This window comes from Pagrus major, chromosome 20, assembly GCF_040436345.1.
Source record: "Pagrus major chromosome 20, Pma_NU_1.0".
Taxonomy (NCBI): domain Eukaryota; kingdom Metazoa; phylum Chordata; class Actinopteri; order Spariformes; family Sparidae; genus Pagrus; species Pagrus major.
Window position 1 is genome coordinate 6,518,949 of NC_133234.1, and position 144,179 is coordinate 6,663,127.

At 40.4% G+C, this 144,179-nt stretch overlaps 6 protein-coding genes and 3 non-coding genes across 11 annotated transcripts in view; 4 read left to right on the forward strand and 5 right to left on the reverse strand.

Moving 5' to 3' along the window:
• Positions 1-36,125: 36,125 nt before the first annotated feature.
• Positions 36,126-85,554, reverse strand: spag9b (sperm associated antigen 9b). Of its 2 annotated transcripts, none has more exons than XM_073489080.1 (29): positions 84,992-85,554; positions 74,672-74,792; positions 72,185-72,255; positions 66,363-66,466; positions 60,466-60,613; positions 57,137-57,557; positions 56,927-57,017; positions 55,573-55,697; positions 53,199-53,256; positions 51,883-52,035; positions 51,734-51,791; positions 51,331-51,461; positions 50,174-50,230; positions 48,829-49,008; positions 47,789-47,918; positions 47,582-47,671; positions 47,243-47,404; positions 45,475-45,646; positions 45,119-45,328; positions 43,609-43,765; positions 43,104-43,232; positions 42,941-43,021; positions 42,788-42,855; positions 42,542-42,690; positions 41,692-41,863; positions 41,485-41,598; positions 41,001-41,180; positions 39,749-39,880; positions 36,126-39,657 (listed from the first exon to the last, which is right to left on the reverse strand). In XM_073489080.1, the coding sequence occupies exons 1-29, from the start codon at positions 85,289-85,291 to the stop codon at positions 39,548-39,550; spliced, it is 4,074 nt and encodes a 1,357-aa protein (XP_073345181.1). In that variant the 5' UTR covers positions 85,292-85,554; the 3' UTR covers positions 36,126-39,547. The 2 variants fall into 2 exon arrangements, with proteins under 2 accessions (XP_073345181.1, XP_073345180.1); XM_073489079.1 differs by having other exon boundaries at positions 51,331-51,464.
• Positions 85,555-86,539: 985 nt separating this feature from the next.
• On the reverse strand, positions 86,540-97,554 carry daglb (diacylglycerol lipase, beta). The gene is made up of 15 exons (XM_073489839.1): positions 96,806-97,554; positions 96,532-96,683; positions 95,175-95,349; positions 94,820-95,087; positions 94,554-94,676; positions 94,293-94,420; positions 93,369-93,495; positions 93,136-93,219; positions 92,447-92,524; positions 92,240-92,320; positions 91,530-91,657; positions 91,147-91,215; positions 90,354-90,426; positions 90,011-90,264; positions 86,540-87,596 (listed from the first exon to the last, which is right to left on the reverse strand). The coding sequence occupies exons 1-15, from the start codon at positions 96,898-96,900 to the stop codon at positions 87,401-87,403; spliced, it is 2,031 nt and encodes a 676-aa protein (XP_073345940.1). The 5' UTR covers positions 96,901-97,554; the 3' UTR covers positions 86,540-87,400.
• Positions 97,555-97,775: 221 nt separating this feature from the next.
• trnaq-cug (transfer RNA glutamine (anticodon CUG)) lies at positions 97,776-97,847 on the forward strand. The gene has a single exon. It is a non-coding gene; the product is annotated as a tRNA-Gln (tRNA).
• A 154-nt stretch (positions 97,848-98,001) lies between these two features.
• mrpl58 (mitochondrial ribosomal protein L58) lies at positions 98,002-101,179 on the forward strand. The gene is made up of 6 exons (XM_073489786.1): positions 98,002-98,168; positions 98,590-98,614; positions 100,160-100,219; positions 100,379-100,461; positions 100,692-100,861; positions 100,960-101,179. Exons 1-6 carry the CDS (start codon positions 98,007-98,009, stop codon positions 101,042-101,044), a joined length of 585 nt encoding a protein of 194 aa, XP_073345887.1. The 5' UTR covers positions 98,002-98,006; the 3' UTR covers positions 101,045-101,179.
• A 1,742-nt stretch (positions 101,180-102,921) lies between these two features.
• trnam-cau (transfer RNA methionine (anticodon CAU)) lies at positions 102,922-102,993 on the reverse strand. Its single transcript has one exon. It is a non-coding gene; the product is annotated as a tRNA-Met (tRNA).
• A 624-nt stretch (positions 102,994-103,617) lies between these two features.
• Positions 103,618-103,690, reverse strand: trnar-ucg (transfer RNA arginine (anticodon UCG)). The gene has a single exon. It is a non-coding gene; the product is annotated as a tRNA-Arg (tRNA).
• A 256-nt stretch (positions 103,691-103,946) lies between these two features.
• On the reverse strand, positions 103,947-116,466 carry LOC141015093 (cerebellar degeneration-related protein 2-like). The gene is made up of 6 exons (XM_073489006.1): positions 116,332-116,466; positions 109,146-109,258; positions 108,645-108,793; positions 108,396-108,560; positions 108,076-108,283; positions 103,947-107,473 (listed from the first exon to the last, which is right to left on the reverse strand). Exons 1-6 carry the CDS (start codon positions 116,408-116,410, stop codon positions 106,697-106,699), a joined length of 1,491 nt encoding a protein of 496 aa, XP_073345107.1. The 5' UTR covers positions 116,411-116,466; the 3' UTR covers positions 103,947-106,696.
• Positions 116,467-121,738: 5,272 nt separating this feature from the next.
• smim5 (small integral membrane protein 5) lies at positions 121,739-126,837 on the forward strand. Its single transcript, XM_073490095.1, has 4 exons — positions 121,739-122,010; positions 123,775-123,984; positions 125,995-126,122; positions 126,217-126,837. The coding sequence occupies exons 2-3, from the start codon at positions 123,867-123,869 to the stop codon at positions 126,093-126,095; spliced, it is 219 nt and encodes a 72-aa protein (XP_073346196.1). The 5' UTR covers positions 121,739-122,010; positions 123,775-123,866; the 3' UTR covers positions 126,096-126,122; positions 126,217-126,837.
• A 1,981-nt stretch (positions 126,838-128,818) lies between these two features.
• Positions 128,819-144,179, forward strand: part of sap30bp (SAP30 binding protein) — a 16,864-nt gene continuing 1,503 nt past the window's right edge. Inside the window, exons 1-8 of one of the 2 annotated variants that reach the window (XM_073489852.1) lie at positions 128,819-128,973; positions 129,401-129,510; positions 132,093-132,137; positions 136,072-136,111; positions 140,827-140,915; positions 143,279-143,370; positions 143,514-143,626; positions 143,716-143,774. In XM_073489852.1, coding sequence (XP_073345953.1) covers positions 128,877-128,973; positions 129,401-129,510; positions 132,093-132,137; positions 136,072-136,111; positions 140,827-140,915; positions 143,279-143,370; positions 143,514-143,626; positions 143,716-143,774 — 645 coding nt within the window. In that variant the 5' untranslated portion in view covers positions 128,819-128,876. The remainder of the gene's footprint in view (positions 128,974-129,400; positions 129,511-132,092; positions 132,138-136,071; positions 136,112-140,826; positions 140,916-143,278; positions 143,371-143,513; positions 143,627-143,715; positions 143,775-144,179) is intronic. The other variant, XM_073489851.1, reaches the window with a different exon arrangement.

The following is a 144,179-nucleotide window of genomic DNA, read 5'->3' on the forward strand; positions in this document are numbered from 1 at the left end:
CTACTGCTTAGTAGGTGGCTGTGTGCCAGCGGAAGGTTAACCTACAGTTGTGTCAGTGCACATGCGTAGCTACCTAATTCAATATAGCGAGATGGCACAGAGGACAGCATTAACTTATATTCCCATTATTTTGAAGTTTAGGGTGAAAAGGACAAGCACATCATCATGGTGAAAAGCAAGTTGTGCCTGGAGGATAAGTGCTTGTTTACTTGTTTTCATTGAAACAGCTGGGCCTAATACTGTATGCCTCTGCCCAGTTCGCTGTCAAATTTCTGGCAAAATAAAGACCTGTAAATGTTATATTGCATCTGTCATTCCTATTATTTGGCTGTGGAGTTACCCATTATGGGCCATAAAAAAGGCTACAAAATGATGGTAGGGTTAATACATTCAAAGGTACATGTACAGTTGGCTACATGCTGTCTAGACTATATAACCGACATGCACAACAAGTCACAAAGGGGTTTTGCCATTATTTTTGGTAACTATAAAGAACTCTAATGCATTACTTTTCTCAGTACTTAACACAGTAACTTAACAAGTTACTTTTTAATGGCAGTAATCTTGTAACCTAATGTAACGTAATACTTACAGTAATTGTAGTGTCATCATTGGTTTCTTTTAACCGTGACCATGATTTTTTTTATGCCTAATTTGGCCAAAACATGACCAAATCTTAAGGGTTGACTAATCAATGTTTTCATATTAATAGTGGAAAAAATGACTATGTGTACAGTAATGTATGAGGAGTCGCTCATGGTGTCGAACACAGTTCTAGCATTTTAGTGTATTTCTGCTTGTGGTTTGGTTTTATGGCCCTCAGATTGACTGTTCTGGTTCATTTTTACTGCGCTTGTCAATGTCAGCTGTTTTCAGCTAAAAAGCTCTGATAAACTCACTGTACTCTACCATCCCAGCAAAACAATGACAGACAAAGATAGTGACTAGCTAGTGAACACAGTGGAGCATTTAGCAGCTAAAGAGTCAGATATTGGAGAGGATCAATCAATGAATCAATCAATCTTTATTTGTATAGCGCCAATTTACAACAAAAGTCAACACTTTCCAAAATGAGCGGGTGTAGACCATATTCCTTGATTAATTTATTAACAGAGACCCAACATGGCAACAGTGGTGAGAAAAAACTATCCCCTTTTTAAATTGATGTCAATTGTTGTGTTTACAGGTGGTCATGTGACCCCCAAGCGGGCCAAAGGATGTTATCTAAAACCCGAATTTATGTTTTCACAAAATCTCCTTAGTGTCAACCCAATCACCTATAAATGTTGGCAATGTACATTTCTGGAAACCATCGATGTGTTGAAAAACTTCATGTTTTGGCTTATAAAATACCTTGATTCGTTGCCACAAACACGGTTGGAAATGTCCCAACTTCTCGTTAAGAACACCTGGTTTTGGCATCACAAACATGACTGGAAATGTCCCAATGTCTTGTTAAAAATATCCAGCGGTTTCACACTTACCAATGTTGAAACACCATATCTAACAGTAGTCTCTGGCATTGCAGCCATATCACCCAGCCATCGTGTTCATGGAACACATTTGTCATTTAGGTTGGGTGACTTGTTGACATTGTCAATGTTGTCATGTTACTACATCTCAGCAATTACGTTTATACAATGTTATCATGACCAAAATGATGGCCAACACTGTGAAAATAAGACCCAAGTTGTAAAAAATCAGATTTATCCTTTACAGAAAGATAAAGACAGACGGATTAGTGAAATTGAGAGCAGAATGAGGCTGCATCTGTGTGTTTACAGTACTTGTGTTTGTGTGCATAGAAGGCTGATTCAGTCAACCATGTCTGACCCTTAGCAACTGTCCCTATCAGAGACAAGTCCCCTCCCTGTCAGCCAGTGTAATCCTCAGCCAGTGGGAAGAGTAGGATACCATGCTCACCCCGCTGTCATAACTTTGTGACCTGGAACTTTTTGATTGACCTCGGGGGGATTTGGGATTAAAGTGTGGGGATAATGTGTGCTGGGAGGATGTCTGTCTGTATGTGTGTGGTGTGGGGGGGTTGATGTGCTAATCCTGCTGGAATCTGTATTTAAAGCCGGAGTGGATACACACTGATGGCCAAGCACAGACAGACAGATTATTGTGCTCACATGGAAATATTAAGTCATAGGTTATGTAAGAGATACATGGACATACACACCATCCCACCATCACTATCTCTCATTTTCTCTTTCCCTCTCTCTAACACTCCTACATGTGCAGAGTATACCAGACCTGAAGCACTGAGAGAGGTTAATATATTATGACCGATCACTATTCCAACCTACACATGAATCTTAAATAGACTCAGGACTTGTAGCATGTGAATGCTCCGAGAATCACAGCTGAATGCACACTATGAGTCTCAAAGATGTAATCATATGGCTTCCTTCTATACAAAAACACTTCAGAGACATTGAACAGGTATAGGACCGAACACTAGGACTGGCAGGTTGATTGGCATCTGGGAGAACATCTGACTGGTTTTCAATTGATCACTGCACTAAAAAAACATAAATTAAGGAAAGTAATAATGTCTCATTTGAAATCTGCTCTTTCTTAGACAAAATAGACAGTTTAAAGGAATAGTTCACTCTAGAACAAAATTCAGTCATTATCGACTCACCCTCATGCTGATGAGAAGTCCGGTGTAGTTTCTTATTCCTCAAAGTGCAGCTGGAGACCCGCGGGGGTACCTCCTGCAGCAATAATCCATATAATGGGCGTAAATGGTGTCCGAGAGGAAAAGGTCCATAAAACTACACAAAAACTTTGTAATATTCCTTCATACTGCTCGTCCGCTGCAATCCAAGTGTCCTGAAGTGGTGACATCAAGAGTTTACTCGAAATGAGGGATGATGCAGGAGGGTACCCCCTCGGGTCTCCAGCTGCACTTTGAGGAATAAGAAACAACACCGGACTTCTCATCAGCATGAGGGTGAGTCGATAATGACTGAATTTTGTTCTAGAGTGAACTATTCCTTTAATCCTGTCAAACACCAATTGAATTTGATGATGAACCTTGGTCTTTATGATCCATCCATCCATCCATCCATTTTCTTCCACTTATCCGGGTTTGGGTTGCAGAGACAGCAGGCTTAGAAGGGTATTCCAGACATCCTTCTCCCCAGCAACACTTTCCAGCTCCCACTGGGGGATCCCAAGGCGTTTTCAGGCCGGATGACATATACAATCACTCCAGTGGGTTCTGGGTCAGCCCCAGGATCTGATTCAAAACTGAATGTCTTCTTTTATTTGTTAAATTACTTAAAGGTACAGTTTGTAGGAATTCCAAACTTGTCAAATACTCACGCTTTGGGATGGCAGCAAACCAAACCTACAATCCCAAAGCATCAGATTTTGACGAGTTGGGAAACTCAAAGCACCAGTAATTGACAAGTTGGGTTTGTTTTCAGACACTAAAGGCCTGGTACACCCATGGCTAGGCAGACATCCCATTAACTCTCCACTTAGCTTTGTGACACTTTCTAGAATGGGACAAATTATACCTTTATCATACCTTATTTTCTTATGGTACATCAAGTCTGGTGTCTTCACGGCATTCCCAGTATAGCTCTGCCTGTCTTCAAACTGAGCAGAGGTCTAATCATTCAGAGTAAATACACACATTTGTGGGCCTTTTGACTTTGGCCAAACAGTAGCTACTGTGCCCACAAGTGGCAATAATAGAACATTAATTCTACATTCTATATTCTAGAACTTGAAACATGTAAATCTTTGGGTTATTTTACCTCACAGAACACCAGGATGGCAGGCTCAGCATCAAAAAAATAAAATGTTATTTTTAGTGGACCTTCCACTAACAGGTTGACTGGCATGACAGGAGACCAAACAGATAGCAGGATTGTCTGCTATTGACCAGTAGGATCCCTCATCTCTCCCACAATCCTATCTAACTTTAAGTGTAATATACTTCCAGCTTTGTGTCCATTTAAATTTCATTCATTTAAATAACTTAACCGTTTTTGCCTCATCTGTCTTCATCTCTTTGACGATGCTTTCAACAGCAGCCGCTAGTTTTGGCTCCTGTTCATATTTTTCTCTCTCTGAAAGTGTGTGTGTGTATGTGTTTGTGGGGGAAGGGCAGGGACTACATGCCACTTAGTAAGGCAGCCTTGTGAAGCTCTGAGCCTCTTACACAAGTCCATTAGTGAGTGCACACACACACACACACACACACACACACACAACCACCTAAACGAATTAGGTGTATGGCAACCATCATGGCCGGTGGAATGTGGACATGGTTTTGAGGCAACTCAAATAAGGAAAGGAAATGAGAAGGGAAGTCTGGGGCTGCAGCTGAAAGGTCAAAGGCACGAGAGAAGCCCTCACTTAAACACAGCCTCCCCCCCACACACACACACACACACACACACAGAGCAGCTGTGCATCATAAACAAGCATGTGATCTGCCCAGGAGCTGAGGGGTCAAATCAAAAACAGGGGTGATGCACACATGCAGAAGGTCACGCTTTGAAAACTTATCTTTAGTTTGGGATCATGGGTGTCAGTGATCTCCCCTTGTTAGTTAACTAGCAGAGAATAGTCCCCGTCTGAACAGATAGGAGAATGATTACAGCCTTTGTCCTGCAGCTCTTTACAATGCTTGATATCTGCTTGTGTATTCAGCAGCAGCTCCTCTTTCTCATCTCTGTGTCTTTGACCAAGGTGAAACATGACTTGATGGGATTATCTGTCTGTGTTGGACTATGAGAGACATCAAGCCAGCGTGTACGTTCAGCTAACTAACTGTGGATGAAAAGACACTTGACACAGAGCAGTGGAAGAGTCCTGTAGCAGCAGGTGGAATTTAGTCTCACACTCTGTGTCAGATGATAAAGTAAAATCTACACAGCACTTTCCACACTGCCGTCTCTGTGATTTACTGCATTCACCTTTGGGTGTTACAGTAATTCTGTCATCGGCTGAGAACCTGCTCAAGAAATACCTCACGTTGTCGTCTTCTCACAGAAAAATAACTCTTCTTGACTCACTCGACATGTTCTCTTAAATTCAAACTTAGGTCTCCTTCATCTTTCTTTTCTGACACTTTGTTCTTCCATGATTGCTCTCATGGGGATACTTTATAGGGCATTAAAGCATTGAGCATTACCCTCCATATACTGCTTCCTTGTAATTAAATGTTATTCAATGTTGCACTCATTCAAACTTTCCCTACATAAGAGTATTAGCTTATTAATGCAACTAAGCCGCATTAAGTTTTAACCGTTTTTGTGGCTTGGTTCATGCAACAGTGAATCGAAATGGTGACATCATGTCATGTGACTCTCAGCTGGGTTTCGGCAGGATATTTATTACAGTCAGGTGATTGCATTGCCCAATGAAAGAAGCTGGTCTGTAGTCTGGAGGTATGGCAGTAAAACAAAGTATACTTTATTTCACCATTGTCATATTGCAGTCTGACATAGCCACAAATAGATACATTGACTCACCACTATGCAACTTCAAACAACTCTGTTTAAAAAAGAAAAAAAACTATATCAAAAATACCTTGAATGTTTATTTCACTCACTTCCAAAACTAGCGCTAGCCAGACCAAGAGCTTTAGACACGAGGCAGTGCATTAATGAAGAATTTAAATAATATTTACTTCCAGCCAAAGCTGGATTACTTGCATTCATTTTGTGTTCAGTATACATAGAGCGGGAGTAACAGCAGTCAATAGGAGCTCACTGCTCATTTTTGCTCTAGAGCCCCGTAGCAGGTTAATCCAGCCTTGGATGAGGCCCTTATATTAAGTTAGGTTTCACTTGAATGTTACCATCATGTTGTTAGCTTAAAGGTGCTAAGTAGATTTTTGAGTCTCATACCCAGCTCGTCAAATAATGACACTCTGGGTTTCCCAACTCGTCAATAACTGACGCTTTGGGATGGTGGCCGACCCATCCTACAATCCTGAAGTGTCCATTTTTGAGGAGTTGGGAATGAGACTCAAAAATCAACTTTTCTTACAAATAGCACCTTTAACTGCTGATGGCATGATGGCTGTCACTAATGAATTTGACATTTATGACAGACATGACGTTGACTAGATTTCAGTTTAATGAAGAAATTAACATGTATACATTAGGGGTGTGATGATACACTCAGCTCACGAGACAAGACGAGATACTATTTTTAAGAAAACTTCATTGACGAAATATATGACTGGAAAAATAGTCTTTTATTCAATCGAAAGTCACAAAATGCAAAACAATTCAGGTCCATTTTAAAATGTTTACACTAGTAATCATCTTATAATGAATGTCACTTCGTTTATACTTTCTGACAGAGTATGAATTATCATATGCAGTAAATGACACGAACAATATGTAAGCACTGCAAAAGGTTCTGCCACAAACTCAACTGACTGGCTTCTCTCCTGTATGATTGCTCATGAGTCTCTTTAGACCTTATAGTCTTATATAGTAGGAGTATATAGCCTTATATATATATATATGTATAAATATATATATATATTGATGGTCAAGGATTACAATGATAACCTGAACAATTTATGATGTAGTATATGGTAACAGTTAATGCTGAATTCTGTTACACTGTGAGAAGGAAACTGGAGACTGGAGATCTTGCAATGAGAACACACCAGCCACGATGCCCATTAACATGTTGACCCATAAGTACACAGTAGTCATTACTACATTATTACATGAGTACTCAGTGACCATGGGTCAGACCACACTCATCTTCAAACTCACTCTTCATTTAGTTGATGATAAAGTTTCATGACTGTATCGTGCACAGTTATGGTGCTATCACATTGACAAAATGTGTTCACAGGCAGAAAGACATATCACCTGGCAAAGTACTCAAACCAGCTTCTGTGACTGGTTCCCACTACAGTAGGTGTCCAGGACAACATATTAACATAATCACACACACACACACACACACACACACACACACACACACACACATTTTTCCCAAAGGATAGTACAAGACAACCCCCACCCCACAGTCTGTTCACCCTGCTGCCATCTGACAAAAGATACAGAAGTATCCGCTGCCATACCACGAGACAATGGAGCAGCTTCTTTCCCCAGGGAAGGAGACTCATCAGTTCATCATCAAGACTCCATTGACTAAAATAGATGTAGCAGGACTCAAAAGGACTCAAACTTTATTTCATTTTTTAAACCCTAGTCTAAAAAATGACATTAAATTTATCTTGTATAAGATAAGATTATCATCATCTATCACCAACTAAGTGCTCAAAGCAAAGAATAAAAAGAAAAAAATTAAAAAATTCTATTTTAATGCAACATTTACAATATTGTGCATGTTAGAGAGAGTTATTGGTCGTCATTCCTCATGACCGCACAGGCCCTGAAGTGATTCTTACCTGATGCAAATTCACTTGTAGAAGGTGAGGGGCTCTTTATGAACTCACTATGTCCATGTGAGTATTGTATTAAAATCACTTTTTAAAGTTTCACTTTGGTCCAGTTGGCATAAAATGTTAAATTGAGATTTTAAAAAGAGATGATTGCATGAACTTTGGTTGACATTGAATCAGAATACAGGTATAGTAGTGCAACAGTGGCCTGTGCAGTCTGCCTGTTTTGCCCTGTTTTCTCTGACCTGCTATATAAACAAAGTAGTTGTTAGAGGCAAGGCGGGCCCCTGATGCCAGAAGAGAGGGGGACGAGGAAGGGGGGGATCTGCCGACTCCTGGAGGACAGCACGAGTCCATCTCATCTCTTAATTACTGTCATCCCTGAGACCCAGCCGGCTAATAACTGCCCTGCTACTGCAGCGTGCTGGAGACTCCACTGAGCACGAGCAGATGGACTGAGAGAGAAAACCTCTCAGTTTCACAGCCAGACAGAACAGATAGGGCTCAACTAGGCCTTTCTTGACCATCTGGACTAATATGAAAAGCATGGCTCATGCACAGAAATACCCACACACTCACACACTTTATTTTCGTAATAATATAGGCCATGCTACACCCTGTTCCCAGTCACAGCTGATTTGTAAGAACATTTGTCATCATCATCACCAACAAATACCTCCATTAGAGATGCCCTTGTCACAGAGCCAGCAGCACAGATACCTGGTAGAGAAAGTACAGTACATATGTATGCTTGACAAAACAAGGACTGGTATTAGAGTTAGGCCCATTACCGTACTGTGCCATACATGGCTGGCCAGATAATGTAGCGTCCACACTGTAAATAGCAGTGCATTACTGTAAATAAACACAGCTTTAACCTGGTCAGTGTACGTAACACTGGCGCTTCCCTCTCTGGGAACATATGGGCTGATGAGGATCAATGGCAGATATGGGCCAGTATTAGCACAGACACTAACGCGGCTAATCGCCCTAACTTTCTAAGATGTTCTTCTCACTGCTGTGGACGAGCACACACACACAAATACACAAACAAGCTGACCTCAATCCTTCCTCTTTGTGCCTGTGGATCCAAGGCCACAGGTCTTATTTCAAGGCACTCTTGATCAAAGTCTGGCTGGCACACCACAGCCAAAATAGTGGGTTTAGATTCAACTAGCGACCTTTCCCATGCATGTCATAGGTAAGATTGTATGGAGCAGTGTGAAATACTGCAAGGCTGCAGTGAAGGTTTTTATCTCTGTAAAAAAAACACACAATATTTACAATATGTTAACTTGATGCAAACTCTAAAGGGGAACAGCTGTCGGAAAATGTGTGACAGTAAAACTGAAATGTGCTGCTAAAAACGCAAAGTCAGCACAAATACAGCACTTGAGGCCAAATCAATTAAGGATAATTAATCCTCCCCTTAAAATTGAGGGAAATGTGTTCCCTTGTCTTCTCGGCAAATGCACATTAGATCAATTACTGAATATTCAAAGAGGGTCAAATTGCAGACCTAACTCCTTGAGAATGAAAGCTGAAGAGTCCCCAGAGAGGAGATGTGTTACTTCCATTAACAAGAAGATTGTTTAACAAGCTGTAGTAGAGAGTTCAAGTGGTGATTAAGTGTGAAAAGGTAAGTTCATAATTTTTCAAGTCTGTATTTTTGCATGGAAAAAGGACTGTGGATTTAGACCCCTATCATTTACATTGGAAGAATATTAGGAATGATCTTTTAATTGCCAGAATGATTACAGCAAGTAAAATCAATTTCAATTTCAATGTCTCTCTCTCTCTCTCTCAATTTGATTTGTAATAAAAATAACTACCGGACATAATGTATGTTTTAAGTAGCCATAGTGTACATTTAAACAGCATTAAAACACAAAACACACAAACGCTATGATCTGCAGAATATTTTGTCTATTCTTTCCACTTTTTCTTGCACTGTTAGCGTCTGTCGTGTGCCTATGGTCAGTGCTTTAAATGGTTCCTTTGCTGACCGGTAGTATCAAGCGCACCGAAGCACTGCCTGCCTTCCACCTATCCTGTAGAGCTCTGCGGCCAGCTCATAATCTGTAGGGATCATTTCACCATCTGTTCTATTTACTTCACCACGAACAGAAAACACACTGGTAATCTATTAGAAATAGTATCACTGCTCTTTGTGATTGTGTTTTTACGTATTTATTTGTCAGAGCTGACCTGACACACACATACAGACTGCAGTCAGCAGAAAAAACTCTCCCTGCATCATCACAGAAGTCTATGAACCGTAATACTTCATTGTTGCAGAGAAAGCAACGTCCTAACTCTCTGAACAGCACTTTAAGCACTGCCTGTGGTGCTGGTCTATGTGCGCAAGTAGCCAGGGCAAACCCATCAAACAGGTAACCCTCAGGAAATATTCCAGAAGGGTTCTCTGAAAGTTTTTTGTTTAACCTTCAGAGAACTTTTAGTGAATGTTCCCTGATGGTTCTCCAAAGGTTTTTTTCTTTTGTTTAACCACCAGAGACCCTTTAGGGCATGTTCCCTGATGGTTCTCTGGAGGTTTTTGTTGTGTAACCGCCAGAGAACCTTTAAGTAATGTTCCCTAAGTGTTCTCAGCAGGTTAATGTGTGTTACCTTCAGAGAACCTTTAGAGAACATTCCCTGAGGGTTCTCTAAAGAATGTTGCTGTGTAACCTTCAGAGAACCTTTAGAGAACATTTCCTGAAGGTTCTCTAAAGAATTTTATTGTGTAACCTTCAAAGAACCTTTAGGGAACGTTCCCTGAGGGCTGTCTGAAGATTCATTTGTGAAACCTTCATAGAACCCCCAGTCTGTCTTTTTTGCATAACCATCAGAGAACCTTTACAGAATATTCCCTGAACAGGGCGGGCTCTAGCCATTTTGGTGCCCTAGGCGAGATTAGGATTTGGAGATTAGAAGGCCCTTCACCAGCAGCTGTTGGAGGCTTCTGCAAAAATGTCCTAAGTGCATCTGGACAGTTATAGAGTAGATTAGCCTGATTATTACTGTACATGCAAAACCATGTAGCTGCAGCAGACAGGGAAGGAAAAACAACTGCTGCGGCCTCCGTAGAAATGTAATAATGCAAATCCTCCCCCAGTCAAAAATGTGTTTTTCCTTCTTGTTCCTACAGTTGAATGTCTGAACTTCACTGTGTAGACTGACTTTTTTGCAGAGTTTTACACAAGATGGCTGTTTTTTCACATTCATAACTGAAAGTGTACAGTGATCATTGAAAATCTGATTTTCGAGCATGGTCCAATATTCAGCACACACAAGTGTGGTATGGAAACCTAAAGCCTCCAGTGCACAATCTCTACAGACAGGACTTCACTGTAAAGTAGGAATCATCTTTTAACCTGAGTGAAAACTTTTTAATTGTAAATAAACTTTTTTTTTGCTGAAAAAACAAACACATTATTTTTCCAAGCCAACTATTTGTATATGTCTTTACACGTGACTCGAGGGAATCTTTCAGGAATTATACTGCCTTAGTGAAGCTTTTAATGTTGGATTTCCGATGAGAAAAAAGTAAGGCTAAGCTTTTATCGGTGATGTACTGAATTGTATCATATTGTAAGGTGTCCACGTTATTTTGTCTACTTCAGATGCCCTCCAAAGAATCAATTGTGATCTCATTTTGGGGTCGAATTAATCCTGTTGAGGATCTGTTTTTCTTATACACCAAATTCTCAATGTATACATATCGCAAATAATCTTATTACTTACATCAGTTATAAAAAACAAGAAGGTAAATTACATTTTGCAATAAGATGTGATGCTTTTTTTGCAGTTCCTCCTTCTTAGAGAAGCTTGAGAAGCACTTCTCCGTAGCATATTAATTGAAGAATCTTCTCTATGTAAACCACACAGTACATTCACAAAGATTTATAAAGCTAGATTACATGATAACCTATACTGTACATGATGGAACACATTCCTTGGTTGTTTTACAATATACATAATACATTTCTAAAGCATAAATGTAGGATTAATGTGTGAAGCTTTCTTTCCAAAATGGTGTTGCAGCAAGAACTGGGACGAGTAGATTTCATGTGATGATTTTAAACCTTTTATCTGCAGATTCAAATTTTTTTTTTTAAAACAATTTTCAAAGGCTTGGGAACAAACTGAGGTTTGCAGACTTCATACTTCAACTTTAAGTTATCCAAGTTTAAAAGTAATTCATTTTGTTGTGTTTAATACATTCAGATTGTTTAAATGTTTTATTTAATAAAACACCAAGTTAACTGTGCAGAATGGACCAAACAGTGGTTGTTGATGTAATAATTCACCTGTTATTTGTTTACTGTCATCAAACCAGATAACTGTGGCATGTTATATATATTATTTCAGTTCAATTCAGACAAAAAAAACCTCAATCTTCTTCCTTCATTGTGAAAATTCAGCAGAAATTGTTGTCTAAATTAGAGTAAGATAAACTTGCAAGAAAGCTGAATACAGGTCCCTCACATATTGATTTTAAGTTCATGTGATTTTGGTCATTAAAAAAAAAAGAAGATTGTGAAAATGCCAGGCATAAACAGCAAATCCTCAGATTTGAGCAAATGTTTGGCTGTTTTTTCTTGCTAAATGATTTTAACAATTAATCATTATTCAAATATACACCTATGTGGATTAGCAATTATAGCTGGCAGTTAATTAAACAACTTCATCACATTCCACATGTCAGAAGTCCTATTTCCAATAATATGTGTTAAAAAGGTGGACTGCAAAGCTCTGAGCTTTTTAAAGGTTATAGCAGTGGTCACCTTCATCTTGATCTCTTTATGATTCCACAGCAGCATTTGTTTCATAAATATTGAGCATTTATTGTGGTGGAGCTGCTCTTTGTTCTGTGTGTTTGTGTTAATGTCCCAACAACCCATCAGCACGAGTCTCTGTTAGAGGACTTTATTTCATCAGAAAAGATATTTATGGTCAACCTATTCCAATTATTATTGTGTCACACCTGATTTTCATGTTAAACAGGCAAAAATACACAAGAACAAATTGAATCTCAATCTGTGAGAGCTCAGACTAAAGAAAACAACAATCAGACATACTCTGCAAAAGTGTCCAAAATTGTGTTTCATTTTGTTTCCTATCATCACCATTTACTGGAAAACAGGTTACACTTTCTTTAGTGAGATAAAAACGGATTGATTTGATGAACATAGATGAAGCAAAAATGTAATTATTTCATAGCAGACCTTTAAGCTATCCAGGTAATTAAATAAAACTAAAAGGTATTCTAAACATAAACAGGAGAAAATCAAGGGAAACAGACTCAGAATGCTTTAGAATGTTCTGTTTTCTGACTGGACCCAAGGCAACAAGCATGTTCACAGAATTCTGTCTCATGTTCACGTCAGCCTTTGGTGAGAGGTAAGACGTCTTTTCAGCTCTGATAAAACTACTTTTTTTTATTTAACTTGTCCTGTTTAGTAGAACTGTATTGTGTTGGAAGAACATTTATTTCCCCAGTATTGTGTTGGAAGAACATTTATTTCCCCAGTATTGTGTTGGAAGAACATTTATTTCCCCAGTATTATTTTGTCAGGTAAATTGTTTTTTTCATGAGTTAATTTACAAATAACATTACAGTCAGATGTGCATTTGTTGCTAAAATCAGGAGAAGGAATAAGTGTACCTTTTTGTCTTGCATAACTGGATTTAGTCTGTGTAAACTGAAAGCTCTACTTGATGCCTGAATTGCATGTGTCAAAATGGACTGCATTTGTAGTTGCATTTGCACTAGAGGATATTTCACATTGACTGAAAGGTTTGCAGTCCTCACTTGTGATCTTCTGTATTTTTATTACATAAAAATTAAAGATTATTTAAAGTTGCACTATGTAACTTTTTCAGCCTGTCCTCAAAACATCGACTTTATGTATCAATTACATAAATTCTATGTAAAGTATATAATTTGATGAAAGTATTTCTATCATGTAGACTTAATAAGTGAATAAATCAACAACTTAGTCTGCTTAAATTAAGTTATTATATATTACATCTTGAATAGTTTATTTTTATTGAAAAATACATTATAGTCTTTAGTCTTATAGTGATATTTTTGGTGGACCAGCTTTTATTCTAATAATGAACGCTTACTTATTTGTCTTGATGCACAATTTTGTGTAGAGTAGTGACCAGAGAAGTGCTGCTCTGTTAATTGTAGATCAGAAAGTCAAGTTAGAAAGTCAGTTAAGTAAGAAAGAACTTGCTCAGTGTGCTGCTTGAAGAAATAATCTGATTACCAGTAAGATGACTTCTGTGTGTTTGTGTCTACAGTTCAACAGCATCTTTTTAAGAAGCACATCACTGAGAGAATGTTTACTTTAATTTCTGGAGTAAATTCTTTAAAAGTCCTCAGAGGCACCAACCCACATATCATCGTGGATGAGCCCAGACGAAGGGGTGAGAGCCCTTTGGTATGTGGCAACACCAGCCCTTCTCCTACCATGAAGGAGTCCAGCCGAAGGGGTGAGAGCCCTTCGGTATGTGGCAACACCAGCCCTTCTCCCACCATGAAGGAGTCCAGACAAAGGGGTGAGAGCCCTTCGTTCTTTGGCAACACCAGCACTTCTCCCAACATGAAGGAGTCCAGACGAAGGGGTGAGAGCCCTTCAGTCTGTGGAAACATGAGTCCTTCCATGATCTGGGTGGTGTCTGACAAAGGGGTGAGAGCCCTTCGATCTTTGGCTCCACCAGCCCTTCTCCCACCATGAACAAGTCCAGACAAAGGGGTGATAGCCCTTCGATCTTTGGCTCCACCAGCCCTTCTCCCACCATGAAGGAGTCCGGACAAAGGGGTGACAGCCCTTCAGTCTGTGGAAACATCATTCCTTCCATGAGTTTGGAGAAGCTCAGACGAAGCGGTGAGAGATCCTCGTTCCGTGGAGGTACCAACCCACATATCATCGTGGATGAGCCCAGACAAAGGGGTGAGAGCCCTTTGTACTGTGGCGACAACAGTCCTTCTACCACCATGAAGGAGCCCAGATGAAGGGGTGAGAGCCCTTTGTTCTGTGGCGATAACAGTCCTTCTACTACAATGAAGGAGCCCAGATGAAGGGGTGAGAGCCCTTTGGTCTGTGGCAACACCAACCCTTCTCCCACCATGAAGGAGTCCAGGCAGAGGGGTGAGAGCCCTTCAGTCTGTAGAGTAACCAGTCCTTCTACCACCATGAAGGAGTCCAGACAAAGGGTGAGAGCCCTTCGGTCTGTGGCAACACTAGCCCTTCTCCCACCGTGAAGGAGTCCAGACAAAGGGGTGAGAGCCCTTCGATCTGTGGCTACACCAGCCCTTCTCCCACCATGAAGGAGTCCAGACGAAGGGGTGAGAGCCCTTCAATCTGTAGAAACATCATTCCTTCCACGAAGTGAGAGAAGCTCGGACGAAGTGGTGAGAGATCCTCGTTCAGTGGAAGCACCAACCCACATATCATCATGGATGAGCCCAGACAAAGGGGTGAGAGCCCTTCTATCTGTGGCTACACCAGCCCTTCTCCTACCATGAAGGAGTCCAGACAAAGGGGTGATAGCCCTTCAATCTGTGGAAACATCGGTCCTTCCATGATCTGGGAGAAGCTTGGATGAAGCGGTGAGAGACCTTCGTTCCGTGGAGGCACCAACCCACATATCATCGTGGATGAGCCCGAACAAAGGGGTGAGAGCACTTTGTACTGTGGTGATAACAGTCCTTTTACCACCATGAAGGAGCCCAGACGAAGGGGTGAGAGCCCTTCAGTCTGTGGCGACAACAGTCCTTCTGACACCATGAAGAAGCCCGGATGAAGGGGTGAGTGCCCTTTGTTCTGTGGCAACGACAGTCCTTCTACCACCATGAAGGAGTCCAGAAAAATAGAAAAAAAAAAATCAACAAAAATAAATACATGGTTAAACTTTTTAACGTTAGTCAAAATGCAGTTGATGTTAGCTTGTTGGTCAAACTTATGTCATTGTTAGTTGAGTGCTACAGCCATGTCTCATAGTGTGTAATGTTATACGTGTATTCTCAAGAATAAACGCTGAAAATGCAGCCTTTATGTTTCATTATGTTTTCTTTGTGTGCACTTGAACTCAACATTGGTAATATAAATAAATTCAAAAAAATATTTCTTTATTTCAGAAGCTCAGAAGCTTCAAAAGAGTAACTTTTTAACAATAGCCAGTAATCAGCCTACCATTAGAGGCGATATTTTTCGCATTAAAAGGCACTAACTTTTCTAAAATATTTTGACTCGCTAATGTTAATATGCTAATGTTACTTAATCTGATGAGCCAGAATACAGAGCCAGCTGGAAAGGCACCACTAAAAAATGTTTGAAAAAGGGCAGACACCTACAAAATAATGCTTAGCAGGTGATTGGATGAACCATCGGTCTATCACAGACTAAGTTCAACTAATTAGGCTCAGTCAACTGCAGGAGAGCATTGCCACCAGAGAAGCCAGATGGTAAATCGTAGGGCTGTAATCTCCTGGTCGACTGGTCGATTTATTGGTCGATACGTTCTGGCTCGACCAAAATTCTGATTGGTCGATTTTTGGCGTGTTAATTAAATGCTGCTATGGCAGCGCGTAAACACACAGCGGGTCCTCTCCATCCCAATGCTGTGTGTCCTGCATATGACATATTTGACTTCATCAGGAGGAAAGTACCAAGTGTTAATGGGGGGTGTTTTCAGAGCACTCCTGTTTCACAGGTAACAGTGTGTCTTCAGAACACTCCCCTTGTTTTCACTATTTTGGATTAGCTCAACCCACTACAGACAACAGATTGAAGAACGTACTAGAAGGCCTAGGTCCGGTGGTTTGTTAAATATTTATTTATTTTTAAGCGTTTCATTTACAGTCATTCTTATTCTACCATGTCAAAGACATCAGCAGTGTGGCAGCATTTTATAAAAATAGAAAATGGACAAAAAGTCGAATGCAAAGTTTGCAAACAACAGTTTGTATATCACAGCTCGACTACAAACATGGCATATCACCTAAAAACGGTAAGCTGACTTGTCTGCGTTAGGTTGCTCCATCCGTTTTAAGTATATGAACATATCAGAATTGGCATATTTCAATGTTTTAGTCTAATAATTGTTTTATAACTGCAGGCGCACCTGCCCGCAACGGCAGCATCCCCTAGTTCGTGTCTCAGCCACGAAGCTGAGCTCCTGTGTTCAGTCTCGCTCTGTGCGAGGACACGCGCAGTGCGAAATCATAGCATCTGTCAATTATTCTAACATGACAAAAACAGTTGTCTAAATATTCCTCAACAGTTCTTGTGCAAATATCAGTAGTTACATAGACATAGTACATTTTCGGAAATCATGGGCTATGATATTGTGCAGATGCACGTGATGCAAAACGCTGTCTACCAAGAGCCCCCCCCCCCCCTTGGTTGATTACAGCCCTAGTAAATCGAACTCTTACCAAAAGTCAGTCAAGAGAAGAGTAAAACCATCTAGCATGAAGCCTCGCAGGATGGATTTGTGAGGTCATATGATCACGTGATCTTGTGAGAAGAAGCCTACCATAACAAGTATACCTACCTAATTTTAAAAAAAATTTGGGGTTGCAAAGAAATGGTCCGTTCACGGTTATTTTTACACCATGGGGTATATTGTTATTGTTATGTTATTCCTGCTAGTTTCTTTGCCAGCAGGGGTTTATCTCTGCTTGCTATGCGCAACCTTGATCAAACTATCAAAATAATTTATAAGACCCTGGCTATTGAAGAGACAGTCGCACAGAGGAAGCAGCTTTTTTTTATTGTATTTATTGTCCTTTCCACTGTCAATCACACCTTCTGAAGAATTCACTGTTTTCTATTTCATCTGATATCAAGTCATCTGTCAGCCTGCTTAAGCTCACCATGTTCGTCATCTGACCTCAAATTATCCTGAGTGGATAGGATCTGAGCTGTTGGTAGGGTTGAGTTCATTGTGATATTTTAACACTTAAGTCTGGACTCAGTGAAAAATGCAACCACCACTCATTTACATGCACAAGGTAATGCATCCAACACAGTGAGCAGAATCACAAATATTCCTCTTGTATTTTGGGTTATGATTTTTCCATCACCTGACAATTTCTCAGCTCTGAATAGACTGATGAAAGTATGAAAAACAAGCTGCTAGCTGCTGTGCAGCACTATGAAGCTGGCCAGTTTTTCTCAGTTACATTGAACCAAGCTGCTGCTGCAGACTGGACAGAACAGAAGCATCACTGGTGACAGAAACTCGATTGCAGCTCACCTCGACCCACCTCACACACACAAACAACGTCCCGTAAAAACAACAGCAGCTCACAGTTAATGCAGATAAGTCCCATTAACCTTTGTGAGCACGCCCTCTCCGTTTCTGCTTCTCTCTCTGTATCCCTGGGTCTGCACTGTCCTTCACAGTCTTTCCGTCTCTCTCATGAATGTTTGATGGTGCTGCCAGCTGCTCTCTAAGTCTGAGGGCGGCACGTGTTCTTGTTCACAAACACAGGCCTTACATTGTTTTGCCCTCAGCAGACTTTGAAAAAACAGCAGCATGCATGTGTTCTTATTCCGGTGAAAAAGGCACTTTTCGTGATAAGGGTTTGGTTAAGGTGGGACAGCATGAGGCGTGCAATGACAGTGCTATTTTAGATGTATAGGAAAGTCATTGTTTTGTATCCAAATGCGGCAACAACAACAACAGCGTCTCAGTCATTTAAAAAATCTTTCACAAATGAAGTGTGGGCAACTTTCCCTCCCACACAAATAACCCTGACTGTGTTTTTGTGCAGAGACATTTCATTTTGCACAGCCTTCCTCTTCTATTGTGTGAGATTTTTTTCAGAGAGAGGCAACCTTAATCATACATTTTTGGGCAGGTGTTTGTCAATACAGATCAGCTGAGGATGTGGGGGGTGGGGGCTGTTGACACAAACATTTCTAATGTGCATCAGCAAGCTTAGCTACATAAAAAGACCAAAATATCTCTCTCACTCTTTTTTTCCAACCTTGTACAGGCTCAGCGAGAGCTTTAACCTATCCTGACACTCTGAGGATTTTCTGAAAGAACCATATGTCTCCTCTGCGTCGTCACAGCAACAATCTCAGGACCATCATGCACTTCTCTTTTATCATGCAAATGAAGCAGGGATCCAGACCAGCGGCTGGCAGACAGATAGTTAACACAGGAGAGACACTAACAACACGAACCAGCTGCCCAGTGGGCAATCTCTATATTTATTTTTTGAAAGCATTTATTCATCTATAATGGATAATACACACAAAAATGCAGTATGTTAATATTAGGTCATTTATTTTAATCCTTGTATACTGTCTTTATATACACTTTTAAAGTGTATGTCCATATTATGATTAACTTGTGATGAGGGCCAGGCCCAAGAAGAAAAGCACACTGATACACTTTTTTAAAGGTGAGTGTACAATATGTATTTTCAAACCATGCCGCTATGAGCTGTACTGTAAATGCTGCAACAGTAGGGGAAGAAAGTTCTACTAGGTTTATAGTATATAACCACATTATTCGCAAACATCTGAAAACTTGCTCCATGACATGACTTGTGTAAATTATTTGTACATAAACTGAAAAGAAGTTATTGGACTGTTACTGGTTCCTTGATCCCTTTCAGGGGAGGAAACTGTTATTCTCATTTATGAAAGTAAGACAGCAGCAGTTGCCAGTTTGAAGAAAAGTCATACTGCTGCAAAAACACTAACATCTCCATGAACGAATGACACAACACAGGAGGGCCAACTCAGGTCAAGACTCTGCTGTCCACTTACATCTGAAGGAGAAAATCATTCCTTTGAGGACAACAATGTAAACATGTTGTCCAGAGAAGACAGATGGTTTGAAAGAGGAGTAAAGGAATCCATCTATGTCAAACTGGAATGACAGAGGAGGTGGCCTAAGACATTACTTATCACCCACCTACAATGCAGTACTAAGTTCCCACCTCAGACAGCGTAACAACCATTCACACCTGGGCTCACCTAGCTTTAGCAACCCACATGAAGGCTGGTTGAGTCAATGACCCACAAGTGGCCCTAACGACTCTGAAACTCAGAGCTCACACGTGTCCTTAACAGCTCTGTAAGGACACTCCCACACAGAGTCTAAAAGCCTGCCAACTCCCCTCCAGTCAGCTAGAACTGAGGAAGCCTCTTGGATTAGAGGTGGAATGTCTTCAAGAAACTGAAACAAGTCCAGTTGCCTACAATACAGCACTTAGAATTTACCATGACCTGGATGACTGAGAACCTTCATCAGCACTAACTGAATGCATTTCTTTTGAGTGGAGTAATAAGCCATTTGTAATATCTTACTTTTATGTTTTGTAGTTAAAGTTAGTTGTAGTAAAACTCTTTACGTGGCTCATAAATGTAGAGGCCAGACAATACAGGATAGAAAACTCTATAGTCCAAGCAAACTTCCTTTCTCTTCTTCTTACATAGTCTCTTATGTCATCATTTTATCTCCTATCTAGTGATCCTCCTCTCCTCTTATTGTCCAGGCAACATGCAGACTGAATCAGGTCATGGTGCACCTGAGGCTAGCAGCTCCCGTTACTTCACCTCCAGAGTCAGGACCTCGAGGCCTTAAATTGGATACAAACATCAAACTTTGACTCAGACCGCTATCTATCTGAGCTGGTCAGCAGAGATGCTTACCACCAGAGCAGTTAATATAAATGATGAGTTTTGGACTTATTCATGAGTCAATAGCACACAATTATGGGCAAGTGATTGCATAGCGGCTTAAAATGCTGATTTGAGTTCAGAGTGTTTATGTGCGTCATAGTCATGCAAAGCATTTGCCCTGGGCTGTAGATGCTCGTGGGAGAGATTAAAAAACACTCTTAATATGTTTAGAACTACAAATGAACTTATTTTAGTGCAGTGATTTATTTTTGATAAAGAAAATTTTACATTTACATCCAGCCCTGACTGTAAGCCAGGGTTGGATCAGCCACCGGCGGTTTCGTGCATGCGCGACTCGCAGTCTGGACGCGAGGGGTGAACTTCTGCTCTGACTGCAGCTGGGAGGGACTGTTGTGTGAGGACTGGGCCGCCTGTGAGTGCTTTGGGATGGGGTTCGTTCAACAAGCAGCACCCGCTGCGTGTTGAACGATACGTGCTTCCACAAGTCTCCAAATACACCAGAAAAAGTCGCTAGATTTGTCGCTAGTCGCTTTTTTGAAAAAGAGTCACTAGAGGGGTCTGAAAACTCGCTAAATATAGCAACACTAGTTGGCAACACTAATATGGAGAAGGACACACAGAGGCTGCAGGGGAGGAATAAAGCAGCGGAATCCAAAAGCAAGGTCGAGACAACGGAGGCTTACGGAGAAGAGAAGATTTAAGCCGAGTGTCCCCTCTCTCATCATGGGTAACGTGGGATCACTAGCTAACAAGATGGAGGAGCTGACAGCTCTAGCCAGGAGTCAGAGGGAGTACCGGGAGTGTAGTTTAATGCGCTTTACAGAGACATGGCTGCACCAGGACATTCCCGACGACAACGTTTCCATGGAGGGCAATGAGACTGTTACGGTCGACAGGGACTGCACCCGGAGCAGTAAGCGTAAAGGAGGGGGGCTTGCCATTCTAGTTAACAACAGGTGGTGTAGTCCTGCACATTGAACTGTTTGCCGTTGGACTCTGACCATATTATCTGCCTCGGGAGTTTTCACATGTTGTTGTGGTGACTGTTTACATTCCTCCCTCTGCCAACCCGACGTCGGCGTGTGACGTTATCCACTCTGCCATAGCCCAGTTACAGACTCAACACCCGAGTGTATTCATTGCTATCTCGGGTGACTTCAACCACGTCACCAGGGATACAGTGCTACCCAACTTCACACAGTATGTGAACTGTCCTACAAGAGAGGAGAGGACCCTGGACTTGCTGTATGCTAATTTCAAGGATGCATACAGCTCCTCTCCCCTCCCCCCACTGGGTAGATCAGACCACAACCTGGTGCACCTCAACCCCTGTTTTGTGCCTCCGGTGAAGAGCCAGCCTGCGACCACAAGGACAGTGAGGAGATGGTCGGAGGAAGCTTATGAGACACTTCAGGGATGTTTTGAGATCACGTACTGGCAGTCACTTTGTGAGCTGCATGGAGAGGACATTGATGGGCTCACAAAGTGTATCACAGACTATATTAACTTTTGTGTAGACTCCACTGTTCAAGCTGAGACTGTGCATTGTTACCCAAATAACAAGCTGTGGGTAACAAAGGACATCAAACAAATCCTTGATGAAAAGAAGAGGGCTTTCAGAGCTGGTAACAGGTAGGAGGTGAGAACAATACAGGCACACCTAAAGGTGAAGATCAGGGAGGGTAAAGAAAACTACAGGAGGAAGCTGGAGCGGAAACTTCAGCAGAGGACCATCACTGGATTCAGGTCAGCTGGCAATAGAGGAGTTGAAAGCAGCATGGACCGGGCCAACGAACTCAGTTGTGTTTTTTAACAGATTTGATACTGAGACCCCTGCACCCCCTGATAACACCACCATCAATCCTACTGCTGTCTACCAACTACCACCTTCTCTACCCCCTCCTCCTCCTTACAGCCCTTTATCCTCCTGTGAGATCCCTCCCCACTCCTCCTCCCCTGGTCTCCAAACTCACTACACACTACAACCAATTGACTCTACACCTCCCCCTCCCCTACCTGTCACCTCTACAGTGAGCATCACAGCTGACCATGTTAGGAGACAGCTGGTGAGACTCCACTCGGGCAAGGCTGCGGGTGCTGATGGTGTCAGCCCCAAGGTGCTCAAAGCCTGTGCCCCCCAGCTATGTGGAGTACTTCACCATGTCTTCAGCATGGGCCTGAGTCTACAGAGGGTCCCTGTGATGTGGAAGACGTCCTGCCTTGTCCCTGTGCAAAGACGACACGTCCCTGTGGCTTCAACGACTACAGACCTGTGGCACTGACCTCCCACATCATGAAGACCCTGGAGAGACTCGTCTTGGAGCAGCTCCGGCCCTTGGTCAAACCACTCCTGGACCCCCTACAGTTCGCCTATCAGCCCAAACTTGGAGTTGAGGATGCCATCATCTATCTGCTCAACCGTGTCTACGCCCACCTGGACTAACCAGCGAGCACTGTTAGAGTCATGTTTTTTTACTTCTCCAGTGCATTCAGCACCATCTGTCCGGCTCTACTGGGTGAGAAGCTGACAGCGATGCAGGTGGATTCCCCCCTTGTGACCTGGATTGTTGACTATCTGACTGGCAGACCACAGTATGTGCGCTTACAACACTGTGTATCAGATAGAGTGGCCAGCAACACTGGGGCTACACAGGAGACAGTCCTCCCTCCCTTTCTCTTCACCCTCTACACCATGGACTTCAACTACTGCACAGAGACCTGTCATCTCCAGAAGTTCTCAGATGACTCAGCAATAGTTGGATATATCAGTGAAGGTGCTGAGGATGAGTACAGGACTACTGTGGACAACTTTGTCACATGGTGTGAGCAGAACCAAAGACAAAGACCAAGGAACTGGTTGTGGACCTGAGCAGGACCAAGGTGCCGTTGACCCCTGTTTCCATCCAGGGGGTCAGTGTGGAAATTGTGGAGGATTATAAGTATCTGGGAGTCCACATTGATAATAAACTGGACTGGATTAAGAACACTAACGCCCTCTACAGGAATGGACAGAGTTGTCTCTATTTTCTGAGACGACTGAGGTCATTCAACATCTGCTGGACTATGCTCAGGATGTTTTATGAGTCTGTGGTGGCCAGTGCTATACTCTATGCTGCTGTGTGCTGGGGCAGGAGGCTGAGGGTAGCGGACGCAAAAAGACTGAAGAGACTGGCCTGCAAGGCCAGTGACGTTGTGGGAGTGGAGCTGGACTCTGACGGGGGTGTCAGAGAGGAGGATGCTGTCCAAGTTACATGGCATCTTGGACAATGGCTCCCATCCACTCCATGACCTGGTGGTCAGCCACAGGAGTACATTCAGCACTGGACTGATCCACCAAGATGCACCACAGAGCGCCACAGGAAATCATTCCTGCCTGTGATTATCAAATGGTTCAATTCCTCACTCTGAGTGTCAGACACAAAGTTTTCAACTTTGGCATTATTATTGCTCTGTACATTTGTATATTTATTCTAGTGGAGTGTACATTTCTTGTATTTTTGTTTTGTTTTTGTTGTTCTTGTTTATATATAGATATTATTATTATTATTATTATTATCACTATTATTATCATTATTATTATTTCTGCATATTCTGAACTTTGAATGTGAGCAGCTGTAATGTAAACAATTTCCCCTCGGGGATAATAAAGTATTTCTGATTCTGATTATTCAAAGAGCAAAAACTGCTTTAAAGCCAGTGTTGGAGGCTAAATATAAAAAGTAGCATATAACCACTATCACTACTTTCTCCTCTAACGTAGTAAAATTGCAGTTACTGACCCATATACAGTAAGTCATGGCTACAGTAACATTATTAGAGCCTCATTAACCTCTTAATTGGCACAATTTCTATCACAAGAATGTGTGTGTGCGTATACATCATTATGAAATACCACTACAAATACTACATGAAAATATGTGATGCATTTTTCTTTTTCTGGCCACTTGGGGGCAAAATAACTATACATTATCACCCTGTAAAGTTGTTCCAGTGAATTTGTTAGCAAGTAGTCATTATTAAGACACCCAGCAGACACAAACCAACATTAGCATTCAGTAGCAGTCATGTTTCCGTCCACCTGACGAATATAATTCCAATGTTCACTCTCCTGTTAGCTCTAGTCTGATCTAAAAAAAGATATCCAGCTCTTCAGCTGCTAAATAATTGACTTGCATCTCCAGCCAGTTCTAACTTTGACTGTATGGAAACACATGGGGCTTTTTCACTGAATAAAAATGCCTGCAAACGGTGGAAAAGCAAAAACAATCAGCTAAAATAGGCTAAAAACTGAGGGGAGACTGCACAGTCGGGACATAAGTACTGTTTTAGGATGTAAGGAATACAATATAATGAGAAGTAGATATTTATTTTTCCCAGTGACTAAAAAAACAGACAAAAAAACCCCCAAACTTCCCCAATGCTTTTCAGTCTAGTGCAAATGAAACATAGCACACGTTCATAAAAGGCTTACACTTTCAGAAGCTCTCTGTCAACTGAAGCCAAACCAAGTATTGGTTAAAATAAGGTGATTGGCTGTGAAAAGTATTAACATTTCCCAATCCGTTAAGGGAAGCATCATTATAACTCAGCAGGCAATACATATACATATACATATACAGCACATATTTATGGCTGATAGTTACCTCACACCACCTTTTTAATGTCTTACTCAGATGTCACGTGCACAAGATTTATCCAATAGGTTGCACATTGTTTTCTAAACAAAAGGCACTGTTTTTGACCTTGAGACTGCAGTTGGAAATGGAAACAGGAGAAACTTTTACTGTTATAGTAATCCTCATATCAAAGAGCTGACAAAGTAAAGCACACAGGCCTGTGTCACATGCAGGTATAAAAAAGTAAATATACTTAGATGGATGTGATTTTTAAAAAAGATATACAGGTTGAGTTGAGATACAACATTTTCATCTAAAATGATCAATCTTGTGAGCTGTTAATTGACAGCCCCTGAGTCATCTTAGCTACTGTTGCTGCACCTCTCGGACTTTCAATTCTCCAATTGCACATAATGCAGTTTACGATGATAAATATGGCAGACTTAGGCCCACCACTTGAAACTATCAATAACTTTTCAAACAATAGATCAATGATTTCAGACAGAGGTAGACAAAGCAGTCTCCTGATAATCAATTTTGGCGCCTGAAATGACGGCATGTTTGCTCACATCTAGGTAATTTAGCTAATGTTTAAGAGAACCCTGCAAACATGTACTAATATTGCACTGAAGATTGAGGCTAAAGCAATGCTACAGGCAAAAAGTCAGCAACCTTGCCAGGTAATGATGATTCATGTAGAAGATGTGGAAATTAGGAGACAACATTGTTCTTGTATTGCATGGAACAAGTTAGTATTGTAGGCCATAATGTCATGCTCTGGATGGGAAGCTTGAATGCTCAGATAATGTTATGCTGCCGTGTTCCAGGTTGCAAGTTGTATACACCTGGGGAATCTGACAAATTATTATCATTTCACCGCTTCTCAATTGATCAGTAACTAAAAAGATGATGGATAGTGAAAATCTGGAAGGACATGGGGCCATGTTTCAAGGCAACCCATTCACTAATGTTAGCATGCAACTACTTTGTAGTTAACATTACAGTTTGATTACATCCAGTGTGTTTCACTGCCTATGTCTAACTCAGTCAAACAGTAATGTTAGCTAGAAAGTGGTTGAATGCTAGCAATAGCTGTTGTATAATGGAAGCTGGGAGCGTACCTATGTTCCCCGGGTCCTATGTTCCCCGATCGGGGAACATAGGACCCTTTTTCTAAAAAAGGGTCTTATGTTCCCCGGTCACATACACAGCGGGTAACATAGGACCCTTTGGGTGAACAGCGGGGAACATGGGACCCTTTTTTTAGAAAAAGGGTCCTATGTTCCCCGGTCACATACAAAGCGGGGAACATAGGACCCGGGGAACATAGGACCCAGGGAACATAGGACCCAGGGAACATAGGGATGATCCCATGGAAGCCAACAGGATGTTGTTTAACCTTGAAATACAGCCTGGTGTCCCTCCAGATTTTCACTACCAGATGTCAAAGGAAAATGGCCACCATGTGAATATCCAAGTAGAATAATGTAACATCTGTTTATTTCGTTCAGACATAACCCTTTTTAGCTGCCTAGCTTAGCCTATACTTGTTCATGTTTTCAAACCGTATGTTTCACTTTTAACTTTAGGTTTTTAGGATGAATACTAATCAACGTGTTTGAGTTTAGTTGTAACCTGTTATCATACTAACTAATGTAGTTAGTTAAAGATGATTTCCTTGGTCTTGGAAGAAATGCTTCGTTACTAGTGTAGGTACCAGGCTGTTAGCTAATTAGCTGTGCATGCTAATGGTTACAGCAGATAAACACACTGTTTAACTCATTTATTCCACTTTATCTTGTGTTTTTGGTGTTGGAAAGTCTAACAGAAATAAATGACACCACCGTCCTTACTCTTTATTTTCTCTCTTAGAGCCTGATAAACATGGCTTCAGCACTGCAGAAATACAAACTTGACAGTCCTGCTGTGCCTAGAATATAGGCTACTTATGGTTGCTAAACTGGCATAAATTCGGCATAGCTAAAATATTGATTATTCATTAAGTCCTGTAGTTTTACAGTAAACTATTAATCCTCTGACTGATCAAATATTCTCTGACCCACGAAAGAAGACTAAACAATGACAGAGAAAGTTGAAGTGGTGGGCAGGAGGAAAGAAGGCAAAGGGCCAGACAGGAAAACCAGGTACACACACACACACACACACACACACACACACAGTACATGGCTGGGATGAGTGTGTCTCCAGGGTCTGCAGGGCTGAGGTGAAGAGACTTTTTTTCTTCTCTTCTATCCCCACTTTCTACATAGCAGTGCTCCCTGCAGGCCACAGCCACACCTCAGTGTGAAAATGAAAACCACAAACGTGCCTCGGAGAGGCCTTGGAGGCACTGAATACCAAACAAAGCAGGAAGTAGAATGTGCATTTAATTTCTTTTCACCCTCAACTATATCTGCTTCAAAGCCAGGTGATATGAAGGGCATGCGTTGTGGGTCGCTGCGCTGCCTCTGACCATTCTGCTTCCTGCTGCGTGTATCTGGAACAGCATACAGTGCTGTAGGATGGGTCAGAGAACATCTCAACATGATGACAGTATACTGGGTTCAAATAAGTGGATGCATTAGTGACTCTGTGCTGAACTCCAGTCAGCCTGAGGACCCGCAGTGCTCAGAACATATATCGCTGTACCTCGACAGCTTCCTCGTGAGGACAGTCAGTACTGCATGTGATGTGATGCTACTGTCTATGATAGATTGTGCTTGCCCTCCGTGTGTGTTGCATAACTTCAAGCCAAACATTATCCCTGAGGATTATCCTCAATAGAATGATATTCATGGTTTAATGTGGCTGAAAATGAAAGTTACAAGAGAGGGAGGGCTCATAAGGGCTAATCAAAGGGACGTGGCCAGATGTAATATTTGGTGTTTCATCGTCATGTGGTGTCACATTAGCTTACATTTGGTCACACTGTGACTGAGTGACGATGCAGGGGGAGTATCACAACAGCACTTTGTACAGTTGACAGGTTGAGTGCAGCTCTTGTGCTTTTCAAGTGTGTGTACCCGTGCATGCACGAAAGTTGAAGTGTGCACAGACCAGATGAGCAAGGGCAGTGTGTGGGAGAGGCACAACGGATGTGTGTGTGTGTGTGTGTGTGTGTGTGTGTGTGTGTGTGTGTGCTTGTGTCTGCAGGCTGTGTGAGACCCCTTTGAGCCCAGTGCGTTTGGGAGGGCGGGGTGACTCATCTAACCCTCTGGCTCTGCTTCTCAAAATATATCTTTTTCTCTTTCCCTTTCTCACCTTTTTTTCGCTGTCTGCTCATCTAATCTCATCAGTGCACTTCACATTAATGCAGAACCAAATAAAAATCATCCTTTCACTTCAAAGCGCTAGGCACGTATCGTAACTTTTTGAAGGAAGAAAGAAGAGGGCTGAGGATGACGGAGAGTGAGGGAGACAGGCAGACGGGCTGACAGACGAGCAGCAGTGAGGGCTGAGGAAGGAGCAAATGCTAAGGCTCATTCATCCTGACAGTGTGCATGGCACCAGACGGGATCCAAAAGACAGAGGGAGGACAGTCTGCACTGCTGTCCAGCGTCACCTCCTCTATGAGGGGGGCTTATAAGGCCACATAGCAGTCCATCCCCAAATACTGGCCCCTTTGTTGGAATGCTCTTGTCTGATTACAGACAGTTATTTTCCTTGCATTATCCCAGATATTTTCTCACATGTCCTCTGTTGTCACTACACCCAGTTCCCTCTCCCAGGTCGCTCCCAGTGTCAGAGTTCTAACATTCGAGCAGTCCTTCAGACTGTCATAGAAAGTCTGCATTATCAGTGATTGGAGGGAAAGCAGATGTAGACCCCGATCTCCATTCTACACACTGCGGGATCCTCGATGCTTGAACAGTATTAACTGTTAACAAATTGCTGCACACCTTAACAGACATCACTTTAGTAATAAAAAGTAGATTTCTAAGAGGTCAATTGGAAAGAGACTTCTCAATATCAAGCCAAATTGAAGAAACATAATTTTTAACCCAATCAGCTATGTATCTTAAATGGGCACTCAGTGGGTATCTTTTAATATCTGGGAGGTCCAGTCCACCCATAGCACTTGGAAATTGCAACACAGACATCCCAATTGGCGATCGTCGCTTACACCGAATAAAAGAACTAAACCAACCATTTAGTTTTTTAACTATTTTGTGAGTGAATAAAGTGGGGACCATTTGTATTGGGTAGAGCAAGATTGGAAGGATGTTCATTTACAAAAGTGAGATTCGACCCAGTCATGATATGGGAAGATTATTCCATCTCTCCAGATCCTGTCTACTTTGATAAAATAACGGGTTGAAGTTGGCTTGAAATATCTGATTGAATTTTGATGTAATAAATATACCTGAATATGTAAAACCTGCAGGGGACTACCTTCAAGGAAAGGGATTGGGGTTATCTGGCTGTTGTTGCAAATTACCCAGAGGCATTGCCTAGGATTTAGAAAAAAATATTTTGTATCCAGAGAAGGCGCCAAACATGGGAATAATCTGAATGAAACGAGGGACCTTAGTCCATTGGTTAAGACTGCAGCCATCAACAGGGTATAGATAACCTTCACCCACCTAGCAAAGCTATCACCTAAGCTAAACCATTCACGACACAGTCGAAGGCCTTTTCCGCACCTAGGGTGACCACAAGACCGTCTGTTGCCTCATGCTGTGATAGGTCTTTAGATAGGATTTTTAGGTCCACATTCAGCAGCGAAATCAGCCTATCAGCTTTACATACCTCAATCACAGTGATCATTAAAAGTGGAATTCTGGTCTTGTGATATAGTCGGAAGATCAAGCTCAGAGAAAAAGGTCTCCATTATTGTTGGAATCGTTGCTTTGTTCGGATTGGTATAATCTTGTATAAAATTGGCTAAAAGTGTCATTAATAAACTTGGAATCAGAAGAGCAAGTCATTGTCCCATCTCCAATTGACCCAGTGGTTTGAGGAGCCCTGCATTTTTTTGTTCGGTAGGTTAAGCATTTTCCTGGCTTTTCCCCATGTTCAAATAATCTTTGTTTTGCATCTTCTTTGTCAGCAAGGAGTCTAGTGTAGAGCAAATGGCAAATGGCTGATATTATAATGTGTCCCATTGAACAGGAGGCAACAGATTTTAGAAAAGTTTTGGGAATAAGATAGTCAATTCTTGTGTAGCATTTAGGACAATTAGAAAAAAATGGTATTCCTTAGTCACAGGGTGCAATGCCCTCCATACGTCCACATACCCCATGTCCTTGCAAAGACCACTGACTTGTTTCACCTGTTTTGACAGGGATTAAATGCCTAATGGGAACCTGTCCGTTAGAGGATCCATAAGACAAAGTCACATCCTACAATGGGTTTTTTCGACTGTTAGATCAGATAGCTTTGCAAATGCCTCTATCAGAAAAGGGAATGGCCTGGTGGACAGTAAATATTTAAGACACACAATTCCTCTCCATTTAAAGAGGCTGTGATCAGTCTGAACCGTCCATACTTGTCTTTGACACACTTCAACACTTGAATTGGTAAGTTTTTGCCACTCCTCCGCTTGTGGTGGTGAAAGATGAGAAACAGACTTGGTCAAAGCCACCTGTTGCAGTTTTAAATGCTCCTCATCATTTAGATGCGTTTCTTGTGTTGTAATGTCCATATTGATAATGTACCAGATTACATCCTAGCTGATAGACAAAGGACAGACAACATGCACTCAACATACAAATAACAAATGTGCCAACAGCACTAACAGAAAAACCTTCCCCACATAATAACAAGAGGATTACCATAACCTTGTTTAGCTTTCTATACGACTCCAAGCCCGAATAGCACCACCAGAATGACATTTACATCCACATTTCAACTAGAATGAATAAAACAAGAGAGTCATGGCTTTAGCGGGGGAGTCAAATAACTTGGTGGTCCCATCATCGATTACTTTCAGCATGGCTGGGTATAACATCATGTCCGTGGCTCCAGTTTCCCTCAAGCAGCTCTTCATCTCGTCAAATCCTTTCGTTCCCGCAGAATGGTGGCTGACTGGTTTTGGAAAACATGATGCTCGCATCCTGATATGTTGTGGTCCTGCTGCGTTTTGCAGCAACCAACATTCACCATTTGTCAGCGAAGTTGTGAAACCTCATAAGGACAGGTCAGGGTCGCCGATTTGGACCCGGTTTTGGAGCTTGGATGCGGTAAGCTCTTTCAATTTTGACACGGCCTGTCTTCGTCTCCAGTAGACAGGCCATATATAATTCAACAATATGAGCCTAACAGTATAGACAAGGGGTATAAAAACCCCATCAGGCAAATAAAATAAGGTATGAATGAAAAATTTAAAGAAAAATGTTGCATTACTGATATAAAGGAAATGAATATAAATAAAACGAGTTACAAGTCCATCAACCTTGTTTTCACTTGGAATATTATGTTCTCTTCCTATATACAGTTTCTTGTTAGTTTTACCTTTAATGACAAAAGTGACTGTGATGCACTTGCTGGCCACGATAGTCTTATCAGCACAAACCAATAATACCTTTGATTTGAGTGACACACCTCATGCGCATGAGCAACACTTCACAGAGGCCACAAAGCATGGAGGAAGAGCAGAGGAGACAAGAGTCAGCAGCTTTATCCCAGTGGACCAGGCGAGCGTTGATTGGAGATGCAACTGCACCAAGTTTAACTGGAGGGGACTAGCGTTGTCTGCGATGTGATTGATGAAGAGGCCCAGGCCGGGATATCTTTGGAGGCGTTCTCTGTTTATTCTGACAAACAGGTGAATAACAAATCCCTCCAGTCAATTATGCCCTCAAACTTGAGCTCCTCTACCGTGGAGTACAATGGCAAAGGGGGAGAGGTCAACGGAGAAGACGTCTCAAACTTTCCACATATTGACTAACTTGTCAGGTAATAACTATTTACACAGATTTTGTAATCAATTATAATGCTACACATAATAAATTAATAAATGACTCTGTTACACATATTACTGCTGTATAACTGACCTTGTTACACAGACACCACTCACTGTGTTTCCACATCAGCTCTGCTGGTGTTTTTGTAACCAAGGCCGTGCTGGGGGCATGGCTGACGGGGGTGACTATATAGTTGTGACATCACAACCTTACGGAAGGCCTGGTGGGTCGCTTAAAGGCACAGCAGGTGCAGCAGGTCGATGCAGGTGAAGGTAAACAGCTGACCTGTCTCTGTCCAAACGTAGCAAAATCTACTGACTGTCTCAATTAATCTGTACAAAAACCAGAATGTAAGACATTTTTGTACCTTCTTACTTTGTATTTTAAGAGAGCCGCCTCTTTATCAGTAGCAGATGAGCCTCTCACGTGGCTGCGTGGCATTATGTCATAAACCAATATACAATGAAAATACAGGATATGTAAACTTATAGTACATGTAGTCTAACTGTACTGACCTACCAAAAACGCATACAACATGTCTACAAAATGTAAATTATGGCTTTTAAATACCCGATCAGTATTATTTTATCTCAGAGAGTTGACTTTTAGGTTGCCAGGTTGTGTAAAAAATCACTTTTTTGTTGCTATAAATCTTACTCCAGCATTGTCCTCCTTTGTCTATTTAGGTAGCACTATAATTTACCAGGAGGACTCCTCAAATAGACAGTTTCAGTATTGACCTTGTGTGAAAAGAGCTGCAACCAGACCAAAATCCATTTATTGACAACTTATTAACATTTACAACTCTATAGACTTACATGCTCGGCAGCTGTAAGGACCTTGGAAAATAGAATCCAATAATAATTTGACAACATGGGTTATTCAGTTATTTCTATACATTAGAAGGACAATCCCATAATGCACTGCTCCTAGCCTGTTCTGCCATTTTCTACCATTGTAGATTACAATCTTGTCATTCAATCATTCAGCATTTTGGGAAACAGCTTTTTGGTTTCTTGGGGAGACTAGGATGATAAAATTGATTGTAACCATATCGTAAATACAAAGCTACAGCTAGCAACCAGTTAGCTAAGTTCAGCATTAATACTAGAAATGAGAAAACAGCTAGTTACCATAGCTAACCTATCCTATCCTATTCGAAGGCTGGTGGTAGCTTCATATTTGACAGATGTTTATGAAAGTAGTATTGATATGCTCGTCTAGTTATCAACAAGAAAGCAAATTAGCACACATACCAGAATATCAAATAGATATTAAATATTCTTTTGACACATTTGCAAATAAAATGGGGTACAGTTACATTTTTGTAAATATTTTTTAAAGTTAATACTTTAATGACCAGTAAAAAAGAGAACATTTTCTATAGAGTGACAGTCATAAATGACCTTATGTTATGTCAAAAACTGTTTAATATATATTGGTCTAACATGGCAAATATGGCCTCTTGCAATAAAGCAATTTAACAGCTAGGTTCAAAGCCAACACCAAATGAAATGACAGGAAAGGAAAAAAAAATGATAGATCTGAAAAATTAAACAGAAAGTGCTGGATTCTCTCCTTTGTCTCTGCCTTGGGCTCTTGGCTGGTAAAAGAGAAATGAGTGTGTCTAATCAGTGTCTCTGCAACGCTCAGTACGTGTGTGAACGTGTTCAGTTATGCCAATGTTGTGTGTGTAGCCCTGACAAAGCAGATCAAAGCATCAGGGTGACTGTAAATGGAGACTGGGCAATATGCATGCAGACATGACTTCCACTCTTCGAATATCGTTGGTTAATGGAAACGAAACAAAGATGTGTGCCGAAGCTGGAATTTTCTTGATAGCTTCACATACACTGTCAGCTCAGCTCTAATTCATCTTAGAGTCACACACACAAATAGAGAGAAGAAACCCTTTGGTGATAGAGATGACTGTCAATGAAAGGGAGTCCTCACATCACACAAAGAAAGGAACATAAGGGAAAACATGGGATGACAAAGAGGAAACAGGAGAGCGTGAAAAAAGAGTGATGAGAAACGATGAGAGGACAGAAATAGACGATGTGTGTGAAATGAAGGGTGGTCCAGCTGTGTGTTTATCCTGCACCAGGGAAGACTGTGTCGAGCCAGCTGAGATGACGGAGCCCACGAGGCCTGTGACATGCAACACAGACGACAGGCTGCATAAACACCCAGTGAAAGGTGTGTGTTGTTTCTCTCCTGGAGTGAGTGTGTGTGTGTGTCTCTGTCTGTCTGTCTGTTACCCATGATTCATGCTGAATAGATGCACCACAGCAAATCTTGCTTGAGGAAAGGGTGAATGTCTGTGTGCAGCTATTTCCCCCTGGTGCGTTTGTCTTCTCATGGCGAAAATGTGGCATTCAGCGAAGTCAGCATCAATCTCATTACACCCGTGTGACCCTCTGTGAAATATAAAAGACTCAGCCTCATTTTATAGCATGTTCTGTTCTTCAGGATTTTACCTCAGAACAACTCTGTGTTACTGTAAACACTGAGTTGCAGTGGTATTAGTAGGTCAGTTAACCTGGAGCATCCTGGGCAACAGTTTCCTCAACAGGATTCAAGAGGTCATGGTTGTGGTTGGACCAGGATAACCCCCCCTTACAACCCTGGAGCCACCATCTGTCTATCTTAACTGCAGAATTGACTGTAAAATGGTGGTTAGGTTATGCAAACTGGCTGAATAGATTTTTCTACTGTTAGCAAGGCTGGTATAAGTTCAGCTTACACAGTTGGGTGGAGTGTTTATAATGATAAAAGTGATTAGTTACATGAAAAGTAAACTCATGGCCGTATGTTAAAACGTGGGCAGCTGAGTCCCGATGGTTCAGATGTTTCTATCCTGGAGGGTTCGGCAATAGTATAGTTAAGGAGCCATTTACTGCAAAATCATCTTCAAGTGAATCTATGTAACTTTGTAGAGGTTAAATAACTTCTTCATCTCATAAGTGAAACATTAAGCGCTACACTATAAAACACAGCCTTGCTCATATCAGTACACTCAGAGGTTTTGCAGTACCAGTGACTAGTGACTAGTAGTAAACTCTAAATGCTGCTGTGTAATACTATACATATACTGGTGCTACAGCTATGCATTACATAGGAAAGTGTTCTCCTGGCGCCAATTAGTCCATCAGACTACCAGATAGTGAAGTGTGATTCATCACTCCAAAGAACTTGTTTCCACTGCTCCAGAACCCAGTTGTGACACTCCAGCCGACACTTGGTATTGTGCATGTTGATGTGAGGCTTGCTGCCTGCATGTCAATAATCTTACACAAAATGTGCTTGCTGATGTTGGTTTCAGAGGCAGAGAAACGTATCATGAGCACGAGAAAGTATCTCGTGCACATGAGAAAGGTTTAAGTAAAAATCTTTATCTTATGACAGGACATGTAACTATAAGTTTCTCTGACCTTATTTAAGCACCACAGTCACCAGGCATACTGTATGTATATATATATATATATAAATATGTATATATATATATATATTACCTAACCTCCTACTCCACCATCATGACTATGACTCCATGACAGCCAGGTGTTCTCCTAAGAGCTTGTGAAGAGATTAAAGCCTCCCTATCTGCCTCTCAGCCTGCTAAGCACCAGTTCAGCCTCATTCAATGGGCTGAAACCGAGGCCTTGAATAGAACCGTGCTGGACCAATCACAGGCAGGGGAGGGGTGCTTCTGTCCTTCCAATAAAGTCACTGGGAAAACATTACAGTGTAGTTCAAGCCTGCCACCTAGTGTTGGCAGGTGCACTGTGGCTCCGATAGTCTGTACCTGCACGAAAAACAGAAATTCACTGAAATATAAGGTGAAATCTGACGAGCCAAAGCAACATAAATACTGTAATAGTGCTTTGAGACAAGGAGTTTCAGACAAGCAGGGCTTGCTGTGAAAGGCCTGTCAAACTGACTTCATAGAAGCCAATACGGAAAAAACCAGCACCATAAACAAAGTAAAACAGATGTTTTGCCGGCTAATTTTGTCTGTATGGTTTAAGGCTGCTACTGACGATTATCTTCACTGTCGATTAATTTGTCAGTTATTTTCTTGATTAACAAATTAGAAAATGATGATGATGATGAAAAATGTCCATTAGTGTTTCCCAAAGCCCAAGGTCGTGTCCTCAAATGTCTTGTTTTGTCCACAACCCAAAGATCTACAGTCTACTGTCATAGGAAAGGAAAATAAAACTGATAATATTCATATATCAAAAAGGTTAGCGACTAATTCAGTAGTTGACAACCAATTCATTGTTGCAGCTCTTGTACATGTGCTGAAGATTAATGTACAGGACAAATAATATGAAAAATTACATTCAACAACTTTGAAGCAAATACTTAACTGAGATTCTTCGAATTTTCAAGAAGGGAATTCTTTTCTCAGTTGGAATTGGATTTTATTTTATGGCTGTTAGTTTCTTAAATTTAATTTCAGACATTTAAAGAGAAAATAACCAAAATACTGCTACGAGGCTAGGCCATGGGCCAAAGTTATCAAACAAGCTTTATTCGTTTATTAGTTTCATGGTTACTAAAATCAGATAGGCTTAGTGATGTCAGCCTGATTTCACCCTCATCTCACTGGTAATGTTGATCTTGGAAACATGCCTTTGGCGGGTCAGAGATTGTCTACTGTGGCGCTGCAAGGCCAAAGTCAAAGACAGCAAAACAAGCTTCACCTCTGAAGTGCATCCCAAAATCTAATAGAAGCTGTGAATCAATAAACATTACAAGCAGACAAAACTTGTCCACAAAAGTTTTAATCGACTGTTAAAAAATAGGTAAGGCTAGAGATGCTGCAGAAGTACATGATGGTGAGTGTACTGGCAACAGGGAAGAGAGGGAGTCCCCGCCAATGACACTTGTATGCAGATGAGAGGGATGGGCGAGGCTCTCCATCATGCCCACTCCGGACTTCAGTTTCACTTTTTTCCTGCATTGGAGCTGAAAACTGATTGTGTCAGGATCTGTGGACAGGCTGCTGGGTTTCTACTTAAAAACAAACAAACAAACAAACAAAACACGGTCTGAAGCAGCCCCCCCCAAACAACCACACACACACTCCTCTCCCCTCGCAGACATAGTGCATAGCTGGATAAGGTTAACCCCGACAAAACAAATTCGTATCATTTCAACAGCTGTTGTCAAAGCAATAACCCCAAACCATTTTCATGTTTCATACATATATAATCATATATATTCATATTCAATGTACAAAGATACATTCTGAATTGCAAAGGCTCAATCATTGTAAATAAATACTGCAATGGCTAAACTGCAATAACATTTCTCTCCTCTCCTGAAGAGAAGAGACACACATACATACTCATACACTCTCATGATGAGGACAGGCCTCCTCTGATACTGTTCAATACAAAGTAGTGGTACACAGAGACCAGACACACAGCCTTATATTATACCCAAAATGAACATATTGTGCACTTTGCTCAGAGAGCACAGTCTTAAAGACATGAAACAAAAAAGTTAATAAGGAAGACAAAACATTTTCTGAAATAATCAGTTTGCTGAGTTTGCTTGTGGCAAAACAAAAATAATTAATGTTTGAATTTTGACCTCTAAATGTCAAGATAAGGATTAAAGTGGGATTATGTAATCCTCAGTGTGGCTGCTTGTTTTATCCTCTCATATTAACAGGTCAAGCACATTCTCCTCTCTCATATTTAGAAAATATTACAATTTCCTAATATGAAAGTCTAAAAATATATCATATCTATTAACCAGGATGTCTGTTACAAAAACTTGCATCTGCATGGAGGCAGACTCAAACATGCTGCTAGAGAGTGCCATGTTAAAATGTGACACTAGTATTGTTTCAGCATGTAGCAAACTATCCATCACATTCTTTAACCTTTGGTAGCCACCGTAACATTCTTTCAAGAAAAAATAAATACTTTGTCACACCTGAAAAGCCTATAAGTTAGTCCTTTCAAACCTTGATACCTAAGGCATACCTTTAAAGTGTCTACAAGCTGGGTGTGGGTAGACTGAGAGCAGAGGACTGACAGAAAGCCTCATTAATGTTGGATTTAATACAAGTCTGAATTTTTCAGCATTGCAATAATAACTAATTCAAAGGAAGAAGGATTTACAGTGTGTAGTGGTAGATGTAGCAGCTGCTGCTTTTTATTTCATAATTACAAGTTTTGTGAATGGAATTTTGTCAGTGAGTTAGTTAGGCTCCATTTTATGCTGCTAATGTTTTATCATTACATTCAAGTCACAAAGCTAACTATCTGATTTTTTGAAAAAGCATTACCTGGTGATCTCTGAACAAGACTAACAGTCTACATTTGTTTGCTGCTGTGTCAGGCTGTATTCATGCACAGGGGAGCTTATGAAAATGCCTATTAATGTTTAGCAGGTATAATGCTGCGTTCCAGACAAGTTGAAACTCCAAAATGTCCGAAACAAAATTACAATGGCCTGTCAGTCAAAGTTGGAATTCCTAATTGTAACCTCAGGGCAAATCCCTCTACCCCAACTTCACGAGGGAGCAGTTGTCTGACATCACACAACAATGGCAGCACCCATGGAGAGGTGGTAGGATGTATTTGTAGATGACTGTAATTGTATTAGGCTAGTGAATGGAATATGTAGTTATGTTAACCACATTCTCCATCTAAGCATAGGGTGTTAACATGCTAACATTTGCTTAATAGCATTAAACAGTTAAGTACAGCTGGGGCTGATGGGAGCGTCATTAGTTTTACAGGTGTTTGGTCAGAAGTCTGGAAAAAAAAAAATCTATTTAGACCTGATGATGGCACTACAGGAAAAGTTGGAGGGTCACCAACTATTTTAATTCGTCCTGAGGGGGCCATAAATGTCAAATTTCATCCAATAGTTATTTCATTTTGGACCAAGGTGATGGATGGCTTAAAACCCAGGAGGTATTTTAACAACTGCACTGAAGGTATTTCCAGAATTGGAAATGGTTCAAAATATTTTCTATTTTCTAAGCAGATGGAATATACTTTCATTTAGATGGTTAGAGTCTTTGAGGATTTGGGGAACACATCCAGAACAGTGGTAAAACATATTAAACCAATCTGGGTTTTCAAAAGATTGCTAGTTATTAATTTTTCAGAAATCAGATTGCTTAGCTCTTTGACTGAAATGTAACAGTAATACATGCATGAGAGGCATAAACTGGGGCACCACATCTAGGATATTATGATAAATATGGAGCCATCCTCTGCTCAAACACATACAAACCAGATGAATCTGATGAATTGAACTAAGAGAAAACTGGCGATCAATTAAATTTGACTTGCATACAATCAAAAGCCGAGTTCTCAAAGGATGAAAACATGGAATCAGTCCAGAATCCCACATGTCTGGCTTCTACATGGTTGCACCAGCCTTACATTACTGAAGGGAGCTCACCCATGATTATTGTCAGTTTTGACCAACTGATTTAGAATCAGATCAGCACAACAAGTTCAGCATAGGCATACAATAACTGAACTGAGTGAAGGGGAACTGGAAATGTCTGGAGTAAAATTCATTGAATTTGCAATTATAACAAACTAAAAGTTCTGTAGCCAATAACCGCTTCACCTCAAATAATATTAAAAGAGAAAGAGGCATAATAACAGATTGTAATTCAAATCCATAAAATATTTTTTTTTAAAAAGAACAAATAAGAGGAAACAACTAATAATAAAACGATAACATGCAGTTGAATCTGTTTGCACTGCTCCAGTCCAGTTTACCACTGAGTAGCTCTCAGAACAGTTTTTGCTTGTTTCACTCTTATTGTTCAGGTGTGAGGAAGAAAAAAGTGCTGATCAAACTCGTGCCTGCAGAGGTAAGTCATCCAACTGTACTCCTCCTGCATGGCAGCGGAGTTTAAAGAAAAAGGCAAATCAAACCCGAGGTCAGAGTTCAGTCCTCGTTGGCCAAGACCTGCCAGACGATGAGGTGGCTGCGCTCGGCTTTACCCTGCAGTTTCATGGGGGGGTCCTCGCCCTCCTCCACCTCGCCGTCCTCATCGCCTAAACACACACACAGAGACATCTCATTTGTCTCTAGATCGGCTGCAGTGATAACAGGGATGTTTTTATCCATTACATGTAGCTAACTCACCCATCCTAAAGTCGATGTAGCCTTCTCCTCCACTCATCAACAACATGGACTTGGTTCCTTCCTGAGTTGTGGCATCTGTCGCCTTGTCACCTGCTGCCTCTCCTCCACAGGACACAGATGGAACAGCGTGACCTGAAAGCACAGAGCCATAAAACTGTGAATAACAGCAATTAAGTCCAGATTGTGTTTTTCTGGCACAGACCTTCTTTTCTGTGTACTGTATTTAATGATATCTCAGTTCTCTGGCACACTAGTTTTTAATCTGCGTTCCATGGTGTGACAAGCAAACAGTTTATTTATTTTTAACATTTTATACACATACAGAAGGCCTTTGTTTACATGGACCCCATTAATCCACTAATAATCAGACTAATAGCCCAATCACAATAAAAACCGGCTCACGTAACCACCTCAATCGGAGGAGACCAATCCAATCTGGCCTGATCCGAATATCAAAGGTGGTGTAAACCTTTGATAATCCATTAAATTTCTCTGGTCAGAATGAATATATTCTTTCTGCGCATGTGGCAGTAGCAAAACAGAACTGGTCTGTGGCTGATTCAACTTTTTTGTTGGACATCTTAAAAGATTTATAGATTGAACGCCTTAATGGTCAAAAGGCTCTAAACAACTAGTTGTTCACACAAGTACATAAAAAGATGAACAAAGTCAGAAAGCACCGAACCAGAAAAAAATAACCTCAGATAGTGTTTCCATGCAGTACACGATGTGGTTCCATCTTGAAAACTGTATTAACAGGTGGAGCGAATAAATGAAAGAATTTTCTCAATGTAATGACAACAAAAAATCCTGTTCTTTTTTTTCTGTCGTTACATTTCTTGCAGATTAGACCCTTCATATCAAAAAATTTAGATTCTGATTCAGTGCCATGGGGCATGCAAACACACATCTTACTGGATCACTTCCTTTAGAATCCATGAAAATAGTTACGTTGGAATCTCTAATAAGAATGATTTCAATCCAAATGAAGAAATATTTTTCATGTAACCACAGCAAGTGTAATCTCATTTGATATTACACTTAAATTCTTTTCATCACATATCGCCAGTGTAAGTCAGCTGCAACTAAAAGGACAGCATTTTACAAATACTCCTAAATGTTTTAAATGGAAAAATAATACCCAACAAAGGAAAGATGAGGTACATCTAAAATGTTTGATAAAATCTTACGAGCTTGATAGCAGAGTTCAGAAATAACATAAATAAAAGGTCAAACAGCGTGGTTTGTTTACCTGGGACAGCTGTGAAGAACTTGACAGCATCTCTGTGACCGTGGAAAGAAAGCTGAGCATGAACCATGGAGCAGTATGGAACAAATGTCCCAGCAGTCACTTTGTCACCGCTGTCATCCCCGTAGACACGGACTACACTTCCTGGTTGGTTACCTGCTGTCTTGGCTACCTTGTTGGCAGCTGATGGAATGGGGGAAGTATGAGAGAAATGGTGGAGGAGAAACAAAACAGTCTGTATAATCCAATTTCAAGACAACGGAATGCACTCTGTTTAATTAGTCAGATTGAAGTGTAACTAATGTGATATTCTTGTTGGATGTATTATAAGCATAACGCCGTCCAAAATTACAAAAACAAATATTCAGTATTAATATTGAGCAGTAGTAACTTGTAGTGAGTGGATAGAAGACCATAAAGACGGTTGAAAAAAATTACTATCCCTCTAAAAATGAATACAGAGAAACATCTATCAGTCTAAACTCACACTCTGTCAGAGGGATGGAGATGATGACTCCATTGCCAGTGCCAATCCACAGACGATTACATGACACCATGAGAGCTGTGATCCTCACAAATGAGAAGCCTAGTTTTCCTGTACCTGTAGAAAAAGGTATAACGAACACATTCAAAACCAAATCTGAGCGTTTTTTGTGTGTTTCATTGAGGATGGATACTTGTGTTATGAACTGACCCAGCATCTTGCTGACGTAGGGCTCAATGTCAACGTCCTGAAGGTGCTGGAAGGTGTGAGCATGGAACAGCCTGAGAGTGGAGTCCAGTCTGATGGACACCCAGATACCATCGCCATCCCAAGCCAGCTGACGGACCTGGCTATCCTTACGAGGGTGGGCGTCAAATGACTTCTGCAAAGGAGAAGAGAATATGCAGAGTGTAAGAAGAGTGCAGGAAAGACAACATTATTATCAGGGCTGTCCAGTATACCATTTTTAGGGCTTTGAAGCGTCAGTGATAATTTGCTGCAAATATTTTGAGCTTCGAGAAACCAAACTGACAGTCATTATTTATTTAAATGCTGAAACCAAAATGAAGACAGGAGGAGGGGAGACGACAGCTACTGTTTTTTTTATGTGTGCTGGTTTTGAGGACAAGTTAAAAGCCAGAGGATTTCCATGTATTGCTCCTCATTAGTCTTCTGCCTCTTTTTGGGTGTGGCGCACCATCTCCTTCCTCTTCCAGAAAAATTTAAAATAAATATTTGAAGATACAGACTTGGATGTTGAAAACCATGGCAACAGGAGAATTTTTGTATCATTTGGGTCAGCCCTTACTACTATCACACTGTCAAGTGAAGCTGAGACAGAGCGAGGTTGAACAAAATTGTTTTCTACCTCAAATAAAACTTTGACAGTAATAAAATAATTCCGGTGACTATATTTTGGAAACATTATGAGTATGTTATAGAAACAGACAAAAAACCTCTGACCATGGTGGGTTCGAGCAGGTCTGGTTTGGGTCATGCAGAACACTAAATTGGACACGCTAACACGCATTAAAATAAATGAGTGAGGGCTAAGTCCTACCTCTATCTTCATGGCTTTGGGCTGCACCACACAGATCTTATTCCGGAAGCCACACCACACCTTGTCATGTACTACAGTCATGCAGCGGATGGAGTGGTGTGGTCTCCCCAAGTCTAACAGGTGGTAGTTGGTCAGGTCCCACTGTCCATCTGACACACACACAAGAAGTCAAAGGTTAGATTTGCAGAAAAATGCTACATCAGTTAGATTTGACTTGTTTATTTGAAGACGCTCGTATCCTCTCACCTACTCCTCTGTGGAAAATGGCTAAAGTGCCATCAGAAAGGCCCACCAATACACGACCTTTCACATGCCTGTGGAACGGACACAAACATTTCAAAAACCACATGCTGCATATAAAAAAAAAAGAAAATCCATCATTAATTTCACTGTACTTACACTATGCCGAGCACAGAATCTTTCAGCTTTATAGAATGGAGACACTTCTTCCACTGAGCCACAGACGAGTGCACATACACACTGGAATCACAAACTCAATCATTAGATTTCTTGAATTCTGGCCATATACATACAGTAAGAGAAACAAACACTCTACGCTCACCATCCGTTCTGTGCTCCGAGCCACATGGTGGGCAGAACGCTGCTCATTTTCTGAGCCTCTTCTCTCATCAGGTCCTGCTCCTCTGCAGTGGGGTTTGAACTCACTCCATCTTTCACTAGGTCACTCTCCCTGGTCATCAGAGACAAAAAAAAGAGTGAATAATTCCCCATCTGATGTCACGATACACAGTCAATAAACAAGGAAACAAACAAGAAGTCAGTGTAGCTCTTAGCCTTATACGTAGTCCATTTTGAAGAGAGTAGTAGCTAAGGGCAAAACACACACAGCCATCCAGTGATGTAGCAAAGGAATTTTACTTGTAGGTTTAATTCAATGCAATATTAATCTACCATCACACAAATATGTATTACACTAAGTGGTTTACAGCAATTAGATGTCGTTGCTCAGTGGCTTTGTTGATAGTTGTACTGATAAAATTGGCAATTTAGTTGAACAGACTGAATCGTAATAACGTTGTGTTGGGTAATGGGCCTCCTGATGTTACCTCTGAGAGTAGTTGGACAGAGCCTCTGCAGTCTGCTGAGCTCCCAGTGGATCAGTGAAGATGTGCTCTGTGTAGGCTTCCCTCAAGCTCTCTCTTTGGTCTGCAGGCCCTGCGCTGGCCTCTGTCGCCTCTGTTGCTTCTTCTGCTGGTCTGGAGTCTGTACAGAGAATCATTGTTACTGTATGTGCCAGAAAATGCAGCATGTTCACATACTGATAATAGATTTCCTTCCCTCACTAAACCACAGATCGTCATGCATGTCCCTTTTTTATGTTCTTTCGAACTGACAGTTATTAAATCATCTTACTTTTCGTCTTGCACTTGATCACATGGCTAAATGAGTTTGAATGCATTTCTGCTTTATCAAAACATAGTCTGGGCCTGTGCTTAACAAGCATCTCAGAGGACATTAGTCCCAACTGGCTAAAAGCTCTCATAGTAACACATTTTTGGTTCTATTTTAAGGCTGGACTCACATTGGATAAGGCGTGGTGGCATTCATTTTAATGAGGGCAGTGCGTTTTGGCTATGGCGGTGCTGGCCGCAGGGGGCTCCAGAAAAAATGCAGCCCGCTATGAAATAGTTGAAGCCAACTCAACTTTTGGAGAAACGCAGCCTGACGTCACATTACTGTCGCCAGTCACATAAGCTGGCGATCAAACTTGCAGCATGAATGACTGAAACCACAGAGGATTGTAACGTAATGCGTCATGTGTATTCAGTCAGTTTGGCATTCTGCACCACTTTAAAACAAGATCACTGTAGGACCGGCATGCTTAACCTACAGTCATGACAGCAGCTCAGAGGCAGAGCAGAAGGGGTCAGTAGCAGGGTATGTTATTTAGCATGGCTAAATGCTCCAAATCCAGTAATGATCTGCCTGGCATCCTGGTTGTTTACTGTTAATTTTTAATACATCGATGAGGACAAACGATCACAAGTAGGACCAGCATGCCAGTAGCATCACATAACATAGCAGCTCTGCCTTTCGGCAAACATTTGATGGCCATCCACAGGATGCAAAAGACAGCATGCTCTCTCCTCTAAAGCCAGGTCTTTTCAACCTCACAGCAAGCTGATGCTGATGCATCTTTGACTTGCATCTGTCACAATTAACAGTATCTGCTGCAATAAATCAAAATTTGATTGCTCATACAGAAGCAATTTCTTTCATCTCCCACCACTCAGCTCAGTATATACAATTATGCAAGTGGCTTGTCAAAAACACACATTTCTGCATTTTAAATCATATCACTGTTTAGTATTTCAACCTGCAGCTGTGGGAAAACTACAGCTCATTATCCCAATTTCTACTCCGCAGCTCTGACTACCATAAAACAGCAACACGGTCACTCTGCAAAGTACTCCTTCTTGCCGATAGCTAGTGTAGGAAACGTCACCATTAAGTCAGCGTGATACTGAGATGCTTGATAAATACAGGCCCTCATCACCAAAAATGCATGTCAAATACGATCAGGTCAAATGAGATCATACAGTTAACATCTCTGACCAGTTTCTCCATCTTTTCCTGGACTGACGGCTGTCTGAGGAATAGCTGCTGCCCCTTCAGCTTCACAGCCAACAACAGTGATGCCTCCCAGCACGTCATCGCAACCTGTTGAGCTACTATTTGTTGATTGTGAGCTTCCATCTCCTGCTGGTCCTGTCTCAGAGTTTGGAGCTACTTCCTCACCAGCAGGGTAGTCTGTCTCTCTAGCACCTAAACAAAGACATAAATATAATCACAAATAAGAAAACATTCAGTTCCTCATGATTGGTGCAATTCCACCTAATCTAAAACATTGCTCTGCCCATAGACATAAGTAATAAGATCCTCTTTTCATGTGCATGTGTTCATTTGCTGACCTGGTACACTGGCGATGCATAGGACATGGGAATTGCACACAAAGAAGCTCTCCAGGATGTTTCCAGGCTGGTTGGCGTCAATAACGACAGCTTTAGTAGTGGCCTGGGTGCTAGTACAGATCCAAACCAGCGACGACATCTCTTCCTGCTGCCGCAGCTCTTTCTGCTGATCCTGCAAACAAAAGAAGACATGGAGCTTGAGATATTGTGCGTATGTCAGGGGTCTCAAACTCTGACACTGTTGTTATTGTCATCTCGTAGGAGGGCAACTACAGCAAGAGAGGACGCCTTTTTATAAATTCAGAAACTAACGCTACTTTTTTTGCGCTTTCACACTCTTGTCAGTAAAGCTTAAAAACGGAGGACTTATAACTTTAGAAACTAGTGTTGTACTTGTACAACGTTGTGTTGACGCTTCATATGCAGACCAATTCACACACGCATTAGTAAAGCATTAAGTATATAAACGAGGAGCTTTACACTTACCTGAATATCAGGTAAGCAGACAATATCAGCTCAACGATTGTAACAACAAGCATCGGGTAAATGTCAACACTGAAGCAAGCAATGTTAAACACGGATTCATGATCATCATTCTTGCAGAAGGGGAAAAAAAGTGTCCTGCAACTTGCAGAGTGACGTTACAGCGAACGCAGTCATCATTCTAATTTCTAAAATTAACAATTGGTTGATCCATGTTGATATAAAGACAGTAGATATTCTACATGAACGACTGTTTTCTTCATCCTGGAGGCCAACTTACTGTGCGTGAGGGGCACCATGACGCGACAACTGTCATTCAATGACAGTTGACAGAATCCCTCAGAGAAATGAATAAGTATTCATAAAAGATCGTCATAAATGTAAGTTATTTCATCACTGAAAATGTTAAAGTAAATTAGCACTGATAATACAACACTGGTGATGCAAGGTTATTCTAGAGAAAAGGAGTTTTAAGAATGAATAATTTAAGGAAAACTGACAGCTAGCCCCTCATCCTGGGAAAAAAAAACACTTTAAATAAAACTAACAGTGTTTGCAGTAGCAATGTAGTTTTTCATAGCTAAGATAACTGCCCCCTCCACAGCTGATTTTGGCCCTGCGTGTTTAAACTTTCAGATGAGTTTAAAAAACTGGCTCATCACACCTCCTATGTACTTTATGTACTTGCCGCCCTTACGCTGCCGGCAGACAGATAGAAACCTCCCAGATGTACTTTGCAAACGTACAAAAAATGCGTGCATGACACCTCTGCTGCTACAACTCCATCCTAAGGGAAGCACTGTCTTGCGAGACACCTGGCAGCACTTCTGCTCATATTTTCTTCATATTTAACAAAAACAGAAGTATACATCAGTACGCACATGAGTTTTTTCTTATAAATAATTTATTTACACCTTGAACTAGGCTTCTCCCAGTAGTTGGGCTTACACCGATTACATTACTTGTAAAACTAGTCCCAGACATATTTAAAATTGATCCACTGTGCCGAAACTCGCCACTGTTTTGCTCTGTAAGTTGCTCTCAGTAAGTTTACTTTAAAATGAAAGTCAACTTGTCGGTAATAATAATAATAATAATAATTTTGCAGGCCGGATTGTATTATATTTTTGACATCAGGTCGCGGGCCGGATGGAGAGGAGGGGGCCGACAGTTTGAGATCCCTGGTGTATGTCAATGTGTGTCTTTGTAGCTCTAGGTACCATATGATTATTTTTAATCCCCTCATGGAATAAGACAATGAAACAACTAGAATCTGTGTGTCTACCTTGATTTCCTGATCCAGTTTATCAAGGCTGCTCTGAGACCCTATTTTCTTTTTAGGGCTCTCTGGTCCAGGCACATCACTGTAAAACACACTGGCTCCTACGATGGAACCTCCATCTCTGGTTTTACCTCCAGAAAGGTTCACACCAGCAGCACACCACAGCTGAAGACACAGGTAAAACAGTGAAATACAATGAGATACATCATTACATCATCCCCTCTCACATTGCTTAGATAAAGTACATAAAAGCTACCAGCACCTTCAGTCAAAACATACCAACATTACCGTTTTTGCATTGGTTAAAGAATAGCAATTACACCAACAAGCTGGAAGAAATACCTTCATAGAAGCATCTTTTTCATCCAGTGGTCTGAGGAAGACAGGAACAGGTAGATTCTTCATCTTACCCTCTGCCTGACCACCATTGGCCTGGAAAAATAAAATAAAAACAGCACTACTGCATTACAACTTTCGGTTATAGCTTTTGATCACAATATTTTAACTATCATATGAAGACATCTAAAGTACTATCAATCATCTCCTTACTTTGTATTTCTTAGGCAGACTCCAGCCGTAAGCCTGCACTCTGCCGTCCTCCTTCTGGACGTGGGCTTTGACCTGCTGGTACTGAGCCCTCTTCTGCTCTCGCCTGGACACCACACTATCAGCTGCCACTCTGCAGGACAGAACAGCAGCTCACTGACAAAGATGTCTGTTGTTGGACAGTCAGGCTTTAAAAATAAAAATCAAACTTAGACAGTTATGGTGAGAAATTTTTTGAGTGGGTGCTTTCACACCTGTAGTTTTGGTCAGGAAACAAAAAAATATACATTGCTGTCTTTTAGTCTTTTTAGTCTAGTTTGTGTTTTCACTGACTTATTACAAATGAATCAAAAGGTGTTAACATTAAAAGGTCCCACATTGTAGAAAGTGAGATTCCCATTTCATTTTTGATTGTACAGCAAGTCTACATGCTATATTAATAATGTGAGTTAAAGTGTCAAAATGCTCAGTCCACAGAGAAATTCACACAGCCTGTATTCAAAAACTGTGCCTGTAAACAAGCGGTTAGGACTTTTGTAATGTTGTGATGTCACAACTATATAGTCATTGTCCTAAGCCACACCCTCAGGGCAGCTATGGTTGCAAAAACACCAGCAGAGCTAATGCAGAAACCCAGTAGACAGTGCCTGCTCACGCCTGTGAGAGTTGACCATTTTGAGTTGACCAAAATTAAAAGCAAGTGTTACTGTGATTACTAGATGATTTGCAAAACTATGGACTGAGTTGTACATCGCTTATAGCCTACAGATTGTGAGGTCACATTCTTAATAGTTTGGTTAGATTTAGTTGTGTTTATTGTAGCTTTTTAATTTACACTTAAAACACATATCTGCTGACAAAAACTCCTGGTGAGTCCACTAGGAAGCAGACTGAGACCTAGCTTCTCATGCAATCTCTGTAAAGTTGTTTCAAAGTGTAATTAAAGTCTGACTTCTTTTTGAGAGGTGTAGATAGTTGATGAGTAGCCTGTTATTCCCAATCAACAGTGCCTCAGCACTACATGTTTTCACTGTCCGACTTACTCCTCATTGAGGAAATCAAAGGCTTTGCTCTTGTCCGTGGGCAGCTGCTGCAGGGTGCTGCTCCTCTTCTTGACGGATGGCTGAATCTGAGAGGTGGGCGCGTTGTACTTTACGTTCACCGGGGCCTCTGTTGCCGGCTTCTTGGCTGCCCCGCCCGATGAACTAAACAAACGGCTGAAACTGGAGGTGTAAGGACGGGGAAGTGGGGAGGAAAGAGAAAAAGAAAGCAGACGGACAAACGTATAGAGGGATGGACACAAGCAGTAGCTCCAGCAGCAGAGGAACATTTAAGGGTAAAGAGGTACCTTTCCCATGCCAACACACCATGCCAGCTTTCACACAGGTAGTAATTACACATTGATATACATATTTGTATTAACTCATCGAGACCCAATTGACCCGTCTCCCAAAGAGCAAAGCATCGAGGTAGCTGTCCTCCTACAGTGCTGCAGGGCAGGGTTAATTTTGTGCTCGACTAGGACATTAGTAAACAACACAGAACACTGGACAAGAACGCTTTTCAATTGCACCTAACTCAGATCAAACTGTATTTATCACATTAGACGTGTTTACATATACATACATACATATAGCAACACATGTAAAGCGTGTCTCTAATGAATACTTAAAGATAAGAAACAGGCTTTGGTAAGTCTATCTTTATGAGCATATTTGTGTTGTTTAACCAACACACTCCACCCATATTCCTAACTTCCCTCTAAACTCCATAGCAACGTTCTCAACACACCTCCTGCACACAGACATCACAACATCAGGCAGAATATAGAGGGACACACAGAAACAGGGCAGGAGAGATGGTGGATTTATCAGATTTTGCTTCTCTTACACACAGATGTCCCAGTCCTGATGCCAAAAACCTGCCACCGAGTTAATGTCCTCCTTCAATCCAAACCAAACTCATTCCTTATGACACTCAAGAAAGGAGAGCTGGGATTATAACAGGAAGTCAGATTTAATTCCTCTATAAGGAAACAAGTGCTTTCTTCCAATTTCAGTTCTCTAAAAAGTTTCCATCACATTTTATGCTTAATAAATTTATGTTTAATAAATTCTTTGAATAAAGAATTAAAGACAGTTGAGGCAGCAAAGCAGCTCAGATCTGAGATCAGAGCTTCCTGGCTGGCTCTCCTTTGGTGTCACGATGAAAACAACAGAAGCCAAGGCAAGTTAGACACCGTTAACATGTCACCGATTTACCTACATTCTGGAGGAAACATCCATACAACATGGAATACAAAAGAAAAGCAAAACGAAACACATAAATAACAGTCATTGTAGTCTGATGGTATCTAAGAGCTGAGGTGAAAAGAAAAGAGGAGCTTACAACTGCCAGAGGCTGGATTTCTTCTTCTCTGGAAGAGCTGGATTCTCTTTTGAGGCCCTGCAGAAGACAATTCATTTTTAATTAAACTGAATGTTTTAAATAGGGTTTTACAGACAAATCTTCAGTTTCTATGTGAAACGTCAAACCACACTGACAGTTTTTATTGTACAGTACGTCTTTTGTGGACGCTTTGGTGTCAAGGATCGAGACACATGAACCAGGGAATTGTATTCAATTGTAGCAGTACTTCATGATCAAATCAAAGCAAAGCAATGTGTAAAACGTAATTAGGCAAAGTAGAAAGAAGAAAAAGGTAGGTTTACTCAGCTGTAGCTAATTAATGTTATTTTGTTGTTTTAGCTTGCTCTGCTGTATGCTGTTGTCTGTACTTATTACACTTGGCCACAGATAGTTTTATAGATGAAACACCAGTACAGGTAGTTGTGGGCTGTGTCTTTTGACTCTTCAACACTTTCTTTCGTCATATCTACTTTTGAATGCAATGATAATGTACAGTGCACCACTAATGTATTAATAATAATGTGAGCTAAATTGATGAATTTTTCCATAGAAAACAAGGCACATTTAAATGTCTCTCTAACTAATTTGACCTCTACAACAAGCTGGTTATTCTATTGAATTGTGATTATTTATGGTGCACTCATGTTTTGTTTAACACTATGTCAATAAGGGATCGACTGATATGTCATTTTCAGGGCCAATACCAATTACTAGTTATCAAGGAGACCGATAACCTATAATTGGAACGATACACATTTGCAGTAAATATGAACATCTTAGTATTTAAATTTAGAATTAAGTACAATTTACTAAGGTACCATACTTATCATACCTGCAGCAAAGCCAAAGTAGTGCATTTCTTATTCCATTTAATTCATCTTAAATACATTTATATTATCAGCAATCAGCCACAAAAACCATTGATACCAATAACCGGAAAAATGCTGAACATTGGCCCTGATAATCAGGCAGGCTGATAATCACTATCCCTAATGTTGACCACAAATGTGGTACTGCAGTTTGACTTATAGAAAATAACTTAAATCATGGGGGACCACAGTTATATGTTGTCCTCCATTTCTTCAGCCTTACTTCATATTGTCCACTACTTGCAGCCTCTGTGCTTCCTGTCTTACCGGATCATCTCTGTCCATCTGACAGCCTCCTGCAGCTCCATCAGCCTCTCCTTGTACTGGTTCCTCTCCATCAAGACTCTGGCCATCTCAACCCTGGTGAAGCGCTTTCTCTGTGCTGTTGGCACATCACTCTGCTGGCAAAAAAAAATAAGCACGAGATGCCTGTATCACTATTTAATACATATGCAGGTTATACAGTACACGACACATGCTTTAATTGGCCTTTTATTTAAAATCAGAATTAATCAGATTAATATGATGGCCACGAAGCTTTTAAAAAGGAAGCATTGCCATGGAAGTGGTCATATTTCGAGATATCTAAAACAGGTTCACCGTTAAGGTAGCATTCCTCTAATCCACACAGGTGTAACACACACTCAGACAATAATTATCAAGGACTCACATCATCCTCGTTTTCAGGCTTGACCTTCTGTTTGGCCTCCTCAAGCTCTGCTCGAATCCTGCAAGTGAGTACACAAAGTCTTTAGCCTCCATCTTTCTACAGTATACACTTTCAATATGTAGAGTGGTGGGCAGTTCAACGTGACTCACTTCCTGAGTTCTTCTTCTAATTCTTTGTTCTTCTCCTCCAGTTTGGTCTTGGCCTGAGTGACAGCATCCAGCTCACCTCGCAGGCCCTCCTTCTCACATGCCAGTTCATCCATGCGTGCTATCAGGTCATTTTTCACCACATTCAAAGCATTTCTAGAAACAAATGAATACATGAACATAAACATTCTTCTAGTGTAAGATCCATATTAAACACAAGGTGGCAGCGCTGTCCTGTTTCATGATAATGCAACAAGAAGGTTATCTCTGTTTTGATGTATTCTGGTATTAGTTAAATTCAGCTCATTATCAATATCAATCTTTAAAATAAACAAATAGGGAAGATAATGCAGGTATTTGGCATGCAACCTGACTTATTAACATTGACATGACTCAATGTCTGCAATGGTGATGCACTGTAGTTACTTCAGTGACTATGTTTACATGCACAAAATATACACATACATATACATTCAGTTACAGTAAACCTTTACAGTCACAAAAACCATGACATTTTAACCTGTCATTCTGAATGCACTGTATACATGTCCAAAGTATGTTCCTAAAACCAATCTCGATATATCCAAAATGTCTTAATCCAAAAATGCTACTTTTGGAATAAGGCCTAATTCAGAATATCCAAACAGAATTTGCTGTTTTCATGACCTGTTTAATACATTTGGAATATTGTTATATACTGAATAATAGTGGAAAACCTCACAGTATGAAATCATAACGATAACTAGTCAACGGTACGATATTTATCACAATATTAAAAAAACAAAGAAAATATCTTTAGAAGACAACCAGGGCCACGGAAATCTCTGTCAGCGCAACTGACACATTATTATTTCCTAACTATATATTCAGTTGGTGTCTGGTGTTAATGGGTTGACGTGTTTTTCTCGTGGTTGGTTTATAAAAACACAGATGGCTGTAGTTTCCCCGCCTGTAAACACACTGTCACAAAGCCAACACATCAGAGGCAGAGTAGGTTGGGTCTTATGAGAACTCAGGTGAGACCCATAATAACGGGACGCTGTCTTCCTAATTAGTCTGATTGCGTCCACTGCTGTTCAAACAGAACAATACAATGACAAGGAGAGATGGTAGAATGCATTTATATCATTTTCCCTTGCTAGATCCATGAACTTTACGAGACAAATTACCACATGATATGTTGGTAGATATCGTCACAGTCCCTTGACGACAAAGCAGTTTTAATCACGATATCGCAAGATTTTGTACATTATTACATCCCTATTGATTACATTAGAAAAGAAATGAACTCTTCAGTAGTTATACAAATGAGTACTAACTTGGTCTCCAGCAGCTGGGTGTTCTCATGGATAAGATGTTCGACTTCGCGACCCATACCTGAAAATGACCACCCGTAATGAGAATACAATATAAATGTTTCATCTTCTCATTTGCTCCAAAATGAAAGGGAAAAACATAGAGATCTATCCTACGTACTACCATATTGTTCTCACAGTCTTACCGAGAAAGTTGTAGTCTGAGAGCCATGCAAGAGATGATGGAAGACTGAATAAGTTAAATGGTCTCATTTGAACATCAGCAGTCTATTATGGTATTACTGCCCTTCACAACACAGTAGCACCATTCTACTCTATTGATCTGTACATAAATAAAGAAGTCACAGAGGGAAATGAGCACAGAATTAGGGACACAAATGTTGAGAATAAGGAATTGGTAATAAGATCTGAGGGGAATTTATTGATACACACCAGAAAACTCATCTGCAAGGACGATAAAGCCCAGCAGCCAAAGAAAAAAAAAACAATTCAGAAAATACAGCAGGGAAGAAAATTGTTTTCAAAAGTAGAGACTGTGTTGAGATTATAGCAGTGTTTACCCTATATGCATCTAGCAGCAGCACACCTCCGCTGCAGATATTTGACCACCACTGCTGATTTTTTTTTTTTTCAAGAGCAGAGGCAAGGAAAAGGGAGAGGAGGAGAAGGAGGAGAGGGGGTGAGAGGAGAGGAGGAATTTTATCTATGCGTTTTACCTCTTACAGTTAGCCTATATTATTTAGCGCTATGGACGCTTCAAATTGCAGGTCAATTACACCTGTGAGTAAGCACAGAAGAGAGGACACCTTCTTATAACTTTAGAATCTAACGTTATAATATTTTGCACTGCATATACACGAGGAACTTTGCGCTCACCTGAATGTCAACTCAATAATTATTATTTAGACAGGATTCATAAGAGACCATCATAAACATAAGTTATTTTATCACTGAAAACGTTGTTACATTCAAGTAAATTAGCACTTATTGATGATACAACACTGTGGTGATGCAAGTTCTAGAAAAACAAAGAGTTAAGAATGAATGATTGTAAGAATGATTGACAGCCAGTCGCTAGCTAGCATCTAGTGGATGTATATGGTCACCTAGTCGGTCACACATAAACTAAAAATGGTTTGTCAAATCATATAGGCATAAATCCCAGGGGGACAAGAGCCCCCATCCTGGGAAAATATGAATTCCCCCACAGTATATCACTATAAACACAACTAGCTGTGTTTGCAGTAGCTATACAGTTTTTCTTAGCTGCCAGGGTGACACAATGTTCATTTTTCTTTCAGCACTACATTTGGTTTCCCCTTCAGGAATTGAGAAAATGTCATGTAATTGTCCCCTCCAAAACTGATTTGGCCCTGCATTGTTTTACATTTTCGGACAAGTTAAAAAAAAAAAATTACACCTCATATGTACTGTGGAGCTGAACTGTGGGCCACGCCCCTCCAGCCTGGATACACCAGGTCGAGTGCCTCTCGCAGCTGAATGCAGCAGGCTGAGTGCACCAGGTGAGGGTGGTTGGTAAATTAGCTGGGTTTGGAGTCACACACACACTCACAATCACTACAGAGCAGCAGTGGGAGCACGCAGCATGAGAGGTGACTGAGATTTGGACCAGATACCAAGATTTGTTTGTGCAGAGCTGGGCTTTCGGGGGAGATGCAGCCGGTGAGCTTGTTGCACTGCTGGTGTCCACTTAATGGTGGTGAGCACTTGGGTGATATGGTTGGGATCACGTTAAATGAATGAAATTAAAATATTTTATGGTTAAATGCAGTTTAAAGTATCACATATTTGGATTTATCCTGGAGAGCTGATTTATTGCAAAGTTAAAATCTTAGAATCATAAGGTTAAATCAAATGTTTGAAGGTGATAGCTGTATACGGTTTAACTTATTTATTTGGGATTAATTATTTGCTGCTTATTTACAGGGTTTATTTCTGGTTATATAAAGAATTTGTATGTTTATCTTGTTTCATTTTCTTAACATGGTGTTTGTTTGTGTTTAAAGGTTTTTCACCTGACCACTATTCACAATTGCATCCAACTTCCATAAATAAAAAGAAAGAAGTAAAAAGAGCAAAGGTGTGATGAGTGGAATCCTGTGAAGTCCTCCCGAGATTAGCTACCTTTCAAGTGGGGAGTTCTGCACTAATACCTTTCAACAGTGAGGGCACTTGACATGTACTTTATGCACTTACAGCCCTTATGCTGCCGGCAGACCGACAGAAACCTCTCTGACGGCGCACTTTGCCAACATACAAAAACAAATGTGCACGCGTGTGACACCTCCGCTGCTACAGCTCCATCCTAGGGGAAACACTGTATAGTATCAAGTAAGGAAAGAGTGAGGCATCTTACCCAGCAGGTCGGCTCCTTCGTCCACGTCTCCTATCATGTCATTTGCTGCAGATGACAGCTCCTCAAACAGAGAGTCTGTATTGCGGTCAAATGCCAGATTTTCAATGCCACTTTTAGAAGGCGTGCTGGAAGGACAGAGAAGATTGAGAAATTGATGATTATCATGATGAAGGAGGCATGTTATCACAATATGACCATCTCCCTGAATATCGCCATTAAATGTGAACATAGCTTTAAGTTTAATTCTTTGAATGAATACCTATTGGAATTTGAATATAATGTGTAAAAGAATTTTAGCAGTTATTTTGAATCATTTTTTGTGATTTAGTGAGAGGAGTCAAACCCTGCTTACTTTCTTGTGTCTGCACAGCTGCCCCATTGCTTTGTGAAGCAGTTGTGAATGTCAGATTATCAGTTTTGGAAAGTTACAGAAATTGGTGGACCAAGCCTGCCCCTACATATACAATGTTTGAAAGTAGGGTGTCTACAAGTAGTAGACCATGCAAGGACAAGGATGATCTTTTCAAAAAATCATATTTTTCTTATTCAAACATAGCAGATAAGTAGTTTATACAGTATGTGGTTCCATGCAGAGGTGGGTTTTATTCAGGAGTAAGGGTTATTAGGAGGGTCGGCTAATCCACATTTTGGATAAGGTAAGTGGGTTAGTAAAGTTTAAAGTAAAAAGAGTATTGGATTCAGTGGTAGGTTTAAAGATTTGTGACATCAGAAATGTGGACTTTCACACAGAGGAACTTGACTCATTTTGACATAAAGAAATTAAAAGATAGATAAGCAAAATTAGATCAAATGTTTCTGGCAATTAAGACTTCACAAATTCTAATTTGGGACTATTTAATGACTTCTGAGGCCAAAGATTTACAAAACTGAATTTGAATTGAATGTGTTCTCCAAAACCAGACAGTGCACAGTTCTACCCCATTTGGATTTGGCACACAATGCCACACCTGGCACTTATCAGGGATCAAAACCAGAGACTCTCTCTGCGTTTTTCTGCAGAGCATGCAGTTATCAGTTGCCCAGAGGGGTAGAATGAGGACAGATTTTCCACTAGTTAAATGATCGCGGATGGGGTCGTTCTCTCAGAAGGATAACAATAAAAGTAAAAATGCTAAAATGGTTAGCCAAATATACTTTGGCGTTAATAAACCTGGGCGGCCCACCAAAGAAAAGTCTATGTGTGGGACACACTGGCTTGTCATCCGATTCAGAGATTCATCATTCTACCTGCTTCCTCAAACGTCACCTGCACTACATGCAACCAGGTTTTCTCGGCAATCGCATCTATGTTACAAACTAATGATAACAAAATATCTATTCATCAGTTCTGTACCTTGTTCCTCTGGGATCAAGGTCCATGTCCAGCTCTGGAGTGGATTCTATGATGGCCTGCACCTCAGACTTTTCCAGGTTGTCTGCTCCATCTAGTACAACCAGCAGAGACACAAAACAAAAGAATGAGTTCACTCAAACAGCAGGTAGTTGATGTCAAATTGCTACTTGTCTAGTATTAACATGAAGGTGTTTTAACTGCATTACTGACCATCAGGACCCTGCTGTCCTTCCTGCACCGCTGTAATGTTCTTACTGCTCTCTGGTTTCCCACCGTTTCTGTCCAGGTTCTTGTTGAGCCTGTCTGAAACTTCCTGCTCCTGCAGGGGCATGTCCACAGACTCCATGGTGACATCGGAAGCAGCAGTAGAAACAGATGTGGCAGAGGCAGACTCAGCCCTGACAGCTGACACTCCATCGTGAGGAGATAGTGGTGTGGTGGACTGGGAGTTAGCACTGTATGTAGATGTGGGGGTGTTTGATTTAGAGCTGCCACCCTGGGAGGACATGAGGCTGTTGGATTTGGATCCTCCAGCTTGTGAAGACACAGGTGATCCACTTTTGGAGGCACTTCCCTGGGTGGCTGGAGAACTGGACTTGGAGCCTCCACAGTTCGCACCGGACAATTCATCCTGAAGATGGAAGAAGAGAAGGGGACAGAGAAGAGAGGTGAACAAGGACAACAAAAGATACAATTATGATCTTCATGAAGTCAACATTATATGTTTTTGTTGTTCAAAATCATGAACCTCTCGCATATTTGTAATCCAAACAAGTAAAAAAAGAAAAAATCTGATTATCACAACTCTATTGCCAAAGTCAGCTAAAAATATAGTGAAAATATAAAACTAAAAATAATAGATAAAGAAAAACATTACGAAGAAATGAGTGACAGAGCTGACCTGACTAGTCCGTCAAAAATAATCTTAACCCAGGGACTACTCACTATCTTCATTTGGAGCTTTCAACTATGGCTGAAGTTCCATACGTACTGTAGGTGACGTGACAACTGAGCAAATTCAAGTGTTAGCTCAGTAGACAGCAGGTGAGTTGACCTTGAGTTAAGAGTCTTCAAACTTCAAGACTCCTTCAGAAAATGACATTAGCACATACATTTACAATCCCCCCATTTAAATAAAATGAAGCCAAAAATCATTTTAACACCTTGTTGTGCAGTTACAGCCAACACAAACACTAACCAAACCACAACATGCAACCAGGACACTCCATGTTTCACAAACATAACCTATTCTGGTAATCCATAACCATTTTAAGATAAGCACATAACCCAGTAACACAGAAAAAGAAGCTATAAAATCTTTTCCACAGAACAAAACATATTTTGGCTCAGCTGCATCAACTGTCACAGTAAGCCACTAACTCTAAAGTGAATGCAGTACATTTAATGTTATCAATTACACATGTGCTTTTCCTGCTATGACTCACCAAAATGTCTGCTCAATGAATCAATTTTGAAGCCAGATGAAGATATAAAAATTGCAAGAGCAAAAAAAAGCTAAGCAAAACCAAGGCTTTATGTAAGACACAGATATGAATGGATGTTGCAAGAATGAACGGTAAAAGGATTTTCCATTAGAACTGATACGAAAAAAATAAAACAAAGCTGTGGGACTGAACCATGTAGTGAGCAGTATTTATGGCTTCTGCTGCTACACAAGGTGACCTGGTTGGCAAAGGCTTTCTGTCAAGGTAAATGAAAATGAACTGGATTTATATTGGACAATACCAATCAAATACTCGTAAGGTTTCATCAGCTCTTAGCAGCCCTTTGTAGTGGCTTCAGTCCTATAAATAGCACAGTGCCTGATGGGAAAAAAAAAAATCAATCAGGACAACAACAAAGCATCAACACAGATCCCTAGGTCACATTGACAACAGAGCCAGCATTAGGCTTTCACACACATTGAATAAGAAACTATTTGAAAAGTACACTCCATACTGTTGTTGTCTCCCAACTTATGTCCCAACATATCTCTCTCAGCACTGATGGGAGTTTTTTCTTTCACATCTCTTGCTGTTGTCACGCGTTTGTTGCTATAGTAGCACTGAGCAGACAATAGGGGGGAAGCTTCCCTCTGCTTCTACTCTGCTGATAATGGCTCGCCAACTCTCCAAAAAGCATTCACACACGCGCACGCACACACGCACACACGCGCGCGCACACACACACACACACACACACACACACACACACACACACACACACACACACACACACACACACACACACACACACACACACACACACACACACACACACACACACACACACACACACACACACACACAGTGAGAGGGAAGGGATCATTAACTGTAAATCTTTGGAAAATGTCAAGTCAGAGGACAAAACACAACAGCACTGCTGTGTATCTGCTCTGAGGGTGCCTGGTAAGACTGTGTGTGTGAGTATAAATTGAGTGAGAAACACCTACGGATAAAAGGTCAAGTATACAACATTCAGCGTCACGAGATGTCAGGAAAAAAGTATTAGCTATGTAAAGATATAGTGGAGTAAAGATGTCCTGACCAGAGAGTGATGTCACACTCCCTCTCCCTCCTCTCCCTCTCTGTGTGTAGTTATTATGCCACTTCTGGGGACAAACATCAGAGTCAAGACTGCACTTGCCTCTCCTTCAGAAATCTGCTAGTTACTGAAGCAAAAAATAGCCAATATGTACATCCTCTAGCTTGGCTAATGTACATTTGACAGGGTCCACAAAAGTGTGTAACTTTATTCCTTCCTCTGTGCTGCTGAGAAGGCTGAGGAAGAGAGGGTTATTTTGTGTTTTGTGAATATTTTTGGTCCCCCACCCCAAAAATGCCACACAATTCATTTGACTTTCATTGCATATCCATGCACATGTATATATGCACCCATATTCCAAAATCCCTAATTTTTTGATTAGTTATCATCCTATCATCCATCCCTCCATCCGTCTGATCAACCATCCATACTCAATCCATATTAAATGGGTTAAACGGCACACCTTGGCTGCCAGTTATAAAACACAAGTCCTGATAATGGGTCAAAATAAAGGTTACCAGAACTCAAAACACTTACAATTTCTATCTGACCCTTTTCTAGTATAATAACAGCAAATGAATATGTATTAGGCAGTCATTAATATTCATGATGGCGCCTTGCTTGCAGCATGGTTTCCAACAGCAACAATGTGAAGACACTCTGTCCTTTCCACCCTCCCTTGGGGTTAAAGGCAGGCCCCCAAATGGTACCACTTCCTCCACTTGCTGGGCTCCAAGCCACCCCATTAAACAGGCTGCTAAAAATTCTGGACACACTGAACAATCCTTTCTCTCGGAATAGAAATGTACTCTCTTTCTTTGGTGTTTGCTGGCATTGAATGTTTGCATTTTGTTTCCCTTTTAAGTGAGCTGGGGATGATGTCACCAGTCTGGTCCGTGGGAAGCTTTACAGGCCAACTTCAGACTGTAACTTTACACTTCACAACTAGTGATATAAAGAAGTCCTTCTTTTTTTTCCTTCACAGTGAGTCATACCTTGAGGCTTGTGTTCGACCGTGGATGGCTGAGGTTGTTGAATCTCCATGGCTCAGAAGGGGTGTCAACAGGTTCCCTCTGGACGTCAAGGGTCATACCATCAGTCCCAGGAAGTTGGAATATTCCCATGGAGATGGGACGCTCCTTCCTGGAAACAGAGAGAAATTTATTGAAGGATGACTCAAATGGAAAGCGCAATTCTGAAAGAAAGGTATAAACAAGTGTTAAAGAGAGAGTGGCCTGTTGGTCAAGTCACTCTTACTTAATTAGAGTAAAGAGAAATCAAAACTCAGTTCTGAGGCTGTATCAAGGCATATTGGTGCTTTGAGCTAAATGCTAACATCTGCATGTTAAAATGTTGATACAGGTATAGTTTTTAGTAGGAATGTTCTTAATGACTAATTTCTCTCATCTAAAGGCTGAACTTCAACTAGTGGACTTAAAGAAAAACAAAGTAAGAAAACGCTCAGAAAATCACAAATTTAGTCAAAATTGAGCACAATTTAATCTATAATGTAGGCAGACATAGTAAATGGTAAATGGACTTGAATTTCTATAGTGCTTTTTCCAGTCTACTGACCACTCAAAAGGGCTTTAAAACACATTCACACACACATTCATACACTGTCGCCGACCGTTTAGCATGCTAACATTTGAATTATGCCGCTAAAGGAAAAGTTATGGGTTTACCAAAGTTATTACAAGTTATCCAGAGGGGAACATTAATGTGTGTACTAAATGTCATGGCAATCTATCCAACAGTGGTCAGGAGGACACTAGAGGGAAAGTGAAGGGATCACCAAAGTCAGTAGGATGCATCCCATCTTGTACATGTTGAGTTATGTCACAAGATGTTGGGAAAGTTTCCACACCGTGGCATCCCTACTGAATACGTTAAAACTTGACCTGCTGGTGGTGCCAACTCAAGAATGTCATTAAGAGTCATCCTGTGGGTAAAATGGATATTTGTACAGAATTCTGTGGCAAACCGTGTAATAGTTGTTGAGATACTTCTGTCATGATTAAAGTGGCTGACAGACAGTCATTGCTATCACTGTTGCCATGCTGCCAGCAAGCCTGAAAACATCAAGAATTATTTTGGTATTAAAGGAGACCTTAAGGATGGAAAGCAGTGTGAAGAACAGCATGGCGCAAGAACATACGATTTATACTGGATAGTAAAAACTGGGATGAATTTCACACTATAAATGACGTTGGATAGGTTTTCATTAGTTTGAATGTTGTGACCCTCTCTCTCATGTTGCGATGAGGTTTCTGGAGAGAAAGTGACACATAGTCGAATAGGCTATAGTGTCAAGTGATGAATAAAGTTTTGTGTAACAGCCACAGTTCTTCAGTCACCCTAAAGCTCCATACATTACAGATAATGCATTTTATTTGCATTTGCATTTCAAGCTGTTCATTTTGGAATTATGTAATCTGTGTAATCAGTTGTACTAAACAATCTGAGTAAAGACTTCACACAGAGGTCTTGCAGCAAAGACCCCCTCGAGACAGTTTGGCACTGAATTGTGGGTAGAGAAACAAAGCTGGTTGTCTTATAAAATTCATTACCTCCCACCTGTGAGCTCAGGCAATAACACAAATCCATTTGATGGATATGTACTCTGCCTGCTGAGACTCTTCACACACAGGCAGGGACACATCAGCATCTTCAGCTCTCACAATAAAACTCATTAACCAGCTCCCTCCTGCATGGGGGAGTTTATATTCAAACTTTCAAACCATTTCACAACAACTCTCAAGACTTTCAATATTCAGTAACACATTGAAATAAATACATTGCATCAGACCTGCAGCAATTCTCCCTCCAGTGACTGGGTATGAAAGAAATATTGTACATTGCGAGCAGAACAATGGCTGCCACGGTGAAAAGAGCAGCCGACAGGCAGCGGTGAAAAGCTGCAGCTCAAAAACAATGGACACACCACCATATTGAGAGGATGAGGTCACATACAGGCCACTGATGGTGACCAATGCTGCCTTTTGTTATTTGAACTGAAGGGTGAGGGGGAAAAAAAATCAAATGCTCACCGTCATTCCTTCATTACTATTTCATCTCAGAAAAGATGTTAACTACTGTAAATGACGAGAATAATCACAAACAGTTATAAACTCTAAAGGTGGTGTAGTCTTCTAGGTATGACTCTGCCATTTTTCCCCATCCGTTCCTCACTTGACCTACTTTTGTGTGCAGTCTCATACTGTCTGACTGTAACACACCCACATGGCAGCAACACTGTGACTGCATGGCTACAAAAGACACAGATTACACTGAGTTTACATACATAAAGATAACACACATACACAAAGATAATACCTGCTGGGTCTGGGTAAGGAGGGTAAGGAAGGCAGGGCAGGTAAGCCACCGGTAGAGACAGAGTAGTGAACTAGCAGCAGCACTGACAGAGAGACCAGTACAGCAGAGTTGATGACCACGGCTCCCCCTACAAAGCCAAAAACAAACAGCAGCATACACCCGGGGCTCATGGCCCCCCCAGATCATGGCCCAGTGCCTCAACAGGGACGTGGCCGTTGAAGGGGCACAGACGATGACTGCAGATGAGGCACCAAATTCACCTTGGCAGACCTCTGATCGGACACCAACCACTTAAATTACATATAGCTGAGGGTAAAATGCTGTATCCGTCCAGTCGAGAGTCACGCCAGAGCAGTGGGTCTGTATACTGCAGCTGAATGGTGAGGCAGACAGAGAGTGGGAGCAGGTTAATCTGCCAGCAGCAGTCACAATAACAGTAATCCTGGTGGCTTCAGCAGCAGTGACTGATTAAAGCAGCAGCAACAGAGCAGCAGATCATCCACATAGAGCAGGGAGAGGCTGGTGGCAGCAGCAGCGCCTCTCCCCCAGTGTCTTTCTCTGGCAGGTGATTCTGTTTGCCTTCCTCCTTCACTCTTCCTCTCCTCTGGCGAGATGCGACGCATTTGCCACTGTGCAGCCTGGAAAGCTCGTACAGTCTCTCACTCCGATAGCACCCACCACCCCTCCCTCTCTGTCTCGCCGCATCTCCCTCTCTCTCTTTTGGATGCTGAGGCAGCTCGTTCCATATGCCTCTTCTCAGGCTGCAGCTTATTGGCTGCAAAACACGGACACTGATCAAAAACTCTGTGTGTGTGTGTGTGTGTGTGTGTGTGTGTGTGTGTGTGTGTGTGTGTGTGTGTGTGTGTGTGTGTGTGTGTGTGTGCGTGTGTGTGTTAGTGAGGGAGGTTGACAGTATATCTGCATTAACCAGAGGGAAAGTGAGGGGCTTGTAAATACATTGGGCTGCCTGAATGCACACATCCAGTCCATGGTGCATTCACATACAGTGACATTGTATAACACCCTATTCACACCTGTTGGACTGTTTCATGTTTTATAGTTTTACAACAGTAAATCTCAGCAGTGGTATACAAAAAGAGCTGTTGAATGTTCACTTTTTTTGGCAACAAGACTCTACAGTAAAGGGTGTCAAGATTCTACAAATCCAAGATTCTATAAATCCAAGATTCTATCTGTTTTTTATTTTAAATGGTACATTACAGTATATAATTTTGGCCACTAGGGGTCAAACAAAACAAAGGTGTTAGTAGCTTGGGTTAGTGGAAGATTTGTCTTCATTGTTTAGCAGCCATTATTGCCAATGAAAATCTATCTATGTGACTCACTGACTTCTGCACTCTCGGGCTCTCTCTGATTTCTAGAGAGTAAGTACACAACTCAACAAAATATATCAGAAAGGTCTAGTTGTTTTTTGGACATTTTAATGCATTATTACATAATATATGTAAGGTCAGGATTCAATTTGATTTTACATTTAAACATTCCTTTAATAGCACTTACAGCTATGCCATCATTAGACTATCTCTATCGATCATTAAATCCCTAAATTATGGCCACGACTTCCGGCACATCCAGTCACTTGATGAGAACCGTTGTTATCCTTGGTAACAGGATGCTAATCATCGTTCTTAGAGCAATTTGTGCAGCATATCATTCATTGATTCATGAAGATCTATGCAAGTGATTTACTGAGTGAATACTACTAACTCATTACTATTATTATGGCTTAGCACAATTAGCAAAAGCTTCTAAACCCTTGAAAGTGCTGCCGATGTGTCAGTTATTATGATACTTTTTTTACTACTCTAAATATCACCCATAATCGTTACCCCAGTGACCTCTCTAGGAAACTCGTGAATAAAGACATGCCCAAGATACTAAAAAAAAGACTAACAAAAATATGTAGCAGCTGTAAGTCTGTCAAGAACAGGTTCTTCTCAAAAGCTCTGTGTGAGAGGAGCACTATTGAAGGAGGCTAAAGAGAGTTCTTTAGACAGCATGGGACTTCAGGATCCAAGGGCTGGGACTTTGTGCGTATAACAACTGTAGCTCTGGTGTTTACCAAAGTGTCAAAGAAAAAATCATGGATAAAAAAACATGACAACAGGGATAGTAGTACCATAAGGCAGGTGAAAGAGGTTTTATGGTCTGATGAGACCATGGAGCCTTTTGACCACTGAACTGAACACTTTATATGTCATAACGCAAACACTGCACATTAGGAAAAACAAACCTTTCCCAGGAAGAAGTGTGGTGAAGACAGAAAAATGCTGTGGAGGTGCTTTTCTGTGACCTTAGAAGGTACATCTCAATAATGAAAAATTATGGAAGAAAATCTAATTAAACAGAATAAACACTAATGCTAGCTGACACAGAGGCCTCCACCAGTATCCTTGCAGAAACTACAGACTGAATATAAAACAAATATTAAGCTTACCTCGTGGCTCCCCGCAGCATAAGCTGCTAAGCAAATGAGCAATCAGCCAAAGCTCATCCTCCCATTAAGTAGATTAATCTGATGACAGCCCAGCTACAGCCCTGACTGACACACTCCTCAGCATCCTGAAACTGTCAAGTAAATGCAGTTTAATTTCATCTAGCTGTTTTTTTAATGATGGTCCCTCTTCCATGGTCCCTGCCTCCTTTGTCTTCTCATTACAATTGCATGTCAAAATCTTCACTTAAACCTTTATCATTACCTACAAACAGACAATATCTTCCTATTTTGTACAGTTCTCTTTTGCATTTAGCTGAAGTTGCTTTCCTTTTCCTGCATCTGAACTCTTCTCATTTTCTCTGCTGAGACAGGTTCTCTGACCCATTTCTGCCTCTTGCCTGTAGGGAACATATGTATGTGTGGGAGTAGAGGAGGCTGCAGTGGTTAAAACTGCTTCAATATAAGGCTGCGGAACTGGAGAGTGACTCGCATACAGTAGACCCCCTTGTCAACATTGTCACGTCTTGAACTCCAATATATATTGCGCTATACATTCAACTATTAACATGGTTATCTACAGCATGAGATATTTGCATTTGAAATCAATGGAGTTTCATTAACTTCATGATCTATTTGCAGTAAGTATGTTAAAACAAAGGAGAATATCACTCTACAGTGTCAAGTAGGGCTGCAGCGATCGTAAGGATTTGTTTCATTATTGATTGATCTGCCTAATCAGTCTATAAAATGTCAAACAAATTGTGACAAATGCCAGAATAACTTTTCAAAAAGTTTCTTTTGTCCAACCACCAGTCCAAACCCCAAATACTCTTCATTTTCTTTCATAGACGAAAAAGAAAAGCACATTTTTACTTGAAAATGACTCAAACTTTTCATTTACTTTCGATTGACTAATTGATTAGTCAACTAATTGTTACAGCATGTGTGTCAAGAATTAAAAACCTAACATAAAATCAACACAATTTGACACCTTCAAACTGCCCAGCTGCTGCTCCACGGGCACCAATATCCTTTTTTAAATCCAAGAGATTACAGGACTGACAAATTATGTAGGTTTGTGTGAACCCAGAGTCTCACCGTGTTCTGGCTGATGTGCTTGTGCCTGTATCTGAGGGCTCTGCTGCGGACACTGTATGCTGGTGTTTAGTACGCTCCAGGTGCTCCATGTAGTTGTGGATCATCTGCAAATAACACAGAGTCATGGAATAAGCAAAAAATTCTATAGTGAAAAAATAAGGCGAGTGCTGCTCTGCTGTTGATGCAAAGAATCAGGTGCTCTTCAAGGATGAGGACAATGGTTGAGCATAAATAAAAAATTAAAAAAGTGACAATCTGGCTTATTTGCAAAGAAAGTCCATGATACATGTAGGAAGTCTGACTGAGAACCTTTATACACAAGAAAATTGTATTTTCTTGATGATGTACAATCATTTTGTAAACTGAATTTTCTGTTTGCATGTTTTATGAGCTGTATTAGAATATACTCCTGCATTTTATGTATTACACTCTCCAGAGACCTTGTACTTCTGAGACAAAAATAGAAAACAACATAAGTATGTTGCTACCAATTACAAAATATTTCACTGTAACTAGTCACTATGGTTAATCACATATGAAGTATATTGTGTCCAGGCACATCTGTGACAGTCAGTTTCATAATGAAAGATGTAGAAGTACCAACAATATGTAGGTGACAGCTTTTATTAGACTTTCAGCTTCTCTATTCAGCATTATTCAGATCAACAGTTGGCGGCTGAAGCCTGACAGGCTTGTGCGGACACTGAGGCATCTGTTAGTGATGCATAATGAAAAACAGACCAAGGCAGATCAAAGGGACACAACGGATTTGGATGCTTGGAGACTAATACATGTGTTAATCATATTAAATCAACACACTTGCTTTCATTTTTTTGTACCATTGTTATTTTTTCACTCAAAGGCCAGTTCTTCTCTTTCTTATTTTAACTTATTGTCACCCACACTGTGTTCAGCCTTTAAAGGAACAGTGTCAACCCGACCCACTTACAATTATTTTATTATTTTCCTGAAAATAATGCATGTGGAGCAGGATGGCAACAAATACATGTAGTACGTTCCATGCTTGGTTCTGTATTAATCTGTTAACTCTCAGGACTAATGACAATTTTTGACTTCTATACATCCTTATTTGGATTTCATGTTTGTCTTTGCTTGTTCAGAGCTCCCACTCCTTCCTAGAGATCATTGTTCTAGGACTTCTCCAGGACATTTCCAGTGACGATCTAACTGGTGTGACAGACAGGGATTGTGTACACTTATATGTTCTTCTCTGTCGAAGTCTGATTTAAAAGCTGTGCTGTCTATGGCTATAACTATGAAATTTTACATGCTTAGAAAATATGATATATGGATATAGAATAATGCAAATACACCTGCAGATGTACACCACTACACTTTATTACTTAAACAAGTTACAATATTGGTTTTGGCATTTAACCTCAGCTTTCTCATTTCTCTCGTACTTTCTCTCCCATCTCTTTCCCTAAAAAAATAACTGTAGGAACCTCTGTCCATCGCCTCTGCATTATATTGAGGCCTGTTGTTTCTTGTTAACCCTTTCATCTGGATGAAGACGATTTACAGGCTACAGGGGTGCCATCTTATCTCCTGGCAGAGAGGATAGTGTTTCCTGGACCATAAAGACTTCAAATGAGGACAGTTTTAATTAATTTACAACTAAACTCCCATTTCTGAACTCTCTTTTCCCTTTGACCAGAACCTCCTCACACAGGTCATGAAGTTACCTGTGTCAGTTCACCAGGAAGGACGAACGAATGTCTTCAGAATGTGTTAATACAATGTCTTTACATTTGCAGATTAAGTAACACGCCTGATCACTTTCTACCTATTTCTCTCTCTGTCTCTATGACTTCTGATCCACAAACATTCACAGAGTGGACATCGGACACCTTCTGACGTGTTTTTCTATGCTGTTACTCTGTCTTCTTTAAATTTATGACACATCTGGATGCTATCTGCTCGCATTCCAAACCAAATGGTCTCTGTATTCTTCCAGATTTCAGACCATTTCTAATTAACCATTAAGTCAGTATCTCACAATCTTATTTCTTACATATTAAGAAACAGTAAGAGAAGCTCATAAAATTGATCTTTCTCCCGTTTCTCTACGATTAAGATTGACTGAAATCAAATTTTAATGTTTAATCTGTACTGTGTTCGGTGGAACCACAGTGCCCTCCAGTGGTGAGTCCTGGTGCAGTTGGACGAGAAATATTCTGTTTAATATGTTCATGGTTATAACCAGTAAATGACTCTGATATGTCTTTGTTTTAACAAGTATTAAGCTGAATATGTATAATTAATGTTTAATCACGTCATAATCCTTGTCATAATAGACAAAGTACATCTATTGAGCCATGGTGAGAAACTGAGAAGGTGAAGCACGGTTTAGTTCAGTGAGTTTCTGTGAATCTTAACACCTCCACTAAATCTTGGAGATAAAAGCCGGTAAGCCCCGCCTAGACACGCCTCGATTTGCAAGTAATAAAACGGAGAGATCACGTCTCTCGGTTCAGGTTTTTTTTTTTAGTTTTGTTTACAGGTTTAGGTTTAGTTTAGTTTTTGTTTTGTTTTTAAAAGTTTTGTTTAAGTTTTTCTTTTGTAACTTATTTTGAAGCTCTTCACTTTACTTTGAAACACGCTCCAAGACAGCGATCTCAACAGAAGTGCTCACGCGTTGATTTTTCTCATTTTATATTTTTCGCAGTATTGATTAGCTTCTTTTATTAAGTTTGTACCAGAACGAAGTTCTGTTTTAATTTGTTTTATACCGTTAAGTATCGTAACCCGCTTTTGAAGAAGTAAACTTAATTTAGATTACCTTGCATTAACTAACAACGGAAAACACGCCTGATCAACGTATCCTCCTCAGTTATTTTATTCAAGAAGTTAAATCTAGTTTACAAAGTCAGAGCCTGAAAACCACTCGAAGAAACGAAGAAGAACATCTTTATCACAATCATCATCACGACACAGCAACTTGCTGTGTCCGAGACCGTGCAAGCGGTTTCCAACGAAAGACAGACTCTGTGACAAGCCCCCAGCGCTCGCTAGCGGTATCATCCCGCTGGGCATTGAGCCAAGATCTGCACCGGATCGGTACGGGACCAGCTGCCCTCTTCCTAAGACAACGGACCGAGGTGCCCAACCTACTGATACCGGACGAGCTGACCCCGGCCATCGGACCGCCAGCTAGAGTCGCAAATCACCCGAGGGAATCCGCTGCCGCGGCCCCGCAACTCGGCTGAGAAAGTAGGCTCTCCATCACTCACAACAGCTGGATTCACACATGATACATGAGATGGTGTCTATGGCTCTGGTTCTGATCTTTTAGCTTAAGAGAAATTCGGTTAGGGTCTCGTTAGTATTAAAAATTACTACCGTAATATTTAAATGCTTCAACCTAACTCGTGATCTCACCATCAGCCTATATTCCACTAATAACCCATTACTTAGTTATTTCACATTTCCTGTTACCTGTGTTATTCATTTAAATTGCCATTTCATTTATTTAACCTGAATTATTTAGTCAATAAACATATTTAACCGCATGTCGTTGTCTGTGCAGGTTTGTTTTTAATGTGGAGAACCGATGGATATGTGTAGAATTCACTACTTCATATATGAGATGAATAAATTGATCTGAAATTGATTAAAATTGATACAAGTTAAACTTGTCCAGTCGAATTTGATTAATTACCTCCGGATTATTCAAATAGACAAAATAACGGAGGTGGTGCCCCATTAACGAGTGTTTATTATTAGTGTATCTCCTACATAACACTAGGCTAAAAAAAAAAGGATATCTGCCACCTGCCTTTCTCGAAATAACGATGAGAATAATAATAATAAAAATCAGGAACATCAGTTCACAGAGCTATCTAAATGGCTATTACTCATGAAGTGTACCCAATCAAAGGCTGTGTCACAGACAGGCAGGCTGCTCCGATCAGTGACACCATTGCTGAACTTACAATAAACATCACAATCTCAGGATCTATTGCTGTGATGGAAAGTATGACCAGTTTCTCAAAGTTATAACCTGCGGGATTTCACTCAATGGAGACAAAAGCGACATTTTGTGAATCAGCCAAGTCCAGTTTGTAGTATTGTGGTATTATATTGAGGATTAACTTCCACCGACTCTTTATCAGTTTATTACAACATACTTTAACCCCATTACTAGTTATGTTAGGTGAAGTCTTATACAAGGCTAAACAACACCCACTACATGAGACACCACTACAAATGTTTCATGCCATGATTCGGTCACAGAGTTGGGCTGCCATTCATGGTTTTAACCTTGGCATCCCTTTCATAAATTTGTTAAAATGTTATTAATTACCAGGGGGCTGGTTCTACTGTCAGCCCCCCAAAGATGTCTTGGGCATAGATCAACAAGACATTAAGGAAGGGTGTTGCCTATTTAAAAACCTGTTGAAGTCATCTAACACAGCCCCAGTTTAAAAGGGAGGTACCTTAACAGAGGGAAAGGAGGAAGTGATACCACAGGTTCACAGATGGCTCAGCTCGAGTACCTGTAAAGGTGAACCGCGTGCGAAAACCCTTATCATATTTTGCTTACATATATATTTTTTCATAGCCACAAATAGATACATTACCTCATTGCTATGCATTCTGCAAACAGTTGTTAAAAAATAAAAATAAATACAAAACAGTATTAAAAATATCTATTGATTCTAGCCAGATCAAGAACTTTACGACATTAGGAGGGGGTGATAAAATACATTTGTCCACTGGGGCCACAATAAAAGTTCTTTGTAGTTGCTTTCAGCCAAGTTGCCGAGTTCATATTGAATATTGTTCTTAAATTTAGTCCCTGTATTGTGAGGGCTAATTAACAAAAATATCTAAATGAAGGCTAAGTTGGTAGTTGGTAACCAGTAGCTCAGTTGGTAGAGTGTGCAACCCATGTAGAGGCTTTGTCCTCGCTGCAGCGGCCCAGGGCTCGAGTCCGACCTCTGGCCATTCGCTGCATGTCATGCCCCCTCTCTTTCATCCCATTTCCTGTGATCTCTCAAGCTGTCCTGTCAATAAAGCCATAAAAAGGCAAAAAAAAAAGTTGGAAGATGGGCATGGTCTGACCCATGATTACTGAGTACTCATTTAATAATTTAGTAATGATTACATAAGTACTCACGGGTCAATATGTTAATGGTGTGTTCCCATCGCTAGATGGTCTCGTTTCCTTCTCTCAAAATAACTGAATTCACCACCTTACCTCTTCACCTAAATGATGTATATGGTATTGTAATCACTGACCATCAAAACATAGGGGTAGATATCACCTTGTCTGTGATATCATGTTTGGTTCAGGAGATATGATGTAAAATACATAATTCAGTTATGACGGAAAGTAAAATGGACACTGTAGCTGCCACATGACCTTTTTGCGATGGTTCCATATCTGAAAATGTTCAGGGCCCCAAACTGTACAACTGTACCAAGTTTCATGCTTTTATGAAAAAGTGAACAATTTTTTTTTTTCACACATCACAGGGACTTTACCAAAACTATTACTTTTAATAGCAACATTTCAGTTCCATCATCAAAAAGTTGGTATCAAAATTAATTCTTGGTTGCAAGTGAGGTGAACAGTGTGCCCGAGTTTTAGTCCATCAAGGTCTTTGTACCGAAACGTTGCTATTAAAATTAATTCTTGGTTGCATGTGAGGTGAACAAGATGCCAGAGTTTTTGTCCTGGATATTGTGTTGTGAAAGAAGTTTTAAAAAAGAACACAAAATGTAATCAGCGTATGTTAGTGTAAGCACAATGCACAGATGAACAACCTTGCAATGAACTAGCCTGACCAGCTTACCTCTGTGTGTCTCTGATGAAGGGCATTGTACTCTTTCTTGAGCTCTGCCTCTCTCTCCTCAAATCTGCTGACTGGATGAAAAACAGAATCAATTACTTAAAGTGCACATGTTAAAAAAAAAAAAGCCATCGCACTGCAGCAAGATTTACTGATAACAACGTAATAAAACCACAATATTTCTACATGAATGAACATAACATGGATCAAACTGTTGTCTACTGATGAATTAAATCAATTATTTCCACCTCACATTTTGTATGATTTAACTATGTGGTGCTGCATGTTGTTGTAGTTGCTGTAATAACATCTCAATGCCAGAAGAGGGCCACCGTGCATCAACAAACCCCTCTGGAGCCCTTACCAAGCAGAGAGCCTCCACAGGAGTACTCTCTGAATCACAGCTGTGAAATTAAACTCTTATTATCGTCATTATTGTTTCGACCCATTTGGAAGACTAATATCAAACTTTCAATTTCATCTACAGCTGATGTGATTTAGAGCACTACAATGATGTAAACATTTAATTCTATGCAAAAGACATGACAGCTAGAACAGCAATGATTACCCAATTAACGAAACTAAGTATATTTGGGTTATGGACAAAACAAAACATTTGAAGACTTCATCTTGGGCTTTGAGAAACACTATTCAATGTTTTTCACCATTTTAGGACATTTCACTGAACAAACAACAAATCAATTAATCAAGAAAATATCCAACAGAATGAAAATAATCTCAGTTGCAGCCCTCCTTGGGTCTCGCCTTACGGTGGTTTCAGAAGTTTATTGTGGTTTGTAATAATTAAAGTTCAAGATGAAGAATAAAACTGTCTTCTTTAAAGCTTTAGACAGTAGTGAAACATTTACAAGTCAATCAGTTCACGTTTCATGTTTTCATATCCAACCAAAAGGAAAAACACAGGTTCTAAACAAACCACACACCTATGTTCAGAGCAACCACTAGCCTCAGTCATCTCCAGTCAGCAACAATGGTAATCCATTTTTTGCAGTGGCTAAAACTTGGTATTGGTTTGTAGTCAAAACAGCCCTACAGTCTTGGTGTCCGTTTTCAGATGCCGACCAAGAAAAAGGTTAAGTGGCACCTGATTTAGTGTGGTGATGAGAGGGCTGAAAGAGGAACTAATGGTTAAAGAGTGGAGGAGAGATAATGGAGATCAGATACAGAGATGTGGAGAGTAAAAGCAAGTGATCCTGAAGGAAAGCCCCACTTAAAAAACAAAGACTTTCTCCGACTGAAAGACCTGATAATTGCATCAGTATTCAACTACAATTACTGCATCGCGGTTGTCTGTGCACCAGTCAAGTTACTGTCCCAGAGCTGCAGCACTGAATAACGGTGGAGGCATAAAAATAATTTTAAAATACTTTTATTTAAGCAATTATTTGAGAGCCCAAAGGTGACATTTTTGAATGTCTTGTTTTGTCCAACCAAAAGTCTAAAACAGGTATAATAATGGACAAAACACGGGTGGAGGAGGAGTAGCCGTATATGTGGTTAAAATTGAACTTTAAGGTTTTGGATAATATGAAAGCTGTGGTTGATAATCTACTTGAATGCATACAATTGAAATCTGCAAGGAAATAAATAAAAATGTCATCATTAGCGATAGATAGATAGATAGATAGATAGATAGATAGATAGATAGATAGATAGATAGATAGATAGATTTTGACCTGCTAAATACTAATAAACACAAAATTACAGATTCATATTATTATGATATTAAGCCAAGTTTAGGAAAATTATAGTATAGGTATAGGTTTAGACCATTATTGAAAATGGTTAATTATCATTCAATGACTTATGGAAAAGGGGTGGGACATGTTTGACAATTTGTTATTGAACTATTTTTCTTGTCTGTCATTTCTTGTTCCCATTTGAGAAGCTGAAACCTGAGAAATTTTTGCATATTTTTACCATTTTGCTTGATAAATGACATAAACAATGAATTGATTACCAAATTGTTTCAGATAACTTTTCTGGTTATCGACTAATTAATCCAGTTCTAGCCTAAATTTCAAGTCACTTTTCACCAATCCCACTGAATTGTCTTTCTACATTTTAGTCCATCCAATAAAGTCAAAATGACATTACAATAATAATTTATTTATTTAATATTTTTGCACCTTAGCTCCCAAAAAGCCTCATTTAGCAGACTTGGCAAGCAAACACTCATAGTATGTTACTAATGGCCTTTATTCAGTGGGGACATGGGAGCCCATCTGCACTCTGGCACATCAGGCAAACAAACAGTCACAAGACCTGTAAACTGTTGTTGCTGCTCACAGGGTCTCTGGCCTGCTTGTGTGTGTGTGTGTGTGTGTGTGTGTGTGTGTGTGTGTGTGTGTGTGTGTGTGTGTGTGTGTGTGTGTGTGTGTGTGTGTGTGTTTGTGTTTGTCTTTCCAATAATAGAGCTAGTACAGAAAAACCTGTGCCCTTGATGGATGTACAATGCTGTGGACTTACTCTGATCTGCATAGTTTTTTGTTTTTAGCTCTAGCTGACGTGTTTGTGACTCCAACGTCACCAGTCGACACTGGAGCTCTTTCTTCTCACCATCCTGGGAGTCTTCAAAGACGATGTACCTCTGCAAATAAAGACAGGAAATAGAGAAAAGAACAGATCTTTTATTATCAAAGGGTTTAAGTGAACGTCAGCATTGTGAACTTGTGAACCTCACAGTGAGGGATTGAGAAGATTATTTGTTTATGGCAGCAACAGGTGACATAAAGTCAGCTCTGAATGACCTCACAATCATCATCATCCATGACATCAAATTATTTGAGTGTGCATGAAAGAGTTGGGGCTCAAATGATGTTGTGGACTAAATCCATGTGTTTGTGTGTGTATGCGCATGTGATAAAGATCTTCTCGTGCCAAAAGTGTTGATTCCAGTGGAAAATAGAGTATACAGTATCTGTCTCCTGCCCATTGTGAAAGTCATCTTACCTCTGCACAACAGGTGCACAGCGGCAGCTTCCCCACCAGGGAAAAAAAAAAAATCAACAGCTACAGTCACAGCCTGTGTGTGGTGTGTTCTGTCTGTGTGCACACACACATTTTCATGGGCATGTTTGTAACACTTTATATTAGAGCCAAGGTTGTTTTTTCGATCTTCACAGCAGCCTTTGTCGCTAACCACAGAGCTTCTCACAAGGGACCTAAGACTTGGAACTCTGAGTGTTTTTCTATCATGGGCAACTGGATAAACTATCACACAGGAGCCAGGACAGTAGGTGCATTCTGAACACCGTCATGCTAAATAAACTATTCTAATGAATAGTCAGAATAAATCAGTGTGCTTCGAGCCACCTTCCCAAACAGTCTCCAACCACTAACCCACCATGCTGCCCAAATCTGATCCATTTAATGCTGGGTTAACCACTGCTTCTTGATGGCAATTTGTACTTTGTTTGTGAATACATAGATAGATTTGATGAAACTTTCATGATCGTTGAGGGGAAGTGGGTTTCTGAAGGGACAAATTGTAAGATAAAGTAAGGAAAAACTAGAACAAAGTAAATGCAGATACTAACATAGCCTGTAAACACTGGAGGATACTTAACATATATGAAAAGACAGTATGTGCATTTACAGTTGCAGTAGAGCCTACTGAGGCAAAAGTAAATTAATTAATTAAGTAAGAAAGCAAGTCAACATGCTCACAATGATGATGCTTACCTGCTGATGTTAAGCAGGTGTGATTTACAACCTTAGGTATGCACAACAGCAGGCTAATGATTGCAAATTTGCACTAAAACTCAATAGTTTTGCAGTAATTTGGTACCTGACAAACTCAAATTTTGGCCTGATGATGGCGCTCGACAGAATGTCAGGGGATCACCAAAGTTGAGCGCTGATTTCTCTACCAAATTTCATGGCAAATCTATCCATTAGTGTTGAAGACATCTCACTCTGGACTGCAAATTTTTATCTCATGGCGGTACTAGAGTTAAAATCAGGGGATCATCAAAGCCATAAAGCTATATCCTCTGGGGACCAAGACATGACAATGCATCCTATAGTTGCTGAGATACTAAAGTCTGGACCAAAGTGGTGGACTGACCAACCAGGGTTGCACCCAACCTTTCTTCCCAAAGATTACTGGATTGGCGAGATCACAGGTATATAATCTTGCAAATCCAATTTACCAGGCATCAAGCTATACACTTGTGGACGGGTCAAAAAATGATCAGACCAATCAGCGTCCTTTGAAGTTATAGAGGCGGCAGCTACAGGCGTGGTTTAGATGCGACGATGGCGAGAAGTAACCGCTAGCTTCTAAACAATGGCCACCCCCGAAGAGGTTAGCCTGGATGCTGCAATAGCAGCAGTTTTATCAGAACTGGACATTTCTTCATTTAAAGGAGAGCTAAGAACAGCGCTGAGGGCTGTTTTGGATGGAAAAGATCTTTTCGCTCTTCTCCCAACCAGCTTCTGTAAGAGTCTGCTTGAACAGCACAGCTGGTAGAGCTCTCCTACTATTGTTCTGATTGGTTGAAGTTAGCCTGTGATAGACAGTTACAGACAGATGGTTCGTCCAATCACCTTCCAAGTATTTTTTGAAAGCACCTGCCCTTTTCCAAACAGTTTCCAGCGGCTCCTTCCCAGATAGATTCATGAAGCAAACCCTTTTGTACAGAAGTACAGATTTGGCAGCTTGTTGTGAATCAATGCATTTAGTCGACAGCAGAAACACTGAATTTTATGACACTGACAAAAACAGTGTATCTAATGTGGCTTGGGCACATAAGGGCTGACACCATGTCTGCTTAATAAAAAGGTCAGCATCAACACAAATCCAACCAACACTTCAATCTATAAAGCTTTACTGCTAGCATGGCTAAAAAAGACAAAAAATCTTAATTGTTAATAACATGTTCTGGTCATCTTGGTCTTCGATAATAGTTAAATTAATATTTTGGGGTTTTGGACTGTAGGTCAGACATTTGAAAACATCACCATGGGCTCATGGGAAATTTGTAATGAGCATGTTAAACTATTTTCATCTTTAACAGACCTAAAGATTAACTGAGAGTATAATTAGTAGATGAACTGATAATGAAAATAACCATTAGCTGCAACCTAATTCAAAATACATTGAATAATAAGGCGATATGTAAATTTAAAGTTTCTTACTGTGAAATAAGAATGGAGAATCTCATCACCCAACATGCAATGTTAAAATAAAACATTACAATACATTTCCCCATTTCCCTGTTACGATGTGCACCAACATATTTATCAGTTGACTTTTTGAACAGCAGAAGACTGAAATCAGAGATGACATTTAAGATGCTTTGACAAATAAATGTGGTAACAGCTATAGCATTGAAATCTAAGACTGAACCATACATGTTTTTGTTACTCTTTTGGGTGGTTGGTTTTGTTATTGGAATCTACTGATCAGCTGAGTCAAGATTAACATGCAATCTTGTGATGTGGGTGCTCAGTGGGGTCGAGCCCTGTGGGAAGATGTCATCTGCAAGGGCATGAGGATCACCTGTGCGCCCTGTTACAAGCAGCCTCTTCTTTCTACCCACGTCACACTGAGACTGGAGGTGTCTAACCAAGGTTATCTCAAGATGCTTTTTTTTACCTCGAGGCCTGTTTTTAATTCTTTTTAAAAACACAATTCAGGCTTTGATGGCCTGAGATGTTTTTTCTGCCTTTGGCTCTTAATATGTGACATCTAACTCGTACAAAAAGTGAATAGATTTTGCCTTATGATGAAATCGCACTTTTTTCTCAAGGGTGAAAATAAGGGTGCAAGCAGGGGGGGTTATCTGGGCTTGAGGTTGAGAGACTTACAGAGGGCCCAGTGGGGTCTGGAAAGCCCAGGGAGCATCATAGGAACAAAAGGTAATAGTAGTAATGCAGCATTTTCGATGTAGTTCTACTAAGAGCATTAACGTAGCACTGGGTTAATCTACAGACGGAGTGTTTAGTAGTGGGGGGGTTGGGGGGGTGCGCTAATCTGCAAATTTACAGAAGACAAGCTAAATAGTTACAGGGTTTCACTTCTGATCATTTTAACTGCCACCAGGAAAAACATCTGAAGAGGTCAGATTCTCCTTAGATTTAGACCAATTAACTCCATTAAAGACTAACAAATTGTATGGATGACTGTATCAACACATTCATTAGAATAACATCTTCCCTACATCCTCCTCCCTTACCCTGCTGCTCATCATATGACCTAGGAAAGAGGCCTGTGCATATGACAACGCTCCAGAGAATGAGTGTTCCACGGTTTTCATGTGCGCTCTTCCCCCTACGCTGCATGTATAATGCTCCCTTTGTCCCTGAGTGCCAACACACACTTACACACAAACACATGTGGCTCCAGCACAAGTGCGAGCACATCCGCACAGACAGGGCACCACTGTATAGGCACTCAATTGACAGAGTGAAATTAACTCCTCTTAGTGTTTTTGGCTGTGGGGTTGCTACTGGGACATTTGGGAAAACAAGGGGTGTGTAAGTAAGGCCTTGTTCATCAGATGCAATAAACTGACAGAGGAACCACAAAATCAAATATCATGATATTTTAGACCAAATACATACACACAGAGGTTTAATCAATCAGCATCTCTTGAAGAACCAGCGACAGCTTCGGCATGGTTTAGGTGAGATGAACAGCAGGAGAAGTGACTCTTTGTTTGAAATCAACAATGGAGGCTCCTCAGGAGTTAAGGGTAGCTGTTATAGCATCAGTTATATCAGACCTGGGGCCTCATTTATAAAACTCTGCGGAGAAGCCACACTAAATCTTTGCAACGTACAAAAGAGGAAATGTACGTACCACAAAAAAAATTCTGATTTCCTTGTGCAATTTCCTTTTATAAATCCCAAATCAACTTGGAAATGTGCATACATGGATCAGCCCCTTATCCCGCCCTCTCCACACCCACACTCAACCATAAATGGTCAATGCAAAGATCCTTATAAATGCTGAAAATGGAGTGGAGCCACTGATCAATACAGTAAATCATGGTCACAGCCAAGAGGGAGAAACAGAAAATTAGGTGTTTCTGGGTGAGGTGAAGGTAATAAAACACTTATCAATTCTTTCATTCACGTTGAGGACAACCTGAGGACAGTGAAAGGCCATGGATCCATCATGCAGCATCACTAAGATGTGTCAGCGCAGTATTTATGTATTTACAGCAATCAGACTGACTTCACGCCCACCAATGTGATCGCGATGATCAGTGGTCTTGCCCACCCTGAGATATCATTTGAAAATGGAAGTTTGATACATGCACACTATTTATTGATTAAGTTCTGTTACGGTGAACATTATGCATTATGATTAGGACTCATAATAGGGATATGGAGTGTAATGATTGTGTGAGAGCGTTTAATGGCTTTATTTCCAGGCTTTGATAATTAATACAATCCATACATGCAGGTGGTGCGGAGGTATCGGTTGATGTTCTGGAGAAGGCAGTGTGTATGGCAGCGACTGCGCTGTCTCCAGTTCGCTCTGTGCACTGCCACAGCACGGTCCATTTTCACTGCAGCAAGTTAGCCACCAAACAGTCCGGTCCTCTCTGCTGCACTCCAGGGGTGATGAATGTGATGGTGAGACAGTGCTGATCACATTTTGATTTAAGATTTGAATTGGCTTAAATCTTTTACAACGGTTTGGTTTTTATGAAATAATTATCCTTCACTACACGCATAAGTACAAACAACTGCTGTTTTGAATGTTTATGCATCATTATGTGTAGACTAATGCCTTTCCTAGAGAAGTATTCTGTATTTTTGTTGGTATTTTGTCAAAAGATCTCTGAAAATATCATGGGAGATCTGAAGTTGATCTTGTAACTTAATTGAGCCACAGAAAATGTTTTGGTTCACAAGCTCTTCTTCTGAGAGAGGCAAATTGAATCAAGAATGAGGCTACACGATTGGTTGAAGGGAGTGAGCAATTCCTCAGTGGTTGGTGCTGCTCTGAATGCAATGGAAGACAGGCTAGCAGTGGGACTGGTGAGGATGCGAGAGCATCAAGTAGCAACTTTGTACAGATGCAGAGGGAGAAGTAGTATATCAAACACAATTGCTTTATGTTCTGAAACACATACATCACATTTAATTTGTACAATCTGGCTTCTATTCATTTTGAGATATTTTTCACTGGATAAGTGAAAACACTATTTGGGATCACTACAGTCATAGATGTTCATCCTCTGGACACCATGAACATTTGTCTTAAATTTCATGGCTATCCCTGTGAAAGTTGTTTAGATATTTCACTCACAGAGTCACAAATGTCAACCTCATGTTGATGCAAGAAGAAAAGCCAGTTGACCACAAAAGTCTGGAAGATTCTAGAGGCCATGACTGTCTGCACAAAAATTCATGGCAATCAATCCAAATTCTTTCACTCTTGACTAAAGTGTTGGACTGACCAACTTCGTTATCCCTAGAGCGACGCTGCTAGCATGACTAAAATCTTTCTTATCCTTAGGCGATCAACTTGTTCATTTCATATAAGACTATGATTCAGCAGTTTACTATGTGCCAATGCTGTCTTTTAATAAATTTCATGTTAACGATCCATGATGATCAATCAGCTGCAATTTAACGTGAATATGCTGTGGTCTCTTCCAGGTCAGCAGACTACCTTGAAAGGACAAAAGAACTGTGGGAAGTGCTGTTTTTCCCCAAGAATTTCCTGCCATGCCTTTTCCTCTGCTGTGCTGAGATAAACTACTGAGTGGAGGTATTCCTCTGGGCTTGGAGCTGCAAAAAGCATGACTTGGCTCATACAAAGTGTTTGTTTGGTAAGATTAATCTGCTTCTTTGATGAGTGACTTGTTGCCCAAGTGAGCAGCTTAGTAACTGAGTCCTTGCCATGCTAATTATTGGCCTCCATTGAGCAGGTAGTTGTGTTGGTGGAGTGTGCTGCAAAATTTAGTATCGATCTGGTCACACCTGGCTGAGTAAGTCATTTTGCTACACTTTGGGACTAACAAAACAGTTATTTTACATCTTGCCTACAGACATTTTAAAAGTTATGTTAAATAAACTATAAACAATTATTTAGTCATTCAAAAGCTTTTATTATGGGTGCTTGTTACGGGTTGGCTGCAGCTGTGAGACATCACTGCAGCCCGCTTAGAGGCAGGGCGGGCCCGGCTTGGCCCTACTCTGGAGCAGGACCATCGCGAGCGCAGCCAAAGGTGCTGGTGGAAAAATGGCATTAGTTGTTGAATCTCTTGCCAGAAAAACGGGAAGTCAGCTGGGTTTGGGGTAGGAGGGCATATGGGTCATGGATGTATATGAATTAAGAACTTGTTCGCACAGATGCAGGTACATATAAGTCAACTACTTGTACACATGTTCTCAAGTTTAAGTATATATGGATATGCATACTTGTATATTATTTTCATTTGTATGGTAGTTAATCCTATGGATATGTACAACAGACCATGAACAAATTTTATTTTAAACTATTTCAAAAGTATATAGGTGTATGCATACATGCTCTTTCTTTCAACATGACTTAATAAAAAATTGTTCACAAAAAACGTGACTTTTATAGATGACCTATTTATACAAACAAAAGGAAATTCAAACATTCACCTAATATCAGTAATAAAACTTTCAAGCTAGTGTATTCATTTTTCAATCAGATATAGAGCATTTTTAAAACATGCCCTGTCCTATATCTAATGCCACAAGCCAGTCTGAATAGGACAGCTGGTATAGTGAACAGCTCTGTTCATTAACCTCATCCTGACACGGTCATGACTGCCACATCCTGAAATGTAATTGTTCATTCAAGGTCCTACACTGACATGTACAGAGGCTGACCTCTCCTATAAAAGAGAATTTAGAGTCAAAGAACGAGATCTGACATCATCTCAGCATAAGAATTACACTGGTCGCACCAACATGAAAGCTGACAAGTTGCCTCACTGAGTGAAGAGCTAGTTATAAAAGGGGATGAAGTATTTTACACACTGCAGCCAGAAGAACAAGATAAATGTAAGCCCATCACATACCAATGGAAAATCCTGTGTGCACAGGTCTATCTAAAAAGCTTGGCAAAATGTTACGACATGACAGAAATTATTAGCATAGTGCTGTGTGACCTGTTGCGCCTGTCATTCAACATTTAACCGTCAATTCAAATGTCAACAACTTGAAAAAATACTGAGGAGTGGCAAAAATCACACATGTACACACATCATACTGGGTTTCACAATCCTTTTCCCAGTCTAGAGCATGTTAGCCACCACTCTTTTTGCTAGGATTAAATGGATAAAGGCTGGAAAAATAATAAGCCAGATTAAGTGCAAATCCCTGCAGTATTTCAGGGTTATTTAAGATGCTTCATTGAGGGGCTGCTTGCATGAGGAACAGAGAGGTTTAAGGAGGAGGAATTCTGTGTGTTTGAGCTTTACAAGTACAATAACAAACCTCACTGAAATTTACTGAATAATAGCGTTGCAGTATTATAGCTATTGCAATATCAATATAGTGACACAAACTGTTTTTATTAAAAGGAGATTAAAATTATAGATGATAGATTTTAACATACAAGTATGTCAGAAATCTTGATATATGAACCTTTGTTAAGTTTTGGTTTTGGTTTTCAAGGTGCAGTTTAAGTTCTGGTTTTATTTTCTGGCAACAATTTTAGATTTCATGTTGTTTGTTTTCTTATAAAGTATGTTAAGTAGTTCTTGAAAATACAATTCCTGCACACAATATTGATCATGGGCTGAAAAGAACAAACCATGACTTCAGGGTCCTACTGTATGAGCATGGTAGAATACAAAGACATGTCACATTCAGTCAGCAGTTTTCTTTGTGACTCATTTCAGATTTTTTCTTCTAACAGTTGTAACCAAATGATTCCTGGAACTGTGACTGCGCAGGGAGATAGTCAAATGACTGCAGCAGCAGTCATTCAACATAGAACTTTCTATGAAATCTATAAAATATTTAACCTACTAAAAGAGCCACATTAGAACACTAAATAAGCCATTAATATTTAGCTTAATTTACCATGAAACACTGTTTTTAAAAACCAATAGCTGTAGGTTTCATGATTACTTCAGAGATAGGTTTTGACATTCTAATTCTGTGGCTTTTGTGTTTTTTAAGAAATTCTTCTTATAGATATTCTTTCCTCTTTATTTTTTACAGGTTTTGCTTTGTATCACAGACATGTTGCAAACAATCTCATTGTCACCCGTGTCATCCAGGAAGACCCTAACATTACATTACTGTGGGCAATTTATTGTGATTACAGTAAACAGGAGTGACTTGGCCTTTGGTAGAGAGGGCAACACATTACTACTCACCCATACCTGACAACAGGTGGGAGGGAGGTGCACACACATACGTACAGGAGCAAAGCTGAATGATGGTTTGTGCTAACGGACTTCTAAAGTAAAACACACAACACTGTGGATCCTACTAGGGCTGAAATAAATGATTAATTGTCGATTCATCTGTTGAATAGTTTCTGAATTAATTGATTATTTGTTTGGTCTTTAAAATGGCAGAAAAGTGTGAAAAATGTCTATCAATGTTTTCCAAAGCCCAAGATGACCTCCTTATGTGTCTTGTTTGTTTCACGACCCAAAGACATTCAGTTTACGGTCATAGAGGGGTAAAGAACCCAGCAAATGTTTACATTTTAGAAACTGGAATCATAGAAATGTGACTTTTCTTTACTTAAAAAAATACTCAAACCAATTAATCAATCAACAAAATATTTGGTAATTTAGTTTTACAACTAATAAAGTAACCATTGCAGCTCTAGAGCCTACAGCTTTTATCTCATCTGTGTGCCTGTTGTTACAATGGATTTAATACAGGCTTAGTGTCAAGATGTAATACTGGACGACCACTGTGAAACAGTAGCCAATAATGCACCATCACTTAAAGTCACATACAGTGCAGTTAAAGAAAACTAGGACAAGCACTGACCTAATAACGGCGTAAACACACCGTTGAGTTTCACCCAGATTGTTGGTGTAGCACAATAACAACTGCAAATATGTCACTGTCCAAACACAGACTGCACCATAGTGATGGAGCAATAATGAGCATGGCAATAGGTGTGTCACTTGGGTTGAGCTAAATGAGGGGACAGTGAGACAGTCATTAATCATGAAGCTGAATGTGATCACTGACTGATTTGAATTTGTTGGAGGCAGGAGTAAGCAGCCTCCTGATAAACAAATCACTGGGTGGTTTGCATAACTCAGGCCTGACTGGAAATCAATGTTGAGGTCTTTCAAGCTAAACACCCGTGCTGCCTATTAAGCTTGATGCCGCATCAACTGCAACTGTGGGTCCCGAGAGTCACTGGCATCTATGGTGACATGAGGTCGCAGCCAAATTACTGTGTGTGTGTGTGTGTGTGTGTGTGTGTGTGTGTGTGTGTGTGTGTGTGTGTGTGTGTGTGTGTGTACAGGCGGTCTTTTTTAAACCTTTTTCATGAATCTGCAAACCATCAAGCTAGTCTTCTTTTAACATAGTTTCAATTCAACCCGATAGTTGGCCGTGGCGAGTATCAACAACCACTGTATAAAGTGTAATTCTACCCAAACACTTGCTTTATGGGGTTCTGCAAACTACGCCGAACAGTACTTATTCTTCAATACTGAGATGTGATATGTAGTAGATGAGCATCACAACAGGGAATTGCCAGATTGTCAAAATCGGTTTGGCGTTTTATCTTTTCATACCAAAGCAAATAATACGAGCTCCTAATCTATAATCCGGGTTATGAATTAGTTTGGTAGTTAAACCCACCTCTTCTGCGTGTTTTCTCAGTGCCTTCTCTCGCTCATACTGGGTGACGAGCTGCTCGTTGTCCTCCTTCAGCAGCTCCAGCTCCACTTCGTGCTCCTGGTTGACAGCGAACACCGAGTCCAAGTTCTCCAATACGGCGACGACCAGCGGCATCAGCTCCTTCACTACGTCCTCGTCGTATTTTTCGATTAACCGTTCAAACTCACGGTATATTGAACTGGCCAGCCCTGAGACCCGCTCTGACATCATGGTCGAGCTGCCAGAATCGTCCTGATACAGGACTACGTCGTCTAGCTCCATTTTCCTGCCTCCGCTTGCACTTATTTACCAGCTAACGTTAATGAGCTAGCCGCAAGCTTCAGCTGGCCAGAGGCTGTCCGCCTTGCTACTTTCAGCGCAACAAAGCGGTGTTACTAAAACATAGCTTGAACGTTATGTATTGTACAGAAGATACACTGTACTTCATAAACAAAGTCTATAATACTAAGTCGTCTGGACGGCTGACTTTAAAAGCTTGCTAGCCTGGTAGCTAGCAGTCCTGAAAAGTCTTTACTTGGTTCCTGATTAGTTTCCCTGTCCAACAGATGAGCTCCTGCTGCTGCCTTCAAGTGCTGTCGGAAAGCTGGAGATGAACACAATTAAACAACATAACAGTAGTAAACACTGCAGAGACAACGTCAAATTTGATCTCAGTGGTTACCGGATGTATTGAAAATAAGCTACTTAATTTCTGAAAATGACTTTTTTTTTACATAAAGGCAAAAGGTGCAATCAAAATATAATTTGAAAGCGCTTCAGTGTTGGAAAAAAGTTGGAAGGCTAGAGTCCTACAATATAACGGATGAGTGGCGATAAACAGGAGAAATGAACACTATCATCTTAATTCAAAGTCTACAAGAATCATTTCTCCTGACCTTTTGCTTTATAGTTGCAGTTATGTGACGTTTAGAGGGCGGGCAACAACCCGTATCGACTGATTACAAGAACAAACAGTTTATTTGTGGCTGTCTCTTCAGTTACAGCCGTAGGTGATGTGCACTTCTCATCGTTTATTGTCTACTTTTCAGTCACATTTAGTTACCTTGCAAATGCATCATTCTAAAGCTGCAGAACAAATAAAGCAGTCACCGGTTTGTAGTCCTACAGTTCGACTTTTCATGTAAATTCATTAGTAGCAACAACTTGTTCAGTCAACAGCCGCGCTTGAATTTGCCATGTCCGCGCTTGGATGTAGGGACATACGAGGATCACTTGAAGATGTCATGTGCTGGTGACGGGACGTCGCGGTTACGTCACATGCTAAACAGGGTTGATGTAGTATAGAGTAAAAACTGTAGCGAACGCGGAGTCATCTGTCCATTGGAAACATTTCAGAATTATTCACACCCCTCCCATTGACTCATATGGCTTTAGTCAGAAGACTCATCCAACTTCTAAGCCTCCAATTTTCCTCAAAATCTGGTTCACTTGCATTCAGTTCAACAGGTTGCTGTTTCGGGGGTTATGCTTGTATCCCTGCTATTAGACAAGAAATCCAGGGATGAGGAGTGCGCTTCACAAAAAGCATTTATTTGCATCAAGGAGTCCAATCCATTGTACTGAGGATGTGAAACAATTATGCAGGCATCAGATGATTCTGATTCAACTTATTATTATACATTACCTGAAAAAAAAAAGAAGTAATATCCATGGCAAGTAAACAAGTTCCCACAAAATGTATAAGTACAATCGGTCTACCTCTTATGTATATCATTGTTTGCTGAACACCATGCATTATTAAAACTGCATTGTAGAAAATGCAGAACAAAACTTAATGTAAACACACTGCACCCAACAGTCCTTTTCTGTAAACCAATTCTGTTTACTTGTTTATCTGTAATGCATAGGCACTGTTCACCCTGATGTTTAAAGACACTGAACACAAGACAGACTAACCACAGTCACGACACAATGAAGACATAATGCTTCAGTCCACCCCTATATCCTCACATCCTGGACCAGACTGCTCTTCAGTCCTCCCCACAGATAAGGAAGACAACATCAGCCACTTTCAGTGACCGTGAGGCAGCCTCTGCCAGCCGTACAGCGCTCACACAAACATAAAATGTAGAACACTGACATCACAGTAAAACTGCAGCACTGTCAAATATTGTACACAACGCACATTCAAAGATCATAGCATAAAGTTGCTCATGGAGTAACTCAGAGTTGAAATAAAACAAATGACAAGAATTCAATAATTAAAAAGTGCAATTTAACAAAGTATTTTTGCGCCAACATTTTAAAGAATCAGGTTCATTCATGGAGATCACAACAGGTAAATCTCTATGGTTTCATGTCTTCCATTACCATTACAATCCAGTCTGGGAGCACATTTGTAAGGAGTCAGTCTATGGTACATGGTACATGTCAGATAGTATTGTGCTGGCTGTTGTTTAAAGACGACGGGCAGAGAGAGAAGGGCCTGTCGGTGGTAAGACTGCTGAGTGCTCGGAGCACAGCATCAGGCATGTGATCTGCGAGCATCCTGGGACTGATCAAAATACTCCTGAAGGCCATTTCATTGGACCAGTCTGCACGGTAACGGACCTGGGAAAAACAAGATCTGAGGAAAAAGGCAGAAAGAAGTTTGGTGGTAAATCATACTCAGAATTCTCATTTCAGAGTCTGAGGCATCTTTTTGGGACTGACTGAACAATACATAGATATACACTATCAGTCAAAAGTTTGGACGCACCTTCTCATTCAATGGTTTTTCTTTATTTTTATTATTTTCTACATTGTAGATCAACACTGAAGACATCCAAACTATGAAGGAACACATATGGAATTATGCAGTAAACAAAAAAGTGTTAAACAAACCACAATATGATTTATATTTTATATTCTTCAAAGTAGCCACCTTTTGCTTTGATGATACACTTCTGGCATTCTCTCAATCAGGTTCATGAGGCAGTCACCTTGAATGGTTTTCAATTAACAGGTGTGCTTTGTCAAGAGTTAATCTGTGGAATTTCTTGCCTTCTTAATGTGTTTGAGTTGTGTTGTGCAGAGCTAGGGTTTGGACACAGTTCAATACAGTAAATAACCCTATTCAGCTACTGTTCTAATCCATATTATGGCAAGAACCACTCAGCTAAGTAAAGAGAAACGACAGTCCATCATAACTTTAAGACATGAAGATTACTTAATCCGGAAAATATCAAGAACTTTGAATGTATCCTCAAGTACAGTCGCGAAAACCATCAAACACATGATGAAACTGGCTCTCATGAGGACCACCCCAGGAAGACGAAGAGTTATCTCTGCTGCAGAGGATAAGTTCATTAGAGTTACCAGACCCAGAAACCACAAATTAACAGCCCCTCAGATTAGAGCCCACATAAATGCTTCACAGAGTCCAGACACAGACAAAGTAGCAGACACATCTCAACATCAACTGTTCAGAGGAGACTGTGTGAATCAGGCCTTCATGGTCGAATTGCTGCAAAGAAGCCACTACTGAGGAACAACAACAACAACAACAAGAGAAGTGCTTGGGCCAAGAAACACAAGGATTGGACATTAGAACAGTGGAAATCTGTACTTTGGTCTGATGAGTCCAAATTTGAGATTTTTGGTTCCATCCGCCATGTCTTTTATGAGACGCAGAAAAGGTGAGTGGATGGTTTCTACATGTGTGGTTCAAGCATGCAGGCGGAGGTGTGATGGTGTGGGGGTGCTTTGCTGATGACACTGTTGGTGCTTTATTCAAAATTCAAGGCACACTGAATCAGCATGGCTACCGCAGCATTCTGCAGCGACATGCCATCCCATCTGGTTTGCGCTAAGTGGGACCATCGTTTGTTTTTCAACAGGACAATGACCCCAAACACACCTCCAGGCTTTGTAATGGCTATCTGACCAAGAAGGAGAGTGATGGAGTGCTGCGTCAGATGACCTGGCCTCCACAATCACTCAACCTAAACCCAATTGAGATGGTTTGGAACTCCTTCAAGACTGTTGGAAAACCATTCCAGGTGACGACCTCATGAAGCTGATTGAGAGAATGCCAAGAGTGTGCAAAGCTGTCATCAAAGCAAAAGGTGGCTACTTTGCAGAATATAAAATATAAAACATATTCTGGTTTGTTTAACACTTTTTTGTTTACTGCATAATTCCATGTGTTCCTTCATAGTTTGGATGTCTTCAGTATTCAATAACAAAAATAAAGAAAAACCATTGAATGAGAAGGTGTGTCCAAACTTTTGGCTGGTAGTGTATGTATGAATATGCTTTTTGTTTTGACAACACATCCTCTGCCATCATCTTGTCAGTCAGCTCTCCTTTCTCCATGCTAAAGTGAAATGTGACTCCTGTTACTTTGTGCTGCGACTCTGCTGCTGGCCTGCTGGCGCACGGAGCAGACACCTCTGGCAGCTTGTAATGACAGTACAGACATCCCAAAAAAAAGTAAGGTATTATAATGGTATTATAGTATAGGTATTATAATATGGATATATTCTAGGAGAATGTACATTTCTTGTAAATTTGTTCTGTTTTTGTTGTTCTTGTTTATATATCGCTTTTATTCTTCTGCATATTTCTGGGACTTTGAATGGGAGCAGCTGTAACGCATGCAATTTCCCCTCGGGGATCAATAAAGTATTTCTGATTCTGATAACAGTGTCACCATTCTGTAGCTTACCGAGCATAGAGTAGTGTCAAGTTTATGCTTCAACTGTAAAATGTCCTGTCCAGTAAATCTTTTGGTTGCAGTTGTTTTTTTGTTTTTTTCGAGGAACCTAATCAAAAACGGTTATTAATTGTATGGGTTGTAAAGAAAATTAATATCATTCTTGGATTTTTTAAAATATCGATAATGTTATTCGCCTCAAACACCCTTTATCGTCCGGGTAATAGAAGCTTCCCCGACATCCTACTTCTACCTCAGCTAGAGGGCACACATTTTCCTACTCAGCTGCTCATATTAACATCAAATTTGCTGTAAAGTGAATGGAAAATTAACAAAAGACAGACCTCCGTGACGGCCCATCTTCTGTGATATGCAGAATGCGTCCAGGCAAAAAGAGAGGTAAATGTGCAGCTGTGTGGGCAGGAGAGTCATCTGACGCCAGGCTCTGATAGGATGATGAGTGTCGAATCATCAGTGACTCCTCCCCAAGCAGCGGCTGACTAAGCTCCTCCTCCCTCCTGTCATCCATCTCTGTGGGAAAGTCGTCTGGGTCTCCTCCAAACAGCTCGTACCAACACCCCTGCAGCAGGATGCGGTACTGGAAAATACAGAGAAAATGACTGACTGTGACTTAAAATACTTACCAATGGTGTCAAGGTGTAAAACTATGGTTTGTTTGTTTTTTACCTTTGGCTTACTGCAGTTGGAAACTATCTTAAGAATCTTTCTCTTCAGATCCTCCATATTAGGAATGCTCAGTCTGTACAAACAGAGTGATAGCTGATTGATTAAATACTGCAAAGGGAGAACACAACTTTAAAAGAACAGAGGCAAATGGAGCATGTGAGCTGCACTCATTTTCTCCTTCTCTGTGCCTGTAATAACAGGGCAGAGCCAAATATAGAATTGCCATCACGCACTAGTCTATAATAGTCTATGCACTACAGCACATTCATATTGGCCTATGAAGACAAGAGTCTACAGTGCTGCTAACACACAAAAATATATCTACCTTAGATGAGTCACAGTGAATATTGTCACAACAAAACTAAACTGCTACAAAGATGTAACCAGTATTAATATACGGTTACATTTATTTATTAAGACATGCTAGTTTAAAGGGGCACTATGTAGTTTTGGAAAAGAAGTTTAAACTCGGAATTTTAATATTTACAATATCAATGAGGAATAATACAAACAGAAATAGTTATTTTTTTCCATTACTGAAACAAGCTGTTCTCAGAGGAAACACATATAAAGAAAGTAAAACTAAAGTATGAAACTGGGTTTCCCTTTAAAGTCAGTTAATTCAGTCATGAAAACGAAAAGAGTTCATTTATTTAGTTTGTCAGGCAATCAATCAATGAAAATCTTTCTCTTCCAATTAGAATTCTTTCCCCAAAACTACATAGTGCACCTTTAATTAAATAATATGTTCTAACGGCTGTTAAGAATATACAGTAAAAAAGCTTTGTCTTACCTGGGAACAAGATCCTTTCCCAGTACGACCGAGACCACAAAGTCCTTGGAGTAATCAGCTAAAGCTTTACTGTACATAACAAATTGAAAAAACCCTGTTACAATGGAAGTTGTGGCCAATAATTGAGAGCGCAGAAAGTATATAAACATCACATTTTTAAGTTAGACCTGTAAAAAACACATTTGATAACAGGGCTATCTTTATCATACATCTTTATCTTATACTGGGTGTCTATGATCAAGAAATGAAAAGACATTTTCAACCTGTTCCTTAAATAAGTGTCTTTTTTAACTGTATACAATAACTGACCAGGGAATCAGTCCCGGTCTGTCCACTGTAAGCTGTTTGTACTTGCCACAGTACTACTGTATAGTTAGTATTACCTCAAGAGTCCCCCTGGTGGAGAGAACGAGTAGCACTGCAGGGTGGGGAAGGAACTGCGCAAGAGGACTGCCAGCACTGAGGCGGTGCCAGCACCCAGACTGTGACCAGTGATGACCAGTTTATACTCCTAGAAATACAGGAATGTGGAAACACATTACATACTTTGAGGATTATTATCGATGTATTACCTTTGCAAGTTTTTTTGTTATTTCGTATCAATAAATGGTTAGAAAATATATGCCAACAACATCACAATTTAATAATAAGTACTTCAGGCAAGAAATGAAATAGATAATTACCACAAAAAACATATTCCGTCAAAATAAAGTCGGCCATTAAAACAAGTTTTAAGTGGACATATTACCTCATGCTGTAAAACAGAGATAATTGCAATATTCATAGAATATTCCTCATGTAAATTAACACTTTAAAATGTATATGTAGCCTTTAAACCTCACTGGACACAGGTATTCTGTGTGTGTTTGTACCGGCTAATGGAGGAAAGCAGATTTTTTGGTGTTTTTGTGGTTTTTATTAGAAGTATTGCAAATTAGCATCATGTAGTTTTCCCTGCCTGAACTCCACCATCCATGTAAAACTTTCCCACTGATAATATCTTGTTGCTTCCAGCTATGATGGAATCACAATAAAACACAGTTATGTCTGCTGCAGCTGAAATGTAGTCTTTGACCTCTGTTACACTTCTTACCGGTGCAATGTTGAAAGCCTGGTTAAGGATGCCATCGTTGACCAGCTTCTTGTAGATATAACTTGCCGCCTGGCAAATGCCCTGCAGTAAGAGACACATGCATGTGTTGATCTCTTGGAAAACAAACACCTTAGATTATCCTACCTGAGAGTGGTGTAAACATCTACAAAGACAAGTTGAGAGTAGTGAGTTTAAAAGGACAATGACCTTGTGAGCGTAGCAGGCTCCAGACACTCCTTCTACAGGCAGGTTCTCACATTCAGCAGACAAGTCTGTCAGGACATCCTGCAAGACAGACACCGTGTGAGATAAAATAGCCTGAGAATCTGATTACCCACGTATCAGACCAAATGTCAAACGCAACAGTTTAAGGCTGCATGTAGAATATTATTTTGGTAGAGAACAAATTCCTGTGTTCAGAATCAAGGCTGGGGGACAAGATTCAGACTTGTAGACAAACATACAAAGGATTAGAATATGTTTCTTTCTTTCACCCTCATTGATTATGACTGTCACATGCGTTGATACACCCATTCAAACACCCTCACTTACGCACCACACTTTCACTTCGTACTTAAGTCTTCTTTTTTTATACAAACATTATTTTTAGTTCTTTCGAGGAGTGGCTCATGCCGTTAGAAGAACACCAACTGTGACCTATATTTATCAGTCTCTTTCATCACTCTTCTTTCAGTTATCAAGTCATCCATACAAACAGGGAAGTGATTCTGAACAGTAAGTGGAGATGGAACGAAAACAGGAAGCACTACAAATTCACAGCAGTTGTACAGAATGACTGATGAAAATGGTGACCAAAAAAACATTAAAAAAAAAAATTTTTGCGCAATTAAAAATTATATAAGAAAAGAAAAACATTTTCAAAAGGCGCAATTCACCTTCAGTGACAGTGTTCCTCTGACAGCCACCAGAACAGCCTCTCTCTTATGATCCAGAGCCACAAAGAAGGGGATCTCATAGATCTGCAACAAAAACAGTTTGCTTACATGATCCACAGAACATGGCTGAACAGTTTGAATCATTGAGACTGTTGGACAGGTGCTGACCTCTAAGGAATACAACTGAGAAGAACCTAAAATATCAACACAGTGACAACTAATAAAATGTCTACCTGGTTGTGGAAGCTGACATAGATGAAGTCTCTGTACTGCAAACCAGTGCTGAGCAGGATGGATGAAAAGTGACAACCGAGGTGGTCTCCTCCGACGATGTCATACTCACCCGCACGACTCCTACAGCTGAAACACACATTTTGATTTGGTTGTGAACTTTAATAAAACAAAGGCAACATAAGACAGTTGACCAAAGAGAGAGATACTGTCAACAATCTTGCAGTTCCGTAGCTGGGTACAGATTTTTGAGATGTAAAACAAGAAGACAAAGCCACTAAACTGTAAACATGATCTCTATTTACGCTTATGGTTTTCTTTCAATTACTGATTTCATCCTTTTGGTTCTCACTATCATATTATTACTAAGGCATCAGATTTGATAAGGCTCAATTGAGTAAAAATAAGAATTGATTAAGAATCAATTTTTTACTTCCTTATATTTCTCTGACGCTGAGATTACGTAACTTGTAGGCCAAGTTATTTGCTGTCATAAGAGCATTTGTCTTTTCTCTATAAGCAGAAGAAAATCCAACCTTTTGCATGACAAAATTTAATCTGTAGTTCACTGTTGATGCTTTTTGAGGCAGCCTATTTCTGCCCTTAGCAGCTGTTAAGGTTCTATGAAAGGTCAACGCTATGAAAGTTAACTGAAAACCTATAATCAACGATCAATTTGAAAAATTTGGGAATTGGGAATTAAATGCTATGTAATTTTTTATATAAAACTGTTACTCATCAATTAAATGTATTTCACATGAAAATAGTTTAAAAGTGTAATTCAAATAAAAAGTGTTATTGCGTCAATTTAATTGATATATTGTAATTACCACTTCTTTCTTGGACATTTCACTTGGGATGAGCTTTTATTTTGTGAACTGTCCCTTTAAACTAACCTGACTGACTCAGACAACAGTGCATCTTACCAGTCTCCACTGAGCTTGCAGGGCGCAGTAAGCAGGTTGGAGTAAATGTACAACGGCCAGCCATAAGCTGCTGCAGCAAACTGCATGCAGTGAGCTGCTTTCTCCAACTCTGTCTCCAAATCTTCTCCCTTCAAACGGTTAAAGATATACAAGCAAGCAAAAATATTAAAGAATTAGGATTTTATTTGGCAGACTTGCATGACTTAGGTGGTTTTACTCGCTGGTTTACCAATATTCCTGACTGCTCTGAGGTGTACTTACGACGGGAGAGGAAGGGCTGTGATCAATTATGACCTCTGGGTCTCTGCTTTGCTCCATCTTATCCTGCTCCTGATGCAGCAGAGCCAAACCGGCTGCTATGTCACTGGGGACCAGGTCTGTGTCCTGTAACACAAACACACAAACACACACACACACACACACACACACACACAGTTTGTTTTAGTTTTTCTTGATTTTTACTATGATCTTATCACAAACCCACGAACTGCCAGATCGAAAGCAAAGGAAGAGAAGGTGTCCCTTACAGAGAAGAATCCGCTGAAGAGCTGTGCGATGCTGGAGAACGCTGCACGGTGACTTTCGTCCTGCGGCAGACAGCAGCACAGGAGTCGCAGCCTGCTCTCCCACACTTTGACGGCCAGGGAGCGAGCTGTGAAGAGGAACTGGGCGCCCTCGTTGCTCTGCATATCTTGTACTCCCAGTGGCTCCATGGCAGCAGGCTGAGGACGGGGGTTGCCCAATGGGTCAAACACAAATACCACGCCTACTGCAGTGAAAAGCAGGATGATCCAGCTGTTGTGACACAAAAAGAAAAATGATGGATCATAACAGCTCTTTGACAAATTATAAACTGTGACCTCATAGCCTTAAATAACCTACCTAGCAACCACTGCTGCAATGACAGCAACCACTGTGGCAGGATCGCAGCCTTGGCTGTCATCAGACACCCAGACAGCTCCCAAACAGGCCCACACCAGCTCAGGGAGGTACAGGAGAGCTCGCAGGTACACCAGTGCAGGGATAGAGCGCCGGGGGCCAGGGTTCGTAATGGTACCTGAGAAACGAGCACAGAAACGAGAGTAATTAATAAAAAATATACCCTTGCTTTGCACTTGTGAAAGGGAAATGTTTAATTAGCTGTACTACAGTAGTAGATAATGATGGCACAAAAAACTTGTTCCATCAGAGTATCAGGGAACCCCTCAAGCAAGGCCCTGAAAAAGAGCTGCAAAGATAAGTCGATTCATCAATTTTTGGATCAAAAGAAAATGAATGCCAGCTCTTTTGATAATTGATTCATCGTTTTAGTCATTTTTCAAGTAAAAATGTCAAATGTTTGCTGGGTCCAGCTTCTTAATGTAAGGATTTGCTGCTTTTCTTTGTCATTCATAAATTACAGTAAATGAAGAGTGACTGGGTTTTGGACAGTTGGCTAGAGAAACAAAGCAATCTGAAGATGTCGCTTTGGGCTCTGGAAAATTGTGATGAGAGCTTTTCACATTTTTTTGTTTTTACATTTTATAGACAAATGAATCAATCAATACGAAATAATCTGCAGATTAATTTATTATGAAAATTATCCTCAGTCGAAGCCCAACACTGAAATGCAAATTTTAAGTTGCCTAAGAATACCATCAATGGGATGTCTCATTAAATTGCAAAAAAATACAACAAAAAAACACTATATAAAATATGACAACTTGTCAGCCTGCAATGGATACTATCCTATACTATATACTACATTCAGCCTTTTGCAAGTTTATAACTGTTTTCAATATTAAGGACGGCAAATGTGTACATGTTGCTGTAATAATTTTCACCGTTGATTAATCTGTCAATTATTTTCTCAATTAGTTGATTAGTTATTTGGTCTATTAAACACCAGAAAATAGTGAAAAATGTTGATCAGTGTTTCTCAAAGCCCTAGATGACATCCACAAATGTCTTGTTTTTGTCCACATCCTAAAGATATTTAGTTTGCTGTGATGGAGGAGTAAAGAACCCAGGACACTATCTCATTTAAGCGGCTAAAGAGTCCAACTCTGTGAACGGTGTTGTGTAGGCAGCAACTGTCTTGCAAACTTCTTGTATTGCATTTTGCAGACAACCTGTATTTTGACACATTTGCTGCTGTGACCAAAAAAGACACCCAGGTTATTCATGTCTGATCATCCTTATGTATTGCGCAAACTGAATTTTAAGTGGTATGTGACCTGATAAACCACAAATGATTTACCTCGAGCACTGACATAGACAATAGCCAGTAGTGACAGGATGATGAGCGCCAGTACAACCAATAGTCCAACCAGATAGCTGTGAAGTACTCCTTTCCCATTACAGTCAAAATGACCCTTGTGGTAGGTGTACAGGATCATGGTGCCAATCCACCTGAGGAGTAAACAACAGTAGAGAATGACAAGAGCAGAGTCAATGAATGTTATTATGTAGCTGGACATCAGGTGTCCTGAGTCTACAGTGAGTAATTGCCACTTATGAAGGTAAAAACATACCAAAGTACACGGACAAATAGTTCGAAGCAGCCGGGGAGAACAAGGTCGTCACTGGCGATCCCCCACCGCCGACCAAACACCACGAGTCCAGGCATTTTGCAAGTTGACAAGCCCAAATATCTCTTTTGTGGCAAATAATCTTCTCACCACTACAAAGTGGACAGGATTCTCTGGAACAATGGACACTTCAAGCCATGCATGTCTCCACTGCCAAAGCAGCAGTTACAGTGGCAGGAAACGAGCTTGACCCGTTGTCGTCACATAATAACGTACTCTCCTGCGTTGCCAAATGAATACAGGTTACCAAATGGTTTTGCCTATGTTAGCTAGCTACACGATAACGTCAAGCTGAGTAATCAAGGAAATGTGTACCCATCGATGTGACCTAACTCGTTAGCCAGGAACGCCCAAGTAAAATTTATCTCATAGACAGTGTTGCGGTTTGCGATATATCAACGCACAGCTTGCCAAACATTAACGACAGCCAGTAGAATCATTGCGTGACAAGCGTAAGCTAACGTTACTAACACGACAGCTAGCTAAAAATACTCTGAACGATTCCGTAAAAATTAGAACGAATCCCGTACGTCAACCGCTAATATTGTTTAGTTAGTCGTATCAATATTTTGCTTTATAACGAACGTTACCTATTCATCTCAGAAGTGTAGGTAACATCGATCATAGCCAAATGTAGAAAGCTGGTTTGTTTTGTTATGCTCCAGAACGAGCAGTGTCCGCCCACCAATGGTACACTATTGCAACAGAGGCTAGTGTACAGGGGTTCCGGTATCCCTTTCTTCCTCTAATAAAAGCGCCCCTCTTACCAAATGCCACTTAGTTTTGTACACGGCTTTTGTGAACTATACTGTTCACTTATTTTTGCTACGATGTATTGTTCACAAAACAGCAATTTAATGTAGCTATATCACAAAAACGTCATAATCTCTAAAGTTTCATGTAAATCTCAATGGGTTCCATGGTGTAATGGTTAGCACTCTGGACTCTGAATCCAGCGATCCGAGTTCAAATCTCGGTGGAACCTATCTGTGTATTTTTTCTTTCACATCTATATACAAATGTAATAATGTGTAACACTACGTGTGTTTGTGTGTTTGTCCATGTCAGCGTGCACTCAAAAAATACGAGCAGAGTAGGTAACATCAGCATCTACGTCACGTGGCAATAACGACGTCAGTCCAACATGGCGGCGCACATAGCACGACGTCCTTATTTATTTTGTTGTAGAGCAGTAGTAAATGTTATTTCACAGCATGTCAAACCAAGGAGTGTTGAAATAACAGACATATACAGCGCTTTGCAGCCGAGAGCTGGTTACGGGACTCGAGGGACAGACAACTCACAGGTTAGTTGCATAACACAAGTGCAACTATAATTCTAAGGCGTTTCACCTCTCATGCAAGAGGCTTGTTCAGTTCAGTTCAGTGAACTGAACAAGCCTCTTGCATGAGAGGTAAAATGTCTTCAAGAAACTGAAAGACCACACTTATGATAATTGTGTTGACTTCAATACAACCGACACTGCAGTCTGGCCCCAAAGCAAGATCGAGCAATGTAATGACCATTCCTTGTATTATACCAGGATGTGCTTACTTCAAATACAAGCAGTACTAAGCTATTACCTTTTCAAAATGACCTCCAGAGGTCATTGTTGTGGCAATGTGGTCAGAATTGTGAATGTAGTTTGCTGTGACATCCTCAAGCAAAGCAATACATTCATAAAATGGCTGATGATGTCTGATTTATTTAATGTTTTCTTTTTTCAGGACACCCAAGTGCACATTCCAATCGGTAAATATACACGTCTATGTTTGCCAAAGCAGAATTGGAAAGTATTTTCATCCACTTTTTATATTTTTCTATAATATACACTGCTCAAAAAAAATGAAGGGAACTCTGAATTGTCACAGTATAACACCAAGTTAGTTAAACTTCAGGGATATCAGTCTGTCTATTTAGGAAGCACAAGTGAATCAGCTTCACCTCCTTTGGTGTAAATTAAAGTGACAACAGGTGCAATGGAGAGGCAAATGCAAAACAACCCCCCAAAAGTAAATGGTTTTGCATCCGGTGGCCACAGACAGTTGCTCTCTCCTTATCCTTCCTGACTGGTTCTTCTCTAGTTTTGTGTTCTGCTAGTGTCCTTGTCACTACTGGTAGCATGAGGTGATACCTGCAGCCCAATCAGGTCGCACAGGTAGTCCAGCTCCTCCAGGATGGCACATCCATATGTGCCCTGGACAGGGCCGTAGAAGGGCATCAACCCAGCAGCAGGACTGGTATCTGCTCATTTGTGTAAGGAGGAACAGGAGGAACACTGCCAGAGCCCTGCAAAATGACCTCCAGCAGGCTACTGATGTGTATGTTTTGGACCAAACTGTCAGAAACAGACTCCATGAGGGTGCAATGAGGGCCTGAATTCCTCTAGTGGGACCTGTTCTCACTGCCCAGCACCGTGCAGCTTGATTGGAATTCACGAGAGAACACCAGAATTGTCGGGTCCACTATTGGCGGCATGTTCTCTTCTCAGATGAGAGCAGGTTCACACTGAGCACATGTGACTGGTGTGAAAGAGTCTGGGGACACTGTGCTGAACATTATGCTGCCTGTAACATCATCCAACATGACCGGTTTGGCTGTAGGTCAGAAACATTGTGTGGGGAGGCATATCCTTGGAGGGTCGCACAGACCTCCATGTCATAGCCAACAGTACACTGACTGCTGTTAGGCACCAGCATGAAATCCTCAGAGCGATTGTCAGACCTCAGGCAGTGGGCCCTGGGTTCCTCCTGGTGCAGGACAATGCCCGGCCTCATGTGGCAGAGTGTGTAGGCAGTTCCTGGATGATGAGGCCCTCTCATTCTCCTGACCTAAATCCAACTTTGTGCCTATGGGACATTATGTATCTGTGCATCCAACGCCAGCAAGTACTGCCACAGGCTGTTCAGGAGCTCACTGATCCAGGTCTGGGAGGAGATCCCCCAGGACACCGTCAGCTGACTCATCAGGAGCATGCCCAGATGTTGTCAGGAGTGCACATAGGCACTCGGGGGCCATACACACTACTGAGTCACATTATGAGTTGCTCTGATAAAATTCAGCCTGTGATTTCAATTTTTTACTGTGATTTTCGGTGTGTTTTGAATCCAGCCCTCAGTGGGTTGATGATTTTGGTTTCCATTGACCGTTGTTACGTTATTTTGTTCTCAACAAATTATACAATGTACATCAGTGAAGATTTTCAACTTGAATAATTCGATCATCAAGGTCTGATGTGTGATTAAAGTGTTCCCTTAACTTTTTGAGCAATGTATTTCAACTCCTGTTGTCTCCTAGGACGTCTGACAGTATCTTACAGCAGAAGCAGTGGTCCTGGTGGTCAGCACGTCAATAAAGGTGGCCAAAGTTTACCTTTATTATTCAAAAAAATGTTCCTCTGTTGAAAAGAGCATGTATTTCAAAGTGACAAGTAACTCTCGACATCTTGAACAATGCTTTAATTTGTTTTTTCATATACATTATATTCCTTTTCTTTGATGATATCTCAATCCAAAGTCAGCACAAAGGCAGAAGTCCGTTTCCATGTACACACAGCAGACTGGATCCCAGAAGATGTTCGACGGAAGATCTTTGAAAAGGTTTGTTTTCAAATCCGGTGGAATCAGGATAAAAGCCTGAATAGTTTAGTACAAGTACACAGTTGTAGTTCTCAAAGTTTGTATTTTACAGTTTTCTCCCTAAGGACCATTACATTGTCAACAGAAAAGCAGTGCATTTAGTATTTGAATGACCTCTGCATATGCTGATTTTTGTCATCTTGAAACTGTAGCCTAAACAACTGCACTGTTTTTTTGGCTTTGTGGCACAGAACAAAAACCGCATCAATAAGGCCGGAGAGCTGCTGGTGACCTCGGAGCTGGGCAGGAGTCAGCAGAGAAACCTGTCAGATTGTATCCAGAAGATTTCTGCCATTATAGCTGAGGCCAGTGAGAAGCCACATGAACCGACAGCAGAAGACATAGCTCTCAGGGAGGACAGGTATTACTAGAAGTAGCTGTAGTAGAGCACAATTTGTTTCTATCCATCTCGATTATAAATGTGCCTCATGTGTGTCTGATGTGAAATATGTTGTGCAGGTTAGAGAGAAGAAACAAGGAGAGACTCCACCAGAAGAAGATCCATTCAGCGATCAAAAAGAGCAGACAAGTGGATTTTGACTGATTGATTGATTGCTACTTTTCTACCTCCCATGATTGTATTGTCAATAATTACGTATCATTTGTATGTGTAGTGTTTATTATTTTGTCTTTAGTTTTCTGAAGAATAAACGTTTTACTTTTTTACTAAATATACAAAGTGTTAAATGTGTCTGATTCTGTGTGTTTTTGCTGTATTTCCACTGTGAACATATTTATCATACCTGCTTTATTTTTATAGCTGTTATACAAAAAAATCTGAGGGGTTACAAAGACTATGGTGGCAACGTTTTTGCCCATATACCTGTCTTCCTATCAAACTCTCTAAACTCACCCAGCTCACTGTGCCAGCAGCAGGTGAGGTTGGGGAAAACATATTCAGGAGCAGGACAATCAGCACTGGCAGGACTCAGGGATGTGTGCTATGCAGACGTACATATACTGTACAAACCCACCTACTTAATGTATTTTATATTTATTCCTCTACAGTATTTGTATACAAGTAACAGAAACACTGTTTTGCTGGACATTGTTGCTTTTCACATATACACATATCTTTTTCACCTATTTGTATTTACATAATAGTTCTATGTTTATTTTTAACCATCATAGTTCAGCTTTGTTGTCATAGTTTTTCAGCTCTATGTCTCGCTGCTGGAAATGTGTGCATGTACACTGAGAGCAACGTAGAACCTCCTTGCATGTGTACATACATACAATACATTGTCAATGTACAATACATTTTAAATAACTCCGTGTCTGCTGTGGAAACCTTCAGGTTTCTGGGATCTTCCATCTCCCAGGACCTAAAGTGGTCTCTCAACGTAGACTCCATAATCAAAAAGGCCCAGCAGAGGATGTACTTCCTGCGTCAGCTCAGGAAGTTCAACTTGCCCCAGGAGCTGCTGATCCAGTTCTACACAGCAATAGTTCAGTCTGTTCTCTGCACCTCCATCACCGTCTGGTTTGGATCAGCCACCAAACAGGACAGGAAAAGACTGACACGGACTATAAGGACTGCAGAAAAAATCATTGGTGCTAAACTACCCACCATCCAGGCCCTATACTCATCCAGAGTCAGGAAACGGGCAGGAAACATCTCTGCAGACCCATCACACCCCGGACACAATCTGTTTGAACTTCTCCCCTCCGGCAGGCGCTACAGAACACTGTTCGCCAAAACAACCAGACACAAGAACAGTTTCTTCCCCCAGGCCGTCGCACTGATGAACACTTGATCAGTCACCCAGTGTCAGTAACCCCCCTGACTCCAAAACCATCCACTCATAGTCTTTACATTTACAGACCAAATTGCACTTTATATGTATATATATATATATATATATATATATATATATATATATATATATATATATATATATATATATATATTTCTACCTGTACATAATTGAACAACATATATCCACACTGTAAATAATATAATATAAATATACTTAAATATATATTTATATATTTATAATAGTCCGGACTTCTGAACACTTTTTAACTTACTGTTCTTTGTTGTTCTTGTTCCTTCTAGTTGAATGTTGTTATGTTTGTTTATGTTCATGTTTATGTCTATGTACATTGTGTGCGAAGAAAAACCAAGTCAAATTCCTTGTTTGTGTTTCACATACTTGGCCAATAAAGCTGATTCTGATTCTGATTCTGATTCTGATTGTCTGTAAAGTTGATTCTAATTCTAGGATTAAGTATGTATTAAAGTATGATGGAATCAATGACTGGCAATATTCCTATTCAGGTGACACTGGTGTTAAAACAGAAATTACCGATAGGATGAGTAGAGAAGTACAAAATAGTGCAGGATTGAAGCAGTAATTCTAATTAACAATCGTGTTTGTACAAGGTTGTCAGTATAGTGACAGACAAAATGAAAACGTATAGCAGAGGATGGTTTCGATCCATCGACCTCTGGGTTATGGGCCCAGCACGCTTCCGCTGCGCCACTCTGCTTCCACAATTTCCAGAGACCTGATCTCAATTTGAATGGTCATTTCGGACTGTTTGAAGAAAGTTGAACACATTTTTGTTACATTGAGCGCACCGCTTCATTAACTTACAATAGAGATCAATATTCTTAAGTATACGCTATTTTTAAAATACTTCATCCTTGCCTTTAGACAGCTCTTATCCACAAGGAACTGAAGCTGTTGACATCCATACTGTCTCGAAAATCGCCAGACAGAACACGGGAGTTGCTAATCTACGGCTTCCTCGATTGGTTAGTTTGTTTGTGTTGAGCACCGCGTTAAAACATCCAAAAAATATTCAAAAATCCAAATCAACACTTCAAGTTTCGCAGTCATTGACTTTGTTGTAACGCATTTGCCGACTGTTCTTTCTGTAGGGTGTGGCCATTTCTGTGACAATTAAATGTAGCTAACATTAGCTATCCTAGCTAACAGTAGCTATCCTAGCTATGTTAGCACAATGACAGTGTTGATTGGCTAAATAAAGATTGCTATCTTGATGTTTCTTATAACGATGCATATGACAAGATACAGCTAACTATTGCTGCTTGCCACAAAAGCCACAGCTACCGTGTACGAACGGTAAAAACCTGACATCCGCAAAAGACGACCACGAAGGGACTCGAACCCTCAATCTTCTGATCCGAAGTCAGACGCCTTATCCATTAGGCCACGCGGTCGGATTGACTTCATAGCAACCGTGATCTCTACAAATACCTATAGTACTAACGAAATATGGCAATAACACAGCTCTGCTCTCTTCCTCAGAGATAGACCTGCCCCTTACGTCACTTCGAAATTGTGGCTGTAAAGGTGGGCAAAGAGGTATGTAGTTAATGGTTGTTATTTGTATTTTTTTTTATAATTTTTATTCTTTTTTTTCCCATTAAATACAGTAAAGACGACAACACAAGTACCTTCTTTCAATGCTTTATTAACAAGGTTAAACAGGTCTTAGTTCAGTAATGATATGAACTAATACCAGAGCAGACTAAACTTTAATGCCAATATCTTATCTACTAATAATGCACACATTTAAACTGGATAATATAAGTAAGGCAATTAAATAGTTTTATTCTGACAATTTGTTAGTGACATTCACATATAGGCACTGAAAAAGTAAAAAAAAAAAAAAAAAAAAAGTTAAAAAGAAAAGAAGAACATTCACACAGAAATAAATACACAGATACGGTTTCATATTAGCTATTCTAAATATGCAAAAGATGAGGCATCAGACATTTTCAAGTGCAATAGGTAAGACATTACAGTACAAAAACCCCATGAGCCTTTAAATAAGATAACAGGCTCTGGATTGGCATTGTTTTGTCTACGCTAATACATATTCCTCCCTCCTCATGCTAGAATCATTCTAATAGACATGAGCATAGACCTCAAATGCACTCCATACACCACAATTGCTGCAACAGTAACTTAACCTTAACTTCATAACACAATTTCTCTCTGATTTCAATACCAGGTTACAGCCAAACATCCATCCTTCCCTCCTTTTACACACAATAGCCTCAAACACGAGTGTAGGGTCCCTCTGGTGCGAGCTGTGCCACATGTGAAAGGTTTTAAGCTTTGCTATGTCTTCAACTTTGCTGAAGAGTCAGATATAAAATTAGCTGTAATAACATTCATTATAACAAAGGTTTATACATAGGAGGTACCCAGAAAAAAGGCATAGGTAGGCTATATAATATTGTGAAAAAGGGTGCAATATGTTTGCAGGTTAGTTTTATAGTTTGGTAAGACTGCTAGGTGTTAGACAAAGCCCTGGTTTGAAGCCTTATACTGGTTACAGTTTGACTATACAGTGTCTGTCTAGCTGTAATTAAAGGAAAATACTCTCAACACTTGTATAAAAAAAAGCTTTGAAGAATATTTTATTCATCATAGTCCGGTAGCTGTCCAGACCGGACCAATTTCTTTGAAAAGGATCCACATCCCCGTGTGTTTTTAATGTCCATGCTGTCTCCATTCAGTGGCCTTTTTAACAATCCAAATGTCAATCAACAGTTATGCCTCTTTCATGCCTTTTTGCTATTTGTTAGATAGACACAAAACGATTCCCCCAGCAAACAGAAATGCTTATACTGTATACAGTATGGTGCAAAACCCATTATTAGACATCTCAACATTTTTATATTCTGTATGACGAGCGTCCATAATGCCCAGAAAATGGTGAAAATAACAATCTGCAGAGACAGCAGCTCTTCAGCCTTTAGTGGGATCATATATAGCCTATATTGTAGATGTCACTCACTACTATGAAATAATAATCCTTCCTATATCTCATTGAACAATGTTATTTTTGTCCTAACGGGCAAATAAAGTAACACTTCTCATAAGAGAGATGAACTGACTTAACACCGTGCAGGGAGAAGATATTTATTTTATGAATGTAAATTGAGTTTCCAGTCTGGGCTCCTTTCCTGAAGCTGTACAGTTAGCATCCTTTTTTCACTTCAACTCCAAAGGCATCTGAGCACCAAGCAGCATGTAAGCACAAGCCTTCAAGTGTATTAGTTCACCATTTTGCAGCATTTTGCAAAACAACCATATTTGCTTTCTTGTCAACAGTTAGAAGAAAATGTTGACACCATACTTTTAATTTACGCTATATAAGAAGCTAACATCAGGAGCAGCCAGTTAGCTTGCTTAGCTAAAGACAGAATGCAAACAGCTAGCCTGACTCTGCCCAAGGCAAAAAATCTGCCAATAACCCTAGCTAATTAACATGTTATATCCTGTCTGGTTAATTTATTTTAAAAAAACACAACTTGTCAATGTCAACAGTGTCAGGCTAGCAGCTTCCCTGTTTTCAGTCTTTAAGCTAAGCTAGGCTAACTGGCTGCTGGCTGTAGCGCCATATTTACTTTACTTTAGCCCTTTTATCCAACTGTTAGGAAAGAAGCTCTTCCTCAAGATCTCTAGATAAAAGGGCGAGGCACTGCAAACTTTAAAAAGTAGTAGTAAGGTCAAACACAGAGTGAATTAGATGTGAATCCAGACTAAAGGCTTATTTAAATTTTGAGCAGTGTTAATTTCTTTAGCGATATGGGATGGCAATTGATAGCACCTGGAGTTTACTCTAGAGACAGACAGCACTGTGGCCTGAGAGGATCAATCTCACTTTTTTTACTGCAATTATACAAATGTTAGTAGTCCATTATAATTAACCTTACAGCTACAGTTCCTGTTACTATTAGATTTCCACACGTTTTCATCAGAGATGCAAGTTTGTCAATGTTTTTTGTGAAGCTTTAACATTTAGTGCATTTGTGAGGCTCATGGGAGGCCTATTGCTTTTACTGTGTTATTGTGGTATATGCCTAATGTAGTAAGGCAGTGAAGCCAGTATATATTTAGGATTATTACATAAAAGGATATGAGGGGGGTGAACTGGCTCTTATCGAACCATGGTTTATATATATGACTTCTGCTAATATTGAAAATAGATCACATGCTAATCAGATCCTCCTGTATGCGAGAAGGTTTCAATTCTGGATGAAAACTTTGCACTCCGAGTTGACTGCGACTGAGCTTCACTGTACTTGGATTTAGCAGTTTTTGAAATAGCACCCTCTATAAGAATCTTTAGACCAAGACCCCTTTCACAAACACCAGTACTTAACACTAAAATAGCACATATTCATATTCTAGAGCCAATCAGTGCACCATTACTGTTTACTAGGTTTACTAGATTTGCCAGATTTGCCAGACTTGCTAGCCTTAGCAGCTTTGGTAGCTTTGATGTCCATCTTGGTCTTCTGGATACGAGAGAAGATCTCCTTAAAAAGCGCTTTGTACTCTGGAGTGTTCTGTCCCAGCCTCTTATCCACAGCCTCCACCTGCTTGCTGATGCTCTCAATGGCCTCGGGGGTGGAGGGCGACTGGGTGGGCGTAGGAGGAGGCGCCGGGGTTGGCCCCATAGCACAGTCTTTCATGGATGGGTCTCGAGAAACGGGTCTGGAAGTCTGGACACCGGTGTGGCACAGGCTCTCCTCGTGGCGTCTACACTTCCCTAACAACTCCTCATATTTCTCCAGTAAGGCGTGGTACTGCTCATCCACTTCCCTGAGGATAGACATCCCCCGCTTCCTCACGCTGTTGGCGTGGAGAGCATAGCTGCCTCTTCTGCGGCCAGACGCGTCGCGGGCTACGATTGCGTTGAGCGCTGTGTCGCTGCAACTTTTCCTCACGGGGCTGGAATCGGGGAGAGTCTCTCCACCAACACCTCCTCCGCCTTGAGTTTCTTCCCTCACACCTCCTCCTGTCTCGCCACCTTCCACTTCCAGGAAGGTGTCAGTCTCTGGGGTACTGTTGAGGACGGTCTGAGTGAGAGTCACACCGTCGTCCTCGCTGCTCAGCAGGAAAGTCCTCGCCCGACGTAGCTGCTGCAGCTCCTGCAGCTCCACCTCCAACTCCCGCACCCTCCCCTGGCAGCTCTCAGCATCCTAAGACCAAAGACAAACAATTTTTACAATGAGATCTGACGGTTCTTTTGATTTTGATCACCAAATGCAACGTCCAATTCAAATTCAGAGGTGTAAGATACATCTTGTCAGTCTTCAAGCTATGCAATTGTGGCCGAACACAGTGGTTGAATCAATCAGCGTCCTAGAATAACTACTGTCAGCTACGGGTGTGGTTTAGGTGTAACAACCAGTGAGAGAAGCATCTGTTTGTTTAAAAACAACAATGGCAGCTTCTCAAGAGGTTAATGTAGCTGCTATAGCAGACAGATATAGCAGATAGCAGAAAGCTCAACTCTGGTAAGACTTTGGTTTACCAATGGGCACTGCTGGTGGTAGCTCGCTCCTACTGTTGATCTGATTGGCTGAAGTTAGCCCATGATATACGGAGATAGACAGATGGTTCGTCCAATCATCTGCCAAGTGTCTGCCCTTTTCCAAACAGTTTCTAGCACGGCCTTCCCCGATCTTTCTGAATACAGAACCATCTGGTGCATTTGGTTCCCATCCTAGGCCAAGGGTACTGTTGCATGTTACAGATATAATCATAAGGCTGTGATATTGTGTTCCATTCTGGACCTTACCTGGACTCGAGTCTGCAGCCTGGAGAATTCAGCAATTAAGAGGTTGCACTCCCTCTCCACACCCTCTCTACGCCCCCTCTCAGTCCGGACGGCCGCTCGTAGGGCCGACACCGCCTCTCTCAGATGCTGGTTCTCCTCTTCCATCGGTGGAGGTTTTACATCCACGGAAAAACTCTCCGCCCTGCCCACTACAAACTCATCCTCATACCTGACAACATGACACAGAAATAGTGATGACTGGTAGTATACAGTGTTTCATTGTAAGGATGACTTGTCACCTGCTCTCCTCTTTTACAGACTGTGGACAAGAGAAGAAGAACCTGGGTGCTGTGCAAAGCTCCCTAAGGCAGGGGAAGGAGTGGATGGTCTTGCGTCTTTCCCTCTTCTCCCTCCTGACTCGGAGCTGCTCCATAGAGTGAAGCTGCTCCACCTGCCCTGAGAGAGACTCCACCTGGTTCTGCAAAGTCTCAATGGTCCCTGTTAACCTGGTTCAGGAAGAAGGGTAAATGTTAAAGGAGTAAAGCAGGAGGATGAAGGGACAGAGAAAAGAAAACTTTAGTCCCGGTCACCTCTCTATTTTTTGCTGTGAGGCCTTGCTGTCGATCACCAAAGTGTGGTTGGTGCGTTCCAGCTCTCTGGCGGTCCCATCCAGCTGCTCATACACTTTGGCATGTTGCTCGTTCATGTCCCGAAGGACCTCCAGCTGCTTTGATAGGTACTAAGGGACAAACACATAAACATGCCTGTTGTTACAAACCCCTACTGTATACGCATACAATGTATACATATAGTCATACATAGCAGGACATTCAGATATTTAACAGCAGCAGGGGAGCAGCACGAGCTCTCAGTGGCTGTCCCAAGAATTTGGCTGTACTTTCTTTTAATGTACTGTTTGTGATTGAGTTTGTGTAATATGATGAAGTGACCCAGAGCAACCACTAAATGGACCTTGAGATTTGAGATGAGATTGTCAACTGTACTTAATTCAATTTGTGAATTCCTCTTTGCCTCCCAACCTGCCTCGATTAGGACAAGTTCTTGACATATTTGGCAGGACTCACACATACCTCGATCTCTTGCACTTGCTCTTCATTAGTGATATACATCTGCTGCAGGGAGTCCTCAAGCTCTTTGTTCCTCTCCAGCAGAGTCTTTCCCAGCTCAGCCGCCAAGTGGAGGTCTAGAAAATTGGAAAGAAATTAAGAAAGGCATGAAGAAGTAAGTCATAAATCCAGAAATAGAGATGACTGAGGACTGAGGAAGAAAGATAAGGGGGATTTAATCTTGAAGAAAAAGACGTAATGCAGCCATACAATTTAGATTACACCCACTGTCACAATTAATGGAGCACTTGGTTCTATTTTAGACAAGGTTATAACAGGGTCTGGAACAGAATGATCAGAGGGCCCATCATGTCGTCACAGTCTGCACTCAACCATTTCAATTATAGAGAGGGGGGGAGCAGGAGGACAGAGACAGTACTTCTCCCTGCAGGTCCTTTTCTCTCCGCTGAGAAGGTCAGAGATTGGTGCCAAGATTATTTGGAGACACCTCTCCACTGAGATTAGAACAGAAATACGATGGAATTCAATTCAATTCAGAAGCTGGGATGTAGGAGACTACGGCAGGAAAATTCACATGTATGTGTTGAACAAAAGTGTGCTGATATAGAATTTCTTCCATTGATCACAAAAACAAAGCATGTTCGACACCAGCCATCGCTTTACTTTTATTTCACCATGCTCTACTGTATGTTTTTGCACTTCCAGACCTCAAAAGTTAGATGAGTCACTGTCACCATTCGTTATTCTAACTGTGCTCTGACTCAGTGGTATTGATGGCCCACATTGTTGGGTCTGACTCAGCAAGATGTGGTTTGCGACCTTTCAGAGAGAAAGTGGAGGACTAAACTAAGCAGCCAATAAAGTCATCTCTCATGTACTCCTGGCTCCGTCTTTAATAATTAATAGTTATCACTGGGACGGATGCCAACTCCTGACCGGCATCACTGCAACATTTAGCTATCAGCACAGCTGTGCCATGTTGGAATGGAGTAAATAGAGAAATCACACACTCAACCAGAATATATTTACTGAGAATGTGCAGGTACTGCAACAGAGGTAAAAAGTGAATCATTGTCGGATTAGTGCCCAAAAAAAGGTTGACTAATTCATTACTTGATCAACAGAATGGATCAAAAACGATTTTGAATATGAATATAAAACAGAATTATTTGTAATCAAAATAATCATTATCCTCCAACTCTGCTGTTCCCCTCAGCTCTATGGAGAGTTCTAGCATCTTATAGCTCATTGTTTTGGTTTGACAACCTGATACTTGACTGCTTCGGTTCACTCTAACCACTGTTATAGTTTCTCCAGTTGCAGAAAGCTGCGAAAAAGCTCTGATAAATCCACTCTACACTGGCTGCCTACCCCTCAACAGCAGATAGACAAATTAAGGAGATGGTGGAGACCAAAAGAGAGAATATTGGAATATTAAATTCACCAGGTGGCCAGAAACATGACTCCAAATTAATGCTTATGTTGCTCCATATCTGCTGGATGTTTAAATAAGCAACTGAATAAGTTGGTAACATGTCAGTACTGTGTTTACAGCTTGTTATGCCACGATCAAGTGGCCAAAAACTAGGGAATATAGGTTTAAAGCTCTCAAAAGAAATGCAATTACATATTCAATTGGAATGATTTTTAGCTAATCACGAATACTGTATTGTTAATGGCATATATCTAATTTTATCCAATTTCAACATTGCTTTTAGCCTCATAAATCCATTGTAAGTTAGCCCTAAGTCACTGCATGTTTTGAAGCCATGTTCCTCTTCTACCTGGCAGTCCCATTCTCACCAGCTTCCATTAGACTAATGAGAGGTAAGCTAAGCATACATTTGCCAACAGCTCCATGTGGACTAATTCACACACTTCCCTCTGTGCTGATAGCTTAATGAATTCCTGCCGTAAGCAGCAGCACGTTGTTATTAACACATTCACTATATCAACTGTATAAGATAATATGTTAGTGATGTGTTTACGCTTGTTGCACTGCCCTGAGTGGCCATAACATGAACTAATGCTAGTTTAAAGTAGATATCTTTTAAAAACTTGGTGTCTGTGATTTCATTTTTTATTTTTTTTCTTCAATAAAAACCCTCAGATACACAAAAAGTTATTTGTTTGAAATATGCTGAGGATGAATTGTGTAGTTAGCATTAGCAGTGTTGTTAGCAGTGCTAACAACACTGTGCCACCATTTCTTCAACATAAACCAATCTAGTGTATTATCATGCACTAACATCTTTCTCTCATGAACTAAAACAAATTGTATAGGTAGACTATATGGCTAAAGACTTCTGACAAGCTCTTTAAATCTTTGCCTTTATGGACAAATCTGACGCATCTAGATCAAATTCCAGCAAGAAAACCAGGCGACAGAAACACTGTGTTAGTGTCCAGATTCAGATGTTGATCTCTCTTTGGCTGCCACAGAGGGAATGTCAGCTCTCCGCAGCCAAAAGCCTCAGTGAAAGGAGAATACAGGAGGAGAAGGAAGACAGCCAATCGTTAAAACTCACTGCGCTAACTTAGATGGGATAAGCCCTGTGCATACTTGCCATAGATCACAGACCTGAGGCTTGACTCGCACAAGATGAAACCACTCAGGCCGGAACTCCATCATAATCACATCATTTATGACAGATACATTTCCTGCATGCTTCAGAAAACCAGCTGCAACCAGTTAGGAGTGTGTTTGTGAGTTCAGAGAACCCTGCTGCACTTTTCACACAGCAATTATTTGAATTATATAAATGTCTTCTTTAGACACTGAATCTGTTTTTTTGCAGCTCATGGCCGTGTGCGCATGTTGACAGGCATACTCAGTCCGTGTTGTATGTGGTGATCTCTTCCACAGACGGTGCTGTTTTGATAGGTGAATATCACCCATGAGGTTTACTGGAATGTGGAAAACAAGACTTCTCCTACTCCTCCTCTTTTCCTGAGTTGCAGACTCAAATTCTTAACAAAAAAGGTTCAAGACATATTCAGTGGCAAGACATACACTTGTATAGCAGACGCTGAACTGACTTAATGAATGATTTGGCATATACAAACACTTAGTGAGCTGTAACATGAGCATTTAAACAGTTGAGGAACCCTTTGATCACATTTACTGTAGGTCAAGCCAACAAGCCTTCAGTCTCAGCTGGTAGAGCCACGTATTTTCAACTGGCCTTGGGCCATTAGAGGCTCTGGCTAACACACAATAGGCCCAAACAAAGACGCATCCAAATAAGATGTCTGCAGCCCTCCTGTTTTTCAGCTTTCAGAATTGTAATGTCAGCTGTAACTGCTTCATAACATCTCTTACATTCCACAGGGGCACTCCGCTTTCCAAGTTCCACATCTGCTAAATGTCCATGCAAATGAAGAGCTATCTCTCAAATGACTTCAGGGAGGAGTTCAACTCTTTGGGAAATAAGCTTATCAGCTCTCTTGCCAAGAAGACTTATACCACTCTAATGTGTTTACATTATATTATGAAGCTACAGCCAGTTCCCTTAGCTTCACTTAATTTAACATAGTTTTGCTTAGTTTAGTGCAAAGACTTAAAACAAGATGAAAAGGTTAGCCTGGTTTTCTCCAAGTGTAACAAAATCCCCCTTCTGGCACCTCTACGACAACAAGACACCATCAAGTAACTGCAACTGGCCAAGAAATAGTCTGGAACATAACCCCCTTAAAGCAACAACAGCTTGTCTTTATTACTCTTCAGTTTTTGTACAGATTAAACAACCAGATATAACATGTTTATTAGTGAGCCTTGAGGCGCTCATAGTTGGATTTTTTTTACAATTAGACCAAGTGTAAACCCATTACATTAGCACTACAGCCATTGCCGTATCGTTTTCTTGGGAGCCAGAAGTGACCATATTTGGATGAGAGGGTGGCGATGTGGAAAATAATGATTCTATCTGGCTGAAAACCTAAGGACAAACTGATAGCAACTTGTCAATTACAAAGTAGAAGCTACCTTAAGCTTACCCTGCTTTATCATCTATTTTACTCCTAAATACCATAATTTACTAAATGAGCATCGCGCTGTATTGACGAAGACTTGAAACTAATGATTGAACCCATAAACTCATTAGGAAACTGTTTACTGAGGTAATAAATCAAGTAAGAAGTGCGCTCATTTTCTCATAAGCATATATACAATCAGACTTCTTTTTGCAACCACTGGAGTTGCCGCTCCTGCTGGCCATTAGAAAGAATGCAGGTTTAAGACACTTCTGCATCAGCTTAATTTTTCAGACCCAGAAGCTCTGTCCGCATATTTAACAGTTCATGATTTAGAAAGAGCCTGGAATGCCCGTTCCCTGTCTTTATGCTAAGATAAGCCAAGCAGCTGCTGCTGGTGGCGTCATGTTAGCTGCTTCATAGTAGCTTTAACACTACCAATTAGGGTTGTACCGATCCGATCACGTGACTCGGAAATCGGGGCCGATCACGCCACTGAAGACTCGATCGGGACTCGGACGTTACGACCCGATCAGAGATCGGTTTTATATATATTTATTTAGTCATTATTTGTATTAGATTGTTGATATATGGGCTATTGGTGATTCAAAATAAAAAAAATAAAATGAGTATTTACTACCACCGTTTACGACATGCGCATGCGCAGAAGACCAGCACGCCAGTTTGTTTTGAAGCGGAGTGGCGAGTTGTGGCGCACCATGTCTGCTGTGTGGAAGTATTTTAAAGTGAGTGACGAGAACGATGCAGTTGCAAACTGTCAGATATGTAAATTTGGGATATCGAGGGGTGGTAAAATATAATAAAAAATAAGGGACACCTTGGATAGTTTTCTTCGATCTTTTTAATTTTTTAAATGTATTATAAGAGTATCGGATCGGGACTCGGTATCGGCAGATACTCAAAAATCAAAGGACTCGGACTCGTATCGGGGGCAAAAAACCCTGATCGGAGCATCCCTACTACCAATAAGCAACATGCATCTAATTTCACAGGGTCACTCCACTTGCAGTTGATGTGTTCTTGTGTCTTCTAATTTAGGTTGCAACTAAGGTCAGCCTCCTCAGACGCTCTCTCGACCGTTTTTAATCTTACAATTAAAAGCTGATTTTTTTAAATAAGAAACTTTTCCTTTATTAGTAACTACTTAAATATAAAGGTTGTTTCCAACAAGTCTTATTACCACAGAATTTTAGTGATATTATCCAATATTTTTAAATCATTCATTCCAAAGCAGCAGCTGAGTTACGCTCTTTATGGCAACAACTAACAATTATTTTCCTTATTGATGCATCTGCCAGTTATTGTCTTTATTAATTAAATGATCATTTCTTCTGAAATGTCAAAAAAGTATGAAAAAATACCCATCACATCGTCTCAGTAAACTCACATTTGAGAAACTTAACCAGAGAATGTTTGGCATGTTTTCATTATTTTGGCTTTAAAGGATTAAACAATTCTCAAAAAAAGTTGCTGATTCTTTTACTGTCGTCTAATTGATGAATTGACTGTTTGTTTCAGCTCTACACTATTTAGAGTAAAATATATTAGTACTCTTTTTTTCTTCCCACGTCTTTTTAGGATTAAACCTCGCAAAAGAGCCTTCTTCTCCCGCTGCAGTTAAGCCCAGACTGCTCAACCCGCCAGTGACTCCAGCGTGACAACCAGGCACTGTAATGCCATGACAGCAGTGCCTCTCTCTGAAGGACTCGTGGCATCCTGAAATGTCACACCACAACAGATGAGCTCAGGTAGTCAGCACTATGAAGCAGAGCGCTGCTCTGAGAGTTGTGGCATCATCTTTGCTCCATCAAATACAGAGGCACATATGAAGACACCGCTCATTTATACACCGGCCATTTTGACTTTAAATGCTTGTCCCCTCTGCTGCTGTGTCTCTTTGACTCTTTCCTCCTCCTTATTTTGAAGAAGAAAGTACTGAAGGTCTATTTTTATCCTCAGGTCCATTCGTGTGTGACAGGAAAGAAGTTGTCTCATAAATCCATGACACCATGACCACAGGCACATGTATGCCTGTGTGTGCATGTCTGTTTCTGGTCAAGTAAAATCACTGCATCAGCACAATTTCACCTCAGAAAATGTAGTATTATAATTACTTGCCAAGAGGAGAAGTGTTGGAGAGATGGTGAGAGACAGGAAGTGAAATGGTGCAGAGAACAAAGAGGACCCTTTGTTTTTGATGAAAATTTAAGAACTGCATTCAGGCGCCATGCATATCAGCATGACAGTGGTCCCAAATTTTAAAAATATCTTGTTTATTTACGTTGTTTAACCAAGATTTTTGAGATTCTGTGCAGTACAATGCACATTCAGTTTGGTAATATGCCTTGCAGATGTTCTGAACATAGTTCAGAAGACCCCAAAAAATTATACTTGCATAAAAATTTTGTGAGCACATTAGGGCAAGCAATACATTTTTGTATCTCTGTGTTAAACTACAATTTGTAGATATAAAGTAAAAACAAAAATATTCTTTATCTTACGCTGCTTTAGTATTTTGACTTATCTTGTGTATTCAGACAGGACAAAATCAGGACAAAATTATGAATAGGTGCACAGGGCCAGAGCCTTCCATAATAATTTGGTCCTGTATAATGAAATGGTTATATATCATACTACAATATTGAAGAAACTGTCACATTTTTCCAGGGCTGACGGTGACATCTTGAAGCTGTTGGTTGTTTTTTTCCCCACAACCCGAAGATATTCAATGTTCAATTATATAAAAACAGATAAAAGTAGCAAATCCTCACATTTCAGAAGCTGCAACCACAAACATCATGCATTTTGCCTTATAAATGACAAGTGATGGGCACAATTGTTCACAATTAGGCCTATTTTTTCTGTCAAGCTGATCAATTAGTCGACTGGTAGTTAGACAAAATATATCTTTGCGTCATAAACCACAGCCTGGGCACACAGTGTCTGGTGCCATCTCCGGCCGCACAGGCCCTGCTTGGCATGCTTTCAATGCATTGTTGTCAAAGATGGTCGCCTGCTCCTCAGCTACTTTAATGTGTTTGAATGATAGCACTCAGTAAACACTACTAAATGACATCTCTGCCGTGTCTTTACATGACAGAGAGCCTTTGTTGGGGGGGGGAGGCTAGCTGACCGGCCGGCGCCAGCAGCTGACGGTAGGGATGCTGCGAGCAGGGAGGATGGTGTCTGGTCTTACCCTGCTCCAGGTCCTGCTGGTCGTACCACGGCTCTTCCTCTTCGGTCACGAATTCCTCCATTTTCCCTGAGCTTAGCATGGGTGACCCCGGGAGAACCGCAGAAATGAGCCCCTCTGTGAGAACAAAAGAGCCCCGGCAGGCAGCGGGTCGCTCCTTCAAGTTGGAGTCCTCAGTCAGGGAGTGTTGTGTTGTGGCTCTCTACGTGTTTCCTCTTTCCTTCCTCTCTCATCTGTGTTCCCTCCGTCACTCCCACTTCTCCCTCTCATCCCCCCACCGCCCAGCAGCGGCCCATCCCGGTGCTCAGACCCAGTGCCGCTCCTGCTGCTGCAGAGGAGCCTACAGACGTGGCAGAGGTGTTGCAATAACAGCACTTCCTTTATCCCTGTTATCAGCGGCACGCTCACGCTGCATTCAGGTACCGCTCGTAAGCTACAATACTAACGTTTTGTCCCCTTTCGACAAAGTGCGCCCTCTAGATTTGTACACCTAAGGATGTCATAGCATCAAATAATGTACAGTTGGCCTATTCATCGTAAATGTAAATCTGTTAAGATTTAACCCAATACTATACCACAATGCTGAAATGCATAGATGAGCTCACGCGTCCATTTCCCATGGAAGCGCTATAGCACTTTTAGCTTAGCAGCTATAGAGAAGATTTCTGCTTCAAAAATGTGCAAATAAAACTCCCAACATGTTTTGTGGACTGTATAACGTCACCTGATTTTTCATAAGCATGTGGGTAAGTAAATGATGACTGAATTTTCATTTTTGGTGAACTCATCTTTTAAGTAATGTAGCATGCTGATAGGGGTGCCCAGATTGTGCAGTTGAAAGACAAATGCAGCCTCTCCAGAAACCTGGGTTCACTTCATGACAGCACAACTTCCAGCTCTTCAAACAAAACTGCAATGTTCCTTGGTGGGAAGTCAGTGAGGGATCTTGTACTTGTCCCTTCACGAGTGACTTTATGGTGTGCCTTTCACTTCCTTTGACTGCACTACATTTTTTGTAAAGCTTTAATTATTTCACAGATTCAGGTTATGATTACACTCTACTAAAAGTTAAAATGAGCTTGTGTTTTTACACAAGTCTAATTTTTTGATTACAGAGTATCTCTACAGTGTGGTATTGCTACTTTTACTTAAGTAAAAGATACTTCTTCCACTACAAATCCACTAAAAAATACACAGCCTGATCATGTACGACACATCTGTCCGAAGGGAGAGTTTGATTGGTGCATATTCAAGGCATGCAACTATGAATAGCAATGCATTTTATTGTGAATAAATTATTTTTTTTTATTATTATTATTTTTTATTTAGTCAGTTCTATAAAAAGACCACCAAGCCCTCCAAACCCATTTGAAAACCCGCAGTTAGGTTATGATGGCATTGTTCCAGGTCAGATTATAGGATTAAGGAGAACAGAAAAGACTTTGAGGCAAAAACAGGCTTTCCTTTTTCTCATCATCCGACTATGTATAAAAGAACAGGAATTAAAGATTGAAATGAGCAAAGTCAATAAGGGAGAGCAGAAAGCAGATTATTGGTATGTTGGTAGGGTGCTGGTATCTGGCCAATTGGTCAAAATACCCATTGACTGAATCACTTTTATTGTTCAGCTTCCACTGAATTTCTGGACATTCAGAAGACATGGGTTTCAGTGTTATCCAAACCCACAAGGTTGAGGAGTTTGTGCACAGCATTTATTGAGTCTAATTCTCATTATTTACATGGATGGTATTACTGTAACTCCTAAGTTTAATAAAGAGGTGGAAAAGGCCAAACAGTCATTTAAATACAATGTGACTTAAGTTAAGTGGTTAAGTCACTTTTCCCCCCACAAGATACTGCAGTTTTACCTGCAGTATGTAGCCTTTTATAACGAGAAAAGACAAGGCATTAGCCGTCTAATAATGATTTTTCTAACCAGTTTAAAAAGTATAACAATTCATTGAAATTATAATTAAATATTTCCAAATTTGTTGTCGATCAAAAAAAGTATCCCTATCACTTTTAAACAATGAAATACTGAAAAAACCTATACTGAAAACAAAAAGTGAACACAGACGGTCATTTGAGTCATCATGTTTCAAGTCGCCAGTCTTTAAGTCTTTATCTTCAAAGTCGAGTCTCAAGTAATTTTTTTGTCAAGTTGCAAGTCATAAAAACAGAGACCCGTACGTAGCATTGTACTAACTGTACAACACAATTAAAACGATCTTATGAAACAAAATACAAAACCACAGCAAATCAAAGCCAGTTAAATAGACAGGACTGAAGGAATGTTTTTCTTTCTGCAATGTTAGGAGTTTGGAGTACATCAAATAAATTATTCCAGCAACCACGACAATAAAAAATAAGCATCTGCAACAGCTTTAAGTTTTAACTTCTGGAACAACCAGAAGGCCTCTGTAAGATAACCCCAGACGTCTGATATTCTTGTCAAAAAGTACAGTTTCCTGAATTAACTGTACTGGCACACATTCATATTTAAACTCATGAGGACAGCATTTCAGTCCGACTGACAAGAGGTAAATGCATGAACTTGTTTTACTGCATCCACCTGTGACAAGACACCTCTTACTTTATGTATTTCTTTCCCTTTCTTTCTGTAAGTACACAAGTCAGTTTTTCTCTACAAAGAATGATCAGCGTCAGTGATTACATCAGGGTTTGTCACCTGTCTGGTACTTTGTACATATTTCTTGCGAGGGAGGTTTAGCACAAATAACAAGCAGAAGTCAGTGCAGAGATTTGCTTCTGGTTGTTATTTTTGAATGTTTTTTTGATTCCTATGATGTAGTAGTACTACAAAATGAAAAATAGGCTAATCAATATTGCATGTATTGGGCTCAATAAGGCTACAGATAAGGGATTCAGGGGTGTAGAGTGCTCTCTGTGTCTGACAACAACAGGGGTCACAAGGTTGAAGTGCTATCATGTCACACACTGCCCAAAACAAAGCCTGAATGGAGACTTGTCTCAACTGGTTTCATTCGCAAGACCTTCCCACATCCTATCACACAGGGGTCAACGCAAACCAGCCCCTTACTCATAAACCACTGACCCGTTCCATCAATGGTGATGACATCCTCACAATGAATCATTCTTGTCCTGTACAGCATCTAGAACAATGAGATGTTAATTCACAGGGTAAGGGGATGTGTGAACACGTTAAGGCTGAAAGGATACTTCCTGTCATTGCTGTCAGGTGAACTGAAGTCTGTCTAGTCCATAATCCATGCCATGAGGTCCTGGTCCATCTGCAAGCAGGCAGATGATGTCATCCTCCAGGCCTGACTGAGGTCTTCATAACACGTGACACAAAAGTCACATGCCGATGGGAGGTTGGGAGTTTTGTCATCCACAGAAATGATTACGTTATTTATGTCGTCCATGGAATTATACAGAGGACACAATTACTTCAGGGCAGAGATGCCCACAAGTCCAAGCCAAGTCTCAAGTCTTTGAACTAGAGTCCAAGTCAAGTCTCAAGTCTTTGAACTAGAGTCCAAGTCAAGTCTCAAGTCTTTGAACTAGAGTACAAGTCAAGCCTCAAGTCTTTGAACTAGAGTCCAAGTCAAGTCTCAAGTCTTTGAACTAGAGTCCAAGTCAAGTCTCAAGTCTCTTATGGTTGTAATGAGCATTCTATCATCTGATGCATGCCATCTGGTCTGCTTAGAACACTGCATAGTTATATCTAAGGAATTCAAAGCATGTACTGTATTATCATCACTCCTTTATCTATTAGCATAGAGTATTATCAGCACTGATCCGTTGTTTGGTATATGGTCACTTTAAACAGGCTATTGCAATGCATTGTGAAAAAAAACACAATACACAGCTACAGTAGCTAAATGCAAAACACTATTGCTGCTAAAGTATCTGAAAAATACTGCAAGTCCATAAACTGGTGACATTAAAACATGAACAGTTTTGTTAAAAAGAGAAATCTACCATTTGTGAAAACTGGCTCCTTTCTTGCATGAAAATAAAACTCTTGATGAAATATAATTGGAGTTACTGGCTATCTTCAGTCCTTTTCTTACAGAACAGAACACTTTTGTGGATACAATTGTCTTTGTTGTTTAACAGCAAACATCAGCTGACTTTAATTCCTGAAAGAAATGTTTGTGTTTTGGGATGAAACCCACTCAAACCATGCTTTTCTCTAAGATGTTTTGCTTACCATCACTTCTAGGTTTACATGTAGGTAGCACAGTGTCCTAAACGTCACTTACAATTAAACCAATTTGAAATGTAAAACGACACTGCAGTTTACTTTATTATGAAAGGGCATCAATTCTCAGTAATTTACTTACTGGCTGGATGGCACAGCTTCTCATGCTTAACATTTTTCAGTGTTTAAATTAGTGAAGAAAAATTCTGAACTCAAAAGTGAACTGACCCCTTGCATGCTGTTGATGCTGAATTAAAAATGTTTGCTAACTGCCCATAGGCACTGAACTATAGACTATAATGAACTTGACAATAACACAACTCAATACTACCAGCTTGTGGCCAAAGTTTGTAACAGCGTGTAAATTTGCTGCTTACAATCTGCTTCACAATTTACTTGCATTTTAAACAATATTACACGCAGAGAAAACAACAAAGAACACATCTATCTATCTATCTATCTATCTATCTTGGAAAGTCCATATCCTCTAATGCATTTCTTTTACATTTCATCAAAGATACACCAGCTAGGAAAAATATTTCAAAAATATTCAACAACAAAGATCAAGGAACAGCTTCATTGTTCTTTTCTTTCATTCTTTTCTTTATGAGATCCTTTCCATAGCACAGGAGACCCCACCTCTGACTTAGATGGAGGAGGAAATCACAGGGGAAAATGAGCCTCCAATGGTTTTATCAGTAATGTCTGCTGTACAGCTTCACATGTACGCACAGAGAATCGACAGCAAATGCATACGTGCATCCTCTTGTGAAATATGGGAGTCAGCTGGCGGAACACCAGATGGACGCACACACACTCACACACACACACACACACACACACACCATCCCCTGCTCCTTTTAGAAGGAGCCTCGTCTCCACGGTGACGCAAGACAAAAAAGGAGGCCCTGGCACAGCTGGTCTTCAACAACCAGAGACAGAGAGAGAGAAGGAAAAAAACAGTGAATGGGTGTTCAGACGCACAGACAGGACAGAGGGTGAGGGGGTGTGGGAGACAGGCTCAGCAGCAGTAGTGAACAAGTCGATTTGTGAAGTGGTTGGGGGGGGCTGGGAGGAGAGAGACAGAGGGTGAAAAAGGAGGAGGAGGAGAGGGAGGAGGTACACAAACTACCCAAGAACTGGAGTTAGTAGTCAAAAAGTAGGAGAAAGTGAACACACACGGAAGGAGGAACAGTTACAGTCTGCTGATCTGCTGAAAGAGTCAAATTACCTCCAAACATCCAGAGCTGCTCTCTCAGTCTGAACTGGAGCAGGCTAATTAGATGAAGATCCTGAGACCACAAACAAACTTTTGAGAAAAAAAAAAAAACGAATGAGAGCAGAGGGGGAGGGTAAAGACGAGAAGCAGTAGTCTGTGAAACATTTTGGGGATGGTTTTGTGTACAGCTGAGTGTGTTTCTTCTCTCACAGAAGAGTTAACAAGTGGAAACAGTAACGCTCTCAAAGTCAAGTTGCTGACATTCACTGCAGAGGTAAGCGCATGTTTTTTGTTATTCATATGTTACATGTCAGTATATATCAAACTCAGTGCCATCTTTGGACTTGTTTGCATGTTTTGTTGACAAGTTGCAGGCTTTTAGGTAAAGTAAGGTAAGATAGGTAGGTAAATGCAATATAAAGAAGCTTGTTTCAGTGACACAGACTTATTTACACTTCCAGGATTCAGTGCAAAGATGTTATTGTGTTCTTTACTACAGTAAGGTTTCTGCAGCATGTTTTGGTCTCTATGTTCTGCTAATTGTGAAATATGATGTGGGAGTACAGTGGAAGGAGGACAAAGACGAGGAGATTGCAGAGATGAGAGAGTCAGCAGCAGAGGTCAGACATTCTCCAGGTTAATTCTGGCAGGTGGTTGAGATCTTTCAGCTGGAGAGGCTTCCACAAAACAAGAATGTACACATCCATGAACAACATAGCTATATTAATGCATGTTTGAGGAAATATTTGGAAGTAATGTCTAGAATCAGAAAGAGTTAAAGAACTACCTACGTGGAAGTATTTCTTTACTACACAGTGATGCCAGGAAATTTGTTTCTTCCTGTAAGAGCTGCGGACTGTTGTTTATCTCAACCAAAACACTGTGACAGTATGCCAACCACAAAAAGACAAAACCCTCTTCAATCATTGTGAGACAGCAGTTTTGTGTCTGGTGGCACACATACACTTCCTGAACAAGGAAATAACATCAAGAACGGCATGATCTAAACTCATTTGTTTCTGCTAATAATAGTTTCATTAGCCTATATTGCCCACCAGTGTATTTATCCTACCTGAATTTTGTTTCCTTTTTTCTCTGTCACTAATTGGTCTTTACAGAACCTGCCATATATGTTGTTTGCATTTACTGTAGCTATGTTTTATAATGTGTCTACATTTACTGATTTAATGACATATATTATTGGTAGTAGCTGTTAATTGATATTTTATGATATACATACTCACATTATCCAAAGAGTGCATCATCTGTAGTTTTTAAAGAATAACAGTAGGTTCTATGGCAAGGTTTGTGTGTTTATTTGTTTTTTGGCAATGTATAAATAATACTACTATATAATACTATATAATAATATATAAATGATATATATTGAAAACTGTCAGCCTTTATTTGATGTTGTAAATAAATCAATATAGATCCTGAATGTATTATTAAGTCACAAATGTCCATTTAGAGTGTATCGCTGATGACTTGTTATCTTCAATGTGCTGTTGTGCTGCCACTTCACAGCCCTGTGTCGTCTGTTCAGCCTGTCTAGTAGCCTGTGGGATCTCACCCACACGCAGCTGCTCCAGCAATGATGACAGGCCTCAGAGTTGAAATGTCATGCCTGAAATAGTCTGCCTTGTTTATAATTAAACTGAACATGCAGGATGGTGCCTCCTGTGTGTGGATACAAATGTGCCCAGGCTGGAGCAGGCAATCACACTGTGTCCATAATCACACACAATATAGACACGTGGTGTGTCCACATACACCTACAAGTGCAGGAAGTTAATAAGGGGGCTAATTAGGGGTGCCGATATATAATGAGTATTCACAAAGCACATAGAGTATTTAGGGATAAAGGGTATATATGCTTACCAGGCTTGCAGTGTAATTGCAGGGTGGAACTATAAGTAGTGAAGGGTGGGGCTGGAGATGAAAATAACTTCTTCATTTCTACTTTCAGAACTTCTCCCCATGAGACAGTGAAACTCTTATTCATTCACTGCATCATATTTTTTTTTTTTTTTTTAAGGTGTAGCGGTGTGAGCTCCGTTTCCCCTCCCGAAAGCAAAGGCTGAGGCATTTTGTCATATCTCCCTGTGGAACTTGCATCTGAGAGTCAGAATGGATGTGAAAGAAGAGGTGTTGGATATTCTGCAGAAGGTGTGGACCAAACTGCAGGGTCTCCCACAAGCCACCCCTCTGGAGCTGGGAGCCTTTTCTGTGCTTGTCCTGTTTGTTGGTGAGTATCTGTTAGTGACAGGGTGGGACACAGACACATTCAGTTATGTTCAAACAACCTAAAACTACAGCCCAACTGATATATAAGTTGGCTGATATTAATGGCTAAAAGTGGCCTATCACAATTCAATCAGTATCTGCGTATATGGTGCCCGATATGCGCTGATTTGAAAACAGATCAGTAGCTAGAGGCCCACATGCACTGAAAGCAATAACTTTCAAGTGAAGCATGTCAAATATTGCTCCTATGGCACACTGCAGGCATCAGATTTGAAATTCCCACACCACTGAATTACCAGCATTTTAGGGGAAAGTCACTATTTATATATAGTACACATATTCCTCTATAGGGGCCTCAGTAAGCGCAATGATCCCCCAACATGTACATGACTGCGTACATGCATAAAAACATGCAGCATGTCAAACCCAAAGTGAAAACTCTGCCTCTGCCTTTACATCTCTAATATTCTCCCCCCCTCCTGCCTCCTTGCACTCGCAACAGAAAACTATAACATTTATCTCAGTGTGAGAGACGTGTTATATTAACAGTTTGTGAATCTTAATTTCCTTGCAAAAATAAATTGTGTTGTGTTGTGTTGTGTGCCATTGAATGCATTTAATAGTTATTAGAATTTAGATAATTCATCATGTTAATGTAAGATGTGATTTTGCATTTGTTTTATTGGATAGTACCTTAAATTGCTGTCTGTTTTTCCATATGAAGCTTTGTGCTCTACTAGACTACCCTACTACTGGGCTGTTGAAGTTGGCTCCTTCAACTGTTTTAGTTTAGTGTGCAAACTGAGCTTCAACAGGGCAGGATGTGGAGCAACAATTTTTCTGACCGTGGACAGTAGATTTTAGACTATATTTTGTTTGTTGTGGGAAAGTCATCACATGGATACCTTTTTTGTGTTAATTTTGTTTTTTGTCGTGTCGAGTAATAAACATCAGTTTTTTACTCACCCCGTGCCTCATTACTGGATATTCAACCAAGCAAAGTTGTTGGCTTCTAGAAGGGCTGAAGGGAAGTGCACACAGTAGGCTAGATGAGTCAGAACCCTTTACATTGTGCAAGATGTGGCAAGATAGATTTTAACAAGTTGCCACAACACTGTCGAACTAGGGTAAGTTTTCACAATAGCTGAATTTGGTCATTACTGATAAGAGATTTGGCAGCAGTGTGCAGCACATCAGCTGTGATATCTCTGTCTCTACTTATGGTTTTGTTTCCGTTTAGCTCTCTCCAAACGAGTACCACGGCTGCAGAAAAGCAGCTGTGGTCACTGGGTCCTCATTTGCTTCAAAATCGAAACGTGCCTCAAAATGCTTTTGAAGCGTGTTCAGCCATTTAAAACAATAGGTAGGAGTGTTAGGCACATTCAGTGCATTTGGCCCTTAAGTTACATCGTGGATAATGTGGGAATCAGTCAGGAGAAGCACTATGGGCATGAGTCCAACACTGCCTCACCATCACCCTCAGAATCTTTTCACCACATACCAAAATCACGGTCTCTTGTATTTGGATTTTTCATGTTTTATTCAAACAGTTAGTTCCTCGCTTTACTTAAATTTTACCAAAATAAAGGTCTAGCCTTTATATTTATTCTTTTGCTGGCCGACAAGTATCACTTTAAAACATGCAACAATTGATTTTTAGCCTCTTGGGGGCAGCAGAACAAGCTGTAAACACAGCTAAACCAATTCCTGAGGGAAATATCTGTCTCTTTAGGTGCCAAGTGTGTCACTATGTTCACTAGCTAGTTGCCTGTCATTAAAATGGGGAAAATAGGGTATAGTCGGCTAAAACACTTCACAGAGCTGAGGGGAACTGCAGGATCAGGTGTTAAATCTCTTCACTGGTCAGTTAGTTGAACCACTGTTCAGATAATAGTATAGCTAAATGCAGCTTTAGATATGATATAGAACTCTTCCCTCAGCATGTGCTAATCCATCTCCCACCCCCCTCTGCCCTGTGTCTTCTGTCTGCCCCTCCTGTATCTCCTTTCAGCCACGTTTCTCTTCATGATCGTGCTGTCCTGCATCCACTGCTGCTGCTGTGGAAAGCCAAAATACCAGGCCTCCAGAGTGCAGCCTCTACAACCTGTCTGAAGCTTAGACAGAGAACAGACTCCACTAGTAAACGAACCTCCATCCTCATTCTTCATGTGATCACCTGAATGCAAAACACAATGTCTTTATTTACAGTTAAACATGAATTCTTCCTTTTCAGGGTCTTCAAATCCTTGGAGGGAATAATAAAAGGGGAATCATCAAGGAAAGGATGACAACGTTTCCTTGATATTTCCAGTAATGAGATAAAGACTGGATCCACATCCAGACTGCCATGCCAGTGGAATCCATATAAATCAGCAGAGTGGCACACATCATCAAGATTCATTACAGACTAGGACAATGAAACACTGTGTGGCAGCCTTTTCCAACAACAAAAACCTTACTGTGGAGGGATAGAATTAAAGATACAGTAAGAAAGCTGATTTGTGTTTGAATGTCACATTGACTCCGTTATTATCAGAGAACTGGTTTGGCATCCTGTTGCTATTCTTCAGGAATGTGAAAAACAACATGGAAAATGTACAAACATTCCAACTTGTGTGCAATGAACTCTTATAGTTCCATGTTTTCAGCAGAAATGTGCTGGTGTAAAAAGACAGAGCGCCCTCTGCTGGCTCGGTGTAGACAATTTCTGTCTTTTCTTTTTTTTCCTTTTTTTTTTCGCAAATTGTGCCAATAGAAATATGAGCTGCTCGTTGGAGTTACAAATGTATTCTCTTTATATTGTAACATAAAAGTGTTTTTTTTGTCTTTTTACCGAGGCAATGCCATATTTCCTTTGTGGATGTACCTGAAATGTAATAAATGTAATAAACATTTCTTGTTATTTTATCAAATGTAAATTGCATCTACTACAAAATTACTACATTTAATTACTACTTATAATGCTTTTTTCGAATTACATTTTGATTTTCAAGTTTAAATAATAATTTTAATAAAGCAGGGTTAGGGTTCCATTTGCACCAGTAAAACACTGCACTAATGTTTGCATACCTTATCACCAGATCTCCTTTGCTTCCAGCAGTCAATATTTTGAGTAAACATTAACCAGGAGCCATTGCCTTTCTGTTGTCCCGCCCATACAGAGCAACTGAAAGTGTCACCTGAAATGCTAAATAGGAGCCACTGGAATTACAGGAACCCTCTTCTGTGAACATACTGAAAGTAAACTGAAATGTTTGGGCTGTAGTCAAATAGCTCCAGGGTTGTAAGTGGATCAGAACAGGAGCTGAAACCATCTGTTCTCACACACTCCAACATAACCACACACTGTTGGGAGTCACTGAGCCGTGAGAGGATAATTCGGACATGGCCGTTGTGAGGTGAGTTTCTGAAAGGGAATGTGTTGCGTGACAATGGACTTTAACATCAGCAGATTCATATGATGTGTACTGATTAAGCATGTTAGCTATTAAAATGTTTTAGAACTTTATCAGCAGATAAAATGATTCCACGGCTTCTTAAAGCCTTGTTTGTGACAACCAAAAGTGTTCACAACATTATCTCATTAGTTTAATATTAGTTTTCCATTTGAGCTTTCATCTGGTTCATCTCTCCATGTGCAGTGTACCAGAGCTGCAAAAACCCACTGGGTCACCTGAGGACTGGGTGGAATGGTTCCTGTATCGGGTGCATCAGGACCCATGGGCACTGGGTGGTATTGTGGTCATAGGACTGTTCATGCTGATAACTATGTCTCTGGTCGTCTTCGCTCTGTTGTATGGATGCTGCTGCAGCCCACAAGAACAGAAGAAAAAGAAGAGTGGGGTGATCTAAGCATGTATAAAGGGGACTGACTCCTACTTATACTGTAAATGGAATGTTGACATGATGGAGAATTTGTATACATTTAGCTGCCATCTTAGGGTCATTTTTCAGATGTAATGGATCACTGCTATATATCAAAACTTTTGTAATGTTGGACCTTTTTTGGGGGGCTGTTCCCTTTCTATATTTGTACTGTGTGACACCACAACAAACACCTTGTTAAAATCTTATTTTCAAATGTGATTCAATCATTGACTTGTAGTGCCTGATTTGATTTTTAAACACTCAGCCATTCTCTGTCAAAAAAGTGTCCAAAAAAAGTGATTATCTTGGATATTTTTTAAATCGTAAACACAATAAAGGTACTTTATGAAAAAGCATACAAATCACTGGTGTTGCAGGAAGTCCAAGTGCATGTATAATGTGTTTTGATGTGTAGATATCGCCTGCTTCACATCCGAAAACAAAGTTAATTGCTGTTGAAACAAAGTTTACAAGTACTTCTAACCTAGAATATAGATAAACTGCAAATCATCAAATCAGTGTCTGTTCAACAGGAAACTGCCTGTGGTTTATTTTTAAAGACACATCACACATATCTTTCAAACATATCTTCAGGTGCAGCTGAAGTGGAAGCTGGGTTGGTGAAGGAATGCATGTGAAATGCAGTTGGACATAACAAGGCACAGAAAAAATGTTAATATGTTTTCTAAGATATGAAAGCTGTTTAATTTGACATTTTTCTTCTCTTTACTCTTTCTGGTGGTGGGGGACAAGGCATTATCTTTTTTTATTTGCGTGATTGTAGTGTTGTGGGTGTCTAAAGAGGTCTAAAATGGAAAACATGAATACTTAAATTGTGGGAATTATTATTGTAGGAAGTTCACATTAAAAAAAATAATTATGGGTCAAGTTTTAAACCTCAGACTGTAGGCCTTAAGCAAATTAACTTAAAGACTACATCGCCCGGTACTACACTGGTACACTGGCGCCTACAATTTTCCTGACGTTATCACTCTGCGACCAGTCGTTTATGCGACGTACACGGCAATGGCGAGCGGTAAGAAGAGTGCTCTGCTCTCCTCTTTGGCAGACTATGGAGACGATTCAGAGCCCGACGACTCTGAACCCGAACAAGAAGAGCCAGGTAAATGATAACATTTGAGCATGTTTTTGGTTCTTGTAGGCTAAAAACGCTGACTGTTGCTTTGCGAGTCTTAAGCTTTATTTCCATGTGTTGGCTAACGCTAGCTTGTAGCTAACTAAGCTAACGTTAGTTTACAGGAAATGTCCAAGATATTCAAGACTTGTCCGTAAAAACCACAAACATACAAAGTGAAAGCATATAACATTATTTCAGCAGCATCTTCTTGGTTGTGTTTAAGCCTTTTTGATATTATTATATTAGCTATAGAGACGTTTGGGACTGACATGCTTTAACGCTGATGCTAAACAGAGACTTTGAGTCCCTCTTCTTTCAGTGCCGCTTGCTAGTGATCCCGTTTGCCTCTTCTAGTTATCTAACATCTGTGTGGTGTCCCTGTGGTCCTCTGTCTCTTCTTGTCTGTCACTAGGGCGTGGAGGAGGTCTGGTGTATGGCTATGGTGGTGATGATGACTTGACCCGCATTGAGGATCCAGATGACAAAGCGTCTGGAGACGAAGACAGCGGGGAAAGCAACTCGGTCAGTATTTGAGTTCTGAAGTTTTGAAAACGTGTTTGTTGCTGTGAGGAATAAGACATCCTCTAGGTTTTATTTCTCCTGACCATTCGGTTGGATTCCACTGACGTTTGTTTGAATGTTTTAAGTGAGGGACAAAGCAGAGCATTGGAATGTGGTGCTCTTTGACATGTTCATGATGGGATCTATTGTGACTTTACCTGAACTCTGGGAAATGAGGAGGCTGATAGAATCTCACCAACGCTTTTGTGGTTGTGACAGTAGCTGCATCGTATTTGTGAAAACAGCATCAGTACATGGTTGTTCTGGTGAAGGATGACCTGGATTGGTACTAGTACTGCAAAGTCTTTTGAAAGTGAACTAAGTTGTATTTTCTTGCTCAAGGTAGTCTTGATAGTAATTAATCAAGATTACTTAATACAATTAATTGTATCAATAATGCACTACTTAGGCTCTAAAGCAGCATCCTTTGTCTGTCATCACCACTCTGTTGTTTCACTCAATGTCCTGCCCACATCACTATCTGATTGGTTACACATCACAAATAACAGCACTGAATTATGTGAATATGCAAAATGTAATTGTAAATTAAGTTATCAAATTAATATAGTGATGTGAAAGTATTAAGTTGCAGAAAGTGGTAATAATAGACTAAAGTACCTCAAAAATGTACTTAAGGAGAGTACTTGAGTAAATTGTAGTTAGTTACATTTCACTGGTTAATTTCGACTTTGACACTAAGATTTTTATTTTTACTGGAAATGTATATCAGTTCCAATTAATGGTTATCGGTCTCATTATCAGTCCTGAAAAACATAAAGGTCAACCCCTAATAGTAATCACCTGCTATTACATTTAACAAGGGGTACTACAATATTTAAAATAGATTGACTTTTGGTTCAACATTGAGGTCTTAATTTACTAATGCTCATAGAACCAACAAATAATTGCTGAGTAATAGATGATTAAAACAATGGTAGGTTGCAGACTTTTGCCCAACTACCAAAACTCCTAACACAGCATTTATAATTAAACTTTTCATAATGCTGGCACAGTACAGTACACCGTTATAACTTATCATAACATTATGTGCACATTGCATCTATTGATCTAGATGGATATTTTTATATTTTGATCATGTCATTTACATGTATGAAGAAGCAAAAATATAATATAATACTATATATCGAATTGGATACAACAACATGATTACCTCCTCAAAAACCATACAACTGAATCAATGCATCTCTGATATTGTCAACAACAATGAAATAAGGATGCACTGATTTCGAGGGCCTAACATCATCATGATAACGGCCGCTGTGGCTCAGGGGTAGAGCCAGTGTCTTGTTATCGGAAGGTCGCTGGTTCGATTCTGAAGTGTCACAACATGCACAGAGTGATAATGCTAACAGGGTCTGGGTCAACACCGATTAAGATCACAGTAGCTGATGCTGATACTGATGTGTTTTTTTTGTTTTGTTTATTTGTTCGTTTTTTTATTGATTATTTTTCTTTTGTGCTAGGGAAACAAAGAAATCTTCAATCTACAAAAATAACTTCTTTCATATGAAAAGTCTCAAATCATTCTTCAGAACTTACATAACCTCACAAACTGATGACAGGGATTTCATGAGCCAGTAGCGGGACTGGGGAGGAGGGACCGCTCAGATTTGCTTCCAAACTGGCATTGTGGCCACTTGTGGTATTGCAGCGGTATTGTAAGGGACATCTGTAAAACTGTTGACAGGGCATCAAGAACTGCAATCGAGTTTGATTATGACTCTTTCTATTATGCATTTTTGATCCATGGAAGTATTATATTTTTAAAACTTTCAATAAGCTGAGAAAAGCGATTTAAAACTCTGACGTCATCACAATGTAAAGTCTATGGGCTGAGCAGGAGCCCGTTGGCGGGGCCAGCGGGGGAAACTCTACTGTGCACTCTGCTACTATTTGATGGGCCACATAACCAGGAAGTAAACGTGGAAGCCAGAAAACTTTGTTGGCATATGTGCTAGGCAAGCAGTTCTCATTGGTTTGAATGGGTGCCATCTTTTCATATAGTATCTAGTTCCTCCATATAAATCTATGTTTTTTATTAGGCAACCCAGCCTCCTGGAACACCCTATCTACAGATTAAAATGCAGGTTTTCTGTTGAAAAACTTGGAAGTCTCAACTCCAAGCCAAGATGACCCAGATGACATCATTAGGGGTATTTTTTCAGACTGAAGAAACCTCCCAAAATAAAATCTTTAGAAGAAATTTTCTCCACCTGTTTTACAGATTTAGTTTTAATGTTCATGATGAGTAAGCTGACCTTCACCTGGTAAATTCATGGATTGCCCCGTTTAAGTTACTTTTGAACAGTTCAAATAGGTAATTGAAACTTGTTTCTCAAACACTTTGGAATGTTCCTTAAATAAAGACTTTGTGGTACTAGAACTAGTGTAAACCATCTAAGGTTTCTAGGGTTGAACAGTTTTGCAGTTAGCTGGGTCTGTACTGCTGCTTGGTCCCCCTTCCTGGTCTAACCTCTTCCTGATCCTTACAGTGTTAACCCTCTGCATTTTTGTTTTTATAGGAAATGGACGAATCTGACGAGGGGAGGGACGCAGATGATGTTGAGGTATTTCATCACCCACCTGGTGTGGGATGGATTGGATTTGGAGAAGGGTCAAGCCTGATTTAATTTATTCTCATTTGTTTTGTTACTAACCGAAAGGAACGGCACGTTTAAATCTGCCACCTCATGCTATGAAGGAGCATGTTCACTAGATGGTGCTGTGGGTCTATGTTTTTCAGATGAATGCTCAAATAACAAACAAAGCACTTAATGTAGGTGAGATCAGGTCAGTGGCTTGTACTTGTGTATGTATGCCCCAAGCTGCTTCACTAATGCATCTTAATGTTAGTCTAAACCTCTTCTGAAGTGAAGAGCTCAAGCAAACACTGTTGTTTCTCCAAGCACACTGCTTGGACCTGCACACCTCACTAACCCCTCCCTGTGTCTATGTGTGTGTATGTGTCTCAAAGCTAAGGGCACTAGACAGCATGCCAGCTTCCTGCTGTGCCGTTTGGTACAAGTCAATGAGGTGAAAATGAGTCACAAAGCTAACAAACAGAAACAATACAAATCAGAAGATGTGTGCTCCTTCTGAGGCTTTGTTTTACAACCTGTCTTTGAGTGATCATAGTCTGATAAGATATTTTTTTTAAGTTTTGTCTCTTCAGTATGCCAAGTCATGAAGCAGAGATAACAGTGCTGGCACTGCAAAGATTTAATGATATGATAATTGTAACACTGTGAGTCATGATGTGATTTCCCAGTAATGCACATATCAACATGCGGAGCATTCTTCCCATGAAGCAGCAACATTTCCAGGGAAGTCATGGAAACGCTGCTGTTTACTTGTAAGATGATATTCAGTAATTATTACATTGACTACATTACCCTCAGGGGTTGACTGACATGCGTCATATGTACTGTAGCCTGAAGTAGCAGAAGACATATGTTAAATCTTAATGTTGAGTGCTGGATCAGTTGCAGATATATTAGTTGATGCACTGTGAAAGAATGTTTATATTAGATCTCACTTCTTCCTCCTACTTCATTATTATTCCTCATAGTTATCTATTGGCTTTGAAGCAGCTGCTGGTTGGTGTTCTGATACAGTTAAGGCTAACTGGAGATAAGGTCACCACACTATACTTGGGCCTTATTTTAGGGTTCAACATTAATGTTTTGTTTTTTTCACTTACCCCTATAAGTGTTGTATTTATTAGTGGTTATCAAATCACAACAAAGACTACAGTTAATTGTCATGTTTAAGCCTATCTGCTTTGCTATCAAACTTACAAAACTCGTGTTTGCCTACATTTTCTAACACCACCCAACTAAATTCCTGTTCCCAGTATGATATATATAATATTTGCTTGTGCTTCTGTAAACATCTTCACCTGTCGCAATTCTCGGGAGTGCCAGATCAGTACTGCAACTCTCAACAGAGATGAGAAGGAAGCAAAAATGGCTTACTTCCCCATCAACAGCTCCGGAAAACACGATGTGTTTAATTTCTTTTTACCGTTTACCCAATCTGGCATGTGAGTTGTTGGTTTTTACTAGCCCAACATGGCATTTAACTTTCCCCAGGCAATCTCTATTGTTGAGCCTTTCTTATTTAGTTGGATCAAAACATTGATTTTGATGAAATTGTCTGCTGGATTGCAGACAGAGGTGTAACCTCAGGGCTTAAGCTAGCAGACCTTTTGTGAAGTGTTTTTTTTTTATATATAGTTGGGCAGCAACTATACTTTGATCAGATGATTGCAAAACTGTTATCAGCCTCTGCTTTCCTTTTTGTTTAGTGCTAATCGTTAGCACGCTATTGGGCTAAACTATGAGGGTGAACCCTGTGAATATTACACTTGCAAAACATCAGCATGTTAGCATTGTCACTCTGTGCATGTTATTATAATGATGTTAGCATTTAGCTCAAAGCACCCATGGTGCCCAGGTACAGCCTTACAGAGCTGCTAGCATAGCTATAGAATCCTATATTTGTTTTGGGCTGCAACTAATGATTATTTTCCATGATCGATTTAAGTCGTTGTTTATTTTCACTATTAGTTGCTTAATTTTTAAATCTATAAAATGTCAAAAACAAATGTGATCTTGAGATTGCTTCTTTTGTCCAATCAGCAGTCCAAAACCCAAAGATTCATCTACTGACATACATGACAAAGAAAAACGTCAGATCCTTACAGAACCAGCAAATGTTTGTCATTTTTGCTTGCAACATGATGAATCAATTATCAAAATACTTAGCAATAATTTTCTTTTTTCAATTTTTCAATTATTCGACCAATCAATGCAGTTGTGATTGTAATTGTGATTGGCTGTGATATCCTGACTGATCCTAGTGTAAGTCAAGCTCCAAAAATTCCAGATCCTATATTGCCCATAATGCAATTGGACAGTATTTTTCATTAAATCCTCACTGCATACTTAATGCACACCTTTCAGTCCCCACATCTCCAGTTTGTGAAGAAGACTTAGAAAACTCCATCCATCCCCAGCAGATTTAGTTTTTTTACGGTGTGGTGCTGAAAATGTACATGAAATACTAATAGGAAGATTTGAACAGCTGTGCAATCTGATGCAATCTAATACAGCAGCAGTGCAATTAAATGTACCACGATGTAAATAAGCCTTCTGTTTTTGTTAAGACTGTTCGAGGGCTTTTTTCACTCTATGGTGACTATAATTTGTTGTGCTGTTAGTTGGACTGAATTGCATTTTGTTTTTATTTATAATAATTTGTTCACTGTCAAAATAGACAAATAGTGCAAAGAAAATGACCTGTTTGTAAATTTTGATTTATGCTTAGATAGAGTGGTTACAAGTCTATGTGGCTCTGGTGTTTATGAAAGACAGAAGATGGTTAGATGATGTGTACAGTATATGCAGAGCCTGACATGAGAAGTGGTTTGGTGGTACAGTTGTTTTGTCATAGTCAAAATGTGGGCGAAAGCTTTGAAAGGGTTCTCTCGAGTCGACATTTTGATGACAATTGGGCATTTTTTAGTAACAGCTAAATGTTAGCGTCTTGGTTCTACAAATTAGTTGTCACTGCCATTAACCACGAACACATTCAGATGAACATCAGCAGTTTACAGGGAAGCTAGCCGCTGCTCTTAACACCTGTGTTGTTTATGTGATTAACCCAATGTTTTCGGTTTAATTATCCAAGACAGAGTTGGATTTTGATAAAGTCAACTTGAACTAGATTAGAACCAAATGAAAATTGTTTATTCATAAAACTCGTAGCATCAAGACTCAGGAGTACAAGCTTCCTGTGAAGTGTGGCCAGATGAGAAAGAAACTTGAGATGTGGATCAGTGAAATGAAGAGCATTTTATTGGTTCTGTCTCAAACAGCAGGTGCTGGGGGGCTCTGCTGTGCTTCCATGCCTTTCAGTCCACCCCCTCCTCCTCCGCCTTGTGATTTGGCCAACTTGAGGACAATTCTTTGATGTGCCTGTGCAGTTGCTAGGTGACAGCATGATTCATGTGAATAACAGCACTGTTCCTTTGTACTGAACCTGTGTAATGCCCACAGTCCTGGCACAACAGGCGGCATATTTTAGAAGCTGTACAAGACTCCTCCTCCTGCTGTGCTCCAGTATTCACTAGAAACTGCCAAGATTTACTATTGTGGTTACTATTATTTCTTAGAAACTGGTCGACCTCTTTTCTGTGCAGACTGTAGCATAAGCACCTGTTTGATTTGTAGGTTTAGGGGACGAATGGAATGAAATGTATTTTTCCATCTACATATCGCCACTGCCAGTTTACCTCACCAGCCCACTCGCAATACACTGCAGTTAACTCCATCCAAGCTGGGAACATGGTATATAATACCCACCACTGGTGCTGTAAATAATTCCCTACATCAGGGGTTGATAATTAGATTCTCCTGTTCAAAGGAGACCTAAATATCCCATGTGTCTCTCTCTTTCTTTCTTCTCCCCCTCTCTTCCCTTTTCTTCTTGTTTTTACAGATCCCAGAAGCAGAAAGAAAGGACCCCAATGAGCTAGTTGGTGAGTTCACATACTTTTATGTTCACACATATGTTTGATCAAGAAGGAAAAGCCTGGCGCTTGTCAAAGGAAAATACCAAAACCAACAATCAGTTGATGCTCCTGACAAGCGTGAACTCGATTGTCGTCCAAAAACTATTCAAAACCAAATTGGTGAGCCGCACTGGCTTAGATGTTCCTTCATTAATATGAACATGGATAGATTCTGCTGCAGGAGACCTTCAGACAAGAAGAAAACACTGCTGCTAGCTAAGACAGCTGGGAAGTGTCAGTTTTGGCAAAACCATGAATACATTTAGAACTGGAGTCGGTAACATCGGTGAAACCAGCAAGAGCAAGCAAAATATTGAAAGTTTATGTATTTATCTATTGATCAGAGCATTCACTTTAATGATTGCTGTCTGGATGTTAAGAGATGTTCTACAAATATAACAAAACATGCTTCTACTGTAGAAAAAATATCAAAGAATAAATCATTTTTACCTGCTTAATCAAGAAATGCAGTGCTCAGCTGTTTTAGTAAATTACTGAGCCTTAAAAAAATTAAACCATATATTTTTGACCCATCTTTAGAAGCAACCCGCAGGTTTGAGGCAAAGTACTACAATGTAGAGAAGTCAGAGAGTTTGTCTTAATGACAGTAGGAAAACATATAACACCCTCTTCTGGATGTGTATGCTTGTTTCATCAAACAAATATGCATTAGGATATAGTGTAAAAATCAGACTTTTACTTTTCATTGTGCTTCTTGGGTGTTGGTGCAGTAAATGTATGACTCACTGACTAGACTCAAGTGAGTTATCAAGGCCTCTTTGTCCATAGTGACGGATGGGTTATGAGGCTTTATACCAGGAAGCTGGGAGTGAGTAATGACTGACCAGTACAGGTGTGTGAGTGCGCATCAGACAGGATGTGAGTGATATAAGTGGGTGCAGATGATGGCTCAGATTATGCAATGCATCACTCCATAATCATCTGAATGTGAAATAACACTTTCAAATGATAGGTTTAATGATGTGTTACAATGAGGCTGTGGAACTAATTGTAATTAAAATAATGTGATGATTAGATAAATTATTTTATTTTGAAAGGAATGTCTGAATGAATCCAAATGGGAGATTTTTAAGCTTACTTCTTCTTAAACTGAATGAAAACAAAATGATCAGGCCTTTATGCATCCTTGCATCCTGCCGTACGTGTACTAAAGTAAGAAGACTTCCTCTGACATGCTCCATTCAAGAGACAGCAGAGTAAACTTGGTGGCTTCTGACAACAGGTTTGCTCCCTCCATCATCCCCACTTCCACTATTTTGTTTGTTGTAGCCACAAAAGGAAGTTAGAAAAGGAAATGCATTGGAGCATTTTCTAGTTTTCAGAACAGCCACCATCACCATTAGTGCGCTGTAGTGGCAGAGTGAGTCATAGCTTGGGCCTGGACATTTGACATTACTGCAGTGGAGCTCGGCTTCTCTGTCTTGTCTGTCAGTAAATGTCACAGCGTGTCTGGCAAAAGGCCTCCGTCAGCAGGCTGAAGACGGCTCTTTGTCTGTTCACTGAAGGGACGCACATTGTCTGTCAGTCCAAAAAAGACCCTCAGGGCACAGATTGTGACTTTCTGTCTGTTTTTCGGGAGAACAGATGCTAATTTTGATGCAGAATATAATCTTCTCTCTGTCTGCTCATTACTGTCTCCATCTCCTTTCTGACAGTGCTGCTGTTATATGAGAATATCCTCTCACACTCTTCGCACAATAATGAATTACAAACAGGGATATTTATTACACAGGCTTTCATTTATTCACACTTCCAGAGTTTGTCCAACATGGCTACAAAATTATCAACTAAATCTCCTGTTGTCTAGAGAGGATTTGCAGGCTTCCACAATGCTAACCAGCTGTTGCAACCTGTAATTGTCTGTGACAGTGTGTAAGTGTGTGCGTCTGTGAGAGTTAAGTGAAATACCAAGTTCCTGTGACTCATCTGACTTGCCTTGTCAGGTTTTTTATTGTTGGAGGCTACAGTGTTTTGAAATAGGAGGTGTGCAAACTACATGCTGACAAAAAGTATGTGTGAGCCTGCATACATACATGCTTATTTATGGTCTACCCAACAAAGACAACGCCCTGCTCATTCTTTCACGTGGTGGGGGAGGTAAACCAGAGTCATATCAGCGATAGAGGGGGAGGTGCCGCTCCTGCTTTGAACTTCACAGAGAAAGTGGCAGGTCGGTGTCCATGTGTGGATCTGTTGTCCCACATGATCAGCAGACCAAGGAAAACAGCAAAGACAGTGAAGGGAGGTACTTCTGAAAAGAGTGTCAGTATACAACAACATTTCCAACAGTCATTTTCAGAATCAAAAAGATATGGGGGAAATCACATACATATGTGTCAGTTAGAGCTGCATCTAATGATTATTTTAATTTTCAATGAATCTGCGGATTATTTCACGATTAAAATTTGAAGAAGTCGTGTTATGCTTATTTCAATTTCCCAGAGCCCAACGTGAACTAGTGTAAGCTCTAGTGTAAGCCAGTCATAATACTAGAGGACATGCAGTTCACTGATAACCAAAACAACACGTTTTCCTCACTGTACTTACCTGTGTGCTTGCTATTAAGTCCTTTTTTCATTATTTCAAATTAAGCCAAATTTCTCAGATATTTCAGAAACACAGGCAGCCACACAACAACTCTTTCCCAAATAAAATCAGTTTAGATTTCAATTTAAATGAGTAACTATCTATAATATAAACAAGATTACAAGTTTGTGAAGACATTAGATGACAGCCTCCAGTGATTGACAGTTTTTACAATACTTGCTGCTACAGCCACATTTCAGTCAATCACAAAAAAAAGTATCAGGCAGATTTTGATTCCAAACGGAAATTGAAATGTGCTCTCAGTTTCGATCAACGAAATCAAAAGCAATATCAATGTATTTTTATTTTTATTCTCTCCACTCCTGCCTAGTTCCGCATCTAAAAGGGAAAAAAAACAAAATCTTCAAGGGTGACACACACAGCTAGCATAGCAATAGACTGCAGCTGCACTTATCCTGTGTGCACAGAGATAATCAACTGACTGGACCTGGAGAGACTCTGACAGTGTTGGAGTTCTTGGGGGTGTATTTTCTTTTCAAACATCCTTTACTGATTTGTTTGAAACAGATGTTTACTTAGGACAGATTTGTGAAACTGAGCTTTGTAACAAACTGAATTTCTATCTTTTGTTGTTTATGGTATGACCCACTGATTGTTGAATCAAAAGTTATTAATTAATAATTATAGAGTATTTTTGTCGAGTAAATGTTTGTTTAAAGAATACACTAATTTGATAAAGTTCTCAATTCTTGATGTCAGTATCTGCCTGAAAAATAAATTACTGGTCAGGCTTGGATATTGAATTTTGACACAAGTTGGGATCTATTGAAAAATTATTCTGCCAAATGTTGGAAATTGTAAACTCAAGTGAAAGTGGATAACGTAGTTAAAGACCAAAACAAAACAAAAAAAAACAAATTGCTGATACTAACAGTGAGAACAGTGAGTTACGTAACTGTGGAATTTTCCTCTTATGTTTTGAAAGATAAAGTGTTCAGCAAAGCTCAGCTAAAAGACAGAAAATGATCCTCTCCTGTCCAGTCAAGTTTCTACGTGTCGACGTAGCGGACTAGCTCCTGCATTTGCACATACGCACAGCACACAGCATTCGGAGCGTGATTGATAGCTCTGAGCTGTAAAGACTATCTGTCTGACGGGGATAAGAGTGACACTAAAGGAATGCCTGGCCTGCAGTCAGAGAAAGCAGAGAGAGACAAGTCGAGCATGGAGAGCAAAACAAGGGACGGGTCCAGAGGGAGGGGAGAGGAGCCTCCCTTCTCCTTACAAGCCCCGACAACAGCCACTCCCTGCCCGGGATGTGCACTCCTCATACCACACTGCCCTGTAAAAGCACTGGCACATACGTAGGACTGTGATGAACAACAGGATGCTTGGGAATTCAACAGCAGTGTTTTCTTATCACACAGCAAGCCTTTGTTTCATGTGAGGAGGTCGTTCTCCAGTGCATATCCACATCCCATTGTCCTTGTGACTTATCCTCTGTTCATTAGGGCTGCAACTGACAATTATTTTCCTCATCGAATAATCAGAGTGAGTCTTTAAATTATATATATACATATATATATATATATATATATATATATATATATATATATATATGTGTGTGTGTATATATATATATATATATATATATATGTGTGTGTATATATATATATATATATATATATATATATATATATATATATATATATATACACACATATAAGTGAAAAATGCTGATCACTTTTTCTTAGAGCCCAATTTCCCAGTCTTCAAATTGCTTTTTGTGTCCGACCAGCAGTGGAAGAACCCAGACACTCTTCAATTGCTATTATCATTGAAAAAGAAAAGCAGAAAAAACTTACATTTAAGACACTGGAACCAGAAAATGTTTGACATTTTTGCTTGAAAAAAGGCGATTAATAAGTTCAGATCAAAATAGTCCGCTATGAACTTGGTTTCTCTCAAATAAACAGTTTGAGCTCTCCGGCTTGACTATGTTTTTCTAACAAATGTTTCTTAGTTAATCCTTATTCGGCATGTAAAGACCTGCAAGACAGAGCGGAGGGGAGAATCTACAAAGGCTCATGTTTACATTTCTGTCTCCTTTCCAGCTCTATTCTCGGAGAAAGTGAGGAACATGTCACCTGATGAGATTAGGATCCCCCCTGAGCCCCCTGGACGCTGCTCGAGCCAACTACAGGTAGACACACCTTCAATGTTGTACTGTATGATCATTTAACTACACTTTCACTGCAAAGCTTTCCTTGTTGCAAACTTATCTCAACACAATATTTCCTGCTATTGTCTCGTGCAAGCAGTTTTTCACCACTGAAGCCACAGATATGTCTGCTAATCAGACCAGAGAAGAGGGTGTATGGAGTTGTGGGTTTTCTACGAGCTTAACAGAAAGTCCTGGTGTCCTGAGTGGTGTGTTGTGGCATGTCTTTAGGCTTGTTTAATGTGCTGGATAAACATTTTCCAGGTAGTAAAGTCATCCTGCTAAAAGATGAAGACTTGTCATTGGCTCCTAGAGGAAGATGCTGGTTTTATATGCAGACACACAGACGCACACACCCTTCTCTTTGGCATGTGTACAAGGGTTAGAGTCTAGAGTTCGAGATGGGGAGTTAAAGTTTGGAGGACTAAAATGTTTCTCAGCCACAGAGTATTCATCTCGATGCATTCAAAATAACCTGTTCTCCATGCCAGAAGAATCATTTAGAAGTTTCCCTCCTTCCCTCTGGGGTTAGAAATGAATTCTGGTGGCTACATAAATTCTCCCCCTTGTAATTAAACCAGCACACAGTGTCATCTTCTATCAATTTACTATCACCAGAACTGCTCTCTTTCTGTGCTGCTGCTGTGAATTTGTTGTATGCAACTGCAATAAGGTTTGTTCTAAGAGGAGCTGAGGCAGGTCAGGACACAAGCCTGACTTGGTAAGTGAACAGCTCAGCAGTAATACCCGCTGGGCTGACACTCCCTCACCTATCATATGAACAACTAATGATTCACCTTCACTAGAACACACTGGCTGGATATCCCTGCCTTGAGGTCATGGAGGAGCAGAGACAGATTCAATCTTAGAAAATGCGCTTTGAAAAGGTTCCTTACAGTTAAATAATTTCACCATCTCTTGGAATGTCTCCACTTTATGAACAATTTCCAGAGCACCTTTTGCAATCATGTTCTTGAGATTAGAACGTGAGATGTTCTGACTAACAGAATGTGTTAGCTCAGGCCTTTCACAAGTCTCAAATGTGTCAGTGGACGAACAACAGCACTGGCTTTTTGTTTCAAGGCCAAAAATGACCCATGTTTATATTTACCGGACCTCAAGGACCTCAGGTTGCCGTGTGCGACTCTTGTCCATCAGAAGAAAACGATGAAGTGGCTTGACATAATAATAGCATAGGAAAAACCTCCTAGGATGGATGTACAGGTGGATGGTTGGGTCAGCAGAGGACATGGGAGACCTCTGTTCACTTCCTGTTTACAGTCAACATTGGTTTCAGAGCTGAAACAAGCACCTGTAATCAGCTTATCTAATGATGCCCACATGAGACAGATTTGAACAAAGAATGGCCACAATTAAAACAGCAGAGGCCAAGATATTCTGACTTTCAATCCTTACTATGGCTCAAGCTTAAATAACACAGTATTCTACATTTCCCACAATGCAATTCTTTTATCTTTAAACCCTTCCTGTTTTAAAAATGCCTACGTTTGCCAAAGTCTGTAAAACTGTCTTTCTGTTATAAATTTATAGTCTACATGCCCAAGTTGAGATAACCCTGATGACATCATCATTATGAGGGTTATAGTGTGGACAGTATCAGGGGGATTTTCTCACACTTCATTAAGCTCATTCAGACCCACAGAAGTATACAGCTCTTGTAACAGATCTTTCCATGATAACTAAACTGAACTTGATGTGTAAAATCAGTGAAGTGTCCCTTTAACCGATCAGTCAATCAGCAGAAAATTGATTGGCAACAATTTTGATAATCAGCAAGTCATTTATCAACAGAAATGCTAGTCAGTCAAAGGTCTCAGCCAATTAACTAGCCAAAACTAAACAGGGAACCTTTATAAACCAGGTAGTTTTTGCACCTAAAGTGAACCAAATCTCAGTCATAGTGGTGGCTGATCAAAAAGCACTCATATCACATAGTTCTTAACTGTCATTTTTAATAGTTTTAGGAGGGCTGACAAATATTGTCATCCAGCCAATAGAGGTGTCTGATCAGAAAACACTTGTGTTGGGTGGTTTTGGAAGGACAATAGCTCATCATTTTTAGCAGCATTCCCTGCCTCCATCTTGTTCCATGTTAGCCCTCATTCAGCACTGTAGGCTACATCTGCCAGCTCCTTGTGGCTCAGTTGAATGTGGTTGTCACATATTTCCTAAAGGTATCAGAGTCTTTATATACAATAGCTCCATTCACGCTGGCCCTTGCTGGAGCTGATCGTATATAGGTTTTGTTTATTTATTTAGTGTGTCCTGCCAAATACATCTGATCTGACCTGCTGTCCTCCATTGATTTGTTTGTTTTGTAACAGGACAAGATCAACAAGCTGTATGAGAGGAAGCTCCATGGAGATTTTGACACAAACAGCCACATCCAGAAAAAGAAGGAATTTAGAAACCCAAGGTATGCAGCTCAGCCGAAGAATGCACCCAAACCAACACACAAACGTAGTGTTATTGACACGTGATACCTTTTGGTGTAAGCACTTACAAGTTCATTTATTTCTTAAAACAATATTAATATATTTATTTTATTTTTTTTCTCAGCATTTATGAGAAGCTCATTCAGTTCTGCAGTATAGATGAACTGGGAACTAACTACCCAAAAGATATGTTTGATCCTCATGGCTGGTCAGAGGACTCTTACTATGAATCTCTAGGTAAGCTACTTCACTTCTTCTTCACTTCTTCTTCACAGCTCTGTGAATAAAACCCAACACTCATGAATGTGTCTGTCTCATCCTTCCAGCCAAAGCCCAGAAAGTAGAGATGGACAAGCTGGAAAAAGCCAAGAAGGAGCGGACAAAGGTGAGTCCAACAACAACAACAAAAAAAGAGGATTATACAACAGTCAGTTCTGTTCTCTGTCTGCATAAGGGGCAAGTCTCCACCAGTTGTTGATCATTTCTACTTCACGTCCTTCATCAGACACGCAGAAATTTACACTGCCAAGTTCAGCTCTTGTAACAGCTCAGGCCCAGCCCAGTGCAGCTTTACAGCTCAGCCATGCCCATTCGTGTAAATACATCTTCAGTTGAATTTTGCTTCACAACACCTTCCTTTCTATCTTTGCCAGCTATTTTTGCTTTCCCTAGTTACCTCTGAAATAATCATTCGGAGGCAAGTAGTGTGTCAGTGCCGGGACTGAAAGGTCATAGTCGTCTCCTAGAAACCTGCAGATGTAGTTAGAAAACAATGTGATGCCCGTTGCTG

Bases quoted from the DNA above. Each gene is read 5' to 3' on its own strand.
- LOC141015093 (XM_073489006.1), bottom strand. From the start codon at position 116,410: ATGCTAAGCTCAGGGAAAATGGAGGAATTCGTGACCGAAGAGGAAGAG. The intron at 108,284-108,395 runs GTTCTTCTTCTC...TCATGTTGTCAG, and splicing joins GAGCTTTGCACAGCACCCAG to GTATGAGGATGAGTTTGTAG. The intron at 107,474-108,075 runs GTAAGGTCCAGA...CTTTGGTCTTAG, and splicing joins GGCTGCAGACTCGAGTCCAG to GATGCTGAGAGCTGCCAGGG.
- smim5 (XM_073490095.1), top strand. From the start codon at position 123,867: ATGGATGTGAAAGAAGAGGTGTTGGATATTCTGCAGAAGGTGTGGACC. The intron at 123,985-125,994 runs GTGAGTATCTGT...ATCTCCTTTCAG, and splicing joins TGTGCTTGTCCTGTTTGTTG to CCACGTTTCTCTTCATGATC.
- spag9b (XM_073489079.1), bottom strand. From the start codon at position 85,291: ATGGAGCTAGACGACGTAGTCCTGTATCAGGACGATTCTGGCAGCTCG. The intron at 43,233-43,608 runs GTAACATCAGGA...TCTGATGACCAG, and splicing joins CTGTCCAACTACTCTCAGAG to GGAGAGTGACCTAGTGAAAG. The intron at 42,691-42,787 runs GTGAGAGGATAC...TGTGTGTGTCAG, and splicing joins CATTTTCCACAGAGGAGTAG to ATGGACAGTGGGACCTGACC.
- mrpl58 (XM_073489786.1), top strand. From the start codon at position 98,007: ATGGCGGCGCACATAGCACGACGTCCTTATTTATTTTGTTGTAGAGCA. The intron at 100,220-100,378 runs GTGGCCAAAGTT...CTCAATCCAAAG, and splicing joins TGGTCAGCACGTCAATAAAG to TCAGCACAAAGGCAGAAGTC. The intron at 100,862-100,959 runs GTATTACTAGAA...TATGTTGTGCAG, and splicing joins ATAGCTCTCAGGGAGGACAG to GTTAGAGAGAAGAAACAAGG.
- daglb (XM_073489839.1), bottom strand. From the start codon at position 96,900: ATGCCTGGACTCGTGGTGTTTGGTCGGCGGTGGGGGATCGCCAGTGAC. The intron at 94,677-94,819 runs GTAAGGGACACC...TTTGTGTTACAG, and splicing joins TCTTCAGCGGATTCTTCTCT to GACACAGACCTGGTCCCCAG. The intron at 94,421-94,553 runs GTAAGTACACCT...AACCGTTTGAAG, and splicing joins ACAGCCCTTCCTCTCCCGTC to GGAGAAGATTTGGAGACAGA.